The sequence below is a fragment of the Furipterus horrens genome, unplaced genomic scaffold (genome assembly GCF_987537825.1).
Source record: "Furipterus horrens unplaced genomic scaffold, mFurHor1.1.pri manual_scaffold_8, whole genome shotgun sequence".
Classification (NCBI taxonomy): Eukaryota; Metazoa; Chordata; class Mammalia; order Chiroptera; family Furipteridae; genus Furipterus; species Furipterus horrens.
The window spans coordinates 41,408,016-41,529,911 of NW_028327178.1; the positions used below are offsets into that span (position 1 = coordinate 41,408,016).

The 121,896-nt window shown below is 40.2% G+C and overlaps 3 protein-coding genes across 3 annotated transcripts; 2 read left to right on the forward strand and 1 right to left on the reverse strand.

The window, feature by feature from the left end:
• Positions 1 to 26,334: 26,334 nt before the first annotated feature.
• CLUL1 (clusterin like 1) lies at positions 26,335 to 50,319 on the forward strand. Its single transcript, XM_090285132.1, has 7 exons — positions 26,335 to 26,440; positions 27,552 to 27,700; positions 32,437 to 32,604; positions 34,402 to 34,834; positions 38,984 to 39,121; positions 46,374 to 46,588; positions 50,131 to 50,319. Exons 1-7 carry the CDS (start codon positions 26,335 to 26,337, stop codon positions 50,317 to 50,319), a joined length of 1,398 nt encoding a protein of 465 aa, XP_090141258.1.
• Positions 50,320 to 68,745: 18,426 nt separating this feature from the next.
• On the forward strand, positions 68,746 to 77,499 carry TYMS (thymidylate synthetase). Its single transcript, XM_090285760.1, has 7 exons — positions 68,746 to 69,052; positions 70,741 to 70,814; positions 71,764 to 71,938; positions 74,231 to 74,332; positions 75,055 to 75,230; positions 75,582 to 75,653; positions 76,845 to 77,499. Exons 1-7 carry the CDS (start codon positions 68,851 to 68,853, stop codon positions 76,980 to 76,982), a joined length of 939 nt encoding a protein of 312 aa, XP_090141886.1. The 5' UTR covers positions 68,746 to 68,850; the 3' UTR covers positions 76,983 to 77,499.
• Positions 77,500 to 78,265: 766 nt separating this feature from the next.
• ENOSF1 (enolase superfamily member 1) lies at positions 78,266 to 113,234 on the reverse strand. The gene is given in 16 exon segments (XM_090285133.1): positions 78,266 to 78,377; positions 78,895 to 78,976; positions 80,748 to 80,847; positions 81,118 to 81,247; positions 82,204 to 82,245; positions 83,576 to 83,710; positions 86,017 to 86,104; positions 88,808 to 88,842; positions 89,673 to 89,755; positions 90,186 to 90,224; positions 90,345 to 90,417; positions 92,170 to 92,200; positions 92,547 to 92,629; positions 97,364 to 97,479; positions 107,664 to 107,772; positions 112,729 to 113,234. Coding segments are annotated over 16 exon segments (1,332 nt in total). The 5' UTR covers positions 112,813 to 113,234; the 3' UTR covers positions 78,266 to 78,275.
• Positions 113,235 to 121,896: the final 8,662 nt, after the last annotated feature.

Genomic DNA, 121,896 nt, shown 5'->3' on the forward strand with positions numbered 1-121,896 from the left:
TTCCCCCTTTTGCCCCCTAGACATTTGAGTTAAGAGAAGTTAATCCTACATGTCTACAAAAGTAGAACACAAGAAATTCAAAGAGAATTTATAGACACCTTTTTTTTTTTTTTTTCTTTTGTAGATGAGGAAACACAGCTGTAACGTTTGGGAAGAACTAAAGTAGCTTTCACTGGGTTATTACGAGTGGTCCCAATAAAGAAGGAGGAAACATACCAAAGAAATTCATGTGACTATGTAGGGACCTCATTGATAAGCTCTTGATTTCTATGATAAATGGGACAGATAAGAAGCCGAGCATAAGACCAAGAATGAACTATAACAGTACTAAAGTTGTACTGATACCAAGAAAGTGAAGGCCCCAAGTGAGCAGAGGACAGAAAAGGGAATTTTATCCTTAAAGGGACTTTAGTTATGTTTATGAAGTTGCAGGAAGGGATAGGTCTAACTCTTAAGATTGTTACAGGTTGGTTTCCATGGGAAGCAGACTCTGAGTCTGAGGTTTGTGTGTAGGAAGTATGTTCTCCAGATAACATGGGTGGAGGAGGGAAGAATACAGAACTGGGTGGAGAGAGAAGTTGAGCTGTGATGCCGTCACAACAAAGGCCTCAGCTGATGGAATAAGGAGCTCTGGAGTGGACCCTGCAGAAATGTCCCAAATTAGGACAAGGAAGTTGGGCCTTTGAAACTTTTCATTGATTGATAGTGACTGGACATGAACTTCCCTAAGGAAGGGGAGATGACCTTAATCAAGGTGGCCCTCCTTAGCCAATTGTAATCACTGGAAGGGAGAACTCAGTTGCAAACTGTTAGTTGTCAACACTCCCAACACCTGCAGGGATGAGGACTTCAGTTTTGAAATAGAGGGCCAGAGATCTGGGTAGTGCCCCACAGCTTCCACTATAGTCCACTCTGTTCACCACTGAGATCTTTGCATAAGTTCTGAGAGAAGCTAATTCAGGATTTTGGTGGACCTCTATTTCTGAATGAAACTTATAAAAGAAAGATTATAGGGACAAACTACAGCTCCTACTGCAGTACCTGGTCTCAAGTCCACAGATGGTACTTAATGTCTCCCTCCACTATCTGACCTAGAATCCCCTCACCCTCAGCACCTTTGCTGATGTAGGTGAGTCACCTGATAGGATAACCCACGTTCTCTCATCCCTGAGAAGTCTGAGCCTTGTTCTTGGTCAGGGTATGGCTGCTGCGCATATTCCTTTGCCCTCAAAATTGAGTGAAGGAGCACCAAGAGCTACTCAAGTGTATTACTGGGTGCCAAACATACTCTTTTCATATAATTGCTATAACTCTACCTCCTCCTGATGACCAGGATTAGTTACACATGGATGGTGATTCCTTTCCTTGACTGTTGCTTTAGAGAAAGCATGAGCATGAGGAACCCACTGTGACTGAGTATAACACATAGTTTGAAATTTAATGGTTCTCTTGCTGTGCTCACTGGTGGAAGCATTCCTTCTATAGGAGTCAAGATCTTTTAATGCACATAGTCTAAAGTTGTGGGGATGAGAAGCACAAATTAAAGAGCAGATAACTGAGAATTAAAGTAAGAACTACTCTGACCCTCTGTTTGCTGTACTAATGTGTTCTGCCTCAGAGATACCACATTGTACAATGGTCACAAATTTAGATTATATGTTGCATCCTTGAGGGTCACACCACACTCTCCCTGGTTATTATGTCCAAACTGGCCCCTCAGAGGTACCTTCAATAGCTTTTTCCATTGCTCCATCAAATTGAGATCTTCTGCATGTTATAGAACTAGTAGATTTTGTGACTGTATGTCCACCGCTGCACCTCCTTTCCTGTGACATGGGTCCCTTGGTCCAGTATTATGTGGGATCCTATGTAAGCATAATAAATTCTCAGACATGGTACTGGCTGAAGCTCTGCAAAAAGGAAAGGCAAACCCATGACCAAATTATGTGTCAAGTCCAACCAGGATGAATTGCTTGTTTTTCCAAAATATTATAGAAGGGATCCATTTGGACTACTTGACACTGAAAGGACTGTTCATCCCTTTGAGGGACAGTGCTATTCTGCATTTGGCAGCAGCAGTAGCTGTATCATCTTTGGTGACTAGGTGCCTAAACTCTTGGGCCCATGCATAGCCTGCAACTCTATAAAGTGACTATTCCATTCATGTGCTTATTGTGCCAGCACTGAGGTGACCAAAGACAGGGATATACTGACGTCAACTGGCCAAGTCCTTTGGTTTTCTTGGTTGTTTGGTGTCTCTTCTGTGATAAGCAATCTCTGACACATGTTAATATGAGTTACAAAAATCTTTACACTTCCTACCCATTGTCATAAATCCATCTATGTGCCTTATCTCCAGACCTTTTTATTCTTTATATTTTCTTTTTCATGGTCCTGAACAATCAGCCAACTGTCCACATATATTCTAACCCCAAGCCACTCCTCTTTCCATACAAAATGGATAACCAAGTGCACTACCAGAAATTCTACCCACTGGGAAGATTTCCCCTTCCACTGCTACCTTTCTGGTCCACCTTTATAATCTTATATACCAAGTTGACCTATCCTGGAATCAAGTTCAGCCTTTTTACTTCTCTAACAGCTGGTCATATGGAACCCACTACACCCAGGTGGTCACAGGTATGAGCTGAGGAGAAGCTCTGGGGCAACTTGGAGATCACATGGGCCATCTCCTTTTCATGCAACTTACTTGGGCCCTCTGGCCATGCTTGTGCCTGATCCCAGATATATCTTTTTTGTTATTTTTTTCTAGTTTCCTAAGATGGCAGATTACATTATTTATTTTAGCTCTTTCTTCTTTTTTTAATTTAAATTTATTTTTTAATGTTTTATTTTTATTTTATTTTAGAGAGATGGGAAGGGAGGGAGAAAGAGAGAGAGAGAAACACATCACTGGGAGAGAGAAACATTGATTGGCTACTTTCTGCAAGCACTCCAATGGGGGACAGAGCATGGATCCCAAAAGCCAGGCATATGCCCTGACCGGGAATCAAACCAGTGACCTTTTGGTTTGTGGGACAATGCCCAACCACCTGAGCCATGCGGGCCAGGGTTATTTTTATTTTTGTTTTTTTATTGAATTTATTGGGGTGACATTAATTTAGTAGTTTATTAAATCACCATTTATTCCCCCTTCACCCTTTTCTTCCTCCCCCATCCCCCTTCTCTATGGTAATCACTATGCTTTTGTCTATGTCTATGAGGGTTTTTCTTTTTCTTAATCCCTGCATCTTTTTCACTCAGCCCTTCAGTGCCTCTCTCTGCCTGAGCTATTTCACTTAGCATAATACTCTCCAGGTCCCTCCATGCTGTCACAAAAGGTGAGAAGGGTGAGATTTCCTTTTTTTTTTTTTTTTCTTTTTCACAGTAGAGTAGTATTTCATCTTCTTTTCTAATATATGCATTTAATGCTACAGCCTTCCCTCTAAGCACTGCTTTTGTTGTATCCCACACTGATAGGTTGTGTTTGCATTTTTATTTAGTTCCAAATATGTTCTAATTTTTCTTGAGACTCCTTTGACCTATGAGCTCTTTAGAACTCTTATATTCCGTTATTATTAAATCCATCTGTGTCTTTATATTTAAAGTGGATTTTACTATAGACAGCATATTATAGTTGGATACGTTTTTCTATCCAGTCTCTATCTTTTAACTGCTGTATTGACACCACTCACTTTTGAAGTAATTATTGATATACTTGGATTAATATCTACCATATTCATTACTGTTTTCTATTCATTGATTTTGTTCTTTCTCTCTTACTTTCATTATTTTTCTGCCTTCTCTGATTTTAGTTAGGAAGTTTATATTATTCCATTTTCTCTTCCCTATCAGCATATCAATTATACGTATTTAAAAAATTTAGTGATTACCCTAGACTTTGCAATACACACATATATAATTAATTCAAGACTACTTTCAAATAACATTAACTACTTCACAGATAGTGCTTTCTTCCTGACTCATTTATCTCTTCCCTTTTAACACTTCTGTCATCCATAACATTTCACTTATCCATAAGCTATAATCACTGAAAACATTGTTGCTTTTATTATTTTGAATAAATTATTATCTGTTAAATCAATTAAGAATAAGAAAATACTTTAAAATTATTTTAGTTTCATTTATTCTTTCTTTAATATTCTTTTTTTCTTTATGTAGATATGTGCTTCTGACCTAAATTATTTTTCTTCTCTCTTGAAGAACTTCTTTCTTATATGACAGGTCTCCTAATTCCCTTAAATTTTGCTAATCTGAGAAAGTCTTTATTTCTCCTTCACTTTTGAAAGATAGTTTCAATGGTCCAGAAATCTAGGTTAGAGGTTTTTTTTTTTCTGTCAATACTTTAAATATCTCACTGCAGTTTCTTGTCATTTGCCTGGTTTCTGGAGAGAAGTCTGTAATTCTTATCCTTGTTTCTCTACAAGTAAGGTGTCTTTCCCCCACTCTAGCTTCTTTCAGGAATTTCTCTTTGTCTTTGATTTTCTGCAGTTTGAATATAATCATGTGCAGATTTTTTGGTGTTTTCTGAGCCTCCTGGACCTATGGCTTGTGTCTGTCATTAATTTTGGAAAATTGTCAGTCATTATTACTTTCAATATTTCTTCTGTTTCTATCTTTTCCTTCTGGTATTTCCTGTAGGTGTATGTTATACCTTTTGTAATTGTTTCATAATTCTATTCTATATTTTTAATTTTTTCTCTCTTTACATTTCAGTTTTGGAAGTTTCTAATGACATACATTCAAGCTTACTAATTGTTTCTTTGGCTATGTCCAGTCTGTTAATGAGCCCATCAAAGGCATGCTTCAATTATTTTCCAGTGTTTCTGAGTTGCAGCATTTCATCCAGATTCTTTCCTAGAGTTTCATGTCTCTACTTATATACACATCTGTTCTTCCACATTATCTACTTTTTCCATTAACACCCTTAGCATATCCATCATTTAAATGATTAGACTTTGTTGGTTATTGGTGATGCTGAGTTCTTCTATAAACCTACTGATTTTCTGTCAAGTTATTCTGTCAGTTATTGAGAAAGGGATGTTGAATCTCAGATTATATTGATATTTGTGGATTTGTCTACATGGATTTTCTCATTTCAGTTCTATTAGTTTTTGTTTCACACATTTTGCAGTTCTGTTGTTTTGTTGCACAGACACGTAGGATTGCTATGACTTCTCCATAGATTGATCCTTTTATTATTCTATAACATTTCTTTTGGCCTCTGGTAATTTTAATTGCTCTGAGTCTATGATGTCTGATATAAATATAGCACTTCTGCTTCCTTTGATTAATGTTTACATGATACATTGTTTCCCATCCTTTTACTTTCAACTTGCCTATATGGTTATATTTGCGTTGAATCTCTTGTAGACAGCATGTAGCCAGTCATGTTTGGAGTCCACTCTGTCCTTATATATCTTTGACCAGTGTATTTAGACCATTTGTAGTCAATGTAAATATTAATATATAAGAGCACAAATCCACTATTTTGTTTTTTGTTTTCTCTTTGTTCTTTCCATTTTTTGTTTTTCTGTTTTCGTTTTCCTGCCTTCATATTAGATATATGAACATTTTTTATCATTCTATTTTGATTTATCTGTCGTGTTTTAAAGTATATTTCTTTGTATAGTTTTTTAAGTGGTTGTTATAGGTGTTATAGTATGTATTCATAACTTATCAGAATATACTGGTATCATTTTACCAATTCAAGTGAAGTTGGAAACCTTTTCTTTCTTTGTATCTCTTTACTTTATCTCACTTATATAAAATTGTCTTGAATATTTCTTCTACATATATTTAGAATCAGATCGGTGTTATAATTCTTGCTTCAGCTATAAAAAAATAGATAACTCAGAAGGGAAGCAAAGCTTATTGTATTTATCCATATGTTTGTTAACCATAGTCTTTCTTCATTCTTCATTTACTGTGTATGGTTCCTTCTTTGTTTAGAACCTCCCTTATTATTTCTTTCCCTTTTTTTAGTGCAGTTATGCTAGTAACAAATTCTCTCCATTTCTGATTTTTTTCCTCTGAGAGTGACTATTTCCCCCTTCATTCCTGAAGGATATTTTCACTAGATATAGGAATCTGGATTAACATTTCTTTTCTTTTGGCTACATCCATAAAAGTACAGTTCACAGACCTCTTTCTATGATCTGGGCAGCTGTGCTCACTTTTGGGTATTATTATACATCTTAAAAGGAATTGGAGAAATTGAGGCATCTGAGAGCAGTGAGATAAATAGGGTAAAGGGGTACAAAACCACATGCTAAGACAAATGGTTTAAAGAACTAAGGCTATTTCTCCTGAAAAGAAAATACTCTGGAGTCATATGACCTCCAAAATAATAAGATGTCCCATAGGGCTCCAAGGGGTTTCAGTGAGAGAGAATAACAAGGGGAAGAGATTTCACTTTAGTATCAGGAAGACTTTTCAACAACCAAAACTGCCCAAAGACAAACTGTGCTTCATAAGGATTATGTTCCTGTCATAAAGGTGAGGTATTGGCTGGATGAATATTTTTTCGAGTTACCACAGGTATTTCAGGCTTTTGATATTGGGATGCCACACCAGGCATCTTTATTTTCATATGGGTTCCTTGGAAATGAAATAAAATTGAATGTATTTAGATAGAGAACACATAGACTCACCGACTTCATTTTGATTTTAACAATCAAACAAAATTTCTTTTCCTATATAAGAACATTTTATTACTACAGTTGATGATGACTTGCCTTGTTATTGATCTTGCCTGATATGTTTATAATTCCAGGTGATGCTAAAAGTGATATGTGTGATTTTAACAATAGCCCACACTTAAATAGCACTTACTCCAAAACACCTACTGTTTTAGGAGCTTCTACAGATTCAATTATTATCTCCATTTTATAAAAGAGCAAACTGAGGCATAGAGATAGTAATTTGTGCATGACTATATAGCAGGTAAATAGTAAAGAGAAGATTTAAACCCCACCTCTCTGGCTCTTGAATCCAGACTCAAAAGTTAAGGACTGTCCATCACCTTAACTATTTTAATTACTTTGTCAGGACCTGTCCAGTACAATGCATGTGTCCCCTTCAAAGGTCACACACTTAACCGATGGTTCTTCTGGGCTCAGAATATTTTTGGAACTCCTCTTCTGCAGACTGCAAAAATCTCCAACATATTCTCTGAACATTCTCAAGAGACAAATCTAATTTCACTGAGGCTGGGTTTAATTTTTGGAAATACCCTCAAGTTATTTGTACTCACATATGACAAATAGAGTGGCTGGAAAATCTGGATATTATCATTTGAAGTTTCAAACAGTAAATGCCACTGAAATAATGAGCCTAATTTCTTTGACTGGTTTGTAAATTGGCTATGAAGGGACCTCCAAAAGAGAAGCACCGGAAAGGTAGTGACTGATGACGTTTCAGTCAGCATTGTTGGAATAAGTCTCTAATCACCAAGGCAACCCAGTGTTTGGAAGGAACAACACTCTTTGGGTTGTGTACATCTGGTGATGCTATTTTCAAAGTTATATCTGCACAGATGCATCCTTTGCTTTGTAAAAGAACCATTCTTGCACTTATTAAGAAATAAAAGGGGGAAGGAGAATGCTTCCATGTATTAATTTATTGAATAATGTAGATGACATTAGGGAGAAAAGACAATACCTTTGCCATCTCAGGTAGAAGTAACAGGGTCATCATATCACCTTAGGGCAGAAACAGCTTCCTAGTGAGACAGACCTCAGTCTAAAGCCCAGCATAGAGCCATTTCCTAGCAGGTTTGGCATAAAATTACTTCTCTGAGCCTTAGAATCTTTATTTGTAAAATAAGGGAAATTATACTACCTTGTCAGTATGTTGTCAGAATTAGAAATAATTTATATAAAGTGATCTGACACATAGTAGGCCAGTAAAGGTAAACTACCCTGGCCGAGTGGCTTATTTGGTTGGAGTGTTGTCCCATACACCAAAGGCTGCAGGTTCAAACCTGGTGAGGGTGTGTACAGGAGGAAACCGATCGATGTTTCCGCTCACATTGATGTTTCTCTCTCTTTTTCTTTCTTGCTAAAAAAAAAAATATCGATAAACATGTCCTTGGGTGAGGATTTAAAAAATACATAAAGCATACCAAAAAAGATAAAGTAGATTTTTAAAGAAGTATATCCTTCTCACATTCAATACCCTCAGAAAAATTCTGTTTAAAACTTGCCTACTGATCCAATGTTTACCATCCAGGACTACTGACAGGCAGTTTGGAGGGTAACGGTCGTAATATTTTTAAATGTTATGGCCCCTTAGCAAGGGTAGGCTTGCAATTTATGTTGGCTTTTCTGCTCTCTAGCTACCTCTTCCATCATCCTCAGGTTTGTGGACCTGAGGCCCAGGGGCAGAATCTGGCTTGCAGATTGGTGGCTACATGACTCACTTGGTGGCTACAGGAGGGCTGCCTGCTGCTGTGCAGGGTGTCCCTCCAGGAGGTGCCCAGCCAGCAAGCAATTAGAGGCTGAAGTCCAGCCAGGACTCACACATTAAACCCAGCGTCCGGCACAGGGAGCAACTGTTCAGAGGTACATTTTACTTAGCACATAGGCACTGGCTGCCTTTTCCCCCCTGCTTCATAACTGCTCAGAGGGGTACTTTTTTCCTAAATTGCACAAGGCGTTATCTATATTACCCATGGTATGCCACCACAATGTTGTTTGTTTTTCTTTTTTTTAACTGAGTTAGGTTGCCAAATTTGAAAAGTCAGGATTTTACACAAGAGTCAATATTTCTAGCTACTTATAGAAAACTGGATGTTTCTTCCACCGGAAGCCCACATTCCCTCCTGACAATAATCAACTTTTAGCTGGAGCCCAATGACCTCAGCTCCCTTCAGACCTGGACACACCGGTCTCGGCAGGCCCATCCATGAAAGCCTGTTACGATAGGTATCCCACCTAGGGTGAGGGTGGGTGGAGACCAATACTCTGTGCTAACAGGCCTGACTTCCAACGAGTGGCATAGGTGCCTCCAAAGGGCAGCATTCAAGCGCATTATCAGTAACAGCTGAGGAATGACATCCTTCAGGTGGGAGAAATTTCTATCACTGCTCCCTCCCACTTCTCTGGAAAGCCAGAGAAAGCTGCTCTCAGGTCAGGCAGGGTGAACTCCGTGGATGTGCAGCCTCTCAACCGTGGACAGAACGAAGCTTCCCGTCCCTACACCCGCCCCACCCGCCCCCACTTCACCTCGTTCTTGCTGGGCACACAGAAACACTGATGGCTAATTTGGAGGCTACCAGCAAAACTCAGCGAACATCCACAGCTATTCCAAACTATCTCTTCTCTTTACCAAAACAGCGAGGGGGAAGAGGTAGGTACAGGTAGACAACCATTGGCAAAAATAAAAATCAAAAAATTTAAAGAAAGGCAGAAAAAGAATCACTCCAAGAGGCATCAATGATTGGACAGTTCCTGGTGTTCTCAGCACAACTTGCTAAGGTCAGCAGAGGAGGAAATGGTGGAGGAGCCCAGTGATTTCAATCCACAGTTCTGATGGGCCCTGATTAACTGATGTTAATGAAACAGCTATGTCCACTATTTAAGGCTAGATTAAGCTGATTACTCTAGCTTAGCCTACTTTCAATGTGCAGGTCTTATCAGTGACAAAACAATGCTGTTATGTGTTTTTCTCCCCCTAGAACTTGTCTCCAGACATTGAAACAGAAATCCTAATAAGACTTTTTGTTTACCTGTCTCATTCAAGAACAGAATTTTCAAACTTCTCTCTCAACACTGATGAAACCTCTTAGTACCTGGCAGTGACTGGTGAAAGTTTCCAAAAATATGCAGCAGCTCAATTACTGAGAAGAGATGAGATGTTGTTATCTAATAAAAATGCCATAAATATAGAGTGATGAACTACCAGGGGAAATGAATTGATAGAGAAGGACACATTGGAATGTCAGATAGTAAAAATCATTTAAACTTTGTGTGACCTTGAAGAAAGTCATGGTGGTATGTTTTGCTGTGGTCCCTCAGATAGCGTGTTGAGATAGGGCTGTTCCCAAGTCTTACTATCAAGTGAGCTGAATTTAGATAATTTCTGAACCTTCTTCCCTGGGCAGCCTGGAGTCTCTTGTGAGTCCAAAGAGTTGCCTGAATTCCTCTCTATACTCAACATCCTTTAGACAGGATCTATTAATTACACAGAAGCATCTCGTTTGTAGCAACGGGGACAGGGGTGCCTCTCTTTGATAATTTAGAACAGTGGTGAGCAGAGGGTCATATCTCCCTGGGGTGGTGTCGCAGACTGAAAAAGTGGCTGTGGCACTGTGTTCCTCTACAGTTTTCTACAGCTGTTCCAGATTTTCCATGGGCTCACCTTTAAATTAAAGGAATTTCTGCACTTTCAAGAATTTGAAAACAAAGTCATGTGTGAGGACATGAGATCCACCCATATGCCCTTGCAAGAAATAGGTTACACTCCCTTTTCTGCACTTAAAAAAAAGCACCCCCTCTTTATAAAAGATGCCATATATGCAAATGATCCCAAATTAATCTTTAGCATGTGCCCATGTTGTTTTGATTTTAAACTTTAAAAATATTCCCATTGTTCCCTTTTAACAGCTTTTGGCAACTTTTTCAGATATTGAAATATATTACTGAGTTAGCAAAATGAGTAACATTAGTAAGTACCATTCAGCAAGCACTAATGGTACAAATACCTCTACGATACACAAAAAGCATCATTATAAATCTTATAATGCTATATTAGGTTTCTTATTTAATGTCACTCTTAATTAGCAAAATATAACAAATTTATGTAGAGAGAAGCAAAATAATACAGCTACCAAAATATTATTTTTACATGTCTTGAATCTTTTAAGGTAATTATGTGATGTAATGGAAAGTGCAAAGAGATCTAGTTTAGATAGAATTCTAGTTCTCTTTGATAAAGAGAAAAAATGTTTTATGATATTGGGCAAATTACTTAATTTCTCTGACCCTCATTTTGTTTACCTATAAAATAGGGTTGGTAATACTCATATTACAGGGTTAAAAGGATTAAATGAGATTCTAAGTAAAGTGTCTAACAGGGTGCCTGACACAGTATACAATGCTCAGTAAAGGTAGCTCTCATTATTTGTAGTTTTCTCAGGTGATGGTGATTTAAGATACATAGGTAAGTTTTTAAAAACTTTAAAAATAGTTGGCTTTTCAGATTACTTTAATGATTTATTTTTAACACCAAAAATATTAGTGACTGCCATAATCATAGAAATTAAGAATGATTTCTCATAGATACAGAGAACAAGTTGATGGTTGCCAGATGGGAGGGTAGGGGAAGGGTGAAAAAAGGGGATGGGATTAAGATGACAAATTGCCAGTTATAATAAAAACAGTCACAGACATGTAAAGAATAGCGTAGGAAATATAGTCAATAATATTGTAATAACTATGTAAGGTGTCAGATGGGTACTAGACTTATCAAGGTGATCACTTCGTAAGTTGTGTAAATGTCTAATCCCTACTGTATGTCAATGGTAATTGAAAACTTTAAAAATTTTTAAAGAAATTAATGATTTTAATTATAAATATTAATTAAACTATTTCCATTAATATCATATCCCAATGCAAATCTTAATTCTGGTGACTGGCTTGTCCATTCCTCTTATATGCAATCTGTTGTGTGGCCTATTATCAGTTGCATGTTATTACTATATTCAGCAGTCGGATTTGTTAAAATTTGCTTCAGTAGCATTAGCTTTTCCTACCAAGATTCAAAGTAATCCATTTGCCAATTTTATCTTAAGACCTCTCATAAATTATAAATATTATATACTGGCTAAATATTTCCTGTACTTACATAAGGACACATAAATCAGGATATGATGCTTCCTGCTAATTAAAGTTTATCTGGTTCAAGAACCAAGCAGTTTTATTGCATATTAAGTTTCTATAGTTCAGTTAAAAGTTTGAGGATAAAGACTTGCTGCAAAAAGGTCTTAAATTGTTCTCAACCATTTTCTCACTTAGCATATACAGTAGTCTCCCCTTATCCATGGGGAATACATTCCAAGACCCGCAGTAGATACCTGAACACTATATATGCTATGTTTTTCCCCATATGATAGTTTAATTTATAAATTAGGCACAGTAAGAGATTAACAACAACTGATAAAGTAAAACAATTATTTAAAAAATACTGTAATAAAGGTTATATAAATGTGGTCTCTCTCTCTCTCAAAATATCTTATTGTTCTGTATTCACCCTTCTTCTTGTAATGCATTCCATAAAAAAGATGGCTGTCACCCACACTTTCTGATTATGTTGTCAGAACCTGGGCAGATAATTTTTGTTTTTATTTTGACAATGCCTGGGTTCCTTGCCCTGTACAGTATGCCTGGCTTTATCAAATGCCCTGCAATGTTGCCACATAGTACCAGAGTTAATCTGTTTTTCTATGTTTTATGCCCTGGTGCCTCCTTTACACTTTTATGAACGTAAGTTCTTTTGGACTTCTTGAGCCTCCTCTCATCTCAATTGAAGACTTGCTTTGGATGGTATCTTTTCTCCTTAATTTCTTCAGCTCTGCCAGAAATGTAGCAGATGGAGTCTCTGGTAATTTTTCTATTTTTTGGTCCAAACCTATTCCCAAATCTATATAAGCACCCCTTACTAGCAGTTAATGGCTTGATGTCTCTTCTCAGGGGATCTCTTGCTGAAGTCTAGGCTCGTGCTTTCTGGTGCAGCTCATTGCCATCAGTCAAAACACATTTTCTGTTCATGCCTATCACACACAAATGTAATGCCTTTTCCATCTTCACTAAGCACTTATCATTTACTGTGACCATAACTTTTACAGTTTGAGGTGTAACAGCATACTAGCATAAATTTCTTTTTTCTTCTACATAATTTCATGGATGGAAGATTTATTTCTACTGTAGATGTTAGCAACCTGAGCATATGATTTTCTTTCTTTCTTTTCTTAAGTTGAGAACTTCCACCTTTTCATTTAAATGAAGTATTTTCCAGCTTCTCTTTGGCATATCCGAATTGCCAGCATCACTACTCTTGCCCTTTGGGGCTGTTATTAAGTAAAATAAGGGTTACTTGAACATCAGCACTGTGACACCATGACAATAGATCTGATAACCAAAATGGCAGCTACTGAATGACTAGCTTAGGAGTGTACCCAGCGTGTAGATGCTGGACAAAGGGATGATTCACCTCCCGGTCAGGACGCAGCAGGACATCGCGAGATTTCATCATGCTGCTCAGAATGGCGTGCAATTTAAAACTTATAAATAATTTATTTCTGTAATTTTCCATTTAATATTTTTGGACTGTGGTTGACTACAGGTAACTGAAACCTTGGAAAGCAAAACTGTGGATAAGTGGGAGGGTATACTATACAAAGATTAGAACTGACGACTGGTAAGATCGTTGTGTGTGCATATTTCTCTTGTAGAATATTAGAACAAGAAACTTGCAGATTACAGAGGAAAAGGTGAGCAAAGTTTCTGGAATTATATCTAGAAACCATAAGAAAACAGTGGAAAGAAAAGTTTATCTCTGTAAATATAGAATACATTTTGATTTTACACCTGAGGAATTAATTAGATCAAGCTGTTTTGTAATGATTGGGGTTAAGAGAATATTGGCAGTGAAGGGTTTTCCTTAAGATTTCTTAATTGTTTAATCTGTGAAGTTACCAATCCCAATTAGATAATACTCTAAATTTTATAAAATTCAAGGTAACTGTCAAAAAACTATAATAGCTTAATCATTTTTTAATAATACCTCTTAATGAAGCAAGGGTAACCAACTGTCCCAGTTTACCTGGGACTAAAGGTTTCCCAGGCTAAGAGACTTTCCAGTGCTAAAATCAGAACAGTGCCAGGCAAGACAGGACAATTGGTCAGCCTACCCAGTGGCCTCCTCTGTAGCATTAGATAGAGTACTGGATTACTTCATGATTCAAAAATCTACCTGGCTTGTTTGACTCTAGTCAACAAGCTTGTACATGTTGCCTCCTGGGTGCCAGGACCCGGACATGTTATTGTACAATTGGTGAACAAACATCAGTAATGGAAATATTCCGTGGTTCTCATGCTTTGTATCTTATGCTGATTGCCCCACATGGACACTTTTATTTTCAGGTTCATGTTGTTTTTGGAGCTATGAGACTGAACTCAGCAAAGCTAGGTGATTTATCTTTACAGTAGATTCTTTCTAGTTGTGCTGTTGTCATCCAAGTTATATATGATATTGAAAATTGTATTAAAAGTTTTGTGTGAAAGTGAATAAAAATGAGGTAAACATAGTGAACAGCTTGTTTGTATTCCTGCCTATCTTTCTACAAATATTAAATTAAATATAGTATATGCCCTAACATTATAGTTCACTTCCACAGAAAAAATTATTGAATGATTACTCTGGGCCAAGTCCTGTGCTAGGTTCTGGGGCTGCAAAGATGAATGAGAAATGGTCCCCCCAATAAGGCTGGGTTCTGCTGTTAGCATCATCAGGTCTCTTGCCTGTTGGATCCCTGCCGTTCCCCTTTAGGATCACCACACCCCAGGCAGCCCCTCTCACACCCCAGTTCTCCTCCCCTGCCCCTTTAGCCTTAGTAGTAGTAAAAAATTTCCGCTGTAGCTGGTAAGTACCTGTCCTTAGAATCTCTTGATCTGAATCACATGAGATTAATTCTATTTTATTCCAGGACCCTGACAGAAACATAGGCCGAAACAGGTGGTGCAAAAATCTGTTAGGGATTATCTGATTCTGGTGATCAGGGAGGCCAGGGAGGTTTTTATTTATTTTTTAATATAGACACATAATTTTTCTTAAAGATCTTATATCTTATTTATTTATTTATTTAGTTAGTTAGTTAGTTAGTGAGAGGGGAAAGGGAGGGAGAATGAGAGGGAGAGAAACATCAATGTTCAAGAGAAACATTAATCAGTTGCCTCTCACATGCCTCCAGCTGGGGACCTGGCCTGTAACCCATGCCACGTGCCCTGACTGAGAATCAAACTGGCGACCTTTAGATTTGCAGGCTGGCACTCAATCCACTGAGCCATACCAGCCAGGATAATATATAATTTTAAAGATTATTCACTTCTATCTATAGTAAGGAAACATTCACAATTTTGATTTTTTTAAAATGACATTTCTATGATTTTTTGCTAACAAGTGATTCAGCATCAAAGTTTTACGGAGCATGGCACATGCTCTGCCTTCACTGATCCTGACCCGACTCTTACCTACTTCCAGATGAAAATTTGACAATGACCCAAAGAACTTTTGTAATGGCACTTGATCTATCTACAAGATATGTGTATAATTTATTTTGCCATTATAATACTCCAGGTGTATTGTCTCTTCTTCCAAAAATGTGTAGTCAGTACTTGACAGGAATCTTTTTCCATATAAAAAAAGGTCTGATCTGCTTGGATAAACTCACCAGTTCAAGTAATATAGTCTGATATTACTCCTCTTTGTATTTTGTTATTTAATTTTGACTTGCAACTACTTAGGCAATATGGATCAGAAAGTGAGACCAAAAGGTTACTGTACAAGTGATAGAATGATTTATTCCTGTATAGGTCATTGGGCTAGGCTACAGTTATCATCAAATACTTATGGCATTTTTCCCTTCTTGTGGTCACAGAGATCACGAACCAAATTAAGACATTTGCCAGGGTCATAGTAATGTAGCCAGAATTTAAAGAAAAACTTGATTTTTAATTATATATCATTTCAGTTGTTTGCTCTGATTGTCTACCAATTTCTACATGCTTTAACTTACTCAATACCCCCTGGCTGGTTTGGCTCAGTGGATTGAGCGTCGGCCTGCGAGCTAAGTGTCGCTGGTTCGATCTTCCAGTCAGGGCACATCAGAGAAGGAAAACTCTGACTCCAAAAAACCTCCGCTGCCTTGCGGCATACCTCTTCAGGGGAAAGGCTAAGGGAGTAAACCCCGACAGAAAATCCGGAGCCGGAGTCCCTAAGGCGGTTTGACGTTGTAGTCAACACCGGCAACTCCTGCGGCGCACCTGAAGCCAAGCTGTATTGACTCCGTCTTTCCCTTGGACCCTTCAGCTGCGAAGAGAGGGGGGGTCTGCTGCATGGGCAACAGCAGACCCTCCATATCACCCTGCCCAGGCTCTGTGGCTTCAGCTTCACTGGAGAGGACACTCCAGCGTCATCACAAGATGTCCATTCAACACGGGAGGAGACACTGTCACTCCTGAGTCAGACTGCACAGCCATTCTCGGCGGTGCAGATAGACTCTTAAGAAGCTACACCATCGTCTCTCGAGACGGACGGCTGCCGACGACGAACTTACTCAATAACAAAGTTCAGCACTTCTAAAGGCATTAACTCTCATGGGCCTTAATATTCCGTGCACCCAGATACAATACATTGCCCGGCAGTCTGCTTGGACTGGCCACTGGACTGAAAGAGAGAGCAAAGTCTGGGATGCTTCCCAAATGTCTGGATCTGGTGACAAGGAGACCATGGCAGGGTGAGCTTGAGGAGAAAAGGCTGGATTAGAAACTGTTGAATGAAATCCCTGTGGGCCATGCAATCAGAGAGACAGCCAGTAGAGGATGGCTATGTGTCACATCACCCAAAGAGGGTGCCTTGGCATTGTTCCCGAGAACAAAACCCTGGAGAATATAAACATCTAAGGGTGGGACAGGGGAAGAAAGATCAGGATAAGGCCTGAGCAGCTGTTGGCTGTCTGGTAAGTGCCTGACACAGAGCAACCCTCTGCAAATATTGTTAAAGAAATGAATATGTGGCCCAGCCTTCAGGGCCTGCAGTGAGTTGGGTGGGCAAAGAGGTTCAGCCTATTCTTACTGGTAGCTAATCAGTAATGTGCCCGGAACCCAGAGGCTCTTTGCCTGTTCTTCTCAGGTCACCTTCTGGCCAGTAACCCTCTTCTTCATTTCTCCAGGGTCTTGGCTCAGCTTACCTCTGTGACCTATTCCCACCTATCTGCATCATCACACTCTTCAGAGTGGAGCACCTGCAAGATAAATTGCTTGTTACCAGTGTATATTGCTTCTTAAGGCATAATTGTGGTTCATTATTGTCCAAAAAAGATGCTCTTCCTACAGATGGATCTAGGAATGGATTAGACAAAGGAGACTTAGAGGATGGGGAACCCCAGTGAGAATGTGATGGAATTAAAAGGATGAAGGGAAGGCAATTTACCCTGTTACAAATAAAAGAAGACATGGGAGGAGAATCCTGAGAGAATGGCCTCATCAATACCAAAAGGCTAGCTGCTTTTATGAACAGTTCAAGTCAACTATGCCAAATGCCATGTGGAGGACGAGTAAGAGGAGACTAAATGTCAGCAATGGGTTTAGTCATCAATAGCAGCTTGATGCCTTTAGCAACAAAAATTCCCACTGGCAGTGAGAGGGACACCCAGGCTGTGCAGGGTGGGGAGTCCATGGGAGATGAGTGAGGGCAACATGCCTCACCCTTTCTCATCTTTGAAAACAGCATCACCATCCACCTCAGGCAAAAACCCAGCAGTTATCCTAAATTTTGCTCTTCATAATTCAGTCTTGCCTCCACAAGAAACCCCACTTCTGACCACTTCTAACTCTGCTCAAAGAGCCACCATTGAGGAGCATGAGAGAGAAGCATGGTGGAAGAGAAGCATATTGGAGAGGCATGGTGGAGGAGTGCCATGATGTAGGTGGATGTTGCAGCAGCCATGTGGGAAGCAGTTCTACAGTTTGTAGTCAGGATTTGGCCATGCAGCCTGGGCTAGTAGGAAAGTAGGCATGCTGCTGCTTTGATTGTGCCCACTCTAGTTAACCCCAAAGCCACCCAGGGACTTTGCCTTACAGACCTGGACTCTTTCTGGACTCTTGGAACTTGAAATATATGGAAGGAACACTCTCTTAACACTTGCACCTTTCCTGGTCTTCACCATGATCCAGTGTGAGATGGCACATGCTTTCCTGGACTATTATACAGATGCCGAGGACATCATACCCCAGATCCTGAAGTAGAGAGCTGACAGATAAGGAATGGGGAACTATTTGGATTGGTTTTGGTTTATAGCCTTTTGGGGAGGAAGGGATGTACTGGGTATTGTGGGAGTGTTACAGAGCGAATTCCATGAAGCCCCCACAGTCCATGGCTTTGGGGGTGGGGGAAGGAGCTAATACAGCTTTTAAGGTACATTGTATAGCTATGGCAGGTTGGTAGCTAGGGCCAGTAAAACTGTTTAAGATACTTTGCATATCCGTGACAAAGAGATAGCTCAGGCTTTCCTGAAGGAGAGAGCAAGAAGGAAAGGGAGGGCCATAAGGAAAGGAGAGAGCCATAGGGAAGGGCGCCATGCTGTTTGAAAGGATGTAGAAGAGCACCATGTGAGAAACACTCACAATAAATCACCAGGCCACAGGACTTCAGCAGCAAAGCGAGTTGTTTATTCACGAGTCTCCAGAGTTGGGTGCACCGCCACCCAGGACCATGTAGATATGTGTGAGGAGCCGCGGAATGTCATTTCCTCACCTCTTTTCCATGATTCATCTGTTAATTATCTCCTACTGGTTTGAGAGTCACTGGCTTGCTTATTTTTTTTCACTGTGTGGTTGCCTCTCACTCGTGCCCCCAACTGGGGACCTGACATGCAACCTAGTAATGTACCCTGACTGGGAATCAAACCAGCGACACTTGGCTCGCAGGCCGATGCTGGCTTGCTTCTTTATCCCTAACAACCATGAGGAGAAGCATGATGGAAGGAGCATGTTACAGCAGCCATGTGAGAAGAAGTAGCTATGCAGTTTGCAATCAGGATTCAGCCATGCCGCCTGGGCTAGTAAGAAAGCAGACACACTGCTGCTTTGATTGTGCCTGCTCCAGCTGACTCTGAAGTCACCAAGGGCTCCGACTTGCAGACCTGGACTCTCTCTGGACTCCTGGAACTCAGGACATGCGGAGAGGACACTCTCTTAGGACTTGTGCTTTTCCTGGACTTCACTATGATCCAGTGTAACACGGCATATGATTTCCTAGACTATTATACAGAGGCTGATGGCAATGTACCCCAGATCCTGAAGGAGAGAGCTAACAGATAAGAAATGGGGAATTATTTGGCTTGGTTTTGGCTTATAGCCTTTTGGAGAGCAAGGGAAGTGCTGGGTCTTGTGGGAAAACAGGGTTCTGAGCTGAAGTGCTCACAGCCACACCCCTCCCCAAGATTGGAATATCATAAATAAAGACATGTTTTTCTCAACAACAACAACAACAACAAAAAAGAGCCACCATTGTCTCTGTCCTGGTGATAAAAACAGGGTCCCTTCTACCTTTCTGTCCTGTAATCCATTTACACAGCAGCCACAATGGTTTTTCAAAACCAGTCATTCAGACCATGTCATTGTCCTTTGTAAAATCTGTCCCAATTATCCCATCTCACTTTTTAAAACATTGTTCATTACTTACCCTGCTATACTGAACAACCTGTACTGCCTCTTTGCCTAATACACTTCTTCCCCTTACTACAATCCACCACACTGGCCTCTTTCCTATTCCTTAAACATGTCAAGTTTGTTCTTACCCTTGCACTTAGCTATTCTGTCTCTCGTGCAGGGCCGTCTTCATGCATGTGCGACCTGTCCTCACACTCCAAAAGATCCAGCAATTGGTTTAATGCTTTGCTCAGAGGTGGATTTAACGGTGGGTGCACTGGGCACGCGCTCTGGGCCCCAACTGCTGAAGTGTCCCGCAAAACCATGTATTTTGATTTTCCCTGTCTCTCTCTTTTTTTAAGGGGCTCAATATTTTCTTCTGCTCCCAGAGCCTCAACCGACCTTAATCTGCCTCTGGCTCTGGTGTTGCTGTCTTAAAATTCTTCTTTGTGTGCATGTGTGTGGTGAGAAATTTATTCTATTTTTTATTGTATTTTTTTTTCATTACTATTTGTCCCTCTTATACTCCCTCTCCACCCCCTGTCTTGAAATTCTTAATAATTTTTGAACAAGAGGCTCTGCCTTTTCATTTTGTACTGGGTCCTGTAAATCAAAACAGCCAGACCTGCTTTCAGGAATGGTCTTAGCTAGCAGTCGCCTCCTCAGACAGACCTTCCTTGGCTGTCCAGTCTTCCAAAGTAGCACCTCTCCTTCCAATGACTTCCCTCACACTGGAATGCAAAAAAAGGTCCCAGAAAGCAGAGAGCCTGTTTTGTTCCTGCTGTATACTCAGGTGTGGAACATAATCAGTGCCCAACATACTTTTGTTGAATAACCTATTGGAAGCCAGAGAAATAGCATATTGGGTGCAATGGAAATTTTAGAACCTATTTGGTATTTATATATATTTTGATCAATAATTAAGTTTATGTGGTGCTTGTCTGTACATACAAATTCTGATTTCATGATGAGGTTGAATGGGATGTAACTTCCTCCTATTGTATTCAAGCTTCATCTTTTTCATGAAAGATTTTGCAGTATGGATTCAATGCTTGCTTTTGCTGCCTATGTTATATGAGCCTTAAATAAAAATTTTAGTTTAGACTGATTTTTTAAAGAGGCATTGATCTACATTTCAACTCCATGGTGCTCTTTGACTCAGTAAAACATTTTCATTTGTGTCAACTAAATTGACCTGTTCAGCAACTCTATAAGAAAGATATGGTAGCTGAAATGTTTTATCTTACAGATCAGTTCGACTCATCTTTACACTCAAACTGTGATGAAGCTTGGTGAGAATCAACAAATGAAAATCACAGAACTTTAGAACTGGGAGTAACAGTTGAGATTATTTCTTCCAATTATTTCTCATTTTTAGATGAGGAAACAGAGTACCAAAATGCATAGCATGGCAGGGATTTTGGTGGAAACTGATCTCTAAAATCAGTGATCTTTATATTTCACCATTGATCCTCTTGCCATCAGTGAGCTAGCCAACTTTTGCTTGCAAAGGAACAATTTTGAAAGAGAATTGACACTCCACTTCTAACATTTTGCTTTTTAATATCAATCATGTCCTTTTGAGTTTGTTAAATGAATGGCTGAATAAATGAGAAGGAAGAGAAGGAAGAAGGGAGGAAGGAAAGAAAATAGATCTAGTGAAATTAATTACTATTAAAATCTACATATATAATTTATTTGGATCTTCAAGCTTTTGCCTTTTATTTTACTTCTCTTATGTGTTCCCTCCTTGATGTTTTTAAATTAGGAGTGGGAGTGGGAGTGGGACTGCCTTCTGTTACTGTGGAGGGGCTTCTAACAGGGTAGCGCTCCTTTCTCTCACCCTCCCTGGCAATAGTAAGTTATCTGACTTATGGGAGAATCCATTAGTCCACATTTGTTGTGGAGAGTTCATGTGAGATTCACTCTTTTACTTCCCTTTCCAACCTTACTGGTGCAAGACAGCAAATCCCAGCTTGTCTACAGGACACATGCAGGCCTCCTCGGCTGCACAACTTCAGGGACCATTGACGTGTGTGCTGAGTGAGGCTCCGCAAAGGAAACAGCATGAATGGTACAAGCTTCCTGGTGTGCTCTCTGCCAAGCGAGTGTCCTAGTGGGAAGCCCAGAGGTTTTCTGGCTCAACTAATGACTAAGGGGGAGGAAGCAAATCTAACCAGGGTGACTTATTAGCAGTCCATTTTGCCACACACCTAAGAAACTCTGGTCAAGCCTGAACTTAACAACTTAAGTTGACATTTTGAAGTCCATCTGACTGACTCCTCCATTTCTCGATTGATACCACATGCCTCTTCCTGCTGCCTTTTTAAACTATGCTGCCCTTTCTTCTAGGTCTCCTTAGTTACCAACTAGATATTTATTGTATTTTATAATCCACTTAAATCTTGAACATAATGATGTCATAATTATGAAAGTAACTGGATTTGTATGAAGTATTGCTTAATCTTAAGAACAAAATGGCAGCTGTGAAAACATGAAATAATTAGAGAAAGAAATTATTTCTTCGTAGAAGCTTCAAAATATTTTAAAAAGTAACTAGTACCAGTTAGCAATAATGCTCTGTTCTCAGAAATTACACTTAAAGAGGGAACATGGATTATAGAAATAGTCTGCATGCCACTGGGGGATGAGCCATTGAACTGCTTAAATAACTGTTTCTGTTTTCAACAAAATTTGCATTTGTTGTAAAAGAGAGTGCAGATGTCAGCCATGAATGACCTCAAATGGGCCCAAACTTGGACAACAGCAAACTACTGAGCAAGAGTTCTAAGGGTTGGAGTAACACTGGATAATTTCCTATGGCTGACTTTTTCAGGACAGTGTTCTCTCTTCCTGAGAAAAATACTTATAGTGCTGCTTCCTCCATTGGCCATCCAGTCACCTCTCAGGATAAGACACATCCGTTTATAGATGTGAATTGTAATTGCCCCAAACCGACAGTAGGTTACTTAAAATAATAGTTCAAGTTTTGCCTTGAGCTGATCTTTTTTTCTAACAGCATTAAGAGATTTCCAACTAAAACAGAGAATTAGTGGGTAATCAAGACAGCTGAAATGGGGTGTGAGCTGGACTTTGAGAGTGTCCTGTAATTGTCCATCCCAGTGCCCAAGTAGAGCAGACATAAAGTCTAGACTACAAGATGCTCAAAAACAAGGATCGACTTCTAAAGGCCCTCATAAAGCAGGTGGGCCAGTTCAGAACTGTCGATCTAACCTGCTTAGGAAGTACTGAGCACATAATAAGTATGGCTTGGCTAATCCCTCAAAACCTTCAAAGGGGGCCCAAGACAATCTTCAGAATTCAGTAGCCAGAGAGACCTATTCCTATAGATTCTACACCTGACTAACAACTAAGTTGTTTTTAAATGAATTACTAAGGGGCCACATTATTAGTTCAGTTAATCAATTACCAGATTGTAGTGAGCCTGAAATGCTCATCTATTGCATCTTTATGTGCTAAATTTTACCACTTCATTTAGTTTAAATGTGTTTGCATATAGTCCCCAAATGCCAAACTAAGTAAATAATCTTCAAAGTGTCTTATCTAAGAGTTTACATACTCTTTTTGATATCATGGCTTATGCTTCCAATAAAATTAATTTGTCTATATAGGAATATACATATCATAAATTTCAGATTAAAAAATATTTTAAGGCTTTAGTCCTACCAAAACATTTGTGTAAAATAAAGTAAATCGAGATCATTGTTCCTGATCATGTACACCGCCTGCCCTCTAGTGTTTCTTTCTAAATCCTACCAAGTTTTAAACCACACTCTTAATCTCAAAAACGCTAGGTTAATAGGATTAAGAACTGTGTCATCAAATTAATAGAACAAGGCTAAATACTTGACGCAGATGAAAATTAAATTAGCGAAAAGTGAAGGTCCTTCCATGAGCTGGTGGTAACTGCAAAGTTAGTGGTAAATATATTTTAAAATTTCATTTGGTAAATAGGGTCATAATAGAAATAGTTCAAATGATAGATGTAGATGTATGTAAAATGTGATAACTTTGTAACTACTAGTACTGATGTTATTTTATTACTGTATTAAAAAGACATTCCAAATGTTGATTAAAATTTCAAATGCTGGTTAAATAATAGAACCTTTTATTTTCCAAAACAGCAAATATACACAAAACAGATAATTATCTTCTTTTGAGAGTTAAAATAATCTAACATTTTAAAGATTTAACTTTATTAAAGCCTATAGTTGTTTTACTTTTCTTTGTGAAGTTTTAAACATTTGCACTTGAAATGTTTACAATTTAGGTATGAAATTAAATCTAAAAGGAAATTCATACCTGAGAAGGAATACATTTAACTATAAACTATTTATATATATTGATGGGTTTTGTAAGTATGAGAAAATGTGTGAGGTTGCTTTGCTTTCATAAAAAAATAAGTTGTAAAAATAAAGGTATTCAACCATCTAGGTGAAAACTCACTTGAGGATTCAGAATTGGAGGGGGAAATTCCTCTGATATATTTTAACTAATTCTGTGTTTGGTGATGTTTATTGTTGACAAGGAAATAAAATGAAATTTGGATTCTATGGAGTTGTGAGCTATACTATTTATTACGTTAAATTTCAAGTACTTCAGATGATAACCTTATTTACTGTCATAAAGAATGTAAACAGACTTCTGGCCAAGATGGAGACCTAGACAGACATGCTGTGTCTCTCTCCACAGCTAAGAAGAAATACAACTACCTCAAAACTAGAAACAATCAGAAGTTCCAGAAAATAAAACTGCATGGAAGTCCAACAAACAAAGATATAAAGAAGAAGTACTCATCCAGACAGGTAGGAGGGGCGGAGCCAGGGCAGAGATGATGCAGTGTGGTGGTGGCAGCAGTGGTAGCAGTGGCAGGCTGCCAGAAAGCGCAGTCACACATTTTAAAAAGTCAGGAGGGACACCTGGGGAGCACTCCCAGGACCAGACCAGACCACACAGCTCATGGTCCCAGCACTGGGGAAAATCAAGCCTCATTGATTCTGAAAGTGCAAACCAGTGGGGGTTGGGGCAGAAGAAGAAACTGCTGGTCTCTCCACAAAGTCTGCTTGTTTAAAGGGCCAGTATGGTCCTAGAACATCCGCAGACTCGCTGACTCTGGGAACAACAGCCAGGGCAATAACTAGTGAGGCACCAGTCCCATACAAAGTGGGAGAAGTGCCTGGAAAAGTGGTAAGTGCTGAGCAAGCAACATTGTTCTCTCTCAGACTCCACCCCCACATCCAGCGCCACAACATGGTGAAACAGGTAGCCCCGTACTGATGAGAAACCTAAGGCTCCGCCCCTTACAATGTAACAGAAGTGACAGCTCTAGCTAAGACACAGAAGCAAACAAACACAGGATCCTGTCAAGATGAGGAGACAGAGAAGTATGGCCCAAAAAGGGGAATGAATCAAAGTTCCAGTGGTGGAACTAAGTGACGAGGAGATAGCCAACCTAACAAACGAGGAGATAGCCAACCTAACATATGCAGAGTTCAAGACACTGGTTATAAAGATGCTCACAGGCTTGACAGATATGCTTGAGTACGGCAAATGCATAAGAGAAGAAGTAAAGGCTATGTTAATGAAACAAAGGAAAATCCAGAGAAAACCAATGGTGAAGGGAAGGAAATTGGGATTCAAATCAATGATTTGGAACATAAAGAGGAAAACAACAGTCAACCAGTACAGAATGAGGAAACAAGAATTGAACAAACCGAGGAGAGGCTTAGGAACCTCTGGGACAACTTTAAACTTGCCAACATCCAAACAAAGGGGTGCCGGAAGGAGAAGAGGAAGAGCAAAAAATTGAAAACTTATGGGAAAAATAATGAAGGAAAACTCCCCATATTTGGTGAAGGACATAGACATGCAAGTCCAGGAAGCACAGAGAGTCCCAAACAAGCTAGACCCAAAAAGGACCACACCAAGACACATCATTATTAAAATGCCAAAGGTTAAAGACAAAGGGAGAATTTTAAAAGTAGCAAGAGAAAAGCAGAGAGTTACCTACAAAGGGGTGCCTATAAGACTCTCAGCTTATTTCTCAAAAGAAACTTTGCAGACAAAAAGGGACTAGCAAGAAGTATTCAAGGTGATGAAACAAGGACTTACAACCAAGATTATTCTATTCAGCAAAGCTATCATTTAGAATGAAAGGTCAGATGAAGTGCTTCCCAGACAAGGTAAAGCTAAAGGAGCTCATTATCACCAAGCCATTATTATATGAAATGTCAAAGGGACTTACTTAAGAAAAAGATCAAAATTATGAACATTAAAATGACAATAAACTCACAACTATCAACAACTGAATCTAAAATATAAGAACAAAATCCAAGTAAGCAAACCAGAATAGGAACAGAATCATAGGTATGGGGATCATTTGGAGGGTTATCAGCTGGGAGAGGGAAGGAGGGGATATGAGAAAATGGTGCAGGGATTAAGAAGCATAATTGGTAAATACAAAATAGACAGGGGGAAGTTATGAATAATATAGGAAAGGGAAAGCCAAAGAATGTATATGCATGACCCATGGACATGAACTAAGGAGAGTGGGATTGCTGAAGGAAAGGTGGGTACTAGGCAGAGGGGAGCAAAGGGGAAAAGAACTGAAACTACTGAAACAACATAATCAATAAAATATACTTAAAACAAAAAAGGAATGTAAACAAACTAAAGAATTGGGGTTTGTTTGTTTTTTGATTGATATTATATCCCAGGCCTATGAATTGCCTAAAGTTATAAAGAAAACTTGATAGAAAAATGCTTTGAGTCACCATGTGTTTTCAATTAATGCCAACAGAAACTGACCTAATGGCAGGCATTTGATGCAGATTTATTTTTCCTTTGCAGTAACAGCGGGAACATGAAGCTGTCACTCTTGGTGTTTATTGTGTATCTGCTATGGTTGAAAGATTGTCACTGTGCACCTACTTGGAAGGACAAAACTGCTATCCACAGAAACCTGAAGGGTATGTTTAGTTTCCTTATCTGTGCTGTGTCCTGTTTGCATGTTTGCAAGTCCTCCTGGCACTTACAGGATTTAGAGTTGTGAGATAACTGTACCATTACGGCCCCCTAGTTTCACGGTAAGATGTTCTCTAGGCACTTAAACCAAGTAGACGTGACACCAAACATCTGGATAAAAATAGAAAATTCCAACTGAGTATCTGAGAACATTCTTATAACCAGATGTTTGCTATCATGCAGATAGAACTTGCCAACTTTTTGACTGCATTTCTTGGTATCATCCAGATGTTTGGTGTCCCCTAAGCACAGTTTTAATGAACAGTGAAATTCTTTTCTAGCATTTGAAAAATTTAAACAATTAAAGTAATCTGTGCAGTTATTCTTGAGATAGTGAGAGAATGGGTTATAATGACATTGAATCTGGTTGGTCTGTGCTCATTAACTTCTGATCTTTGCTTGATAATATATGGTTTGGGTATAAAACACTTAGAAAAATTAGTTAAAATGCTGCTTTGCAGGAGCAGTCTATAGTTAAATTTGGAGGCAAGAATAAGCTCCTTAGGAAGCCACAGTAGGCTATTATGGAGAGAATGACAATGAATTTTATACTCACTAAGGGATTATTAAAAGTGTGTAAGAAAAGTTCAGTAGGTTAGTAAAGAGTCTTGCATTACATGAAATACTTTCTAGGTATGGTGCCTCCTGCGAAGGTAATTGAAGCTCAGAGAAAGAGAAATTGTCACTGGTTTGAGGTTCCCAACTGGGTGTTTAATATAAATTTTGAAGAAAATTCAAAATTTTGTATAATACAAACATGGATAAATGAAAACAGGCCCTGAGAAAAATGACAAGAATTAGGTTAAATGAACTCTGACTTGTCTAAGAGCTCAGCAGTGAGGAACAGAAGGCATTGTCCACGTGGCAGCTGAGTCCATGTGGCAACTGACAGCTAATTCATTATGGTCTGCTTTCAGAGTTTGATGCTATAAAAGAACAATTAAGCCTCTATTTAGCAGACATAAAAAATTAAGTGAATTAATGGATTTTAATGCAGATACTGATATACTGTAATGTGATCATATCTCAAAGAAAAAAATTGCAACATATTTTTAGATTTTTACAAGGCTGGGGAGACAGGTGTTGATGAAGAGGTGAAGAAGGCTTTGATTGGTATGAAGCAGATGAAAATCATGATGGAAAGGAGAGAGGAGGAGCATACAAATCTAATGAAAACCCTGAAGAAATGCAAAGAAGAAAAACAGGTAAGGGAATTGAAAATAATATCTGTTCTTAAACATAACTATACCATAAATATTGCACTTAAAGAGGCAATTGATTGATTACTTATTTTTCCCTAGTAACAGGGTTTTTGGATAGCAGCCCTTCCTGAAGGAAAAGTTTGAAGGAAATTTTTAATTTCTTCACAGAACATATTCCTTGTAGAATAGGCCTTTTGTGGGGCTCTAAACCCAGGAATTCAGAGGATTTAGCTCTGTTTGTGAATATTGCTTTCTTAAAAAATGCTTTATCCTTAGTCCCTTCTGAGTTAGGATATTGAGTCAAAACTGTTCAGGGAGTTTTTGGCTAGATCAGTGTTATCCAAAGTTTCTGATCTCCTATCCCTATTACTAAAATAAGTGTTAACACTCACTCCTAACATATGCGCATTAATTTATTTATATATTAGAAACATGACTTGCTACCAGGCATAAAATACACTTAGGATGAAGTTTGTGGTTAGCTAAGGTAGAGGTAGTTCATATTTCAAATAATCTAGATATTTTAAAACTTCTTAGCCCACTAACCAGATACGATTAGATCATATTTTTCCTCTATCGTGTGGCCAATAAAGAGCTCAAAATGAAGTGTTGGCTCTGCCTTTGCTTCTTGTCTTTCTGAGCTGAAATTATTCATAATGTGCTCGGTTTGTTTTTTTTTGTTTGTGTTTTTATTTGTTTGTTTGTTTTCTTTGGGCCTCCTGTCCATTGAGTGAGGGTTAGTTTAGTTCAAATTAGACATTAAAAACCATCATTTAACTGAATCCTCCTAAATGCAATTCATTGCGATTGGCCGCAAGTGACCAGAGAGAGAGGAAGCCAATGTCAGTGCTGCTGGAATGTGGAGGCCCCTCTTCCCCATGGTCCTCCCACGCTGTTGGCCTCAAGCAATGGCCTCACAAGAGTACCACTATAGAGCATCAGTGGATATGAAATAGTACACCAGCCAAATCGTTTTTTAAATTTAAATACCTTTACCTGACAGCTGTGGTTCAAACTATGTATCCTACCAATGGAGCATACACATTATATTAAAATGTCCATAGAAGACATTAAATATTGTTCATGTTACAATTATAAAGTTCAATACATTTCTAAATTATAGACATTGCATGGCTCATAGTTTAATAGCATTAACCATTAACATAATACTCAAAAACAATTAAATTTTTTAAAATTTGTTTTCCAAAATTACCCTTAAATCAAAAGGTAAATCAAAACTTTAACAAACAGAACTTGGAAAATATTTTAAATTTTAACAGTGAGAGTAAATTACTTTTAAGATTTGTTTTTGTTAAGTAAATTTTAAAATTGTGGTAAAATACATATAAGACACAATTTCCCATCTTAATTATTTTTAAGTATACAGTTCAGTAGTGTTAAGTACATTCACGTGCTTGGGCAACCAGTCTCCAGAATTCTTTTCATCTTGCAAAACTGAAATTATATACCTATTAAACAACTCCCATTTTTCCTCCCCAGAGTCAATTTTTAAATTTAAAAATACAAACAGGATTTCTCATATTTCCTTCCTATACCTATAAATTTGGGGACCACCAAGTTTCAGAAAGCTGCTGGAATTCTCTTCACTTCTGAGCACTGTGGCCACTGCGCATCCGATCATCAGGGTTGCATGACAGGCTGACCACAAACCTGAGGCCAGCCCATCACATTGGTTGATGTTTTGGCCACACCTACACCCCCTCGCCCTCCCAGCATCCCGCAGTGTCCCTAGTAAGGAAGGAGATTGCCTTACCAGCAGCTGAAAACTCTCCTTCCTTTTGGCAGCAAACGATTCTTAAGAAATTAAGGAAAGCTCCTCCAGAGGAAAATGTGAAAGGCTCTTAAGCTGTGTTCTTCCCTCCTGGGCTTGTGAGATTGGCCTCTGGGACTAATGACACCATTTCTTTCATTTACAGAGAAGGAAACTGAGGCTTGAGATGATAATGAATGGGTTAATCCAAAACTGTCAGAAATGACTGAGGAGAAAGTCCGCTGATGCTCTGCCTTCAGGACCCAGTGACTTTCTGTTTTCTCTCCTTTTTCCCAGCCTCCTGGCAAGAGAAGGTTGTAGTACTAGGAAAAGAATGCTCCAGTTAGGGGTGAGTCAAGTAAGCAAGTGTTGGTTTCAGTTCTGGCCCTGAGGAATCTTAGGACTCATCGGATTTTGATTTTCCTTAAAAACCTACTTACTCTATAAAAATTCATTGATTCACATTCTTAAGATCTAGACACTCAATTAAAAAGTTAATTTTTTAAAAGAAAAATTAGGAGTCTCCATCCCTAAAATTACTTTAAACCTAGAATAAAGGATATTTTAGACAAACTATGAACTGGCAAATATGGCATTGGTACACACACACATACCATCACCACCACCACCACCCCACCACCACCATCTCTCAGTTAGAGCATCGCCCATCTTCAGATGACCCAGCATCATCACGGACTGCCCCCCCAGCCCCTCCTTATTAATATTTAGTGAGGGCAGAGAAAACTTACTGAACTGGAAAACCCTAGTGAAGCTTAAAGTAATTTTCCCCTACTCCAGGTTTATATGGGACTTTAATAAGTTGTGAACTACTGGAATTGATCCCCCTGGCTGGTTTGGCTCAGTGGATTGAGCGTCGGCCTGCGAGCTAAGTGTCGCTGGTTCGATCTTCCAGTCAGGGCACATCAGAGAAGGAAAACTCTGACTCCAAAAAACCTCCGCTGCCTTGCAGCATACCTCTTCAGGGGAAAGGCTAAGGGAGTAAACCCCGACAGAAAATCCGGAGCCGGAGTCCCTAAGGCGGTTTGACGTTGTAGTCAACACCGGCAACTCCTGCGGCGCACCTGAAGCCAAGCTGTATTGACTCCGTCTTTCCCTTGGACCCTTCAGCTGCGAAGAGAGGGGGGGTCTGCTGCATGGGCAACAGCAGACCCTCCATATCACCCTGCCCAGGCTCTGTAGCTTCAGCTTCACTGGAGAGGACACTCCAGCGTCATCACAAGATGTTGATTCAATATGGGAGGAGACAGATACCGTGTCACTCCCGAGTTGGACTGCACAGCCATTCTCGGCGGTGCAGATAGACTCTTAAGAAGCTACACCATCGTCTCTCGAGGCGGACGGCTGCCGACGACGACTGGAATTGATATGGACATTTAGGGGGAATGGAAAGAATGGGTAGGGGAGTCCTAAACCAGAGATTTACTTCCTCCATGATAACATTTCACTGTCAAAACTTGGGACATGTGATTGGTTTTTGTTATGCTCTTGGGGGGTGAGCAGAAGAAAATCGGGAACTATTATAAATCAGTGCCAAGGTGAGGCAACTTTTCTTGAGAAGCATAGAGTTCTAAAACTGTTCTGCAAAGAGCCCAAGGAGACAGGAAAGTCTCGTCTGGGTCACGAGGTACATTTGGTAGGCTGGGGCTCTGCCAGTTTTCTTTTTGGCACACAGCAAATGCCACCTGGTCAGCATCCTTTGCTAGCCCAGCAAAGGAGATGAGGGAGGTTGTCAGTGCCCAGGTGTTTCTTTGGGCTTAATATGCCAGAAAAGGGTGAATTATTTTTTTCACACTAAATTGGTTTTAAGTACAGAAGCTTTGCTCCCTTGTGTATTCTTCACTTAAAAGAGTGGCCATTAGCTCTGAGGCTGTCTTCTTGTGGGTGGGTCCTTTATACCCCGTAATTCCCCTGAGCTACCTCTCGGGCATGGAGGGAGCCCGTTTTTAGAAGTCCAGACTTGTAGGGAGGCCAGAGGTCTAGGCAGGCGTGCCAGCCTGAGAGGAGCTCAGGGGACAGGGCTGAGGTTCTTAGGGACAGTGTCACTTCTGCTGGGCTCCTTACCACCCCGAGCGGGACCTAGCCAAGTGTAATACAGCCAGTCGCCACAAGGGGGAGTGCTCAGACTGTGGACAAGAAGAATGAAGGCTCTCAAAATACAGCATCTCGGCCATTAGAATTATCGATAAGACTTGATTTGACATACAAGAATCGTGCTTTCTTGCAAAGTTAAAAACATACAAAAATTAAAGGCAGCAAAACAGAGAAATTAATGTGTCAGCTTTATAAGCCTTAAAACTACTTTCCACAACCCTCAAGGACTAGATGTGAAAGCAAACAAGTAAACAGGTTAATTACAGTTGCTCCCCAGAATAGGGACTGTGTCTTCATTGCTGGTTTACCAGCATCTAGTAATGTATGTTCCATAGCAACACTCAATACCTAGTGAATGAGTAAATGAACAGATTAATAAGATTTGCACATTCTTCAATAGGAATCAATCAGTGCTCTTCATTTTAAGAGAAGGGAATGGGTTTTTTAAATTAAAAAATATTTATTTATTTATTTTTAGAGAGAAGGGAGGGGAGAGAGAAAGACGGGAAGAGAAACATTGATGTGAGAGAGAAACATCGGTTGCCTCTCGCACGTGCCCCGACGGGGGACAGGACCCAAAACCCAGGCATGTGCCCTGCCCAGGAATCCAACTGGTGACCTTTTGCTTTGCCAGATGATGCCTGACCAACTGAGCCATGCCGGCAAGGGCTCAGTGCTCTTTTCTCAATCAAAGAGAAATCTTCCTTTTGGGTAGATCTGTCAGCTGCCAGGGGCCTGAAGAAGGAATGAAGTAGCTTAGAATATGCACATTTTTAAAGAGTAAAATCAACTGAAGTATACAAGTACATTAAGTCATGAAATACAAATAGGATGTTTGTTTCTACTTTTTAATTAGGAGGCCCTGAAACTTATGAATGAAGTTCAAGAATACCTGGAAGAGGGAGAAAGGCTATGCCAGGAGTCTTTGGCAGATTCCTGGGATGAATGCAAGTCTTGCCTGGAAAGTGACTGCATGCGATTTTATGCAACCTGCCAACCTAGTTGTTCCTCTATGGAAAACATGGTAAGGGAATAGAAGAGCATAAGATTTCAAAGTGTTTAAGGTACCTACTTCAGCTTACTTTTAACAAATTAATTTATATTAATATTTAGGTACAGATACCTGATCTGATATTGGCCTTTTGAATCTGGAATCTAAAATTCATGCTTATATATTATTCACCTGTGTATATACAGTTTATAAATTAAAACAGCTATTCAGTATTTGTCTCACCATTTAATGACACTGTATACATCTCTCTTAGAAACACCCTAACTCTTTCTGTCTTGTCCGTATTATTTGTGAACACATTCCCACTAGATTGTAAGCCCTTTAAATGCAGGGACCATATATCATCTGTCTTCATTAAAGCATTGTTTATATCCAATAAATGTTTGCTGAGTTGCATTCTGAATAATAGTCTCTGACTTCAAACTGCTTTAATTTTTTTCCCCTGTAGACCAAACATTTGAAGACATCCTTTCCCTCCTGAATCTCTCTCAATGGGCTTGCCCTCTTGTGGCAGTGTGCACATGAGGGTGCACACACAGAGATTCACGTTCCCTTTAGGTCTACCCATGCATGTCTTATAGGACTGGCATGTTTTCTTTTTTGTCTCCTTTGGCTATCTTCTGGACAGAGGGAATCACAGAGGGAGGTGACCTTAATAGGATTAGCTGTGCCCTATAAAAGTCTCCTACACTATTGGCCTGAATTTCCCTTCCCCTTCAAGAAGTGAGTTGAATATGAAATGGAGTGAAATTTCCCTCTCCATATCAGAGCATGCACTAATTAGAGTATGCTCCTTGCTTGGCAGTGCCATACCCAATTATAGAGTGATCAACCCTTAGGATGATTCATATGCCAAGTTAATTTGCCTCCACTGTTAATTGCATCTGCTCTGTTTTTATTGCCACTCTCTAACACACCAGAATATGGTGGAATAAACACTGTCTAGAAGTCAGGAGGTTTGGGGACCATTCCTATCTGTGTCAGTTGTGCGGCCTTACGAAAATTTCTTGGGGCTTCAAAGTTTTGTTTTTGAGAAAGGCATGAGTCCTCTAAGAATTTCTGGAGAATTATTTGAACAGCACTGGGATGCTACAGCAGTGATGTATATGTTCCATAACACACACTGTAGCCATATAACTATCATATAAGGGCAACTATGTCCTGGCACAAACTTAGGTGTCACACAGATGAACTAGAACATGGTGTAACTGCTGGAAAATCTTCTCCCGATGAGTAAAGAATTCTATGATTAGACCTTCATTCCTTTCCCTACAGCCAGGAAGGGCTTTAATCACTGAAAACGAGTGACATCCTAAGTAACCTATTTAGCTATATGAGGCATCTACAGTTTAGTGTAAATGTGCTGATGAGATGAGAAAGAGGGGAACATAAAGACACTAATGATAGTCTACTGAAAGGAAAGAAGAGAAGAACTAAGACACTAAGACAGAGGTGAAAGAGAAGAGCCTTATTTATAGTTTTTATGTAATCTACACGGTGCCCTTTGGACTATGGTATGCCAACCACCACCAGTACATCAGCTTGTGACTTGTCAAAAATATTGAAAACTTGGCCTTTTTAGACCTTTTATAGACAAATATAAACCTAAAGGAAGTTCAGATGCTGTTTCCATAGTCAAAGTCAAAGTCAGTACAAGAGTGTTATCTTAAATTGAATTACCTTTTCCTAGCTTGCCCAGAATTGTTCTTGATTTGGAATGATTACTGTAAGTTGACTTTAAAATTTAGAACAAAAAATAGTCCAAAAAGATAATAAATGTCTTACTCCATTCTGTTCCTGACCCCACAGATTGAACAGTTTTTCAGGAAGATATATCAATTTCTGTTTTCATTCAATGAAGATAATAAAAAAGATATCCCTTTCAGTGAAAAGGTCACGGAGGAAGATGCACAAGTGACCCAGATAGAACATGTGTTCAGCCGACTGATGGTGGATGTGAGATTTCTCTTTAACAGGAGTTTTAGCGTCTTCAAACAGATGCAACAACAATTTGACCAGGCTTTTCAGTCATATTTCATGTCAGATACAGACTTAATTGAGCCTTACTTTTTTCCAGCTTTATTCAAAGAGCCAAAGAGAAAAGCAGATCTTGTGCAAAGCTGGGACATTCCCAGCTTCTTCCAGCTGCTTTGTAATTTCAGTCTCTCCATTTATCAAACTATCAGCACAACAATTACTGACACACTGAATGCAGTGGATGATTTACCAAAACAACACAAAGGTGAGTATTAAAAGATTATTTTTACTTAGATGTTCATACTAAAGTCAAGTTGTATTTAGAATTGGGAATGGTAGACATTTCTAAGTCATTGTACAATGTTTCTGAGAATGGCAATTAATGGATATTCAAAGTTTCAGCACCTCAGAAGCTTTGAAGTCTGCCAAATATTGTCCCTCTTCCATCACTGTTGAGAGCTGAAAAGGAAAATGCTAGTAGGGTGAGAACTTTTTGGGGGAAAAAGGTTGCCTCCTTCATTAAAACTCATGTAGATGCTCAGCTCCATTCTGCTGGAACATCGTGGAGTTTCTGTAAAATCAGTCTAGGATCCTCAACTCCCGGGTTGGGAAGAAGCCTAGTGTCACGTAAAAGCAGGTCCCTCCCTGGCCTCTTTTGCATCACTTCTGTAATTCCTTAAATCATGACATTTATGCACAAAACCACAGAAAATGCTCATAGACAAACCCAAAACTTCAGAAATAGGAGTTTCTATAAAACATATGAATTGCCTTCTACCAATACCACTCATGCACATGTCACAATATTTCATGTTTGGAAAACAATTCTTAATGTTTCAAGGCAGAAGGAGAAAACTTCTTCAGACTTCTGTAGAGTGGCTGGGATGCAGCATCTCAGAAATGAAAGTTGCTGTGTGAGCCAGCTGTAGGATCTACATTTCGTGGGACTTCTTTTCTATTGACCACTAGGCTAAATAAAAGGCTGCTCCCCTCTGACATGAAAAATAAAATGGGCTCCTTCTAAAATCCTGTCACTTGTGACAACATGGATGAACCTGGAAGACATGATGCTAAGTGAAATGAGCCAAACACAGAAGGACAAATGCAACAAGCTCTCACTTTTATGAAGAATCTAAAATAGTTAAGCTCATAGAAGAGGGTGGAATGGTTGTTGGCAGGTGCAGAAGGGAAGGGGAAATGGGGAGGTGCTGGTCAAAGGGTACAAAGTTTCAATTCTATAAGGTGAACAAGTCCGAGAGATCTATTGCATAACCTAGTGCCCATAGTTAATACTCTACTGGATAGTCTAAAATATTGCTAAGAGGGTAGATCTTATATTAAGAGTTCTTGGCAATAATAATAACAATAATAATAATAATAATAATATAATAGAAAATAAAAGGAGAAGAGGACATTTTTGGAGGTGATAGAGAGTTTTATGGCATAAATTGTGAGAATTATTTCATGGGTGTATACTTATTTCCAAACTCATCAAATTGTATATATTAATTACATATAAATATTTTTGTATGTAGGGGGAAAAGGGCTCCTTCTAACTATTTCCCAATTATATCAGCTGTAGTTGGCAACATTTGAATCAAATTCTTAAAATTGCCATGACATTGCATAACAGGCCTCTGTATGGGTGGGGCTTACCTCACACTGTCAGAAACTGAAGCCAGGAAAAATGCATTACATCCTTCCCGTCCCATTGTTCCATGAGTACAGCAGCCATCATTACTGGAATTGTCATTAGGTTCTATTTCAGTCTGGTGGAGTTTTCTCGTAAGTCAGGTGTTGTTTGGTATTCCATTCTAAGATTCCAAGTTCACCAAATATTCAAGAAAAGCATAAGGGCAATAGACTGAATATATCAATGCAGGGATAATATTGGATAATTTTTGCTTAATGTTGAATAGATATCAATTGCCTTGGAGTAATGTTCCAATAATAAACAATGTGTTCATTAAAACAAAATTATGCCCCCCTCCTACCCTATCTTTCACATTGTGTAGCAATTTTACATGAGTTGCTACATTCAAATGTGCATAAGAGTACTAGTAACTTATACAGTTGAAATCTAAACAATTTCCCAACCATTGTAACTCCTTTCTCCCAACCAACTCAGAATGTTGATTTCTACCAGTCTTCCAGAGGTTACTCCCCATTCACATACCCTAGGACCAGCCCCTACTCTTAGCTGGCTCGTGAGTCCTCCTCTTCCTGCCTCTCGTATCACCTTCACCTTGATGATCACTTGGAGATCCAGGGTCCCCTATAAATGCAAAGATTAAAGATGCAAACAAGAAGAGCCTGTGTTACACCTTTATTTTCTTCTTTATCCAGTACCCCTCCCCTAACCAGACAGTGCACAGCAGCAAGCTCAACAGAGGAGACATTCTCTTCCCAGATGAATACATGAGGACAATTTATCAAAAATAGGCAGGTAGTCCTGGCTGGTGTGGTTCAGTTGGAGCATTGTCCTATAGTCAAAAGGTTGTGGGTTCAATTCCCAGTGAGTACACATACCTAGGTTGAGGGTTCAATCCCGGGTCCATGCACATATAAGAGACAACCAATTAATACTTCTGTCACATCACTGTTTCCTTCTTTCCCTTCCTCTCTCACAAAAAGCAATGAAAAATGTCCCAGATGAGGATAAAAGGAAAAAATAGGCAGGCAGGGGCTGGAAGGTATTTACATGCAGCTTCCATCACTTTTCTGGACAGGTGGTAGGTAAAAAGTAAACTTATTGCCCTAGAAAATCCATCTAATGAGAGGACATTTTGAACTTTACTCCCTGTGGTAGGCAGAATAACAGCTTCCCTGAGATAGCCCTGTCCTAATCCCTGCCATCTGTGATTATGTTAGATTTCACAGCAAGGGGAAATTAAGGTTGCAGATGAAACTGAGTTGCTAGTCAGCTTACCTTAAAATAGGGAGATTATTCTGGATTATCCGAGGGCCTCCAAGGATCCTTAAAAGTGGGGAAAGGAGGCAGAAAAGAATCAATAGAGATGGCAGCATGGGAAGGACTTGGCTCTACATGGCTAGCTTTGAAGATAGAAAATGGGACCATGTACAGGTGGCCTCCAGAAACTGGAAAGGCATGGAAATAAATTCTCTCTTAGAGTGTCTAGGAAAAACCAGCCCTGCCAACACCTTGATTATAGCACAGTGAGGCCCATTTCATATTTCTCACCTACAGAACCATAAGATAACATGCTGTTTTAAGCCACTAAATGTGTGGTAATTTGTTACAATAGCAATAGGAAACTATTACATTTCTCTTGTTAAGTAAAATGGCCAACATTTACTGAGTGAATATTGTGTATAAGCAATCTTCATGGATGGGCTCTGTCATGATCGTCCTAAAAGCCAAAATTAGAAAAATAGCTAAAATTTAAAAATGAATACTGTTAAAAGCAGAAAGGCAATAATAAACACAAGAAATATCACATTTAATACTATTTTTTATGTTATTGAGTGTTGTTTCATTTTAATCTCCATAAGGAAGAATTTATTTTCTACTTTGATTTTTTAAGACCTCAATTCCTGAATGTGTTGAAAGAGAAGAAAACAGTTTTTTCAATTTTCCTCACTTGCCATATAAATCCCTGGAAAGAATAGATGAGATGCTGTTGAATAAAACTGTGTGGTGTGGTAGCTTGACATAGTGCTGGATACTGGGAGGTCTGGGTTCCAATCCTACGTTAGAAAGTGTTTGCTGACCTTAATTTTCCCTTGTGGGAGGAAACAGGAGCAGATTGGATAGTAGATGAAGTATCTACTATCTACTGCCTAGAAAGGTCCCAAGGCTCTGTCATGGTGAGACTGAAATGATGTGAGTTACTGCCGTGGCTGTGAAATGAGGAATTGGTGTCATAGGGACCTGAAGTTTGCCATCCCTGATCTATGTACCAGGCATTAATCTAGATACTGGACATAAGACAATGATTATAACACAGCTCCTGACTTTTAGGAACTCAGTCCAGAGAAAGGAAAACAGACAGATCAGTGGGCAATTGCATTATTGTATCACAAGTGAAATGACAGAAGGAGGTATACAACAATAAAATGATTAAAAGGACACAACCAAATCCCATCATCCCTCAAGGGGGTCAAAGTCTAATAGCAAAGAAAAGAAAGTCCAAAGAGAAAAGTGTCTTACAATGTCCTATTTAGTTCATGATGAGTAATACCAATAAGTAACAAGATTGCTGAATTAAACAATATATGCAATTATTAATAGATATCAAATTGCCTTAGAAAATGGTTACACCAACATGCACTGCTATGATTAAGTACAGGAAGGAGATTTTAAAAGCATCGGTAAGAAAAATAAATGGCATTGTATCCACTCCCTTAAGTGCAGACTCTAATGACATTGATGTGTAAATGCTGTTACCTGCAGACGCTGACCCTGGAACTCAGAGTTCAAAGACAGTGCCTGCACAGGACAGAACACTGTGTGGAGAACGTGGCCAGAATTTGTCAGAATGTGTCCAATTTCATGCAAGATGCCAAAAATGTCAGGATTACCTATGGGAAGGTAAATAATTAAATTATTTTCTCAGGTTCCAATAGTATTCTGGCCAGGGGTCAAAACTCACTTTTTCAAGCATTGTGGATTCATTTGCTTCCCTGCAAGCACTTTTTTTTCCCAAGCTCATTTCCACCTGGATGTGCTCAGTATCCATCTTGTTTGGGACTCTGTGCTTCCCGGACTTGCATGCCTATTTCCTTCACCAAATCAGGGAAGTTTTCTTCATTATTTTTTCAAATAGATTTCTAATTTCTTGCTCTTTCTCTTCTCATTCTGGCACCCTATGATGTGAATGTTGGACCTCTTGAAGTTGTGCCAGAAGCTGCTTATACTATCTTCATTTTTTAAAAAATTCTTTTTCTTCTTGTTATTCTGATTGTTTGTTTTTTGCTTCCTTGTGTTCCAAATAATTGATTTGATTCTTGGCTTCATCCACTCTACAGTTGTTTCCCTGTAAATTGTTCTTTATTTTAATTAGTGTACCCTTTGTTTCTGACTGAACCTTTCTTTAAGCTCCAATGTCCTCACTAAGTTCTTTGAGCATCCTTAAAACCAATGTTTTGAATTCTGCATCTGATAGATTGCTTATCTCCATTTTGTTTAGTTCTTTTTCTGGAGTTTTGATCCATTCTTTCATTTGGTGATTTTTTTTTTCCCCCTTATTTTGGCAGCCTCCCTATGTATTTTTCTATATATTAGGTAGAGCCACTTTGACTCTGCCTTGGTAGTGTTGCCTAATGTATGATAGTAGGTGTCCTATAGGGTTCAGTGGCATAGCCTCCCCTATCACCCGAGCTGGGTACTTGAGGTGCACCCTCCTCTTGTAGTGGAGCCTTGATTGCTGTTGGCAGATAAATGGGATGGATTTACCCAGGCCAGTCAGCTGCAATAACTGGCTGTGACCACTGACCACTAACCTCTGCCCTCATGGAGGACCAGTTTTTCAGGGGCAAGGTGGTGGTGCTCCAATGTGGTCTGTAGATGTCCACTGGGGGTGCTGGCCCTGGGTTTTCCTGGGTGGTGCAGGCGAAGGTCAGCCCCCACCTGTGTTTTGCCCAGGGCAACTCTGTTGAGCTGTAAAGCAATCGGAGATGGCTGCTACTTGTGCTGGGCTTGGAGGTTTCCAGGTGAAGCCAAGCTGTGAACCTAGGCTGGTTGCTGCTAATGTTAGGGCTGGGGCTCACTGAGGTCAGCTGTTGCTTGTCTGAGAGAATTTAGGAAGTTGTACACTATGACCCCAAACCAGCTCTTTAGTGGAAAAGCAGATTGGGCAGGCTGTAAGCTGGGTGGGGCAGAGTCTCTGGGGATCTCCAAGGTGAGTCAGTGTTACCAACTGATGGAGTCTTGCATATGGCACCACCTTGCCGGCTCTGAGGATCTGTGGTTCTGTGGGGGAAGGATTTAGAAAAGGGACAATGGCTTATGCTTGCCTTGGTGTCCAATACTTCAGTTTCTCCCAGTGTGCTATTGGTGCCTTTCAAACTGCTACCCTAGTGCTGGAGCTCAGAGGAAGTGAGTTTGAGTAGGTAATTCTGTATAGGGAGTTTTAAGAGGAATTCCTTGGGGCTCCAGCAGTTTCTTCCACCAACTCAATCCCTGCTGGTTTTTGCAGCCGAAGTTGTGGGGACTTATCTTCCTGGCACTGGAATCTCAGGCTAGGGGGCCTGGTGTGGGACTGGGGCTTTTCGTTCCTGAGATATTCCTCCTGAATTTTTATCCACCACACTTGGGTGTGAGACCAGCCTGTTCCATGTCTGCACCCCTCCTACCAGTCTGGATGGGTGTGGTTTATTTAATTCTGTAGTTGTCAGACTTCCATTCAACTCAATTTCTGATGGTTCTGAGTGGTGGTGGTTCTATATTTAGTTAGAATTTTGATGTGGTTTTGTGAAGAGTGAGCCATCTCTGCCTATGCTGCCATCTTGACCAGAAGTGGACATATGTTTTTAATACTGTTGAGTATATACCTAGGAGTAGAATTGCCACATCACATGATAACTCTATATTTAACATTTTCAGGAACTTCCAAACTCTCTTCCAAATTGGGGGAGTCATTTACATTCCTGCAGAAATGCATGAGGGTTCTAATTCCTCACATCTTCGCCAACACTTGTTACTGCTCATCTTTTTTGTTTTAGCTAATCTAGTGGTTGTGAAGTGGTATCTCACTGTAGCCCTGTATTTTCCTAATTTAATAATGTTGAACATCTTTTCATGTATTTATTGGCCATTTGTATATCTTTGGAGAAATTGTGTATTCAAATTCTTTGCCCATAGTTTAATTTTGTTCTCTTGTATTGTTGAGTTTTAGGAGTTCTTTATATATCCCGGATGCTAGACCCTTATCAGTTATATTAGTTACAAATAATTTCTCCTTTTCTGTGTGCTGTCTTTTCACTTTCTTGATGATACCTTTAAAACTCGGTGTTTTTAAATTCATCTAATTGTGAAAGCCAGAGGTAAACATGATTTCAGTTGAAACTATATAGAAATATCTTCTGTAATTTTGCTGCTCTAATTTCTAGGCTATGATTTTTGTAATGAGTTTATCAAATTACAAATTTACTCTGTTTATAATCTCATGTAGTAGGGCTCAGATGATTTCTTAGGTATAAACCTCCCATTTTCATATTAAGTTCCATTTAAAAATACTGGTTAAGCTACATCTAAAAATTGAACTCAATAAAAAATTATGGCATTTTCCTTAACTTAAATGGAAACGGTATATTCTTTTCAAATAATTTTGTAACCATTTACTGTTTCCTTGCTTGGCAAACTGAGGTTGTTAATTACCAGTTAACAGTTGTATTACTTTCCAGAGTATTATCTAATGGGCCCAATGTGTACCTTAAGATAAACATAGTATGTTATGTCTAAAAAAATTCACTGTTGATCTAAGTGGTTCTGAGATGTTTATAAATAAATTTTAAAAGTTAAAAAATAAATAAATAAATAAACCTAAAAGTTTTTATTTTGATGAAGTCCAAATTATCTCCTTTTTTTCTTTTTTGTATTTTGGTGTCATATCTGAGAGATCATCATAATCCAAGATGGCATAGATTTATACTTATGTTTCTTCTAAGAGTTTTATAGATTTAATTTTTGCATTTGAGTCTCTGATACATTTTGAGTTAGTTTTGTATATGGTGTTAAGCAGGAGTCCCAAATTATTTTTTTGTACTTAGGTATTCAGTTGTCTTTGTTCCACTTATTGAAAAGACTATTCTTTCTCCCATAGAATTGTTGTGGCTCTCTTGTTGAAAATTCATTGACAGAAAATGTAAAGGTTTATTTCTGGACCCTCGGTTCTGTTCCATGGATCCATATGTCTATCCTATGACTATCAGACTACATTAATTGTTGTACTTCATAGTAAGTTTTGAAATTGGAAAGTGTGAGTGCTGCATATTTGTTCTTTGTTTTCAAGATTGTTTTGGCTATTCTGGGTCCCCAGCATTTCCATGACTTTTGGGATCAGCTTGTTGATATCTGTTTAAAGAACCACTGGGATTTTGATAGGGATTGCATTAAATCTGTAGATCAATTTGTGGAGTATTGCCCTCTTAACAATATTAAGTCTTTTTAATTTATTTCAATGTATTGATTTGAGAGAGACATCAGTTTGTTGTTCCCCTTATTTATGCATTCAATGGTTGACTCTTGTATGTGTGCTAATCAGGGATCAAACCTGCATTTTTGGCATACAGGCCAATGCTCTAACCAATTGAGCTACCTGGCTAGGGCCAAAGATTTTTTTCTAGTTTTCAGTATACAAGTCTTGTACTTCTTTTGAAATATTTGTTCATAAGCACTTCGGTGGTTTTTTTCCGGATGCTATTGTAAATGGAATTGTTAATTTTATTTTTAGTTTGTTTATGTTAGTGTATAAAATACAATTGATTTTTATATATTAATCATGTGTTCTACAACCTTGCAGAATTGTTTATTAGTTTTAATAGCATTTTTGTCTGCATGTATAACTTAGGACTTTCTATATATAATATCATATAATCTGTGAATAAAGATGTTTTACTTTTTCCTTTCCTACCTGAATGTGTTTTGTATGAAGTTCTACCTTTGTTCTAGGGAAATATTTTTACTGGGTGGCACTCTTAAAAAGAGTAAATGAGTGTCCCTTGCAGAATTCTGCTTGCCCAAAGTCATGAGGAAAATCACCACCTTTCCCCTCATGATTTAAAAAAAAAATTCTTTTTTTTTTTTCAGATTTAATGTGTTTTATTGATTAAAATATTACATTTGTGCCAATTTCCCTTCCCTCTGCTCCCCTCCACCCGGTGGCCCCCCTCCCTCCAGTTGTCCCCCCCTTTTAGATTATGTCCATTAGTTGTGCATACAGTTCCTCCCAACCATTCTCCGTCCATTCCATTCCCTCCTACCTTGATCCCCAATTCCTATATCATCTCCCTCCCTTTCCCCATTCCCCCTCCCTGTTGACCTCCCCCCAATATGCTTCCCGTACCCACAGTTCCTTTTCCACTCTCGTTGCCTATTTAGTTTGCCTTTGTTTCATCTCCCTAGCTTCTGTTTTTTTAAACCAGTCCCTTTAACATCTCATATAACAGTAGTTTGGATCTAATGAACTCTTTCAGTTTTATTTTGTCCTGGAAACACTTTCTCTGTCCTTCTATTCTGAATGACAATTTCGCTGGATAGAGTATTCGTGGTTGTAGGTTTTGGATTTTCATTACTTTGAATATTTCTTGCCAGTCCCTTCTTGCCTGTAGGGTCCCCCTTGAGAAGTCAGCTGATAGTCTAATTGGGACCCCTTTGTACATAATTCTTTTCTTCTCTCTTGCTGCTTTTAAGATTCTCTCTTTATCTTTAATTTTTGACATTTTGATTATAATGTGTCTTGGAGTGGTTCTCCCTGGGTCCAGTCTCTTGGGAACTCTCCTTGCTTCCTGGACCTGCAAGTCTATTCCCTTCCCCAAGTCTGGGAAGTTCTCCTTTATTATATTTTCACTCAATTTTTCAAGTTCTAGTTCATCTTCCTCACTCTCTGGCAAACCAATGATTCTTATGTTGGGCCTTTTATAGCTGTCCCAGAGGTTTCTGATCCTCTCATTGTTGCTTCCCATTTCCTCTCGCTGCATTGGTGGACTGCTTGTTCCTTCTCCATATTCCAGTTTGTTGAAATGAACTCTGGATTTTCTCTCACCTTCTATCTCGTATGCGGTTTTGTTCCTTTCGTTATGAAATTTTTTCGCTTCTTTCTTATCTTTTTCCTGCTCTTTTGTGAATTCTGTAAGCCACCTGATAACAATGGCCCAGAACTGAGCCTCTGACAGGTTTCTTATCTGTTCATCTGTCAGGTTCTCTATCTGCTGTCTGGTGAGTTGTGTCACCGGTATTTCTGTAGTTGTCTGCCTCATTTTGACAGATGCGTTTTGTTTTCTTGGGCAGGCTGTCGGGGGCAGTGCCTGTGTACTCGTAATGACCCAGCGACCGGCGGGCGCCGTTTGGCGTCACAAATCAGCGACCGGCGTCTGCCTGTCCGCGACCTATTTCGCAGCCCTGTGGTGCTTTCTTTGGGAGCGGGGGTCCAAGATGGATTCACACAGTTATTCAGCTAGGAGACCGGGATCCGTCCTCCCTTCCCCCTGGGCCTCACTGTTCAAGGCGATGCGGCGGCCGCTCTCCCCAGCGCCGGAGTCGCGCACCGCCAGGGGCTTGCGTAGCCGGGACTCCTCGCCGGGGTCGCGCACCGCCAGGGGCTTGCGCAGCCGGGATTCCTCGCCGCCTGCCGCTCCGGATGTGACCGCAAACAGCACTGCCCTCTTTAACTCTTACCTGCCCAAATGGCACCGCTGGTTTATAACTTCATATGTTGGACTTCCGTGTAGTTTTATTTTCTGGAATTTCTAGTTATCCTTTGTTTTGAAGTAGTTGTATTCCTCTCTAGTTGTAGAGGGAGACCTAGCGTGTCCGTCTAAGCCTCCATCTTGGCCGGAAGTAAAAAAAAAAAAAAATTCTTTATATTCTATTCTAAAATTTAATGACTGTGAAGTTGCAAATGAAGATATTTTAAAAGAATATCTGTATCTCCTTTCAAATGTTTACTGTGTCATATTAACTATGACTACCTTTATTTTCACAATGTTTTCTTTCTTTTTCTCTTTTAAAATTTTATTTATTTTTAGGGAGGGGGGAGCGAGAAAGAGAGTGAGGGAGAGAAAAATCAGTTGTGAGAGAAACATCGATCAGCTGCCTCCTTAATGCACCCCAACAAAGGACCAAACCCACAACCCGGGCATGTGCCCTGACTGGGATCAAACCAGCAACCTTTCAGTTTGCAGGATGATGCCCAACCCACTGAGCCACATCAGCCAGGACAATTTCACAATGATATTTTGAGTTACTTTTCAAACATATACTCTTGCAAATGTGTTTACTTGTAAGTACAAAAGTCTCCCTCTCTTGAAGATCTCAAAACAATCTCTGCAAAAATGCGAAGCCCTGAGGAACCTTGGATTATATCTATGTATCAAGAAGATCCAGTAAATTATATTTAAGATCTGAGATGAGGTAGTCACCTGGCTTCTGGCTGGTGGGTTTTCCCCTACTCCTATCTTGGTTTTTTAGTGAACAGCAAAAGACACAGTTTATAGAGGCTGTGACCTTTATCCATAACAATGATCTCTTATGATTTCAAATGCCCAAACACATGGACCCTTCCATAGTCTACAGATAATCTTTACACAATATCAAGCAGCTCATCAGCACCTGTATTTCTCACTCTACAGTGTGTCAGTTACAGTTTGAGTGAGGGCTCTGCAGTATAACTCCTCATTCAGCATGACAGAGCCTCCACCACATGCAGCAAAACTAGTTCCACTGTAAGAGGGAAGGGAGCATGATAAATCACAACTGTTCTCAAAGGCTTCCTTCAGGTGTGGGACACATCACTTTGAAGAAGATTGTGCTCAACTTTAAGGTGGCAGGGAAGAGTATTACCTCATGTGTCCTGATCAGAGTGAGTGAGTAGATCTAATGACCTTCAGAGACAGCACAGAAGTAAGGAAAAGGAAGAGTAACATTTGTTAAATCTATAATGTGCACTGTAAAATCAGACACTTTACATTATTTTATTCCTGCCCATTTTACCTGTTAAAAACTCACTCAAAGTCAAAAGGCTAGAAATATTGTAGAAAGCTAAAAAGCTAGGATTTAAACCCAATCACTCAACTCCAAATTTCACGGACCATTTCCTTTACCATATTACTTTCTTCTTTGCTAGACTGCCCTGATGTTCCTGAACTACACACAAAAGTAGATGAGACCCTTAAATTGGTCAATATATCCAATCAGCAGTATATCCAGATTCTCCAGGTGACTCAGCATCATTTGGAGGATACTACATATCAGATGGCGAATATGAGAGAGGAATTTGGCTGGGTGACTGAACTAGCAAACCAGATTCCAGGAACTGAGAACATCTTTAATTCCATAAAGGTAATGGAGGATCCAAGAACAGATATGGAGATTACATGTGCATACATTGATTTTTCTGTTAACTTATGTATTTGAAAAAAGCTACAGGAGAATATTCACATTATCATTGTGATTGCATTCAGGCTGACTTGATATGATGTACTGCATGGTCTTTAGAAAACAAAAAATTTCTATACAGAAAACCAACTTAAAACATGAAATACTTTCTAATCCAGAGATGGCTAATTCTGCTTAGAGCTAAAGTGCTATATTGATACAGATAACCTTGAAGGTGTCAGGTAGCCTTGCTCTGAGAAATCACCCAGAGAACAGTCTAGGATTTTAGTCCAGATTTATTGAAGGAAGGGAGGGAAAAAGGTTAGATGTAAGAAGAAAATCCCAGACTATTTGAGGTCCCATAGGAAACAAGGAAAGGGGAAGGGGAAGTGGAAAGGAAAGGCAAAGTGAAAAGAAGAAGGAAAAGGGAGTAAAGACTTGCCGTCACCTAAGCGGACCCATAGAATTTGGTTACCAGTGCTTCTGCAGGCACCATCTCCACACCTTTCCGAACATACATTTCAGTTAGGGTGAGTTTACCCATCAACATGTTTAGCAGGTCATTTACATCTTTTTTTCCCCCACCAGGCCAGTCAATATATCATGCTATGTCCATCAACATTTCTTCTGGGAGGGAGCAAAATTCATTTTTATTTCCTACGGGAGAGGCTGGGACCAGGTTAATTTGCATACGGTTCATTTACATGTGTCAAAAGTCTCGGTGGACAGTCCAGCTGCCGCCATGTTCTGACAGAGGAAACTTGGCCAATATAGACTGTAAGAGAGAAGACTTTCAGGTTAAGCAACTTGAGTTCAAAAGCTAACTCTGAAATTTGCCAGCTGAGTAAGTTTGGGAAACTTTCTCAATCTTTCTAGGCCTCAATTTTTCCACCTGGAAAATGGAACTAATAATACCTCTTTAAAAGGTGTATCTATAAAGCAATTATTGTAGGTTCCTTATACAAGGCAAGAATTCTGTAAAACATAGCTCTTATTAGTTTTGACACAAGCTGCTGACTCACCTTGGAAATTTAACATGTTTATATACTAACCTTCAGATAAAAGCATAGTGCCATGGACTTATACCATGTCTCTCACACTCAATTAATAACTCCTTTTGTGTAACATATGACAGTGACTGAATTTCTCTCCTGCCCACTCCCGCCCCACCATACACATTACAATAGTAGGTAAATGAGCCAGGCTAATGATTCCTGATGAAGCCAGTATTGACAGGTTCCTTAAAAAACCTGGATACAAAAACTCACTGGGCAGAGCAATAGAAGATGTAATATCCTGGGCAGCATGTAATATTGGTGGCCTATCCTGATCCCTGGGGATCCAGCTACTGTCTCCAGCTGGTGCTGCCGTTAACTGCTCAGCCCTGCAACCTTCTCCAAAGGTTTATCATTGGGGCTACCTATGCTCCAGAGCCCCCAGGAGAATCAGGCTGAGGCTAGAGGTCACCTGAGGGTACATCCTCTACTGGCTTCTTCTTCTTCTCAATCTTGCTTGCCTCATCCCCTTAAAAGTTTCACCTGAAGGCACCCTTAAGCAATCACTTGTGTTAAAGTCTCAGGCTCTGCTTCTAGGGAATCTGACCTAGAATTTCTGTAAGCTAGTGTTCCATTCTCTTTCAAACTGCAAGGTTGTGGCTCATGCATGCTTTAATAAACGACCAGTACATTACAACCAGTACATTATAACAACAACAAACAGAACAGTCCAGGCTACAAAAGAAAATATTAGAGTTTATTACATTTAGTGTCATACATTTGTCATAGAATTTTCATTTCCATTGTGTGTATGTTTATGTGTGTATACATATATGTAGACATGTGTGCTCTGAGTTGTGACATAAACTGTATTTGTTACTGTAGACCATGGTCAAAAGGTTTTGAAAGTCACCATTCCAATCCCTACTAATTCTCTAATTCTATTACTCTACTAGATTATACCCTAGGAGGACAAAATAATTCAATATATTTGATTATCCTTACAAATATAGACTTTTAGTTTAATGAGAAAAAAGTTTTATCTTGAGGAATAAAAATTTAAGGAAAAGTTTAGCAGTGTTTTCAATCTTGACAAAGGTACAGCCAATATTTAACTGTTTTTATCATAGTCAGTGTTTTCCATTTTATGCTACAATTTACTTCCATTCCAGTGTCTCTGAATAACAATAATAGATTTATCTAAAATTTTTATATTGATAATAAAGGCACTTCAGTATAAAAATATCCATATAAAATAAATTATAATTTTCAATAATACATTTTTTGTAATAATCATCACTAAAGAGCACTTACTATGTGTCAGGCAATGTTCTAAGAATTTTTCCATATATCAGATAATTTAATACCTTCAATGATCCTATAATGCAAGTATTATTCTTTTCCAAATTTTTAGGATGAAGCACAGAAAAGTTGAACTAGTCTGAGATCACAGATAGTACATGGTAGAATGGGGATTCAAACCCAAGCAGCATTTCTCCAGAATCAATGACTTACCCATTTTGTTGAGCTGCATATAGAAGTTATTTGTCTCAAAACAGTTCTTAATTCATTATGTAAAAATGCAAAGCCATATAACAGCAAGTACCGAAGAGAAACTTTGTGTAAAAAAATATACAAATTCTAGCCAGTGAGAAAAATTATGCCCCTTGTGTTGTAGTGATGGTGTTAGCTATATAATTATTTATTAAACTAGATGTAAATGCTTTGTGCAGTTTTTATATGTGTTATATTTGCCAAATGGAAAGGAGGAAAAACTATGTTAGCTACTCCTTTTTAAGCTAGAGTTAAGAAATTAAGTTTTTAATTTGTCTTCTTAATATTTTGCTTTAGTTTTTTTATAAGGGAATTTATTTGAAAACATTTTCAAAGTTGTTCTCTTAAGGTTACATCGAGTTGCATGTCAAAATAATTTCATTTAAAGTATTAACATCAAAGTATGTGCAATTGAGAATTCATAAGAAAGTAACTATTATGCATTTCAGATGACTGGTTCTTACAAAAATCATACACACAACCATAAATTGTAAATTTTCTGGGAAAACTCAGTATAAAATTTGGTACATTGTGTTAATGTTTTCTCACATTTTCCAGTTCCTCTTACAATTAAATGGTACCATGTGGAATGTTCTGGTCAATGAATGTGAACAAAATGACAAGGGTTATTTCTAGACTGAGATAGTGGAGTCATGTGATTACCATTCTCTTCCTCTACTGAGGCTGCAAAGAAAGCTATGTGTTTCATATGCTATAGCCAAGAAATGACATGACTCTGCCATTGAGGGTCTTGAGAGTCTAGGGGGTACAGAGCCTATAATGGATATATTACATGAGTGAGAAATAGATTTTTACTATATGAAACCACGGGAATGTTGGGGCAAATATGTTACCTCAGCACAACCTAGACTATCCTGACTAATGTAGTATTAAATTAACCCTGACTGTGCAGTAATTTAGTAATTTATTAATCCTTTACTGTATAATCCTTCTCAGGTAGTTCCAGGTGTTCACCAAGAAAACTTTTCCAAACAAGATGGAACAATGATAGATTTAAGCACTCTGCCTTCCCCCAATTTCACACTCAAGGTCCTTCTTGAAGAAAGTGCTGAGAGTTCTGACTTCATAAACTACATGCTGGAAAAAGCTGCACAGCATTTTAAGGAACACTTTAAAACTTGGTAAGCAGAGTGCCTGATTAAGAATGATTTGTTGACAGACATATGATTCATAAAAGGAAAAAAAACAAACTAGTTCAAAAATACCTGGAAAATATGTTCATCCTCATTATAATCAAATACATGAAAACTAAGAAGACAAAATAGCATTTTTTTGCCTATGAAATTTGCAAATTAGAAAGAAATACAAAATCCTGATAGGAATGTGATGAAATGGGAATTCTTATATGTTGGTGGTGGAAATATAAACTGTTTCTGCCTTTTTTTAAAAATAATTTATTCATTTATTTGTTTGTTTTTGCCTTTTTGAAAAGCTACATGATTATGCATGTCCAGACCACCCTGGCTGGTTTGGCTCAGTGGATTGAGCGTCGGCCTGCGAGCTAAGTGTTGCTGGTTCGATCTTCCAGTCAGGGCACATCAGAGAAGGAAAACTCTGACTCCAAAAAACCTCCGCTGCCTTGCGGCATACCTCTTCAGGGGAAAGGCTAAGGGAGTAAACCCCGACAGAAAATCCGGAGCCGGAGTCCCTAAGGCGGTTTGACGTTGTAGTCAACACCGGCAACTCCTGCGGCGCACCTGAAGCCAAGCTGTATTGACTCCGTCTTTCCCTTGGATCCTTCAAGCTGCGAAGAGAGGGGGCGTCTGCTGCATGGGCAACAGCAGACCCTCCATATCACCCTGCCCAGGCTCTGTAGCTTCAGCTTCACTGGAGAGGACACTCCAGCGTCATCACAAGATGTCGATTCAACACGGGAGGAGACAGATACCGTGTCACTCCCGAGTCGGACTGCACAACCATTCTCAGCGGTGCAGATAGACCCTTAAGAAGCTACACCATCGTCTCTCGAGACGGACGGCTGCCGACGATGCATGTCCAGAGTCATAAAATATCTTTTTGATACAATAATTCCACTTCTGGAATCAATCCTAACAAATAAATCTAAATTTGATTAAAAGTTCCCCCTGCCCCAAGAAATACATTTGCAAAATTATTTAAGATAGTAAAATATTAAAAACAATCTGATTGTCTAAAAACAAGAGAATGGTTAAGTAGGTTATGGCTAAATATCTTCTAAATTAGTGGCATAATGAAAACTGCAATTAATACTCTCCTTTGGTAATATGATAAATCTTAAAAAATAATTAAGTTTTAATTCTCAGTTATTATTCATAAGAGACCTTGTTAGTAGGTCACCATCAATGTATAATTAAGCTAGATATTACTGGATTTGCTGACTCTACCATTACCTCTGAGTTCTAGAGAACTTTTTTTTTCAGTTTCTATCAGTCAAACTACCAATATCTTTTTAGCACCTACTAAGTGAAGACACAGGACTCAGACATTGTGGAGGGGATAGTAATAAATTCAACAAGATCCTTTCCCAAATGAGCTTTCTATCCAGTGGGCGGTACAGGGTTTGTCAAAAACAGAGGCAGGTAACAGTAATAATGCAAAGCATTCTCTGAGTGCCCAAGGGTGGGGGCCTCTGGAAGTTGAGGAGATGGTCGTTTACTTTCCTGAAGGGGGAGAATCTTCTCAGTTGAATATATTTCCTTTTTTCTCTTCCTTTCCCACTAGCCTTCTGTCTCCTCTCCTTTGCTTTGTTCCTTCCCTCTCTCCCTGCCACCCTTACTTCTCCCTTCCTTTCTTAAAAAAACTGACATATATATAAAACTTAATTTTATATATAAATATATATTTTTATTTTGTATATATAAAATAAAAATGTGGAGGTGGGAGGCAAGAACATTCCTCAAAAATTTCCACAAAAGGACAAAGTGTGAACAAACAGAGCAAGAAGGAGTGGAGTGTTTCAGTACTAGGGAAGTTGAGAAGTCCCATCAAACCTAACTCTCCCAGTAGGGGCCTCCACCTATGTGAGTTTGGGTCTTTTAGTTGTAGTAACCAAGACCAACTAAGCTAAAAGAAATGGAAGAATATTGTCTCATTCAAAAAAATCAAAGGGGTAGTCAGACAGCCATACTTGGGGCTCAAACTCTGTAGGCCACAGTGAGACACTATAGGTATTTGAGAAGAAAACAATGTGCTAGTGCTCAAATAGGTATTAACTATGCATTTATATTCAAATAAAAATATTTTTTAAACTTTATTTTTCTTTTGTTGATTCTAGAGAGAGGGGAAGGGAGGGAGAAAGAGACGAGAGAAACATGGATGTGAGAGAGGGACTAAACCTGCAACTCAGGCATGTGCCTTGATCAGGAATTGAACCCACACCCCTTTGGTTTACAGGACAACACTCAACCAGCTGAGCCACACCAGCCAGGGCTAAATAAAAATATTTTCAATAAAATCATCTGTTTGCAGATTTTGTAATGATGAGGGTACAACGGCAATATAAAATAAGATACTGAGAAATTGAGATACTGAGCATATTATTTACTAATAAGGCTCACAAGGTAATCTTTCACAAGAACAGTCTTAATTTTTTCTTTTTAATTTTATTATAGTTTTTAAATTTTAAAAGTAAAACAAATCACAAATACAAAAAATTAGCTTTAATTTCACCATTTCAACAAAACCTCTATTATCATCTTACTATTTTTTTCTTATTCACATTGTCTGCTTATTTTCTTAGATGGATCCCAAGAAATGAGATTATTCAGTTAAAGATTAACATTTTATTTTTCTTGATATATATTGCCAATTTGATAGCAGTAATATCTGAAGTACCACTTTCTCATATCCTAACTAGCATTTCAATTTAAAAAATTTTACTAATAAATGAAATTTTTTATCTTACTGTTATTACTTGTATGTTTTTGATTATTCAAGAGAATAAACATTTTTCCAAGTTTTCTTACCAACAGAATTTTTTCTATTGTGCATCCTATTCAATAGAGTGGATAAGATTTGTCAGTGTTCTGATTAGATCAACGCTCCAGGGTTTCAAACCTACCAACAGTAAGAGAGAAAAATACTCAGGAAAACATGGAGAAAAGAATTACCCGGTCATTTCCAATCATGTAAATATTTGTTTGGTGCCCTAGTTGCAAGTATGTAGCTTGCTAAGACATGAATTTCAATTTTATAGGGTGGAGCATATATCTAGAATCCTCTTCTGGAATTCTTGTCCAGTAATCTAGCTTCTTGAGTGCCTGACTTTTTTAACTGGTTTGTAGAGGTGTTTTATTCTGATATCCTAAAATTTCACAGTTACCAGGACTGGGATCAACATTTACAGGCTGTAAAAGAATGTCCTGCACATCCCAGGTATTCAATATGTATTTGTTGATAGGCCCTTACCTACATGATCATCATGAAAGGCATACATAAAAAAATCCTTGAAAAAGTAATAGGTCATGTCAATAAAAGGCCACTGCCACCAAGCCAATGCCAACAGGAGTTCCCAGGCTGAAGTGCGGTAAAAGGAGAAACTTTATTCAGGTGGACAGTCTGACAACCAGAGAAATGTAGTCTCAGGTGGAAACTGGAAGTGTGTTCCTCAGATATATAGGGGAGGCCCGCTTATATAAAGTGCCTGGCCTGGTCCCTGATTAGTCCATTTTTATGCAAATGAGGCACCCAAATTTGCATAATTGATTGGTCCAAATAGCACTATCCTGAGCGGTTGAAATTATGCATCCTAATCGGTTATTGTGGAGCTGTTCTAATTGGTCAGTAAAGATGCAAATGAAGATGTAGCTGCTCAGGTTCAATTGGACAGAGCAGGTCTTAGTCCAGTGGTTGAAATAGGATTCCAAGAACTCTTTTATAAAGGTGGGCTCAGACTGCAGGAACATAGTGCAGGAGGCTTTGCTGCTCAGTCAGTTTTCCTGGATATGCAGTGTGCTTGAGAGGTCTCTGTCAACAATGGCTGCTAGACTCTGGTTAAGAATTTGGGCCCAATAACCATGAGGAGTCTTTCTTGGCAGATATATTCCTTTTCGAGGTCAACAGTGACAAGTAACAGAAGTTTAATGAGCAAACATTGTATATATGTAGAGTACAGAACAAACATTTTAGTTTCACATCAGAAGCAGAGTCCATCATATAAGTTCATCAAACCAGTGGAACTCTGAAGATCCCTTCAAATAGTGCTATTAAAAATATCCCTACCTTGACTCCCCAACCACCCCCCTGGGTCGTGCGAGCACTCACACGGACATGCCCAAGTACTCCCACCCAGGCACGAAATAAACTTGCAGGCCGCTCCCTGCCCTCCCCAACAGGCATAAAAGGAACCCGCTGGCTGCCATGCCCAGGCACCCCTGGCCTGTCCTAACAGGCACACAACAAACCCGCCTGCCATCGCACAGAGGCCTCCCCTTCTGCCCGAACAGGTGAGCAACCAGTTTGCCTTGGACCCATCTGCCCTGGTGTGCAATGAGTCAATCCACCCCTGGCCTGCATGAGGGAGTACACTCACCCCTGGCTGAGGCCAAAGGAGAGTGAAGTGAACCAGAGGCACTTTGTAATAAGTTTTGGGTGCTGGCTCTCGAGAAAGAGCTGGGAATGCAGTGGACTATGTCCCAGTACAGTATCATCCCCAGTGCTACAGGAGAAATCATTTAAGCAGACTACTCCCCTGCAAGTGGTGTCAGCAGGAGGCAGCAGCTTAACCACTGTATACAAGAAGGTATACCATAAAGGCAGAAAATAAAAGCAGATCCATCTAAGAAGAAAAACAAGACCAGTGCCCAAAATGGGGAGGTGGGGTAACACCCCACCAAACAAACACAACACCCCACCAAAAGGAAAGTAGGAATTCCCAGAAGGAGGGATAGATGAAATAGAAGCAAGCAAACTATCAGACATGGAATTCAAAACAGTAGTAATGAGGAAGCTCAATGAACCCGACAAACTCTGAGAAAACTACAACGAACTCCAGGGTAACTACAAGGAACTCCAGGGAAACTACAAAGAACTCCAGGGAAACTACAAGGAACTTACTGAGAACTACAGCAGCATAAAAAAGGACATAGAAAGTATCGATAAGAACCAGGAAGAAATGAAGAACACAATTTCTGAACTGAAAAACACAGTAGAATCAATCAAAAGCAGGCTAAATGACCTGGCTGCTGTGGCTCAGTAGACTGAGCATCGGCCTGTGAGCCAAGTGTCGCTGGTTTGATTCCCAGTCAGGGCACATGATTAGGTTGCATGTCAGTCCCCAGTTGGGGGGCGTGAGTGAGAGGCAACCACACAGTGATGTTTCTCTCTCTCTCTTTCTCCTTTCCCCTCTCTCTAAAAATAAATAAATAAATAAATAAACAAACAAACAGAACTACAGAACAACATGAAACAAAACAATATCCATATCATAGGGATACAAGAAGGAGAAGAGGAGCATGGGATACAAAATCTGATTGAAAAATTAATGACAGAAATTTTTCCTAACTTGATGAGCGAAAAAGTCGTGCAAGTCCAGGAAGCACGAAGGGTCCCAATTAAGATGAACCCAAAAAGGCCCACTCCAAGGCACATCATAATTAAAATGGCAAATATTCAAAAACAAAGAGACAATCCTAAAGGCAGCAAGAGAAAAACAGCAAATAGCATACAAGGGAGCTCTGATAAGGCTATCAACTGATTGCTCAACAGAAACACTACAAGCCAGAAGAGAATGACAAAAAATATTTAAAACAATGAAAATAAAAGGATTACAACCAAGACTACTGTACCCAGCAAGGCTCTCTTTCAAAATGGAAGGTGAAATAAGGAGTTTCTCAGACAAAGGAAGACTAAAAGAATGCATTTCTACCAAACAGCATTGCAAGAGATGCTAAAGGGAATGCTGTAAAAAAAAATAAATAAGAAAAGGAGAGAGGGAAAGGAACACAGATACAAAAGGAAATGAATAAATACTTGTCAATAATGACCTTAAATGTAAATGGATTAAATGCTCCAATCAAAAGACATAGGGGCAGGAGAATGAATATGAAAACATGACCCCCATATATGCTGTCTCCAAGAGACACACCTCAAAACAAAAGATTTACACAGACTGAAAGAGAAGGGATGAAAAAAAGTATTCCAAGCAAATGGACATGAAAATAAAAGCTGGGGTAGCAATACTTTTTTCAGACAAAACATATTTCACAACAAAGACCATAAAAAGAGACAAAGAAGGACATTTTATAATACTTAAGGGAACAATCCATCAAGAAGATATACCCCTAGTAAACATATATGCACCCAACATAGGAGTACCCAAATATATAAGAAAAATCTTGGAAGACTACAAGAAGGATATCAACAGCAACACACTCATAGCAGGGGACTTTAACACCCCATTGTTAACAATGGACAGATCTTCGAAGCAAAGAAACACCAAGGATATTGAGGCATTGAACAACACTCTAGATCAAATGGACTTAATTAATATATATATAGAACTTTTCACCCCAAAGACACAAAATATACATTCTTTTCAAATGCATATGGGACATTTTCAAAGCTAGACCGCATGGAGGGACACAAAACAAGCCTCAACAAATTCAAGAAAATTGAAAGTATATCAAGCATCTTCTCAGATCACAATGCCTTGAAACTAGAAATCAACCTCAAGGAAAAAACTCAAAGACATTCAAACTCACGGAGAATGAATAACATGCTATTAAATAATGAATGGGTTAACAATGACATCAAGGAGGAAATAAAAAAGTTTCTGGAAACAAATGATAATAAGCACACAACGGCCCAAAACCTATGGGGCACAGCAAAAGCAGTCCTGAGAGGAAAGTTCATAGCAATACAGGCCTATCTAAAAAGGATAGAAGAATCTCAAATAAAAAATCTAACCCTACAGCTGTAAGAACTAGAACAACAACAACAAACAAAGCCTAGGGCAAGAAGAATGAAGGAAATCATCAAGATCAGAGCAGAATTAAAAGACAGAGAGACTAAACAATTCAAAAGATCAACAAAAGTAGGAGCTGGTTCTTTGAAAAGATAAGCAAAATCGACAAGCCTTTAGCCAGGCTCATCAAAAAAGAAAAAGAGAGAGAGAGAGAGAGAGAGAGGAGCGAGAGGACACAAATAAACAAAATCAGAAATGAAAAAGGAGAAGTCATGACCAATATCACAAAAATAGATAGGAATGTAAGAAATTACTGCAAACACCTATATGGAAAGAAACTTGACAACCTAGATGGGATGGACAAATTTCTAGAAACATATAACCTTCCAAAACTGAATCAAGAAGAAGTAGAAAGTCTCAACAGACCAATAACAAAGAAGGAAATTGAAACAGTAATCAAAAACTCCCAGGACACAAAAGCCCTGGACCAGATGGCTTCACAGGTGAATTTTACAAAATATTTAGGGAAGAACTAAAGCCTACCCCTCTCAAACTATTCCGAAAAACCCAAGTAGAGGGAAAATTCCTAAACTCTTTATGAAGTCAGTATTACCCTAATTCCAAAACCAGGTCAAGACACAACAAGGAAAGAAAACTACAGGACAATGTCACTGGTGAACATAGATGCTAAAATCTTCAACGAAATATTGACAAACAGGATCCAGCAACACATTAAAAAGATCATACACCATGATCAAGTGGGATTCATCCCAGGGATGCAAGGATGGCTTAATATTTGCAAATCAATAAATGTAATACACCACCTAAACAAAATGAAAGACAAAAACCACATGATCACATCAATAGATACAGAAAAACATTTGATAAAGTACAACACCCATTTATGATGAAAACACTCAGCAAAATGGGAATAGAGGGAGCATACCTCAACCTAATAAAGGCCATATACAAGAAACCCAAAGCCAACATCATACTCAATGGGCAAAAACTGAAAGCATTCCCCCTGAGATCAGGAACAAGACAAGGATGGCCACTCTCTCCACTCCTATTCAACATAGTATTAGAAGCTCTAGCCACAGCAATCAGACGAGAAAAAGAGAAAAAAGCATCCAAATTGGAAAAGAGGAAGTAAAACTGTCATTATTTGCAAATGACATGATAGTGTACATAGAAAACCCTATAGACTCCACACAAAAAACTACTCGACCTAATAAGTGAATTTGGCAAAATAGCAGGGTACAAAGTCAATATTCAGAAATCAAAGGCATTTCTGTACACCAATAATAAAATATCAAAGATAGAAACTAGAAAAAAATTCCCATTTACTATAGCAACAAGAAAAATAAAGTACCTAGGCATAAACTTAACCAAAGAAATAAAAGACCTGTACTTGGAAAACTACATAACACTGAAGAAAGCAATTAAGGAAGATACAAATAAATGGAAGCATATACCATGTTCATGGATGAAAAGAATTAACATCATTAGAATGTCCATACTACCCAAAGCAATTTATAGATTCAATGCAACCCCATTAATATACCAGTAGAGTATTTCACAGACCTAGAACAAATACTTCAAAAATTTATATATAACTAAAAAAGACCCCGAATAGTCACAGCAATCTTGAGACAGAAGAACACAATAGGAGGAATCACAATACCCGACATCAAACTATACTACAAGGCCACTGTAATCAAAACAGCCTGCTACTGGCATAAGAACAGACTTATAGATCAATGGAACAAGATAGAGAGCCCAGAAATAAAGCCAGGTCTATATGATCAACTAATATTCAACAAAGGGGGAAGGAACATAAAATGGAGTGAGAAGAGCCTCTTCAACAAATGGTGCTCGGAGAACTGGACAGGGATGTGCAAAAAAAATGAAACTAGACCACCAACTTACACCACACACCAGAATGGACTCAAGATAGATCAAAGACTTAAATGTAAGACATGACACCATAAAAGTCCTAGAGGAAAACATAGGCAGGAAAATTTCAGATGTCCCATGTAACAATATTTTCACGGATACATCTCCTAAGGCAAGGGAAATAAAGGAAAGAGTAAACAAATGGGACTACATCAAACTAAAGAGTTTCTGCTCATCAAAAGAAAACATCAGCAAGATGAAAAGGGAACCAACCACATGGAAAAACATATTTACCAATGATACCTCAGACAAGGAATTGATCTCCAAAATTTATAAAGAACTTACACATCTCAACACCAAGAAGACAGACAGCCCAATTAAAAAATGGGCAAAGGACCTGAACAAGCACTTCTCCAAGGACGATACACAGAGGGTCCATAGACATACAAAAGAATGCTCAACATCACTAGCCATCAGAGAGATACAAATAAAAACCACAATGAGATACCACCTCACACCAGTCAGAATGGCCATCATCAACAAATCAACAAATTACAAATGCTGGTGAGGATGTGGAGAAACAGGAACCCTAGTGCGCTATTGGTGGGAATGCAGACTGGTGCAGCCACTATGGAAAACAGTATGGAATTTACTCAAAAAGCTAAAAATGGAACTGCCTTTTGAACCAGCGATTCCACTGCTAGGATTTTATACCTGAAGAATTCTGAAACCCCAATTCAAAAGAACTTATGCACCCCTATGTTCATAGTAGGGCTGTTTACAATAGACACATTCTGGAAACAGCCTAAGTGCCCATCTGTAGATAAGTGGATTAAAAAACTGTGGTACATTTACACAATGGAGTACTATGTAGCAGAAAGAAAGAAGGAACTCATGCTATTTGTGACAACATGAATGGAGCTAGAGAGAATTATGCTTAGTGAAATAAGCCAAGCAATGAAAGAAAAATACCATATGATATCACCTGATACAGGAGACTAATAAACTACAGAAACAAATGAACAAAACTGAACAAGGAACAGAGTAACAGTTATCAGGGTGGAGGGAGAGAAGGTGGGGGTAAGTAGAGGAAGGGTTTAGTAAAGGAACTAGTATAAATAACCCATGGACACGGACAACAGGGTGGGGATTGACTGTGGGAGAAGGGGTGGGCTGGGTAGGGGGTAGCAATGAGGGAAAAAGTGGGATAATTGTAATAGAAAAACAATAAAATTAAAACAAACAAACAAAACCCTGCAACTAGGTATGTGCCCTGACCAGGAATTGAACCCACAGCCTTTTGGTGTACAAGATGATGCTCCAACCAACTGAGCCACCCAGCAAGGACAATGTTACCTGTTTTTTAAAAAGTTTTTAAAAAGTAACTTATTTAAATCTGTAAAACCTGTTTTCTATTCATGTTTTTGTTTCTTCTGAATCAAAGTTTTTTTCAAAAACATTTCAGCTTATTTTTGTAATAATTTTCCAATTTGAAATCTAATTTGCTTTCCTATACTGGCATTTGAGGGACTGTATAGGGTTGTGATTAAAAGCATAAATGCTAGAGTTATCTGCCTAGGTTTGTATCCCAGCTCCTCCATTTAGAAACAGTGTAACCTTGGGTCAGTAATTAACTTTTCTGTATCAAAGTTTATTCATCTATTTAATGGGGCTACTGATAGCATCTGCTTCATCAGGTTGGGTAGAGATTAAGTGAATTACTATATATAAGCACTTGGAGCATGCATGTTGCACAGTAACTACTATATAGGTGTTAAGGAGTGAGGATTTCTTCTCTGTACCTCTGTTATGGTACTATCATGCCCTAAATTATTTGGTTGAGAAAGACTGAAGCTGGCTTGGGTTGGAGGGGGTTTATAATAGGGCAAGGAGTGTGGGCCTCAAGAGGAACTTGGGTGGGGTTGAGGAATAATATTGGACGGCCTGTAAGAACCAAGGCAGCTAGCTACACACCTTGTCTGCTCCTCCACTATTTGTTGGAACTCTGGCATCTTGTCTCTGCCTCTCTGTCTTTGCCAATCTTCTGTTTCTTTTTGCCACCTGGCTTCATCAGCACCCCTCAGCTCAAAATCACTCACCCCAAACAGCCTTACACCTGCCAATCTATGCATCCTTGCCAGTCCATTGCCCACAGATGACTTACTTAGCTTCTCTGCATTCAAATTCCAGTTTTCCTAATCAGTTAGGGACCCAGCCCTGGTTCAGTGAGCAAAGTGAGTGGGGTGAGGTGGCACTGTGGGGACAGGTGATGCATTGTGTGCTTCTTCTGAGGCAGCTTCTATATGAATTTCTCTGTGGCTTTTCAAAGTCAGGAGATGAATGGATGAGATGAACTGATTTCAAAGAGCTCTACATACAAAAAATAAAAATAAAAACTACCATTTGTGGGCAGTAGAGACATACAAGATATAAAAATTTAGTGCTGTTAAGTCACAACTAATTGTTTTGGTCAGAACACATAGTTCATTAGGCTTTGTTAAAATAGAAGTCTTTAGCTCTTAGGGAAGAATATATAAACTAAACTAATTTTGTTATTAATTTGGAAATAAAAAGTTGAATAAAAAAATATCCCTACCTTAAGGACTTTCTATTATTTTGCTATGTGTTAATTTTTCAAAAGCCAACACTATTTATTCTATTACTCATCTGCACTTTTATTGCAAGAAAAAATATACTCAGTCTATAAGTAATTTATTAATATTTTGAGTATTGTTTTTTTTTTTAAAGGTAAGAAGATCTGATGCATCCTATACCCAGCAAGCAGACTTACCTCTTCAACTGAGACTGAAAATCCCAAAATACATAGGATAATACAATAAATGTAGTTGCAGGAATGTATGTCAATTACATATTATGAAGTACTGTTAATTCTCTTCTGTTGAATGACAGTTTAATAGCTATTCACATAGTTACAATAAATATTTCTTTTCAAAATATCAAATGTACATATTACTGTATTCCATGGTACATTAATAGTTCTTTATATGTATTGATATAATAAATATTAAGTCACCAAGGTGTTTGTGTTCTATCACTTCTACTATACATATCCCACCTTCTAATTAACAAAGAATTCTCCTTTCAGTAGACTTTTGAATTTAATGTATAATAATTAACTTTTTGAAAAAAATCTGTAATTTATGCCTTTGTTTAGTAAAGACCTATAGCTTCCACATAAGGTTTTTTTGCATGTGTCTGGTAAAACATACATAACAAAATTTACTGTTTTAACCATTTTAAGTATCCTGTTCAGTGGCATTAAGTACACTCACAGTATTGTACAGCTATCACCACAATCCATTTCCACAACTTTTTCATGTTCCCAAACTGAAACTCTACCAGTTAAACAATAACTCTCCATTTCTACCTTCTCCCAGCCCTTTGAAACCACCATTATACTTTCTGTCTATACATTTGACTACTCTAGGTACCTCATATAAATGGAGTCATACAGTATTTGTCCTTTTGTAACTGGCTTATTCCATGTAGCATAATTTCCTCAAGGTTTATTCATGTGGTCACACGTGTCAGAATTCTCTTATTTTTTAAACCTGAATAATCTTTCATTGTATGTGTGTATCACATTTTGTTTATTCACTCATCTTTTGATGGACACTTGGGTTGCTTCTACCTTCTGGCCATTGTGAATAATGCTGCTATGGACATGGGTGTACTGTATAGTTTCTCATTAAAATTAACACAATAGTGCTCTCTTTTTAAAATCTATACAATATGCCACACATATTTTCTTTTTCAGAGATAAAAAGTGGGTTTATTACTAATATTAGTTTCCTTTTCTTTTTTTTTAAATGTTTTTTATTGATTATATTGTTACAACAGTTCCAATTTTCTCCCCTTTGCTCCCCTCCACCCAGCATCTCCCTCCCCCAGCAATCCCCCCCCAAGTCCATACCCTTGGCTTGTAAAAAATAACTATCCCCCCCCTCTCAAATATTAGGACCCTTTGTAATCTTAAAACACAAGATGTGTTTGACTGACACTTGTGTAACCTCATAATTTGGACCTTAGTTCCATATAACAATAAGAGAGTTATTTGCTAGTATATGTCACTAAGAATTACATCGGGGATATATTTATAACACAGGGGAACAATTTCTAACATAATTCCTGCTGAGTTCGATTTTTCAGCTGTTTTAGACTTAAATAGGCATGGTGACTTCAAAACTGCAGTTAGTTTTCTTCTATTACATCAAATTTTTCTCTACAGCTTATCTTAATGTGACCACTCTAGGGTGGATCCAGCCTGGATCGAGGGAAGCACTAGTGCTCTCTTATTGACTGAGAGCAAATCTCCCTCAAGTGGGGACGGCTGGGGGATGACCTTGAAGACCAGCGACAGGTTCACACTTGTCTAGGCTATTCAGTTACACATGAGACAGTGTGGTGAGAGGTTGTGTGCCACGCTCTATATACTGAATTGTATTCCGAAGTGTAGTCCAAGTTCTTGTCTGTATACAAGGAGTTAGCAGAATTTATTTCTTAATTTACATATGTACTTATTTCTTTTCCTTCAGACCATGTCTGCCTCTGCTATTTATCATTGTAAGTGCCTAAACAACCCTCATTCATTTTGTTATATCTGTGGCAGTTTCACCATTCCCAGTCAAAGGACAAACATGAGCACATTTGTCAGGCAAGCCTATTTTGCATATTTTAAAGTAAAACTTGGTGATCAAGGTAAGTCTTGGGCCCCTCACAAGGTGTGCAAGCAGTGTGTCAAGAGTTTATGGATGTGGACAAAGGGAATACTGATAAATTGCCATTTGGTATACCTATGGTTTGGTGAGAGCCCAGAGATCATTCAAGTGACTGTTACATTTGTAGAGTGAAAACGCCAGTATATAACAAGAAAGATAAGTGTAAAATAGAGTATCCTAGTCTACCATCAGCAATATGACCAATGCCACATTCAGCCGAAATCCCAGTGCCAGTTTTCATTGAACTACCCTTTTCCAAAAAACGGGAGTATGGTGAAGAACTAAGTGACAGCAATGAAGAAGATTTTGAAATTGAAGATAACTTGGTTTCTAAGGGATATGATCAGCATGAGTTGAATGATTTGGCATAAGATTTGGGACTATCCAAAAAGGATTCAGAACTCCTAGCATCAAGACTGCATGAGAAAAACTTGCTTGAAAAAGGAGCGAAGGTGTCCTACTTTCAATCAAGAGAAAGTGCATTTCTGCAATACTTTCAAAGTGATGGTGGCTTTGTGTATTGCCCTAAGATACATGGTTTAATGGAGGAATTGGGAATTCCAATCTATAATGCAACTGAATAGCTCAAAGCAGAGCTTGAAGTGTGTCCTGCTCCACAATGGCAATTTATTTGGTGCAGTCCCACTTGGCCATTGAGTTTGTTTTCATGAAGAATATGAAGACATAAAGAGAATCATTGATCTGTTGCAATATCACAAGCACAATTGGATCACCTGTGTTGACCTTCAAATGGTCTGCTTCCTTCTTGGTCAGCAACATGTATACACCAAGTATCCCTGTTTTCTGTGTATGTGGGACAGCAGAGCTCATGAGAAGCATTAGGTGGAGTCGAATTGGCCTCCAAGGTTTGACCTCAAACCTGGTGATACAAACATTCTACATGAGCCACTTGTTGACAGAAAGATCATTATATTTTCAACTCTGCACATAAAACTGGGTCTCATGAAGCAATTTGTTAAAGCTTTGCCAACTGAGGGAGACTATTTCAAGCATCTCACTTTGGCATTTCCTAGCCTGTCGTTTGAAAAGATAACATACCTTACTATGTATGTTTGGTAGCAGAACTTTACTACTTGTACACAATTTAACTTACAGTAACAATATATAGCCTTTATAGGAATAAAATAACTCTAAATAAACAGTTTATTCAGGTAATTTTTCTTTATTTTCCTTTGTTTGTACATTTTGTATGATTTTGGGGACAAAAGGAGGGTATTCTTTACCTTAAAAAGTTGAAGTGATAGAGAAAAACTGGGGCCATTTTTGGATACAGATGCCAAAAGTTAGTCAAAAACAAATGTCAATGAAAATTGTGTTCCCCAGTGTAATGATAACCATCAATAAGTGGTAACTTTGATTATGTAAAGAACACTCTTATCAAGTATCTGACTTTCAAAAATGTTAATTTCCTGCTTTCCTTAACCTAATTTTTCCTTAGTTGGCTCTCGAAAATGTTAGTTTCCTGCTTTCCTTTGCCTAATTGTATCAACATTTTTGAGAGTTTGTTTTGTAAAGAAAAGGGGAAGATTTCTCTAGAACAATCATATTCAAATGTTTTTCTTCTGATTCACCCTATAATGAGCTGGAAAAAATTATATATGCTTTTGTACATCATTTTTTAAGATAAGTTGAAAAAATAGCAAATTTCAATTTTCCCATGCATTGAAGATATTAGTATTCTAAAAATGAAACTATTCCATCCCTCTTTAAAATCTACCCAATGGAATCTAAATATCATGACAAATTGATACCCAGCATCATTCATGTAAACAAATATACAAACAAGTTTTTCTTTAATAGTAAGAAATTTTATGTCATTCCATTTTCTCCTTAAACTCTTATTTTCATTCTACTTTCCTCAGAGAACTTTATCCTAATGTAAATATTTCTATGCTTGAACATCTTTTATTGATCAATAATGTAAATATTTTTAAATTTTAAAAATTAAAAATGTCCCGGGACACAAAAATCTAAGTATCAAATATTCGTGCTGGATGGAGTTACCATTATAATTACTATTTGTACCTAACTGATCAAAATAACATAAAGATATTACATTATTTATATAATACATTATTTGACTATTAAACATAAAAAGTAAAAGTTTTAATATAAATAGATCTTTTAATGAAAAGGAAGAGCTTTTCCCTTAATAAGTTAATAATTATTATTCCTTCCTAGAATGATATAGCATCAATACCACCCTTATTTTTCATTTTTATTTTCCTAAGTGTTGGGAAATCTGCTGACACAATGCACTCCAGGTTGGAATGCTCTTTCTCCTGATCTTCCCCTGCTGGCCCCTTCTCACTATTCAGGCCTCAGCACAAAGGTGACCTCCTCAGGAAGGTCTTGTCTGATGATGAGATCTAAAGTGGTCCCTCTGTACCCCCTGAAGCCCTTTCACAGTTAGAAATCATCATAGTACTTGTCACTATCTGCAAGTGTCTTACGCGGATACTTATACATTGTTCCTCTCTGCTAGATATCAGTTCTGTGAAATCAGGGCCCTCATCTGCTGTTTGTTGACAGGTGGTAGGCACTTGATATGCTTGTTGGATGAATAAATGAATGAGTGATATGCTGCCTGAGATCATACATTCTATCCTACATATATGGAGTAGCTACCAGGAAAGGTATTATCATCAAACAAAGATCCTCCAAGTACCACAGTGGAAGAAGAATCTCCTTGTGAGCAGGGGAGCCTACTCTTGTGTCTTGAGATTAACCTTGGGGTGCAATTGATATTCTGCTGGAAAAATTAAACTCAGCTCAAAATAACAAAAGGAAAATAGACACAGAAGGTAACTTGTAACTGGGTAATCTGTGATACTTTCAGCCTGGAATCCTCCCATGGTTGGAAATACGTGGAGATACTTTTTGGTCAGTGTGGGGTTAGGGGAATACTTGCATTTAGTTGGCTTTCCACAGGCACGTTGAAACCTTGCAATACTATGCAGGGCAATCTCATACAGCCAAGAGCTCTGCAGTTTCTGGCCCACCAGGGCTGCACCTTTGTGTAGCATTTTAGCTTCTTACACCCAGGGGCACTCTCAAGCTAGTGCAGACATGAGTCCCCATTCCCCTATAAAGCCAGTTTTCTGAGTTTAGATTTTTCTGACCAAGAATGTCCCTTCATCAAAAAGAATGCCCACACATCTGGAGACAGCCCACTGCCTCCTGCCTTATCCAAACAGTACAACACAACACCGGAGGCACATTATTTCCAACAGAGGCACAGGTATTATTTTAAAACTATTATGTGGTGGGTGTGGTGAGTGTGCCGGGGAGGGGTAGAATTAATCTATGTTAACCTAGGAAAGGCCAACCTAGTATAGTGATGGGTTAAATACATTGAAAATATCTGCTATCCTGTAAGCCAGTGCATTTCAGTGTACTGTGACCTTTTGTGAGCACTCATACAACCAAAGAGCAAAACATGGGCTTTCCAACTATGAGGCTTGTGAAATGTTCCCTGAAACGCTTCCTAGTCTGTTCTTAGGCCTCCCTCCCCCCAATTAACCTAAATGGCCACATATTGGAAATTGTCTTTGGGATTCGATTTATGTTGTGTAGCCTTTGTGCCACATACAGGAATGCAGCAGTTTTTGCTGAACAGATTAGTCAGAGCTGAATGTGAAAAATATTACCTCTTCCCAGAATCTGTTTTCCTGTTACAAAAATGTTAACGTTGAGTTTGAGAGGCGCATTTTAGCAGAAGGAGTCCAGAAACTTGTGAGACAATATAGGGATAACACTCACTGGACTTCCATCTTGATTAAAAGAACTCCATCTTAGAAGCCTGACTATGATTCCTTGCTTTCAATAAAATTCCATGGTTAAAATTAACCTAATCACATCTTTAAAGGAAAGAATATATAATGATGACATCTTTCTTAACATCTTGTTCTGCAAAATAGTTGTTTTGTCAATTTAATGATAACCAGAATGGTTACCTAAGCATTATCTAACAGGCCCTTTGGGTGGTCCACTGACCATGGAAAACATCTTGTGACTACCCCAGGATCACCAGCTGCCTGTTGTCCATCTTGGAACAACTGACCTCATCCTCATTCCCAAGCCCCTACACCCACCCCAAAGGCCCCGTGTAAGCCATTCACAAGAACCCTGTGGGGACCTCAGCTTCTCTTTTCTGGTAGACTCCCTTGTGCACAAACTCTTTTCAATAAACTAACTGCTTGATCTTGTACTGAGTTCAGCGCTTATTTCAATGGCGTTGAGAACCTGGCACTCAAGGTCCAGTAACATTTGCACAGACAATAAACTTGAGACTACAAAAGAAAACATTGGCTTTACTGAATGGCGAGAAATAAGATTTATCAGAGCCCACACCTTATTCTTCATAACCCCATATATTATTGAGCATCTACTATGTGCTCAATGAACACTTGATTCAAAATGCTGTGTTGTGTGTACTTTTGTATTAATACATTTTAAACTTATTATCAAATAGGTCCCACCCACCAGCATTTATATTATACAGTTCACTAAAACTGAAATTTTTGTATTAAAAACTTGAAAATGTCTGGGTCTCATCAATCATGTAAAAAGCTGCCTTATTCCATTTGCTCCAGCTGCAGCCTTCAGTGAGGTTGGGGACTAAATGAAAATGCAAACCTCCTGTTAGCATGCTCCCTCAGTTATAAGAAAACGTAGCTCAAATAACCAGCTTTTATTTGTGTATTTTACCAATACTTGGCGTGTCCGAGCTCCCTTTAATCAGTGAATGCCGTGGTCAACCCCGAAACTTTCCAACTAGAGAGGTCTTTCTCAGAAGCCAATGTGCCAAGATGTAGGCTTTAGGACTGCTTTCTCGGCTGCAAGTTCTCAACTTTCAATACGGGCTAAACGCGTCCTTTCGGGAGGCTTGCGCTTTCCTCCGAGCCTTGTGCGCCCCCGCGCCCCGCCGCACTCTGGGGTCCGCGCGCTCAGGGGACGCACGGAGGCGGAGGCGGGAGATCCGGCGGGGTCCGAGCGGACTCTACGTCACCAAGCAGGAAGGGGCGGAGTCGCCAGAGCGGCGGCGGGAAAAGCGCTCGGAAGAGGTCTGGCCGCTCTGCCCACCGTGGTCCGGGTCCCTGCAGCTGCTTCCGCGACATGCCAGCTACCGGCTCCGAGCTGCCGCCCCCACCGTCGCCGCCCACCTCACAGGAGCTGGGCTCCAGGCCGCAGCCCCACGGGGAGCTGCAGTACCTGGGGCAGATTGAGCACATCCTCCGCTGTGGCTTCCGAAAGGATGACCGCACCGGCACTGGCACCCTGTCGGTGTTCGGCATGCAGGCGCGCTACAGCCTGAGAGGTGACAGCGGTCTCGCCAGGGGCCGGCGGGCGGGCGCCTTGATGGGCTTGGAGCTTCAGCTAGGAAAGCGCTCGGGAGAGGCCGGGCGTGCGGTCTAGGATTAGTCCTAACTTCACAGACGCCGCAACTGAGGCTTGCGTTAGCGAACTGAGCTGCGTAGGGTCACACGGACAAAAGGGACAGAGCTGGGGGGTAAAACCACGCAGGCCCTTAACCTCGTGATGTTGTCTCCCCTAAAGCGGGTAAGGCCCTGTAGTGTTTGCCCGAACTAGAGTGGGAGAGGATCTTCCTGGGCTTGACCAAGGGCTTGGCTAGGTGTCCCGGTTATCGCCCCTCCTCTCTAGGGTTGGCCCTTCCTCTTCGCAAAGTTCTTCCAAATTGGAGCCAATTTTTGTGGACGGCAACGACGGCGGGAAGAGGAGTGAACTGAGAGGCAGGGGCGGGAACTTGGGGTTCCCGACAGTTTTCCCATCCAGTCCCACGAACCAGTTTTCCTCTTAAATCTGGAAACAGGAACTCGATGGTCTGAGTAGAAGTTCCTATTCGTTTTTTCCTTTAAAACAGGGTGGCCCCTGGGAAGAAGGGTCTCTTGACGGTTGCTAGCGCCAGGCTTTCAGGAGACAAAGTGGCGAGGTGGGAGTGTGCATGGACGTACATCTTTGACACTGATGTGGAGGGTGGTTTTGAGAGGGACACTCACTATTGGTAAAGCAGAGTTGCTGTGGTCAGGTGCGAAGCCCTGCACCCTACACTCATTCTAGAGAATGGAAAATTCCCGGCTGCAGTGGAAAATATCTAATCTGCCTTGGACAGCTTTGGGAGTTTTGAGCAGAGGGATCCACCTTCCCACAGCTCCAAGAGCATTGGCCTTCAGTGAGCCACAGACCTAGTTTTTACTCCAGCTCCTCTTCTTAGACCTTAGGCAAGTTACTTAACCACTCTGGTCTTCAGCTTCTCCATATACTTGAAATGGAAATAATGTTCAGGCAATAATGATAAAAGTAGGTACTTTGAAAATATCCTTGTTACATGGATATAAACTATACAACTGAATAGAGATATGCTATTACAATTTCTTGATGCAAACTTCTGTATTCCCTCCTGGTATCTGTAAAATGGAGATCATAAAGGTGCCTCAGGGAGGGTTGTTTTGAAGATTAAATAAAATCATGTATATAAGGTGTTTAAACAGTTACTATTTTTGGTACACTTAAAACATAGAGGTTAATTTGTTTTGCAAATCTTTAAAAACTATTCTTCAGTTTTGACCAGTGTGATATATACTATCCTGAGCAAGTTTTTCTTGGCAGGCTAATGATGGAATAGCCCTGGGAGCCTTCAGGCTTTGTCCGAGGGCACACTTTGTATGTTGTCTTCATATGTCTGTGAAGGAGTCTCGTTAACAGGGTAGTGGATGGTCATTCTTTCCCTGTCCCTATCTCACTGTGTGGAACTTCTGTGTCTGGTGGGTACAAGGCCCAAGGGCACCGTCTTAGTCACTGACTTGCACTGCAGCCTGCGAGCTCCACCTTGATCCAGGGCTCCCACTTGGGAGGAGTCACAGTTTTCCAGTTGCTCCTATGGTCACTCCAGGGCCTAACATCCTGGGGAAGTTTTCTTTGACAGAGGAAGGTGGGTGGCATGTGTTGTTTTCCCATCTTGAAATTATATGGCAAATTGTTTTTCAGATGAATTTCCTCTGCTGACAACCAAACGTGTGTTCTGGAAGGGTATTTTGGAGGAGTTGCTGTGGTTTATCAAGGTACAAAGGGAAGTGAGAGGGCAGGCCCAGAGCCCAGGTTGTGTGGCACCATGTTCTTGTTTATACCCATTATGGCACATCAAACCCGAAGACACCAGAAGCCAGTGGATGTCTGTCCTTGACCTAGGAACACAATCAGGATACAGGTTAGGATGACAAGGGCCAAATCTAATAAAATGAAATATAAGAGAAATAAACGTGAGGCTTGTACTTGACAAAAACAAATCAACAATACCTTAACTATGCAAGTATAGGTTGAGGTAAACATAACTTGATAATGGCACATATAAGATATATAATACCCATTTGTGAGAAAAGCTAGTGCTGATAAGGCCAATCAGTAGAAATATTCTATATACCATACCTAAGTTACTACCAACAGATTGCACACGAAGCATTAAATTCATTTCAGGTATCACACTTGGACACAGGACACATTTGGTTAAGAAACAATACTAGATGGTGTGGGAATAATTAAAGGACTTTCAGGTATGTAGTCTAGAACAGTTAGTTGAGGGGAACAGGAAGGAAGTTTTGAGAGGAGTTCCAGAGAAGGTATTAGACTTACCTGGAAGCCCTCCAAATTTGGACTGGGACCAGTCTGCTTAACTTTAGGACAGGCTGCTCAGGTGGCTCAGTTGGTTGGAGCAGCATCCAGTACACCAGAAGGTTGCGGTTCGATTTCTGGTCATGGCACATAGTTGGGTTGTGGGTTTCATCCCTGATAGGGGTATATTTGGGAAGCAACCAATTAATGTTTCTCTTTCTCTCAAATCAATAAACATATCCTCAGGTGAGGATTAAAACAAACAAAGATAGGACAGGCTGTGCAGGGACATATTGAATGCCTGTTGGCGACTTGGTGGGGGCTCTTGGTGGATGAGCCCCAGTGATTCCAAAGTCTGCTGAGTGAGTGAATTCACCTTCTTTGTTCTCCCATCTCTTCCAGGGATCCACAAATGCTAAAGAACTATCATCCAAGGGAGTGAAAATCTGGGATGCCAATGGGTCCCGTGCCTTCCTAGACAGCCTGGGATTCTCTAGCAGAAAAGAGGGGGATTTAGGCCCAGTTTATGGCTTTCAGTGGAGGCATTTTGGGGCAGAATACAAAGATATGGATTCAGGTGAGGAGACAGTGCTGCTTCAGTGTTTTGATCACTCCATGGTTTCAAGTGAAGTGTGGGGGATAAGAAGCCAATGTCTGGGGAGCAGATATATAACTTTTACCTTGTGAGAGGCTGTTTCAGGTTCAAGAGCCACAACTACACCTCATGGAAGTCAGATCATACTCGGTGATTAGCATTACTGGGTGCTTGGCACTTTCCATATCTTTTCATTAGCAGATAGTGACACCATTGGTTGCCGTGTTGGGGGCTAAGGTTGGAAGTTCATCGGGGGCACTAAACACCCAGAGATTGCCTTTCAGAGGCTTTGATCTTCCTCTTATTTTCAAGACTAAACCATCCATCACACTATAGGTGGCACTAGTGTGATAGCTCATTTACAGTGTCACCCTCTCCTCTCCACCCTGATGGGTGGGGGAAGATGAACCATCTCCCTGCTGGATGTCCACCTTCCCCTGTCACTTGGGGTGTCACTTGCTGAGTCCAGCCCTAGTCCTTTGTTCCTCTGTCCTACTTATCCTTAAGTCGGAGAGTCAGAGGTTACAAAAGCAAATGTGTCTCTCGGTGTTTGTGTGTGTGTGTATACATAGTTGCGTGCAGGAAGTAACAGTTTGCTGGCTGGGCAGAGACCTGCCACCTGGAGAGCATTAGTCTCATCTAAAGGGGGCAGTCACATCTCACCTCCAGCCAGCTAGAGAGATGTCAGCCTGACATTGTCAGAATTCTTCAATTAAAGCCTAAAATACACATTTTATATGCAATCTTTAGATCTTTTGAATGTTGGCAACTTCATTAAGTTTTAAAGTGATGTGCAGACCTGCAGTAGGCATAATTCTCAAAGATAGAGTGGTGGTTGCAGGGGCGAGGGAGAGGGGGAGTGGGGCGCTAATGTTTAATAGGTATGGAGTTTCAGTTTAGGAAGATGAAAAAAATCTGGAGGTGGATGCTGGTAATGGTTTCACAACAGTGGGAATGTACTTGTGCCACTGATTGCAAGCTTAAAAATGGTAAAAATGGTACATTTAACATTATGTAAACTTTACCACCATTTTTTTATAGTGTTGTGTGGGCCAAACTATTTCTGCAGGTGAATGGCCTGCGACCTCTGTCCTAGGACATCCTCAGGATGTGAAGCTACTCCCCTGCCTTAATTGTGCCTTAAATCCTACCTAGTGTTCAATTCTTTATTGTTGCTTAAGCGGGCCTAATAAAATCATGTCCTTAGTTTAAAGTTGTATGAATGCTCAGCTTTTGGACTTCAATAGGAGTGTTTGTCCTTTTTGTTGATTTTGAATTTTAATCTTTAAACAGAGGTTCAAGTATAGACAGGTCCCTGTACCCTTTACCCAGTTTACTGCAAAGGTAATATCTTGTATAAATTGACATTGGCAAAATCCACACGAGCTTACCAGATTTCTCCAGTTTTATGTGTATTCATTAGCACGTGTGGGTGTGCAGTTTGAGCCTGTGGTGTGTAACCACCACCACGATCAAGATACAGAACTGTTCCATCACAGTTCTTTTTAAAAACCTTTGATATACTACCTTTTCTGGAACTGATTGTGACAGGCTTCCTCCAAAAAATTAAGAACTGCTGGACTAGAACATAGTGTGACACCAATAATGGAATTTTAAACAGAGGAGAATGTGAAATCCTGCACTTCTCAGCTTCCAGTTCCATTTCAGAAGGCAGGCAAGGAATTCACATCCAGAGGCCAGAAATGGGAGGAAAGCACAGAAGTGGTAAAATAATTATAGAGGTCTCCTGATATTTACAGATGACTAGGCATATACCTGCTAAATTATAATTTCAGGTGGAAGTGTTGGAAGGATACTGTCCAGGTCATGAAAGGAATCCCCAGTCCTCTGTTAGTTGTTAATATGTGTGAAATTGTATATTCTATTTAAGACCTAGTACTTTCTGTGGGACATAGATAAGCAAAATCATGTCAGTGAAGCATGACAAGAATGGGTATAGAGACTAAGTCCTGTTGCAATTGGGGAGAAGGAGGAGGTGACACCATGGCCAACCAAATATTTAAAGGACTTTTATAAAGAAAAGAAAATTGACTTTGTTACGGCTCCAGAGAACAGACCTAAGAGTCTAGACCAGGCCTTGAACTCAACAAAACCAAGCAGTATCTGAGAAATTTCTAGAGTGTGTTGGATTTCTTGTAACTATGACCCAAGGGGAGCTGTGGAAGGACAGTGTGATAGGTGACCTGTAAGGCCATCTCACAAGATGCTGTGATTAACATGTGCACCTTTTCTCTCTTTTTGATAATTTTACAGATTATTCAGGTCAGGGAGTAGACCAGCTGCAAAAGGTGATTGACACGATCAGAACCGACCCTAATGACAGAAGAATCATCCTGTGTGCTTGGAATCCAAAAGGTTGAAAGCATAGCAGTCATCCTCTCGTGTCCTGGCTGTATGATCAGCACAAAGGGAAGCAATGTGGCCTTGTGCACAGGCCTCTAGTGGAAGGCAGGCCTTGGGAACTGACTCAGCCCCATGGCTGCTTGGGTGACCCTGGGCAAGTCACACTTGGCCCCATTTTCACCTTTAGATGGCCTATAAAAATACATGTGCAATTTTAACATTTTAAATTGGGGCAGATGAAGTTTCAGATCCCTTTACCTCAATATTAACATTTTTAACAACAGTATTTTAAAATTAAAATCTACCATGGTGTAATGAAGACTCAGAGTGGAATATCTACATATGTAATAGAGACTTGGAGTACAGGAGGGTGTGCCTGAGACCCCAGTTTCCTGTGGCCCCTGCAAATGAATTCATTCTTCCTGTGAAGGTAGCACAAATAGTTAAGTTCAGCTCGGATGGGAGAGCGTTGCTTCAGTTGTAAACGTACATCGCAGAAGGCTCCTGTTAATGGACAGGTCTCTGTCAGGGTTGTGCCATTCCTGGGACTGGAATGGTCTGCTTTTGCCATGAGGGGAAGGTGTTGGTCAGGGGGGGGTCACTGTGTCCCAGTGGCTCTTTCTCATGACCTCCATCTTAAGAGTAGGCTTGTGTGTCACTCCTGTTTTACTATGCTATAGTTGTGTTCTTTAAAACCACCACCCCTCCTTATTTTTGTCTGTGCTGTTCCTCAGATCTTCCTCTCATGGCCCTACCTCCATGCCATGCCCTTTGCCAGTTCTATGTGGTGAACGGCGAACTGTCCTGCCAGCTGTACCAGAGGTCAGCAGACATGGGCCTGGGCGTGCCCTTCAACATTGCCAGCTACTCCCTGCTCACCTACATGATCGCACACATCACGGGCCTAAAGGTGGGCTGCTCTTAGGAAGGAAGTTGTTGCTTGCTTAGAGTGCTGAGCTCTTAGATTCTTTAACATGAAAAAAACTGCACAGAATTTGATTAGAAATGAACTGACTCACTTTGTGATTTTCCATGGAACTTTCCTGTCCTTGTGGTCTATACCAACAGGTTTATAGAGGTTTTTTATAATACAAGATAACTTTTATGAATTAACTTCTTAAAAGCGACACTGGTTAAATTCTTTATTTTCTGAAAAGCTTTGAGATGTCTACATCCTGTACGTAATGTGTTTTTAAATAATGTGTTGTAAAGGGATTAAAACTGAGACACTTACTATTTTGTTTCTTCCTGTGCAATTCAGCCAGGTGACTTTGTACACACTTTGGGAGATGCACACATTTACCTGAATCATATTGAGCCGCTGAAGATGCAAGTAAGAATTGTTATCTATCACACTTTGAAGATTGGTCCTGTCTATTGATAAAAGGTTGCTTTATAGAACATCCCTCCTATAATTGGCATTCTTCTCAGTGCTATGACAGAGATAAGGTGACCTGCTTTGACTGCAGGGCTTCAGTTTAGGGGTGGGTGGGCAGAGACAAGGCAGACACATGTCTCAGCAATGTGACAGGTACCGTGGGGGACTAAGTACCAGTATTGGAAGGGGAGAGCCACGTTCAGACCAGGGAATTTGGGACCTTCCCAGAGGGTGGCATTTCAACTCCTATTTTTACTTGAAGAATTTAAATGCAAATGTTTGTGTTAAGTGTATGCTAAATACAGTATGTAGGTGCCTGAACTTTGGAAAATCTGTTCAAATCCATAAATTATAGAAGCCAACAAATGATTTGAAATGGCAACAAAAGTATACGAATGTCTGTGCATAGAGCCCCAGGAATTAAACTTAAAAACCAAAAACCATTTAGGCCCTTCCGGATTAGGTCCAGGCTTGGAAAGTTTCTCTTTTGAGGAAATTTGTCTACTTTGCCATGGAGGGTGACTTCAAGGCTTACCCAGATGCTTCTCTCTGGCTGGCTGTTCCTGTCATGCTAGACAGAAGTCATGACCTGTGTCAACATCCTCATCGCCAGTGTGCATCCCTTTCTGTTAACTGTCAACAGATGTCATCTTTCCTTGCCCTTTCTGCCAGGGACAGTTGGAATGGGGATTATGGGACTCATGTAACCATTGCGAGTGCCTACTATGAATTACAGATACAAAGTAAAAGATTGTGTCCCGTCCTTAATAAACTTACCAAGAGCAATCAATCATGAGAACTTATACTTGGTGAGCCATCAGGCTCCTGACACTAAATGATCCCACAAAGTACACTCCACTCTCCATGTGTGTGAGAGCATCGGTTAGTTATGCTCCGACGGAACTGCATAACCAGGGAAAAGGTATCTACAGTGTTACACCCCTGTAGAATAATATTGTTGATACAATACTGTGTACTTATTTCATGAAGGGACATGGGGAGCAGAATTAAAGTACAGATATAGCAAAATAATGGTCTTACATTGTTTTTATCTTTTTTTTAGATGATTCTTTTTTTTCTTTTTAACTTTATTTTTATTGTCCCCCTTTTTCAACCCCATATCCACCTCCAACTTTATGTTTTTAGCTTCAGAGAGAACCAAGGCCTTTCCCGAAGCTCAAAATCCTTCGAAAAGTTGAGACAATCAATGACTTCAGGGCCGAAGACTTTGAGATTGAAGGGTACAGTCCTCATCCAACTATTAAAATGGAAATGGCTGTTTAAGAGTGCTTTTAAAGGAGTTGTTTGAAGGATACTGTTAGTCCTTTTATGTATTAATGGTTAGTTTAGATTCATAAATGAAAGTTCTTTTTGCTCTAAAGTAAGAAGGAACTAGATCAAAAATCAGTTGCTAACCTGTCAGTTATTATTCATAAACTTAAGGCTGTTGCCACTGGCAGATATAACTGTGCTGGTTCTTTTAGTAATAAAAGGCCTTGAGTTTGGTTAACAACTCAGTGAGGACATATGAAAATGCTGAGACTGAATAAAGCGAGGAGAGTAAAAATTTATATACTCTTTTTTTGTTTTTAATTTATATACTCTTAACAAAAACATGTACATGCATTTCAATCCCATGTTTGTATAAAGGTTAATGAATTTCAAGACTTATAAGCTCTTCCCTGAAATTTGAGCAAGCTAAATAACATCAGTCATGATAATGTATAGTTGATACAGTTATAAACATATGAAGTTTTGTTTCTTTTACATATTGTTATAATAAAGAAGTGTTCTGCATGCATCTAGGTTTTTGTCTTTAATTCTGTATTGTCATTCTGCATAGTTCCCGCCTAAAACAGATGACCTGAACCCTCCTAAATAAACATGCTCTATTCTTGTTTGGATGCTGCTAATAAGGTTAGCACAGATTTTAGAAATGCTGGCTAAACTATATTTTTCCATTTTTTCTATGATTTATCTAATTCTAGCTACATTTATTATTAAAATTGTTTAGGATTAAGGATTTTTTTTTTAAGGGTTATAAAAAATAGTCTATGAAATAGCACTTTGCTCTCACTGGTTTCAGTATGATATGAATTCGGTAATGTGCTTAGACTGAGCTGGAAAGAGATGCTATACCACTTCAGTGGACTCTTTTTATCTTTGTTGCAGACCAGATACCCCACAGTGCTGCAGAACTATTTTTATTCTGCTAATTTTTGACAAATGTTAAATAGAATAAGGAATCGTTCCAACAAATTATGCAACATGTCTCTTATTTTCATAGTATAGTTTAATGTCTGGATACCAGCATTTGATAGAAATCTTATAAGAACATATTCCGGGACTTCAAGTTAGTTAAATCTAAATTTGTGTAAGGATTAAGTAAGAGAGTGTATGCTTATATTCTAAAAGAAGTGATAATAATTACTTAGCTGATGCCTAAGATTAATATGATTTTCAGCTGAATTTGTTTTCATTGGTAGGATGATTTTATTTCCCAATTTTTGTAAAACCATACCCAAGAAATTTTAAGCCCTTTCACTTAAAAAAGAAATGGGTGTAAGGGCTGAACATTTAATTCCCTTGAGCAGCAAGGAGTTTCTTCCAGACTTCATCATCTGGGTACTGGTGTTTCTTTACAGATTCCTCCTTCATTTCTGTGGAATAACCAGCTTCCTATCAGACAAAAAGAAAAATGGAGCAGTGCTAATAACCACCTGGAACAAAAAACATTTATGTATTTCTCCTGCTCCTAGAAATGCTTTTAAATCTAAGTCAGAGGCAACTGAATTAATATTTTTAATCAAATTTCCTCTGATAGGTCAACCTTTGTTTGTGAAAATGAGGCCTGCTCTCTTAAAAATGTTAATAAATGGCCCAGATAACACAATTGAGTCAAAACTTGTCAGCTGACTAACCTGCTAGTTGGTGCCAGGTTTTCTTTCCTTTTTTGCACAACAAGTACACGTTTTAAGGTGAGGAAGGCTGGCATTAGAGAAGCCTCGTCAGTTGCTATTTCACCTGCAAACCCTGAGCTGCAGGCCTTGGGAATCTGATGTTGATGAACTAAAGAGCAATTTGTTTCTAGGTAGGAAAATAAACTACGGAGTCAAAGCTTTGTGCTCCAAGGTCTAGCTCCTGAGAATCAGTACAGCAGGGGCTTCCTCGGGGAGGCCTTCCTGCCCAAGCTCACCTTTGGAGGCATGTAGGAAGCATTCTTGATTATCACAGGATACTTGAAATGTTCATGAAGGTGGTCGACATATTCACACATCCTGGGAGGAAGGAATCAGGTGGGGCAATGATGCCTGAAGTTAACTCACTTGGTGCCAACTGTTATAGCAGAAGGGGCAGTGCCACAGTGAAGAAAGGGGAGACTTGGTCAAGGCTTGGCTGGTAACCACGTTTCCCTCAACCTCTGTGCCTCAGGTTCTTGTCCTCTATGAAATAAAGCAGTGTGGAGGCTTGGATGTATTGAACCATGAAGTCTGTTTTAATAAAGGTTTTGTGACCCCCAAAAGGAATCAATTTAGACTCCATAAGGATCTGGAATTATTTGGGTGACTTTAGCCAAAAGTTAGATGAATGGATTCTTTCCAGCTATACACACGATTTATAAGAGCATAGGTTTTAGGATCAGACCAATCTGTTCAAATTTGGTCTTGGCCACTTTCTAGCTTTGTGACCTGGAGTAAGTGGCCTAACTCTGCTGCCTAACCTTAGTCATCAGCTAATGGAACAGCTGCTGTGAGGGGCAGGCATGTGCTCTGTGCAGGTGATACACAAAGGAATTGGCAAGAGGCCTCATGGTTTCAGGGTACATACAGACTAAGTCATCGGCTGTACTGTTTGCTACTTGTAATCTATAGAGACCCGATGAAGAACCAGCCCCATGGGAGAGACAGTGGGGCCTTGAAGAGGAAACAGAGAACAGTGTTCACACAGAAAATTACAAAGCAGAGGTGTTATGGTGTGACAGCACACAGTGTCTGTGGCTATTTGCACAGTGACATTCCTGAGCAGTGAGCTCAACTTTCAGGAGAGTGGCATGAGGCACTTTCACCCACTTCTTTGGGGTCATAGTACACGGTGGCTCAGGGCTGACCCTTTTTCTCTCATCCCTCAAGACCTGCAAAACCTTTAAGGTTCGTTGGAAACGCCCCTCCCCGCCCCCCATCCCGCCCCTTGGTCCTACCTTCAGGAACTGAAACGAGGGGCAAAATTAGAATAACTTAGGAATTTTTTAAATTTACTCTTTTTTTTTTTTCCCATTACCATTTAGTCCTCTTATACACCCCTCCCCCCAGCAATGACCACACTGTTGTCCCTGTCCATGAGTCCTTCTGGATTTTTTTTTTAATAGTTTAAAATACTTCTGACATATTAAAAGGCAGCATGTACCTGCTCATTACCTAACTTAGGAAAGAAACCAGTACTTTATTGTTGAAGCCCACTATATACCCTGACATTTCTCTCTCACAATCCTGAATTTGGTGTTTTCCTTTCCCACACATGTTTCCATGTTTTCACTCTATACGTCTAGTGATCTTCCTGTGATACGACATTTAATTCCAGGAAGAAAGCATAATAAATCTACATAGTACAGATGACTAGAAGGAGATTGTCTTAATGTAAAGCTTACCTGGGGCATGTTGGGAAGTCAGATGGAACTAAATAGTAATGATGTGACCAAATCAGGGAAGACGCCAGTGTTAGAAAGAGGAAGTTGGACAGAGCAGAGGATATACCTCCGATGAAAGTGGGGCTTTAGGAAGTCAGAAGCAGGTGCTGGTTGAGGAAAGAGTTCTGGTTTTCATCTGGTTGAACTCTCACCTCCTAAACAGTGATTTAGGTACCAGACCTGACCCCTCTAAAAGAAACATACATGACTGTTTACTGCTGGGTCTCCTTGTTACTGCCCCATGTGGAGAAGTGGAAGCAAAATGAACTTGGCCTTTGAGTCACAGCGTGTGCCAATGGATAGGGTACTTAGTGCCTTTGGCCTGGACTGAGTGACACTATTGAAGTTAATGACACATTACTCACCTGTTTGTGAGGCTTGTGGAGACTGATATGAAGTCAAATATTATCAGGTGCTGTACCAATTCACAGAGGCTAACTCCACCAGCATGGGGGCAAACAGGAACTAAAATGAAGGCAGGTTTCTACTGAATGCCAAGAGTTGGGCGGAGAGAAGGGAGGGGTGGGAACCTACAGTTTTTCTGATTGCCCTCAAGTGATTAAGTCATTCGTTAAAGTTTAAGGATGAAATTCCAGGATGAAAACCATCAAAGATTCCCTGATTAAGCCTGAAAGAGTTAGGGAAAAAAAACAAAATGCCAAGCTACAGAGGGAAGCACAGGTGTCTCATGGGCAGGGAAATGGAGGTTTGGTCTGCAGACTACTGTGCCCTTACTTCCAAACTTTTTGGCCATCAGCAATACTGAGAGGTTCTCGTTGACACTTCCCAGCCTGCAGCTGTCAACCTGGAGAAACTGCAGGGCTTTCGCCTGTAGGAGCTGCTTAAATATCACTCTATTGTGGCACTGGAAATAGAATTACAAAAAAACCAACAGAAGAATGGACCTCTAAACTAAAAGTTTTGGGACCCCCACAAGGAATCAATTTAGACTCTATAAGGATCTGGAATTCTTTGGGTAACTTTAGGTAAAAGTTAGATGAGTAGATTAAAATCACCAAATGGGGTTCTTTCCAGCTATACACATGATTTAGAAGAGCATAGGTTTTAGGATCAGACTAATCTATTCATATTTGGTGGCAACACACCAATTCCAACTCACTCATTAGTGACCTTCAACACCTGGTCTGTATGTAGTCTTTGTTCTCCCTTGGCATGAGGCAAGTCCTGATTGTGCAGGTGGGGACCTGCGGCTCACTTCTTTACAAATCTACTGGTGGAACAGTGTGAGTCATGTAAAGTCACACTGCTTGCCATCTATTTAGGAATAACTGCCATAGTGAAATGAAGCATTGGGATGAAATACAGTGACAGTGATGAGCAGATGGCATGCACAACAAAACAGAACCGTGGCAGAGCAGCATTGCTCCTTTTGCTGGGAAAACAGACTGCAGCCTCTCCCTGCTGCTTGTGGGCTGACTGCTGCAGGTTTTGGCAGGCACTTGTGCTTCGTTTGTAAGCACAAAACGTGAACGCAATCATGTTTACTCAACTTGGAAGGTGGCTTTCTTAGAGTCACATAGTGCATTTTATGTCTTTGTAAAGCAAGTTGAAATTGCTGCCTTATAATCTACATTAAACACTTTGATAAGAATAAATGAATTTAGTCATTGAATTATAGAATAATCCAGAAACTTGTGACTATATCTGACTCTTCACTCTAATGAAGTATTATAAAATGACCCAATTTCTAAGAGTATGAAAATTTCCCAACTCAAAATACAAGAGGTGATGTAGCCTAACATATGATGATGTTATCAGTAGGTGGCCAGTGTGCCCTGACACCAAGGACATGTCACTTGCCTGTTCTCCTGTGGCAACGCCAATTCCTAATGGGACCAATGCCTATAAAACACAAGGTTACCTGGTGTTATTTTCCTAAGTTTTTGAATTGAAAATTTAGTGTTTAAAATTTTAGAGCTATTTATTTAATGTTTAACCATTCAGAGCTGAAGAAAGAAATGTCCCTGTGGAGGAGCAGCATGAGGTAGTCAAGGGGAATGTGTCCACACAGGAGGGGTTGTGTGTGTCTGCAGAGAAGGACTGGGCTTGTTCACGCACTACTCCCTGCCTGGCTGTGGCTCTGCAGATTCTGTCCGTAGCCTGGGCAGTTTGGCAGAACTGGGAGGAGACACGCCACTCAGCAGTGGCTTGGCACAGACTTGAGCGGTTCAGCCTCTAGCTGAGTCCTTCTTATAGGTCATCACTCTCTTTATTCCCATCTTATTGCCCCCTTTAGTGGTTGTTCTAGAACCCTGCCCGTTCGAGCTCAGTGAGTGGCCATAGATCTTACTTCACAGATTGGGTTTGGCTGGTGAGGTACTGAAATTTTCTGGCGATGCTGCTCCTTCTGTCCCCCTCCCCTGAAACTACTGTTCTCCTCACCACCCTGGCTCTAACCCTCATCCCCAGCCCCCACTGGGACTGCAGAGCCACACTCTCCGCTCAGGCATCTTTGCGCCCTGGCTTAGCCTTCCCGTTGTTTAGGGAACAATGACGCTAATGGCTAATACTTTCTGGGCTCTACCTGGCCTTGTGTGCAAAACCCTGACTGAATTGATTCCTCATCACAACCCAGTGGGATAGAATCCATCATGATCCCCACTTCACAGATGAGAAAAGGCACACAGGTGTCTTGGATCAAAGCTCTGAAGGTTGTGGAGTTGGGGCTTGAAATCTCAGCTGACTCCAGTGCCAAAGGAGGCATCTGAATCACTAGGTATGCTGACTTCCCTGCAGAAAAGTCATTAATTTAGGAGCCAGGTGTCCCCATTTCCACTACCTGGCCTGTCTCTAACAAGATGTGTGGACTTGGGTGAGAGTCACAGACTACTCGCAAGTCTGGAGTTAGAGGAATCTACATTTTTTTGTTTTATTCTGGGTGAGTAAAATATTTTAATATCAACCATATTTCTATCTGTAGTCATGAGAATCATGTCTATTAATATCAAGAGGATGGTTGGTAGCCTTTCAGCTTTTAGCCATTTACTTTCTCTAAAATAAACAGAAATAAGGGCAGTCAATAAACTGAAGTGAACAATTATTTCACCTACTTCATCAGGAAAAGTAAAGGGGACTAGGCAGAAGAATTTTAGGATCTGTTCTGACCATTCTGGAAAGCCAAACAAAAAATAATATGGCACTGACAGGACAGCAGCATCTGCAGTTTTTCTACCTTGGAGATGGTGGCATGTCCCAGAATGTCATCAGGGGAGGTTGGCTCCTCAATCCACAGTGGCTTGAACTCAGCCAGCTTTGACATCCGCCTCACTGTGTCAGGCACATCCCAGCGCTGATAGGCATCCATCATCTGTAAGGAGAGACCTTTGCAGCAAGGTCTGCCAGGTGCTGACCTTCCTGCAGGGCTGTGGCTCCCAGAAAGGAAATGCTGTCACTAGTTGCCACCAACTGCTAAGCAAGACTCCCATGGGGAGCTTGACATGTCTTCTTTGGAGGACCGGTATACAGTCATAACAAAGGGAGGCAAAGAGCAGCCACAGAGACCAGAATTTTGGCTCCAGATACTCCAAGTCCTCAAATTATGAGATGATGTAGGAACTTAACTCTTGTTTATATCAATTAACCTATGGTAAAGTTGGTTTTCTTACACATCGTTTCACCTAAAGGCACAGAATCTATCAACAACATTAAGTGAGGACTTACTGTAATGTCTTTGGAGGAGATGTCCAGAAGAGGCCCGGGCTGGCCCTGGAGCTCTGACCCAGTCTACCCAAATACATTTTGTGTTGTAGTGTTCCATTATTTTTAGGAACCATTTTATCACATTCTGAATCATGCATAGCCAATAATGACTTTGTTCAACGGTCATTTATTGACTATTGCCTACTATGTGTCTGGCACAATAATAAATAACCAAACTCCACCATTAATTTAGCACCTATGCCACTAGACATTTTATGCATTTTTCCCATTTAATATTTATAATAACTATGAGGCAGTTCATATTAACCCATTTTAGAGCTAAAACTGACATGCAAAAAAGATAAATAACTGGCCTATGAATAATAGATGAAGTAAATGGTGAGTTCAAGTCTAGGTCTCTTACTCCAAGGCCCTAGCTCTCTTTGTGCAGAGATCCTGCCTGGAAGCCAGGTGCTAGGTCTGCAAAAGCTAACAAAGCGTCTCTCCATCCCCAACATTATCATGCTTTCTAGAAGAGAGAAACAGAGACAACTATCTCTTGTACAGTGATATTCCACCTTTATCCTCTCATGGTGCACATAAACTAACTACTAAAATTCTTTGGCACACCAAAAAATTTCTTTTTTTGCCAATCTGACAAAAATATGTATAGTTTTTATTAATTTATGAAAAATAATAGTAATTACCTACATTTTTTGCTCCAAAGTGACTTTTAAAAAAATCTGGTGTTGTCTTGGCCAGTGTGGCTTAGTGGATTGAGCACAGGCCTGTGAGCCAGGGGGTCACCAGTTTGGTTCCTGGTCATGGCACATGCCTGGGTTGAGGGTCAGATCCCTGGCTGGCAGTGCAAGAGAGGCACCTGATCAATGTACCTCTTGTACATCGATTTTTCTCTCCCTCTTGCTCCCTCATTCCTCCCCCTAAAAATAAATAAATAAAATCTTTTTTAAATCAGGTGCCAATACTTGTATATATGTATTTCTGGTACCAAGATTTAATCAATTAGACACAACCTTATTATGCAATGTGACCAATAAGATGCAACTCTATTATATGAGCTATATATTTATGGTTCAAGACAGGGTATTCACATTGGATGGCTATTGTTGTGTTGGCTGTTGTCATTTTTTAAATTTGACAGTCTAAGGGGAAAGAGGTCAGTGCCTCTGCCTAAATAGTCGGTATTTTTCTTGTGGCACACTGGTTGAAAATTGCTGCTGTGGTAGAATGTGCTATGTGGTAAGAGTATCCTCATAGAACACTATGAGAACCAGAGAACAGTACACCCAGAATCAATTATTGTAAATAATTTGGATGATGATGACCTCATAAGAAAAAAAAAGTAACATTAATTCACATATCAATAATGGGATATCTGATCCTAGGTCAAGGACTCCAAACTTCTATTTTAACTTCGGAAAAAAGTCTTTAAAATTTCATACAAACATCTTATTGTGACTTCATTTTATGAAAATATTTTACACATAATAATAAGTGTTTTCAAAGCTACACAGTTAGGAATACTGATCCTTTAATTTATCCCAAAGTTCCAGCATTTCTTCAACAACGGCTCCCTGAGATGCACTTACCTGATGAGCTACATGTGGGACAGACTTGCTAAGAAGGGAGATTAATTGATTGACACACTGGGCACCCATGGGAGATGTGTTCGTTCAAATGCATCCATATTAGCAAGAAGGAACAATCCTAATCCTGGTCTTAACTAGTTCTACAGAATAAAAATAATTTTAACTATCAGCTCCCAGTTGTTTGTTGTTGTTGTATTTTAAGAGTTCACCTAGTGTAACAAAACCACAAAGCTGTACATCCTCTGACATTCAGTATTGAAATTCCCAATGTTTTTTAATCCTTGTTTGAAGTTTGTAGTTTGGCCCTGGACAAAGGCTTCCTTGTAAGGCGGTTTATTTCTCAATAGGAGAAAAGGATATTTACCAAAGTCTTCTCAGGTGCAATTATGTCTCTGATGAGTCAGCACCTATGGATGTCATCCTGGAGATCAGCACCAACTTTTACCTTAAACCTGTAAAATCAATTGTTTTGGTAGTTTATGGGCCCTGACTTGGCAAAAATATCTGGATTTTCTACAGAAGTGACAATCTCTGTCAATAATTCAGAGATCACATTTTCTAGTAACTTCTTGCTCTTTTCCAATCAACCTTCAGACAAATCACTTGAAAATCATCCTACAATTAGTATCTCTTTTCTCATTAGTAGGTAATTTACTGACCTAAAGTTTAGAAACTTTAGAGAGCACTTAAATCTTTAATAACATTAACTGAGTTTTAGCTGTGCCATAAAAAAGAATTAAAAATGAGAAAGCCACAGACTTGAAGAGGAGAGTGGGAAGGAGAGCTGAGTGAGCCATCCTGTTACATCTTGAATGAAAAGAGTAGAGTTGGTAGAATTCCCCTGTCTACATGGTCCTTCACAAGAAGGCTTCATCCTAAATCAACTCAGTGAGAGATCAGCCAGAGGGACCCAATGGTGCAGGGGCCTGAGGTTTGGGGATTATGTCCTGGCTGGTGTGGCTCAGTGGATTGAGTGCCAGTCTGTGAACCAAAGGATTGCCAGTTTAATTTCTGGTTGGGGCACAGCCTGGGTTCCTGGTTGGGTCCCAATGTGGGGTGCGCAAGAGGCAACCACACGTTGATGTTTCTCTCCCTCTCTTTCTCCCTCCCTTCCCCTCTCTCTAAAAATAAATAAATAAAATCTTTTAAAAAAATGAAGTAACTTGGTCACATAACTAGGAGGCATAGCTGGCCACTGCAGGAGCTCCCTTAATCTGTTTTTATACCCAGCTCCTCTCCAGACCTTGGTCTCCACACTGTGCCCCATGACTTTGCTAAGTTGTTTCATTTTTCAGAAGAGGTGTAGTCAGCCTGACTGTGACATTACCATGTGGAAGAGGTGCCACCACCGTGGCTGAGGCCAGCATCCTCTCCCTTGCTCACCAGCCTCTCTGCCCTGCACACTCAACATCAAGGCTGCCACTGCAGACAGAACCCGAGGTCCTCCCTCTACTTGCTGTGATGCCCATCCTCTATGCCAACAAAGCACCCTTGCAGAACAACACACACACTCAGGCATCTGCTGCCATTCTCTCCCTCTGCTCAGCACAAAACACATTTCTATTCCAGGTGAGAGCTTCAGCTTCTGGATGTGGGCTTCCTGTGATGGGAGGCCTTTGCTGTCTCCCCTCAGTCTTCTCCGACTCACCACATATGACTGTGCCAACCTTTCCTGGGAATGTGCAGAGAAGGAAGGTGCCAGCATTTATTGAGCAGCTGCTATGAATCCTGACTGTGCGGGTCCTTTTCAGATACAGCAACTTTGAGGAGAACCATGAGTTAATATTATTCCCTATTTATATAGAGAGAACATGAAGCTTAGAGGAGTTGAGCAATCTGCCCATGATCACACAGCAAGTACTAGCAGGTGATGAGAGAAAAAGGGAAGATTTGATTCCAAATCCCTCGCATCTCTAAGCCTCTTCCCACCACATCATGCTGCCTCTTTTAAGTTCTCACACCTCACCCTGTATTTAGCTGCAGGGTTCATAAGAATTCAGCCCTTTCAAACACACACATCACCCAGGAGTCTTGTTAAAATGAAGACTCCAACACAGCAGGTCTGGGGAGAGACCTGAGAGTCTGCATTTCTGACCAGCTGCAGGGGATGCTGATGCACCTGCTCCACAGACCACACTTTGAGCATCAGGAGGCCAGGTGACCAGGCTGACTGAGAGTCAAGCAAAGCCTGGTGATTTATCCCAGGAAAATGAGCCACATTTAGTTGCACTGATGGACTCACAGTGACTAGATAAAGAAATGATGGTCCCTGTGCTGTGTCAAAATCCAGGGCCACTGACAACCAGTTTATCCAGCGGAAGACCCTAGGATGCTCAGAGCTCCATAACCATGCAGGAGGGAGACAGCAGAGAAGTGCAGATGCTTAGTCTGGACAGAACACGGACCAGAGGAAAATAAGGGCTGTCTCAAGGGCCTGGCTCTCAGAAACTGAAGATTTGGGACCAGTGACTGACAGTGATTGACAGTTATAGGGAACTGAAGGTCTCATGACATTGAAGCTCTTTCTAACACTTGAGGCCTCCAACAATGTGGAAGTGCCTTATAAAGTTAAGCTCACTGCTCCTGGTTTTCAACTAAAAGCTGAATCAGGGCTTGTTACTGATAGTAAAGAGTGGATTTCTAAGAATCTTCTTACACTGATCGGTGCTTGAAATCAGTGATCTCCAAGGTCTCTCTCAACTCTGATGTTTTATACTTCTAATTAGGACTCACATCTTGTCTCTTTTAAAATCCTCACCCAAGGATATGCTTATTGATTTCAGAAAGGGATGAAGGGAGACAGAGAAACATCAATGTGAGAAACATCCAATTGGTTGCCTCGCATACACACCCTGATCAGGGACCTAACCCACAGCCTAGGTATGTGCCCTGATCAAGATTGAACCTGCAACCTTTTTTTGGTGTATGGGATGAGGCTCCAACCAACTGAGCCACCTGGCCAGGGCCTCAGGTCTTATCGTTGGAAAAAGAGCCTGGCCTAGGCTCTTATGTCTCTTATGTGTCCCTGCACACCAGACTGCTCTTGGAAGAATCTTGGTCTTCTTAGTGCCTTTTGATCCTGGCTCCTCTCCATTGCTGAGCCTCTCATGCTGCCAATTGAAAGAGTGAAGTTCATTATCACACAAATAACTTACCTGGTCCAGCCACTTTTTAGGGCCTCGGTGCAGAGCTGTGGGGAGAGGAGCACAACCATCATTATACACTGAAAAGCTCTCTTGGTCTATTGAGTACCTCAGTCATTTCTGACCTGGTTTCACAAACACTGTGGTAGTAGCAGGAACCAGACAACAGCCATGTGTTGTTGAAATTCAGAGCAGAAACAGCTTAGCCAACAAGCATAACTCTCTGTACTTTTAGGGTGACTTTTTCCCTCATCACTATGGTAACCATTTCTTTAATTGTAACAATACTCCTGGAGGCAAAGTGGGGCATTTTTATCCCTTTTTAAAAAGCTATAATATTCTGTGGCATCCACAAAACTAATGGATGTAAGAGGAAGAAACAGTATCCAGCCTTTCTCTCTGTCTCAGCTGTGGGTTAGAATAGTACAATGGAAAGGAGTGGTAAGTCAGCATACAATGACTGCATGCCACGTGCCAGCCTCTGTGCCGCAAGCACTGCATGAGTTATAGGATTTTCCTGAGTCCTCAAAACCAGCCATGAGGTAAGAGATTATTTCCCCACTTCACAGTGAGGACACTGAGCCTCAGCTTGAGTATGTGTAACACTGCACAATGTTATGCTGCTGCCTTTGCCTGGGAATCACATCCTAGGCTGTTACTTTTCAGAACCCAAAGTGGGAGTCACTGGTCACAGAGTCCCAGTTGTCCTGTGTCAGAGTCCTGTGTCCACAAAGTGAATGGCTTTGCCTTTGCTTGAGTAAAAGTACTTACAGAATGGAGCCATAAGAGTTTAGAAAGGATAACAAGAAAATACTAAAACTCTTCCAGGAAGCCAGGAATATAAAACCTATCTACCAAACCAGGTTCAAACATCCACCTGCTTCAGCGTGTCATCTGAGTACCCCAGCCAGGTGCATGATGTGGTGTAGGCAGGGTAGACATGCATTAGCATTTGCTCTTCTGTAGAAACACAATGCTTGTCAATACTTTGCTCTTTCCAGGGACCTTCAAAATTAGATTGCCTGTAGCTAAGCTGCTGCTTATCAGAGAATCTCCTTCTGATCTCACACCCAGCCCTTGGTCTAGCCCCTGGACACATTCATGATCATGCACATTCTGAGGACATCAAATGGGGGGTGAAGATGGGGAGGGGGCGGGGTGGGGTGTTATGGGGTGACCAGGGTACCCTCTAGGACTGCCCTCCAGCCAAGGGCCTCCCTGTGTAGTCACACCACACTCAGGAGGCTTCTTCATCCAGATTCATCTGGCTGTTGAGGACCTGGCTGCTGGGCATGAGGCATTTGGGAGGACAATGTGAACCCCCAAAGGACAGGGACCGTCAAAAGTAAACAATGATAAAAATAATGAAGGAAATTTCCTTATATCTCACCTCTCTCTTTTTTACCAACTTGACCTTTCTTCAGTATTTCTGGGGGAAAAAAAGCATCATCACTCTCTTAGACAACAAATGTTGCACACACTGTGCTATTTACACATCAGCGTGTACATACCAGAAAGCTTCCTGTTCCATCACTTGAATATGACTCACCATAGGCTTCCTCCTCAGTCAGGACGTCAGTGATGTACCTGAAATCGATGCAGGATAGCAGAGTCTGGGGGTCCTGGCAGCATGACAGGACAGGGAAGGGCTGGAATCAGTTCAAAAGTGGATTGTGTTCCTAAGAATCTGCTTACACTGATACACGGGACTTATCCTTTTCGGGAAACGGCCTTTGGAATTTGTGTTATATTGTTTGATTCCATCATCCCTTGGTGGAGAGTCCTTCAGAGGGTCATCGCCACCTCCTGATGGAGTCCTTAGGCCCTCATGCTCTGACCAGCCCCTTGCTCCCCATCTCTCCTTTCCATCCAAACCTAGGCTCCCCATTCCAGGCTCTGGAAAGAGGACAGGGTGTAAGGCTAGCACTCGGCACAATTAAGTGGATAGATGAGCACATGATATCACTCTAAATGTCACTGCTTCCACACTTCGGGACTGACTGTGACACCGGAGCAGCTTAGAGGGAGAGGAAAGAAGGGTGATCTCAGAACCAGGCCACTCAGGGGCAACCCTGTGCCCACTGTTTGCCAGCAGCATAACCTCGGGCAATTCTCTCTCCTGTCAAATAGGGATGATTCACTTTGCTGACAGGAACAGAGTGGACTGAGCATGAGTGTGCCCAGTGTTCCGACTTCCTGGATCATCACTGGCTGTACTCTCCCCACCCCTTCCTGCCCCAGGCTTGGGCTCTGGCCACACTGGGAGGAGGACATTCATCGATGCCTCTGGCTGAGACCCCTCCCTCCACCCCCCAATTAACAGATACTTGGGAAGCAACCAATAGCTTCCCCACTCAGGTTTTACTGTGACCAGTATTACTCCACTATAACCGTTAAAAATCGTTAAAGTTCTTTCTATGCTCAGATTCTGCTTCTTTTAGGAGTACTGGCATTGAAACAGGGAGCAGGAACTAAAAGAATGAGGATTCCACAGGTTGGATTTCAGGCATCTCAGGTCATTCAGTTTTGGGGGCCTCCTCTTGCATCCCTCTCAAGGGCTAACCTTGAGCCTAAAGGGGGCTCAAGAGGTCCCATCCTTCTCCTTCTGATGGAGCCCCTATGCCACCCACAGCGGTGTCAGAGAAATGGTGTGATACCCTTGTCTTCACTTTCCTCCAAAGAAGGCATAACGTCTGCTGGCCAAAAGGTCTTCAAAGCCATGGTGTTCTCTTTTCCCCTTAATTGTGATGCCAAATAATAACAAGGGCCTTTATCTGTTGACTACTAGAATTTTAGCAACTGTCTGAGGCATCACCTTGAGGCAGCTGATGCTCAGAGAGGTTAAATGACTTGCCCAAGGTCACCCAGCCAGTAAGTGGTAGAGCCCAGATTCAAAGCCAAGTCTGCCTGATGCTGCAGATGCTCATTCCTGCTATAAACAGGTGGAAGAGAAAGGAGAGTGAGGTGCGTATCTTTCAAATTCAGTTTTTGGCTCTTGCCCTGCTGGAATCATGCAGTGGAGACACAACAGTCTCATCCATCACTTTCTTTCAAAATCAGTGACTGAATGATATCTTAATAATAATCTTTCTCTTCAGGGTTTGTAAATCACTTCTCTCACTTGGTCTTTGAACCAGTTCTACCAGGTTCCCAGAGAAGGTATGATCATCCCTTTTTCATAGTTAGAAAATGGAGGCTCTGAGAATTTGCATTACATATGAAAGGTCCACAGTGGGGGAGGGGAACCTAACTCTGTGCTTCCCATGGGGCCACCCAGGGATCCATAGACAGTCCTGACTATATTTACTGATTCTCAAAAGGCAAGTAATCCATTTATTTACAGAAGCAATTATAATGTGAAAGAATTTACTTACCATGTCAACAAGTAACTTCCACAGAGGCTTGAAGAAAAAACGATTTGTAAAACATATGCGTCAAATATGAAAATAAATGTAAACTCCCACTATCAAACACCAGCCCACTTGCCCTCCCATCTGTGATGCTGCCTCCTAACCTCTCACCTCTGCTACAGGCCCCCTTCCTCCACTTCTTTCTCAGTCCTTTCTAACTTACTTCTACAATCTCCTAGCTACTGCCAACAATCCAAGGGAGAAAAAAAATCAAACAGTTGCCTTTATTTCCTTTGGGCGCTTGCTGTGAATTTGTTTTTCAGGCTGCTTGTAGAGCAAGTGTTAATTCCTCTGCACATGCTGTGCTGTTCCACAGAAATGCTCCTGAGTGAGTTAGCATCCTCTCCTGCTTGGCCCACAGGTCGCACACAGCATTGAGAACGGCTGCCATAGCCAGATGCACAGCTCCTTTCTCAGGGCTGATCTAGATAGGCAGCAAAACGCACCAACACATCTTAGAAATGAAAAAGATATTTACATCCCCTAGCCAGGGTCACATTTCAAGAATTAAAAGGCAGCAATTGAAACTCACTTAAAATGCTGAGTTGTTTTTTTTTTAATAGTGACCAATCTACAGAAGAGATTCATAAATAGTGCAAAAAAACACCCAAAACTGTATATACAGTATATATATATTTTCTCTCTCTCTCGGTTGTTTGTATGGAAAATAATACAATAATTAAAAAATAATAATACAAGAATAAATTCTGTTTCATGTACTCACAACTGTAAACCTATTTTCTCCCATCCTGTGTGTATGTATATATTACATATAATATTATATAATAAATATATATTTTATAAATATAATATAAATAATATTTATTTTACTGAACTATTTGTGAGTAAGTTGCAGATATCATGCCCCTTTAACCCGAAATATTTCAGTGTGTAGTTCCAAAAAACAAGGATATTCCTCTTACATAACCATAGCACAATGATCAAATTCAGGGACTAGGACATTGTTAGAATTCTAATACCTAAAAGATACTTTATAATCAAATTTCATTAATTGTCCCAATAATGTACTTTATTTTATTCACATGTTGCACTTAGTTGTCATGTCTCTTTACTCTCTTTTTATCTGGCACAACGTTTCTTATTTTAAAAATGGTATTGACATTTTTTAAGTTAACAGGCCAATTGACATGTCCAGTGTCCCTCAATTAGAGTTGACCTGGAGTTCCTTCATGATTAGATTTAGTTTGTACATTTGTGTTTCAGTTAGGGCTTTTAGCATATATATATATACTAAATATATTTTAATTATATTTTGTTGATTATGCTCTTAACAGTTGTCTCAATTTTTTCCCCCTTTGCCTCCCTCCACCCTGCACTGACTACTCTCTCAGGCAATCTCCCCACCATGTTCATGTCCATGGGTCATGAGTATAAGTTCTTTGGCTACTCCATTTCCTATACTGTACTTTACATCCCCATGGCTATTCTGTGACTATATAGTTGTACTTCTTAATCCCCTCACCTCTTCACCCATTTCCCCACAACTCCTCCCATCTGGCAAACAGCAAAATGCTCTCCATATCCATAATTCTATCTCTGGTCTTCTTGTTTGCTTAGTTGGTTTTTTAGACTCAATTGTTGATAGATATGTATTTTTGCCATTTTATTGCTCATAGTTTTTGACTTTCTTTTTCTTAAATAAGTCCCTTTAACATTTCATATAATAAAGATTTAGTGACGATGAACTCCTTTATTTTTTTCTTATCTGGGAAGCTCTTTATTTGCCCTTTAATTCCAAATGATATCTTTGCTGGATAGAAAAATCCTGCCTGTAGGTCCCTGCTTTTCATGACTTTGAATATTTCTTGACAATCCCTTCTAGCCTGCAAAGTTTTTTGAGGGAACTCAGCTGACAGTCTTACGGAAACTCTCCTGTAGGCAACTAACTTCTTTTCTCTTGCTGCTTTTAAGATTCTTTCTTTATCTTCAAACTTCAACATTTTAATTATGATGTGTCTTGGAGTGGGCTTCCTTGCACCCATCTTGTTTGGGACTCTCTATGCTTCCTGGATTTGTATGTCTATTTCCTTCACCAAATTAGGGAAGTTTCTTTCATTATTTTTTCAAATAGATTTTCCAATTGCTTGCTCTTTCTCTTCTCCTTCTGGTGCCCCTATGATGTGAATGTTGGACCTCTTGAAGTTGTCCCAGAGGCTGTTTATATTATCCTTGGTTTTTATCCTTTTTGTTTGTTTGTTTTTTGTTTTTGATTCTTTTTCTTCTTGTTGTTCTGATTGCTTGTTTTTGCTTCCTTATTTCCACATCATTGATTTGATTCTTGGATTTATCCGCTTTATTGTTCTTTATTTCAATTAGTGAAGGCTTCCCTTTGGACTGGATCTTTATTATGCTGTTGAAGTCCTAAGTTCCTTGAGCATCCTTAGAACCAGTGTTTTGAATTCTACATCTGATAGATTGCTTATTTCCATTTTTAGTTCTTTTTTCTGGAGTTTTGATCTGTTCTTTCATTTGGGCCATGTTTCTTTATCTTCTCATTTTAGCAGCCTCCCTGTATTTGTTTCTATGTATTAGGTAGAGTTGCTTCGACTCCATGTCTTGGTAGTGTGGCCTAATGTAGTTGGTGTCCTGTAGGGTCCTGTGGCACAGCCTCCACTATCAACCAAGCTGGGTACTCGAGGTGTGCCCTTAGTGTGGACTGAGTATGCCCTCCTCTTGTATTTGAGCTTTGATTGCTGTTGGCAGGTCAAAGGGAAGGATCTACCCAGGTTAGTCAGCTGCAAGGACTGACTGTGACCACTGACTACCCATCTCTGCCCTTCGTGGAGGATCAGCTGCACAGAGGCAGCATGGTGGTGCTCAAAGATGGTCTGTAGCTGACCGCTGGGTGTGCCAGCTCTGGAATTTCCCAGATGGTGCAGGCCAAGGTCAGCCCCCACCTGTGTTCTGCCTGTGGCCACCCTACATGAGCTATAAAAGCAGTCTGAGATGGCTGCTACTTGTGCTAGGCTTAGAGGTTCCCATTTGAAGCTAAGCTGTGAATCTAGGCTGGCTGTTGCTAGTGCTGGGCCTGGGGCCACTTAGCAAGAAGTACATGGACTGGGGGCTTTGAGGCAGGATGTTACTTTCTTGAGAGGATTTAGGAAGTTGTGAAGCATGAGCCAAGACCAGCCATTCGTATGGAAAAGCCATTATTTACAGTTCAGGTGGGCCTGTAAGTTGGGTGAGATGGGAGTCTCAGGGGATATCCAGGGCAGGGCAAACAGTGTTAGCCAGGTTGATGGAGTCTTGGGTATGGCATCAGCCTGCCAGCTCTGTGGCTCTGTAGGGGTAGGGTTCAGAAAAGGGACAATGGCCTCTGCTTGCATTTTTGTCTGGGAGAAAGCTGTCCCCCAGCTCTTACCTTGATGCCAGACACTTCAGTTTGTCCCGGTATGCCACTAGGACCTTTCAAGCTGCTATCCTGGGTGCTGGAGCTCAGAGGGAATAAGTCTCGGTAGGTGAGTCTATATATGGGTTCTTTAAGAGGAACTGTTTGGGACTCCAGAAATATATTTCATTGACTCAATTCCCACTGATTTTTGCAGCTAGAAGTTATGAGGACTTATCTTCCTGGCATTGGAATCCTGGGCTGGGGGACCTGGTATGGGGCTAGACTCCTCGCTCCTGAGATAACCCTCCTGAATTTTTATCCATCACATGTGCATTTGGGACCAGCTTGTTCCACATCTGTGCCCCTCCTACCAGTCTGGATGGATGTGGTTTCTTTAATTCTGTAGTTGTTGGACTTCTTTCTATTTAGCTCAGTTTCTGATGGTTGTAAGTGATGGTTTTTCGATAGTTTAATTGTAATTTTGATGTCATTATACAAGGAGGCAAGCTGTGTTTACCTATGCCTCTATCTTGACCAGAAGTCTTAGGGCTTTCAACTTTTAGCACTTAGGTAAGTTAGCATTCATCAGGCTGCTTACTGTATGTTACCATGTTCCCTTTCCTATAAGGAGATTAAATATTGCTCCCAACAGTTTAGCAACCATTGAAATTCTTGCCTCTAACAATTATAGTTATGATTGTTACAATATGGTTATTGTCTAATGTTATCATCCCTTATATATTAGTTTGTATTCTATTGACAAGTTTTCCTGTGTTGTTTGTTTACTATCTAAATGGACTCATGGATTCCTATGTTATTCAAGGAGTTACTAGCCATTGTTATCATATTTATTTTGATGCTCAAATTGTCCCAGACTGGGCATTGGGAGCTTCTTTAAAAGAATGTCTTTAAAGCAATTTTAACTTTGCAGAAGTTACGAATGAAATCTGAGGCAGCATGAAAGAGCATTCTCATGTGCTTTTCTCTGTCCATAGACAGAAAGTCAGGAAAAGATGGAGCCAGTGCCAGCAGGCAAGGGCAAGGTCCTGGTTACTAGGCTAATCATGATGCGATAGAATCCTTTCTTTGGGAACCACAATTTTTCCATGCCTTGAACTTTGGGTTCAAATAAAAGCTATACACATAAAAGGTGCTCTCATCTCTGTCTTCTTTTTTTTAAAGTTCTTACCCGAGGATATGTTTCTTGTTTTGGTTTTTTTTTAGAGAGAAAGGGGTAGAGAGACAGACAGACAGATAGACAGACAGAGAGAATACCAATGCGAGACAGAAACATCAATAGGTTGAGTCCACTACATGCCCTGACTGGGGATTGAAATCACAACCTAGTTATGTCCCCTGACCAGAAACAGAACCTGCAACCTTTTGATATATGGGATGATGCCCCAACCAACTAAGCTACCCAGTCAGGGCCAGTTTCTATCTTCTTAACTTCTCTTGTTTCTGTCCCTAATCTAATACTACTCACATTATTTCTTTCCCAGAAAGGTTGCCCATTCAGTGCTGAATCCTCTAGGGGGTCTAGACCACTTCTTTCTATTCAGGGAGTGGAGATGAATTCAAGAAGGCCAGATATAGCTATCATTACTCAAATAGGTCCAGATTCAAGTCTTACAGAAAGAAATCAATTGCCTTAAAACACTGGTTATCTAAATGGCTCAAGTCCGAATTTATCTGAATAAAAGATTTTACCTTAAAATTGAAAACTTGTCTTTACATGTTTTTTTACAAAGGATATTAAACCTTAGTAACCATTAATAGAAGCATTTTACAAAATAGACCCCTTACCCATCTGAGCTTCCCATCACTTGTAAGCTGCCTGCAGAAGCCTCTGAAGTCACCAACAATGTCCCTATGGTCCTTGGTAAGCACATGGTGGGCCAGGGCATTGACAGCACAGACCACTGTAAAAGAGGTTTTAATTATTGTGTATGTTGCGGTATGAAGTCAACAGATTAATAAGACATGCAAGTACCACAAGCAAACTAATGTTGGCATTTTATAAAAATAATTTTAAATACAAAAGGTATATGCCTTTACAAATTGCCCCACACATGGTTTCTGTGATTATCATAGTAATATTACACAGGTGGAACAGCTGTTAATCTGTATACTGAGCTTAATTTATGAGTCAAGAAAACACATTTTGATTGGTTGCCATGTGAAAACTGGGCTGTAGATTTGAAAATTTAAATCATTTTCCCAAATTATTTTCTTGTTCACTTTGTAAAGTGTCCCAACAGTCAGATCCAAAACCAAACCTTGCTAGTTCATTGTTTCAAAGGAAGAAGAGAGATAACTAATAGAATTTTTTAAGTACTTTTTCATTATTATCAAGTACAGAAAATATTTTTAATTTACAACATAACACACTATTAAAGATGAAATAAAGTGAATTTTTACATGTAAAATGTTAAAGTACATGAAAACATTATTCATAAACATTAAGTTGCTTACTATTGACTTACTTATACTATATTTTTCACAAATAATTTGAAGGTTAAACTTAATTTGGGTCCGCACTACCATCAATTATTTATTTTTGCTGTTTTACTTAAAAAGGCTTTAATTTTGTTATTTCAGATGAAAAATAAGTAAAGTAACAAATTGAATGGGAATTTCTAGTCCTCCTATCCTTTGCTCATTCTATAATACACTTTGTCTATGTGTAAGTGACCAAAATAATCAAATCAACAACTTATCCCCAAAGTAATTAATTTACTAGAAAAAAAATTGATAAACTTACTCTTTGGTGTTGCCATTGCTTCAGTATTAAAATTCTCAGGTAATTTAATAGAATAATTGTTAGGTTCAGTTTTACTATCAGCCATATCCTAAAAGAAAGACCTTTGAAAGTATTTGAAACATGCTCTTAGAACATGCCTGGCCTCTGGGTGAAATAGCTCTCAGACAATAATGTATTTGCTCTCCAACGGAGCACTTAGGGCTTAATCAGTCATGCAGTGTTCTCCAGGGCTTTTGTTAATGAGATACAGAATTATTATAGTTCAGATATTCATACCCTAGGGCTGTGGGAAAACAAAATCCTTAGTCCTTTATGTTTGGAGCTTGGATTAAAGCCATCTAAAGAGTGAGTCAGTGACTCAGAGAGAGGTGTATCATTATCTACATCAAACCTTCATTTCATGGTTGCTAGGAATCATTGACTGAAGGCACATGTCTGATTTGTGTCACAAGGGCAAAGGCATTAACTAAAGTTAAAGGTGACCTCATCTTTTACAGCACTAAGAGGTGCACAAGCAACAGTAATATATTCATCTAGATCAGCGATTTTCAACCTTTTTCCTCTCATGGCACACATAAACTAATTACTAAAATTCTGTGGCACACCACAAATATATTTTTTGCCCATCTGACAACAACAAAAAAAAGGTATAATTCTTTTTTTAATTGTATTTTTTGGTTTTTTAATTACAGTTGTCCCATTTTTCCCCCATTGCTCCCCACAACCCAGCCCACCCCTTCTCCCACAAACATATCCCTCCCCGTTGTCCATGTCCATGAGTCATTTATACACATTCCTTGACTAAACCCTTCCCTTACTTATCGCCCTTCTCTCCCTCCCCCCTATTGACTGTTATTCTGCTCCTTGTCCTATTTAGTTCGTTTGTTTATGTTGTTCTTTAGTTTCCTGTATTAGGTGATATCATATGGTATTTTTCTTTCTTTGTATGGCTTATTTCACTAAACATAATTCTCTCTAGTTCCATCCATGTTGTTGCAAATAGCAGGAGTTCCTCCTTTATTTCTGCTGCATAGTGTTCCATTGTGTAAATGTACCACAGTTTTTTGATCCACTCATCTACAGATGGGCACTTAGGCTGTTTCCAGCACTTAGCTATTGTAAACAGGGCTGCTATGAACATAGGGGTGCATAAGTTCTTTTGAATTGGGGTTTTAGGATTTTTTGGGTATAATCCTAGCAGTGGAATCGCTGGTTCAAAAGGCAGTTCCATTTTTAGTTTTTAGAGGTAACTCCATACTGTTTTCCATAGTGGCTGCACCAGTCTGCATTCCCACCAACAGTGTAGTAGGGTTCCCGTTTCTCCACATCCTCGCCAGCACTTGTTGTTTGTTGATTTGTTGATGATGGCCATTCTGACTGGTGTAAAGTGGTATCTCATTGTAATTTTTATTTGTATCTCTCTGATGGATAGTGATGTGGAGCATTTTTTCATGTGTCTTGGACCTTCTGTATGTCCTCTTTGGAGAAGTGTTTGTTCAGGTCCTTTGCCCATTTTTTAATTCGGTTGTCTGTTTTCTTGATGTTGAGTCGTATAAGCTCTTTATATATTTTGGAGATCAGTCCGCTGTCTGAGATATCATTGGCAAATATGTTTTCCCATATGGTCGGTTCCCTTTTCATCTTGCTGATGTTTTCTTTTGCTGAGCAGAAACTCTTTAGTTTGATGTAGTCCCATTTGTTTATTTTTTCCTTTATTTCTCTTGTCTTAGGAGATGAATCCATGAAAATATTGTTACGTGAGGTATCTGAAATTTTCCTGCCTATGTTTTCCTCTAGGACTTTTATGGTGTCATGGCTTGCATTTAAGTCTTTGATCCATCTTGAGTTTATTCTCGTGTGTGGTGTAAGTTGGTGGTCTAGTTTCACTTTTTTTGCACGTCCCTGTCCAGTTCTCCCAGCACCATTTGTTAAAGAGGCTCTTCACACTCCATGTTATGTTCTTTCCTCCTTTATCAAATATTAGTTGATGGTATAGTCCTGGATTTATTTCTGGACTCTCTATTCTGTTCCATTGATCTATATGTCTGTTCTCATGCCAGTACCAGACTGTTTTGATCACAGTGGCTCTATAGTATTGTTTGATGTCTGGTATTGTGATTCCCCCTGCTGTGTTCTTCTGTCTCAAGATTGCTTTTGCTATTTGGGGTCTTTTTTGGTTCCATATGAATTTCTGAAGTATTTGTTCTAGGTCTATGAAATATGTCATTGGTATTTTAATAGGGATTGCATTGAATCTGTAAATTGCTTTGGGTAGTATGGCCATTTTGATCATGTTGATTCTTCCCATCCAACAACATGGTATTTGTTTCCATTTATGTGTATCTTCCTTAATTTCTTTCTTCAATGTTATGTAATTTTCAGAGTACAGGTCTTTTATCTCCTTGGTTAAGTTTATTCCTAGGTACTTTATTTTTCTTGTTGCTATAGTAAATGGTATTTTCTTTTTTGTTTCTGTCTCTGATATTTTATTGTTGGTGTACAGAAATGCTTTAGATTTCTGTATATTTATTTTGTACTCTGCTATTTTGCCAAATCACTTATTATATTGAGTAGTCTCTTAGTGGAGTTTATAGGATTTTTTATGTATACTATCATGTCATTCCCCTGGCTGGTTTGGCTCAGTGGATTGAGCGTCGGCCTGCGAGCTAAGTGTCGCTGGTTCGATCTTCCAGTCAGGGCACATCAGAGAAGGAAAACTCTGATTCCAAAAAACCTCCGCTGCCTTGCGGCATACCTCTTCAGGGGAAAGGCTAAGGGAGTAAACCCCGACAGAAAATCCGGAGCCGGAGTTCCTAAGGCGGTTTGACGTTATAGTCAATACTGGCAACTCCTGCGGCGCACCTGAAACCAAGCTGTATTGACTCCGTCTTTCCCTTGGATCCTTCAGCTGCGAAGAGAGGGGGGGGTCTGCTGCATGGGCAACAGCAGACCCTCCATATCACCCTGCCCAGGCTCTGTAGCTTCAGCTTCACTGGAGAGGACACTCCAGCGTCATCGCAAGATGTCGATTCAACACGGGAGGAGACAGATACCGTGTCACTCCCGAGTCGGACTGCACAACCATTCTCGGCGGTGCAGATAGACTCTTAAGAAGCTACACCATCGTCTCTCGAGACGGACGGCTGCCGACGACTATCATGTCACCTGCATATAATGATAGTTTTACTTCTTCTTTCCCAGTTTGGATGCCTTTTATTTCTTTTTCTTGTCTGATTGCTGTGGCTAGGACTTCCAACACTATGTTGAATAGGAGTGGAGAGAGTGGACATCCTTGTCTTGTTCCTGATTTCAGGGGGAATGCTTTCAGTTTTTGTTCATTGAGTATGATGTTGACTTCAGGTTTCTCATATATAGCCTTAATTATGTTAAAGTATGCTCCCTCTATTCCCATTTTGCTGAGTGTTTTCATCATAAATGAGTGTTGTACTTTATCAAATGCTTTTTCTGCATCTATTGATATGATCATGTGATTTTTTGTCTTTCATTTTGTTTAGGTGATGTATTATATTTATTGATTTGTTAATATTAAACTATCCTTGCATCCCTGGGATGAATCCCACTTGATCGTGGTGTATGATCTTTTTGATGTATTGCTGGATCCTGTTTGCCAGTATTTTGTTGAGGATTTTAGTACCTATGTTCATAAGTGATATTGGCCTGTAGTTTTCTTTCTTTGTTGTGTCTTGACCTGGTTTTGGAATTAGGGTAATACTGGCTTCATAGAAAAAGTTTGGGAGTTTTCCCTCTTCTTGGATTTTTTGGAATAGTTTGAGGAGGGTAGGACTTAGTTCTTCCCTAAATGTTTTGTAAAATTCGCCTATGAAGCCATCTGGTCCAGGGCTTTTGTGTGCTGGGAGATTTTTTGATTACTGTTTCAATTTCCTTCTTTGTTATTGGTCTGTTGAGACTTTCTACTTCTTCTTGATTCAGTTTTGGAAGGTTATATGTTTCTAGAAATTTGTCCATTTCTTCCAGGTTGTCAAATTTCTTGCCATACAGTTGTTTGTAGTAATTTCTTACAATCCTTTGTATTTCTGTGGTATCAGTCATGATTTCTCCTTTTTCATTTCTGATTTTGTTTATTTGGGTCTTCTCTCTTTTTTTCTTGATGAGCCTGGCTAAAGGCTTGTTGATTTTGTTTATTTTTTCAAAGAACCAGCTTCTAGTTTTGTTGATCTTTTGAATTGTTTGTTTGGTCTCTATGTCATTTAATTCTGCTCTGATCTTGATGATTTCCTTCCTTCTTCTTGCCCTAGGCTTTGTTTGTTGTTGTTGTTCTAGTTCTTGTACCTGTAGGGTTAGATTTTTTATTTGAGGTTCTTCTATCCTTTTCAGATATGCCTGTATTGCTATGAACTTCCCTCTCAGGACTGCTTTTGCTGTGCCCCATAGGTTTTGGGCTGTTGCGTGTTCATTATCATTAGTTTTCAGAAATTTCTTGATTTCTTCTTTGATGTCATTGTTAACCCATTCATTATTTAATAGCATGTTATTCATTCTCCATGAGTTTGGATGTCTTCGATTTTTTTCTCTGAGGTTGATTTTTAGTTTCAAGGCATTGTGGTCTGAAAAGATGCTTGATATGATTTCAATTTTCTTGAATTTGTTGAGGCTTGTTTTGTGACCTACCATGTGGTCTATCTTTGAAAATGTCCCATGTGCATTTGAAAAGAATGTATATTTGGTGTCTTTGGGGTGAAAAGTTCTATATATATCAGTTAAGTCCATGTGGTTTAGTGTGTTGCTCAATGCCTGTATATCCTTGGTGTTTCTTTGCTTCGAATATCCGTCTATTGTTGATAATCGAGTGTTAAAGTTCCCTACTATGAGTGTGTAGCTGTTAATATTCTTCTTGTGGTCTTCTAGCATTTTCTTTATGTATTTGGGTGCTCCTATGTGGGGCGTATATATGTTTATCAGTGTTATATCTTCTTGATGGATTGTTCCTTTAAGTATTATGAAATGTCCTTCTTTATCTCTTTTTATTGCCCTTGCTTTGAAATCTATTTTGCCTGATATGAGTACTGCTACCCCAGCTTTTATTTTCATGTCCATTTGCTTGGAATACTTTTTTATATCCTTTTACTTTCAGTCTGTGTAAATCTTTTGTTTTGATGTGTGTTTCTTATAGACAGCAAATATGTGGGTCCTGTTTCCTTATCCATTCCGTTACCCTATGTCTTTTAATTGGAGCATTTAATCCATTTACATTTAAGGTTATTATTGACATGTATTTATTCAATTCCCTTTGTACCTGTGTTCCTCTCCTTTTTTTTTTTTTCTTAAAACATCCCCTTTAGCATCTCTTGCAATGCTGGTTTTGTGGAGATGTATTCTTTTAGTCTTCCGTTGTCTGAGAAACTCCTTAATTCACCTTCCATTTTGAATGAGAGTCTTGCTGGGTAGAGTAGTCTTGGTTGTAGGCCTTTGTTTTTCATTGCTTGAAGTATTTTTGATCATTCCCTTCTGGCTTGTAGTGTCTGTTGAGAAATCGGTCGATAGCCTTATTGGAGCTCCCTTGTATGTTATTAAGGTATAATTTTTATTAATTCATACCAGACAGCTATTGTTGTTTTGGCTTTTCCCCCTCCCTTTTTTTTCCTGTTGTCATTTTAAAATTTGACAATCTAAGGAGAAAGGGGCTCGTGCCCCTGATAATAGTCAGGCATAGCATGTTTTAAGCCATGGCACACCGGTTGAAAATCGCTGATCTACAGTATGTGGGTTTTCCTTGCCCAAACTGAGGCCATTGCAAGAAGTTCACTAATTTTGGTGCATCTGATAGAAATTTGGATTGTAGTAGTCTCATTCACTTTGGAGAAAAAGTTCACTTCAGGATTGAATGTTTGATGTGATAGTTGGGAAATTCATCTGGAAAAAACTGGTGCTTGAAAGCAGCTTCTTGCTGACTAAACCCAAGGATTCTCTCCTGTACTACATCCACCCAGGCTCAATTCCGGGACCCTCCACCATGGCTGGTGGGACAAGTCAGTAAAACCTATGGATGACCACAGTGTCGCATCCTGAGTGTTGGTGTGGACCCTTAAGGCTGTTTTTGGTCTCTTTAGATATTCCTTCTCTTTTTCTTTTCTTATATAAAAAGCAAACAAACAGACTAACACACAAAAAAACCTGTATCAGGCTGGTCTATACCTCAAAAAAAGCAACTATAACCTACCCAACCACTCTCCATTCCTCTCTCTCTCTCTCTCACACACACATGCAAACACAAACACTCTTCACAGTAATGAGGAAAAACGATTTTTTTTCTTTTTAATCATAAAAGAATGATTAGGTAAGTAATCTGATAATGGCTGCAGGAGAACAGTGATGAGCTAATGGAATTTTTTTCATCTGTAATGTGAATGGCCTTTAAATGAGTCACCTGATTGATATATGTAGCAAGGTTAAAGTTAAAGTGGATTCTGTTGTGTTGTGGTCTGAAAAAGGCAGAAGGCAACAACACCACAAAAGAACCACTTATTAAAGCCATAGAGAGATGGAAATTGATTTACCCCTGCCTGAGATGTCTATCAGGGCAGCCAGGGTGAGGGGTGAGGGGTGGGGGGAAGGGAGTAGGGGTAGGGAGGAGGGGAGGGACTGTGAAGGCCAGAGAGCACTGAACCCAGCAACCAGCACAGAAGAGCCTCATATCTGTCTTAAGAGCATGCAGTGTTTACAGGGACCCTCCACTGTGAGTCAGCAAAGTTCAAAGTCTTGACTGTTACCAGAGGGTAGTTACAATGGTCCGTACCATAACAAATCCTGTAACCTTACTGAGTTTTCACAACCTTTGGGGGGCTGGCTATTCTGTATGGTTTGCAGTATATGGAGAAAGCAACTTCATAAAGTGCTCAGCTTAGACCAGAGACAAGGAAAGTCATAGGAGAAGCTGAAATACAGCTCACAAACCTGTCATGGTCAATAGGTACATTAACAGTAAACCATTGACTTGATGAAGAGGGCGACAGGGAATTATTTCTGAGTCTCCTTCTGCCTGGCAAATAACCTGGTCACCCTTCAACACTCATCTCAAAGCTTCAGTCCTGTTCTGAAGCCATCCCTAGCCCTCCTGGGCAATAATTTACCCTTTCTCCACGTAACTTACACTCACTTTAAAAAAATAGATATTCTCACACTGCACTATTGTTTCTTTTATGTGTGTCACCCTGAGAAGCTTGTGCATTCCTTCTCCTTATATGTCAAACTCTGTATTCCTTTCTCTCTCTTTCAATCCTCGCCTGAAGATATGTTTTTTATTGATTTTTTTTTAAGATAGAGAGGGAGAGAGAGAAAGAAAGATCAATTGATTGCCTCCTGAATATGCCCAACCAATGGGGGATCAACCCTGCAACCTAGGTATGTGCCCTGACTGGGGATTGAACCCACAACCCTTTGGTGTATGGGACGATGCTCCAACCAAATGAGCCAACTGGATAGGGCTCCTTTCTCTCTCTTGTTAAAATTATTATCTCCAGTGCCTGGCAAAATTTTTGATACACAGAAGCAGTCAAGAGAAGTTTGCAAGACTGGCTGATGACATGACAGAATGCCAGCCCTGTGGAGAGCTGGAACAGTGGCCACCTTGGTGGTATCCACTTAAAGATCAAGAAAGTTTCCCTTGGCTTTCTCTCTCTGTCTCTGTCTCTCTCCTTCTATCTGCTTGATAATATTAAAATCTTTCAGAGGGGCAAGACTTTGATTCTACAACTAAGAGAGTGCTAACAATGCAAATATCCACAGGAGAATTGTTACAGAAACAGGGGAGTCCAAAAACAAACCCCAGAGTTTGTGGCTGGGAGATAGGGAAAAGGAAGCACCTTTTAGGATGCCTTTGCATGCCTGGGGCTAGTGGCTGGAAACTTTGTTGCACAAAGATCTGCTTTGAAATTTCCAAGGCCCAGGAAGATAGGAGGGGTCTTGGACCATGGGATGGTGTGGAAAGAGCCTACAGAGCCTGCGTAGGGTTCTGTGAATAGTTAGAACTGGTGGCTACACCCACTGCATCAGAGGATGCAGTCAGGGATTTAAAAAGCAGCTGCAGACATTTTAGGGGGGTCTCCAGGCTGCTTTAAGGGAGGTCTCTGGGCTGCTTTAAGAATGGCTCTCGCCATGTGGTTTTGAGAAGGAAAGGAGATCCACGCGGTTTGCAGGAAGAAGGCAGTTTACAAGGAGGCTGATAATCCATGCCGTACTGCATTAAGAGCTGGAGGGCACCACAACACAGAAAGACCTCCCCAATCAGAATTGAATGATTGGCAGCTACCGGTAAAGCTGAACTGTGTCTAGGAAGTAGGGAAACAGTACTAGCCTGGTTTGGTAGGGGGAGGCAGAACTATGTGTTTGTGGGTGTTTTAAAGAACATAAGACCTAGTGGCAGAAATCCGCAAATAATCTAAATATATATCTGTTAAATAAACAGTTCTTTTATTTTTCACTAAACTCTGGTATTGAGAGTTATAATTCTGGCAGCGGGCAATCGGGCCCCTAACTAAACAGCTCATGGGTTCTGTTTCAATCGGAGCAGCCCAGGGGTTCTGTTACAGAATCACCACCAAAGTTAGAAAATCTATGTCATTCCTTCCCAGACCCTGGCTCTTCAACTTATCACAATTTGGTTTCATCTCCAATGGTCCATTGAAATTGATCTTGCAAAGGTCTTTTTTTTTTTTTTTTTTTTTTTTGGTACTCTTTAAATTTTTTACCCTGTGCATGAATTATGCATTGGAAAAAAACCCAAGTAGTTTGTATTTAAATGTTCTGGGGAAAAACCACTTGGGCCGTCAAGAGGTTCTGTGTGACAAGTAGACCAGCTCGCTGGGCCTCCATTTCCTTCTCTGAAAAATGAGGGGCTCAAGGCCACCACTGAGCTCTGGTCCAGCTCTGAGAGAAGAATGGCTAATTAATTCATGGCTCAACATGCATCCTACACCATCTGCTTTTCCCAGATGAGAGCTCTGAAACTGGGCAGGGCCAAAGAACAACGAATTTGAAATCAACTCAATATGAAGTACTTTGAAATGTTAGACACTCACTGTGCACATCACAATAAGCCTTGCTGTGTGAGTGCACATCTGCCCCTCTCATGTCTCTCAGTTGCTCACCTAGTTCAGGTCCTCAAAGCTCTGCAGAGAAATGGACTGAGGTGCAAGGATTTTCCTGCAGTCTATCCATGATTATAAGAAGAGGGGTCAAATACTGCCACTTTTTAATTTCTCCCAATGAAATACTCACTTTGAGCAGTAAATACAGAGAAAAATAAGGTCATAATTGGAACCAAAAAATTTAAGCATTCTGACCATAAAAAAATGTTCAACTCACCAACTTCAGTGCCTTTTCCCAGAGTGAAAGTAATTTCATACCCCTTGAGTCCATCTTCTGCATCGGTGTCTAAGATGACATAAGCAGCTGAGTAGTCAGGGTCTGTGTACTGCAGGGAAAATGCCCCCACCCATAGAACACACAGGTGAGAAATCTGAAACCTGACAATGACATTACTAAGAATAGAAATCACAACAGGAGATATGCAAGAAAAGTTCCAATCCGATAGAATCCTGGATTTACCCCAGAGAAAGTGTAGGCATTCTGAGGGGACAAAAGGGATGTTCTCCTAAAGGAGTCAAATTATTTTAACAAGTGCAATGTGTACTTTTTTTGTTTTTGTTTTTTAGAGTCGGGGGGGGGAGAGAGAAACATCAATGTGTGGCTGGTTGCATCTCCTGTGCCCCCAACTGGCAACCTGCTGGCAACCCAGGCATTTGCCCTGACTGGGAATTGAACCAACAACCCTTTAGTTCTTAGGCCAGCGCTCAGTCCACTGAGCCATACCAGCACAGACACAATGTTTTCATTTTTAATGCCATTTAAATGGTCTGGAGAGAGAGCTCAGTTTCAAACCCAGGAATTTCACTTATAGCTCTTGGTCAGCTCTTTGAACAGTTACACAAGCAGCTTCAAGTTGCAAGTGCTAAGGTTTAAGAAAGTTCTCACACAAAATTGGATTTATCTTCACTGCAGCCATTTAGAGTATGGCTGAAAAGACAGCAGCATAAATTCAGAGGATATCACTGAGGAAAAATGAAGAATTAAAAGTTCAAGACAAATTAACCCACTTTGTATTTTGTTCTTTTTAAAAAAACTTTCTATCAAATGGTATTTTGGCAATAAGCATTTACTAACCGATGGTTGTCAAACTCTACACTACTTGTCTATATGGGGGATGCAGAAGTAAAAAAACCACAAATCTATTCCTAGAAATTCCTCATACAGTGTGGAGAAAAAGCTAACACACAAGAACCAGGTGAGAACAGCTGCTGAGACAGTGTGGTCAGGTAGAAGTACCACAGAAGTTCAAGGAAGAAGAGCAAAGATGAAGTAGGGAACCAAGACATTTGTATGGGCAAAGGGGCAGGTGAAGGCATCGGGAAAGAGAGAGGTAGGAAACTCAGAGGTTTTGTGAGACAGAGAAGTTAAAGGCCCGTGAGGGTACTCATTGGCAAGTGAACAACGACAAGATTGTATGAGTGGTGTGGGGGCAAATAATGAAGACTCCAAAAAGCCAGGCAGAAGATCTGAATGTGTAGAAAGAATGTAGAATGATGCAATTATTGAAGAAATTTGCATTGGGGTATGATTATTTATTACTATTTTGTTGTTGTTATGTAATAGTCATTATTCCGGGCTCACTATTCTGAGAGCTTTACATCATTTAATTTAATCCTCACAACAATATTATAAAGTAGGTGCTACCATTCCTATCTTACATATGAGGAAACTGAGTTTACAGAGGTGAAATTGAAACCCCCGTGTGCAGGGAGGGACAAGAGGTGCCCGCAACAGACAGGAGAGGCCTAGGGGAGGGCATTCAGTATGATGTGTCGGTGAACACCAGCTGCATGTCCGTGATTGTGCAGGGAGGTTGCTGAGGGGCACAGACATGTCTGCCCCTGATGAAGCTCTAGCTTAGAAGTTGTGGTTATAGAAACTCTAATACTATGAGGCAGAACATGGTAAGTCTCTGGGAGAGACACAAACGACGAAAGCCAGGCAGAGAGCACTATTAGCTGAATGCACTGGAAGTTGGAAGAGCTTTATGATGAAAGCAGAATCTGAGCTGGGTGGTAGAGGACAGGGAGCTTTGCCGCAATGGGAATAGGCATGAAAGATCTGGGAGGAAAGAATAGCTTAGGTCAGGTGAAGACAGTGAAGGGACAGAAAAGGGAAAGACTGGAGTATATTTAAGGGTTGGTGACTACCCTGGTTTGGCCTACTCATTGGGTTCCTGAGAGAGAAGTTGAGACATAATGCTCAGAGGGAGACTCCACATGGCCCAGAAACTTTCATGGGTCTTTAATTCTACATGGAGTCTAAGCAATGGAGAAAGGAAACCCTTCACTGAAGCCTTCTATGAGGGTCAGAGGAGGAGTTAAGCTGAGAGTGACTTGAAGCTTTTGAGTCCTTGTAACTGGCAAAATGATCCAAAAGGATCAGGAGGAAGAGCTAGGCAGAGTATGGAAGATGATGACTTTTGATTTCAATAGATGCTGTTTAGCATGAAGGTAAAAAGTTCAACAGAATGTGCCCAAATGGCAGCTGGACTTGAGGTGAGAGGGAAGATGCAGAAATGGCATATGAACATCTTTGGCATAAAAGTGGTATGAAAGCATAAACATGTAGGGGTTTTAATGGAAGAGTACAGTGAGATGGGAAAGGCCGAGGCCTGAGCCCTGGAGAGAAAAGAAGGGTTTCTGTATGGGAAGGAGAGTTAGAAAAGCAGGCGGCCAGTGGGACAGAGAGATGGCAGGAAGATGGGCAGCAGAGAACGTGAATAAAGGACAGTGGAACTAGAAATAACAAGGGGAAATAAGAAAAGGAAGAAGACAGAAGACGACTTCAGATTAAGGAGGAAGCAGATACACAGAACAAAGGCAACAACAATGGACTGGTAATTTAGTGTTTGGTGGGGAAGAGGCAGAAATAGAAGGGAGTAGAGAGGTATTAACTAGGGTCAAGTAAAGACTGTTTCACAGGCGGGAAGCCCCATCCATGTAGATGAAGAAGAAACCATTGGAAAAGAAGAGACTAAAGATGAAAAGCTGGAGATGGACATGATAAGAATGGGGGTGAGGGGTTCAAGAAGGGTAGAAATGGGGACACAGGAAAATAGATTGGTTTGTGAGAATACGACTTACAAGATAAAGGGAAAGAGGAGAGGGTTGGTTTGGAGACTGATGTGCAGAGATGGTGCCAAGGGGGCATTTGTCTTCAGTCTTCTTGGGGATGCAGTGGGTAGTGTCTTCCAACTGCTGGGGGTATAGGACTGAGGGCCAGAGGAGGAAGACAGGGGTCTGAAACAGACACTCTAGGAAACTAGGCAGACAGTGGCAAAAGCAGAGGCAAAGTATGACTGGGAGTTGGCAGGGGTTAGCTGGAACTGGGCTGTGGGCCCATAGCCCTGGGACTCTTGAACCTTAGAAAGGGACTGGACAAGCAAGCAACTTCTAAATACACTGCAGGCTTGAGCAGTCAATGTTTCTTAAAAGACGGATAGGAATTTATAACTGCTTGAGTAGATTTGGGGAACAGTTTCAAGCCTCCTTCATGAAAATACACTACTTGTGATCAGGAAGTTTCACTCTGCTGCCAAGCACTAAATGTAGCTGAATTGCTGAGTCCAGCCTGCCATGAGGGCTGGAAAGCAATCATGAGAGTTATGGCAGTGCCACTAAGAACTACGAAGGAGCCCATTCTATTAAGAGGGCACTAGAGAATCAGCATACAACATACACCATATCTCCAGGAGATAAATACTGAAGGATGTATGAGTTTGCAACATAGGTGTCAAATATTTTTTGACCCATAGGTCATAGACCACTCAGAACCAAAGATAAATTTCATTCTACAGAGAACCAGGCCATTTTAACACTTAACAAGTTAGGAGTGGAGGAAAAGTCTCAGTCAGAGCCTCCTCTGCTTCAGTTTCCTCATATGTAAATAGTAATATAGCCAACACTTAACAATGACCTTCTCTGTGTCTAGTTCTTCACAGGTATCTCATCTACATGTATGAAGTGGATATCACTATACAGATGAGAAACCTAGGCTGGAACAGACTGAGTTTCCCCTCAGCTGCTACACCTCAGAGGGGCAATGGCAGTTGCACTAGATCGGGTGCTTGGATTTTACAAGCCAGCAAAACTACAAACATTTATTTGGAGATCCACAAAGGATTGCCAACTGGGTATTTTTTTTAAGTCATTTACCATAACACAATATAAGAAAAGACACATAACGATTTTAAAAGTCAGTATAGCATTTTTTAATGAGAGGCCTATTTTGATAAAATAATTCAGGTACACAAAGAACACAGGTAAGGTGATGAACATCAGTGTGCCCTCCACCCACTTAAGAAGCACTACATTACCGTGTGAATTAGAGTCCTCAGGGACCCATTCTCCTCCTTCCACTCAGGCGACAAGTCACTGTTATTGTAACATGAATGTTTCTCACTTCCCAGCATGTGTTCACACATTCATATCCATGCAACTTTGTTTTTCTAAAGTAGCCATCTCATTGGTGGACTGAGTGGGGCAGTGAGGCTCCAGTGGGTGACAGGCTTCAAGAAGGCCCTGCACAGAACTCACATATTTGGAAACCATTGAACAAGACTGTGGGAGTGGGGATCACTTTAACACACTCCATAAGCAAAATGCCCTTCAGTATTTAGGCAGGAGTCAAAGTCCCTGTCTTTACTGAATTTCCAAAAATTGATATTTGCATAACTCTTTACAGTGACAAGTCCTTTGTGACCACATTTTCAGGCAGTTTCATGAGTTTCATGAGAGCCTCCTTTTACATGATTCAGAGCTACTAAGAGCTTGTTTGGTTTCCCAGCCAGACTGTGACTCCTTCATTTCATAGATGGGCCCAGGAGGCCCAGAGAGATTAGGGTCTTCTCTAGGTCACACAGCAAGCTGTGGCTTAGACAGAATCACCATCAAAAGGCCTGGCACCAGCTTCCCAGCCTCCTTCACCAAGGACCCCAGTACAGAAGAAGCCAGTGTTGTATTTAACGATTTTGGTGGTGGGACCCCAACAAAGCCATTTTGCTTTTGTTGCTTATTATACATTCTATAATTTCCAGCAAAATGCAAATCATAATTGGAAAAACAGGAAATATTAAAGGCCAACAAAAATACAATCAAGAAGAGAAAAAAGAAAAAGGCGTGTGGGAAGTTTCTGTATATTTTCATTCCCTTTTAGGTCTCCCCTTTAAAAAATCTGTGCAAAGTTGGGAACCTCCCTGGGACTTCCGGGACTCCCCAGGCCTAAGCGGGCCCTGGCATCAGCGAGGCAGGAGGGCACCCTGAGGTCGCTCAGCACTTACCATGGCATCTGAGCCATGGCCCCTGAGTGACGTGAGAACGTGCACGTCTGGGACCAAGAGCCGGGAGATCCTGCCACGAACCATGTCGCCACGTGTGTCCGGGAGTCTCCAGTATCATCAACTCTGGTTGGGAATCCCCTGTATACTGCCGGAGGGCGACGGGAGCGGGCAGAGCCCGGCACGGCGGACGGTAATTGGCTGCGAGGTCCGGGGATGGAGCAATGTACGTGAAAAAGCAAGGACCCAGGCTGCAAGTCCTTCTCCTGGGTCGCCGGAACCCATTGAAATACTCCGCCGTATTTGCGCCCTATGCAGGCTGCCACTTCCCTGTGCTGATCGCTCAGGGTCGCGGCAGACTCGGGGGCCAGGAGGAAGTACCCCCGCAGCTCCCGGATCTATCTGTCCTGCAAACTCCAAATGACCTTCCCAGGAGCAGAGCCCAGGAGAAAGAAGCTGGGCCTGACCAGAGTACAATCCACAGCCTAGAGAAGAAGATTCTGGCCACAGGCTCCACTCCGGAGTCCGAAGGTCGGGGCGGGGCAGCCAGGGAACTGTGGGCTAGAAAATCCTAGGCGTCTTTAAGCAATTTAAACCTGAGTTTGCCCCCTGAGAATTTAAGAGGCAGATAGATCACCATTTCTTGTACCCCTGCTAATGCAGATTTAAATAATTACTTTTACCTGTCCAACCTTGCAAGGTATCTAAGTAATTTTCATTTTGTTGGTGAAGAAATGGGGATTCCAAGAGATTAAGTGACTTAAATGACTTGCCTAAGGCCACACAACTAAGTTGGAAAGTGTCCTGGCTGCAAACTCTGGGTTCTGTCCTCTGTATTGCCGGGATTCTTATTTTCGGAGCTATAGGATCCCCCTGAGAACATGGTGACAGTTATGGACACTCTTCGCCCCCTACCCCCACCCCCTTTCCCGTGCCAGGTTTGCACACATGTAAATTTTTATATCATCTTAGAGGAGTCACTAATTCTTTGCTTTGCAAGCGACCTTTCAGTTCCTACCTGTGGGGAATACTTTGAAGATTAAATACAGTAGGAAACAATACAATAGAAGTTATATTGTTCTATTAATGTGTTCCTGTGGGCATGGCAGGGATGTTTTAGGGACACCCAAGTCCCTTCTGCTGTTCTAGGATGCATATAATAGCCCTGTTCTGAAGATGCCTTTGTTTTTCTTTCAGATTTGAATGCTGGTTTTATTGTATAGAATTCTTAGTTCAAATTAATACTTTTTAAAGAAGTGTTAAGTCTCATTCTTTAAAGAATAAACTGTCCCCTCTCCCCTGGGAAACATTTGGATTTTCTCTTTACTTTTATGATGTTAAAATATTCTAATATGTTTAGGGTTAATTTAAAAATATAATTGATGGATTCTTTAAACCAGAAATAAAATTTCATCCATACTTTATCTTTAAAAATATTTTTTGACTCTGTTCTTTTCAGCCGAGTTCCTTCTTCTTTAATATTCCAGCTCACTGATTTAATCTCCAGCTGCATTCATTCATTTTTTAAAAAAATGTTTTATTGATTATGTTGTTACAGTTATCCTGATTTCTTTTCCCCCTGCTCCCCTCCACCCAGTGGCCCCCCTTCCTCCCGTTGTCCCCCCCTTCTAGTCCATGTCCATTGGTTGTGCATATAGTTCTTCTCAACATCTTTCTGTCTACTCCATTTCCTCCTATTATGCTTATTAATTCCTGTACCATCTCCCTCCCTTTCACCCTTTCCCCTCCCTGCTGACCTCCCCCCAATATGTTTCTCATACCTGTAGTTCTTTTTCCACTCTCGTTGCCTACTTAATTTGCCTTTGTTTCGATTCCCTAGCTTCTGTTGTTGGTTCTTGCGATGCATTTTTCATTTTAATGTTCATAGTTTTGATTCTCCTTCTTCTAAACCAGTCCCTTTAACATCTCATATAATAGTGGTTTGGATCTAATGAACTCCTTCAGTTTTACTTTGTCCTGGAAGCACTTTCTCTGTCCTTCTATTCTGAATGACAGTTTTGCTGGATAGAGTATTTGTGCCTGTAGGTTTTTGCTTTTCATTACTTTGAATATTTCTTGCTAGTCCCTTCTTGCCTGCAGGGTCTCCTTTGAGAAATCAGCTGATAGTCTAATTGGGACCTCTTTGTACATGATTCTTTTCTTCTCTCTTGCTGCTTTTAAGATTCTCTCTTTATCTTTAATTTTTGACATTTTGATTATAATGTGTCTTGGAGTGGTTCTCCCTGGGTCCAGTTTTTCTGGAATTCTCTGTGCTTCCTGGACCTGTAAGTCTGTTTCCTTCCCCAGGGAAGTTCTGTTTCATTATTTTTTTTCACATAATTTTTCAATTTCTAGTTCTTCTTCTTCTTCACCCTCTGGCAATCCAATTATTCGAATGTTCATTCGCTTATAGCTGTCCCAGAGGTTTCTGATCCTCTCCTCACTTTCCTTACTTTTTGTTTCCTCTTTCTGCACTGATTGACTGTTCATTCCTTCCCTATGTTCCTGTTTGTTGATTTGATCTCTGGATTTTATTTCCTCACCACTTGTCTCGTATGTGTTTTCGTTTGTTTCAGTATGAGTGGCTTTCAATCCTTCTCTGTCTTGTTCCAAATCTTTTGTTAATTCTGTAAGCCACCTAATAACTATAGCTCTAAACTGAACCTCAGGAAGGTTTTTTATTTATTTGTCTGTCAGGTTTTGCATCTGTTGCTTGATAAGCTGCGTCACCGGGATTTCAATCGTAGTCTGCTTCATTCTGACAGATTTGTGTTTAGCTTTGCTTCCTGGGCAGGCTATAGGGGCTGGACCCCCATGCATTCATCACTACCCAGCGACTGCGGATAGTCGTACTGTAGCGCTTTGTGTGCGGGTGGGGGTCCAGGATGGATTCCTGCCGTTACTCTCTGCTGAGAGACCAGGATCCGTACCCCCCGCCCTCCGGGCCTCACTGTCCAAGGCAATGGAGGGCGCTGCCTCCCCCAGCATTGGGATCGGGAGCTGCCGGGAGTTGACTGCAGCCAGGACATTTCTCGCAGTCCCGCTGCTATCCCCACTGCTACCGCGGACAGCACTTTGTTTTCTCGCCCCTCCTACCCATCCAGACGAGCACCGCTGGTTTATAACTTCATACGCTGGGCTTCCATGTAGTTTTATTTTCTGGAATTTCTAGTTATCTTTTGTTTTGAGGTACTTGTATTCCTTTTTAGTTGTAGAGGGAGACTGAGCGTGTCAGTCTAAGCCTCCATCTTGGCCGGAAGTCCTGAACATTCTTCATTCATTGTTTTATTCGACCAAATTGTTTAATTTTTCTTTGGTGTTATTTTAAATTTCCAAGTTTTTTTTTCATAGTACCATCACCCCTTTTGAAAATATGGATGCCACGTTGTCTCAAATAAAGGTTTTACTTGGTTCTTCTATTACATTTAGTGCCTCAAATGTTAGTTCTTGATTGTTGATTTGAGTTCTTTTCCTTCATGGTACTGGTTTTGTACACATTAGTGTTCATGTCTGTTTATACTTACTGCTAAGCATCACATTTTGTCTTTCTGTGAAGTTAGATTTTGAAAGCTTGTTTCTGCTGATCATGAAGGAGGTGGTGGACAAGTGGCTGTACAGCTGTGTTGGTAGCTTTTTGTCTAGGTGAGGAGGCTTGTGTCCTTCTGAGCTTTCATTTCAGAGTCGTGTTCAGGGCTGGTTTATGGGAGGAAATGTCAGAATAAACTCAATTTTCTGTTTTCCTTGTGATAATTAGGGTTTACTTTAGGATCTGCTCTGCTTTTACCACCAGCCCCCAGATTCCATCTAGGAATCTCCCAAGGTGAATTGTGAATGTTTGGAAAACTGTTAATAATGTTATTAGCTTACTAACAGTGACATGCCTGGCCACCTAGCCATTCCAAATAGTTGTTAAATTAATAATTTTTAAAAAACTGCTATAAATAATACCACTGTTACTTCTAGGAAAAATACTCCCATGTTATACAACTAGAAAACCAGCTAAAATATTTGGAAGGACTTCAGACATTGGACCATGACAGCAGGATGGTGATCTCAGAGAGGGGAAGCAAAGAAAGCACCCTGCAATTGCACCATCTTACAATCTTAAGGCTGTTTGCAGGCCGCAGTGCAAACAAGGTGACCCAAAAAAAGCTCAGCCATTTTGGTGAATTGAGGAGACAAATATTAATGTTTATATATAGTAGGGGAGACCAATTTCACTATAGTTCGAGAAGCAGAGAACAGGAGGATCTCTCCTAATCTTTGGCTGAGTACTGATATACACATGAATTGAAGGCAGGTATTTAACATCATTAAGCATCAAGGAAATACAAATCAAAATCACAATACGATATCACCTCATACCTGTCAGAATGGCTATTATCAAAAAGACAAAACCCAAAAAAACACCCAAATGTTGGTGAAGATGTAGGAAAAAGGGAACACTTGTCACTGTTGGTGAGAATGTAAATTGGTGCAGCCACTACAGAAAACAGTATGGAGGTTCCTCAAAAAGTTTAAAATAAAACTACCATATGACCCAGCAATTCCACTTCTGGGTATTTATCAGAAGGATATGGTAACACTAACTTGAAGATATATATCCCAATGTTCATTGCGGTATTATTTACAATAGCCAAGATATGGAAACAATCTAAGTGTCCATCAATGGAAGAATTAATAGAGAAGCTGTGGTACCTATCTACAATGGATAATTATTTAGTCATAAGAAGAAATAAAACCTTGCCATTTCCCACAACATGAATGGACCATGAGGGTATTATACTAAGGGAAGGAAGTCAGACAGAGAAAAAGACAAATACTGCTCTTCACTTATATGTAGAATCTAAAATAGCAAAAATAACAACAACAACAACAAAAAACCCAAAAAACTGAGTTCATAGATACATAGAAGGAATTGGTGGTTGTCAGAGGTGGGGCAGGGTGTGGCAAAGAAAATGGGTGAAGGTGTTCAAAAGGTTAAAAGTTTGAGTTTAAAAGAAATAAATAATGGGTTTTTAATGTACAGCATGGTGACTATAGTTAATAATACTGTACTGCATATTTGATAGTTGCTAAGAGAGTAAGTCTTAAAAGTTCTCAAAGGCAAGAAAAAAATTTTGTAAGTATATGTAGTAATGGAGGTGAACTGGACTAATACTGGAGATCATTTTGCAATATACACAAATATTAAACGATTATGTTGTATTCCTGATACTAATATAATGTTATATGCTAATTATAGCTCAATAAAAGAAACAAGAAATATTCCATAGCTATGAAGAAATTTAATAACATAACTTAAATTCCAGGCCATTTCAGCTTCGCCAAAAACCTAATAATAAGAAGAGTTTACCACAGGAGACTTATGGCCAAGATGGAAGCCTAGACTGACATGCTCTGTCTCCCTCCACAACTAAGAAGGAATACAACTACTGCAAAACCAGAAATAACCCGAAGTTCCAGAAAATAAATGGAAGTCCAACATATGAAGTTACGAAGAAGTGGTGCTCTTCCAGACAGGTAGGAGGGGCGAAGCCAGGGCAGAGAGGTCAAGCTATGCTGGCTGCAGCAGCAGCAGCAGCGATGGCAGCGAGACAGCATTAAGCACAGACATCCGTACTTAAGGGGAGGCGAGAAGCACCTGGGGAGCACTTCTGGCTGTAGACCAGATCCGTCAGCTTGCGATTCCAAAGCTGGGGAAGGCAGACCTCCATTGCCTTGGACTGCGAGGGCTGGAGGGGGTGGGGACAGAGGAGAAGGCTCCCGGTTTCTCAGCAGAGAGTGAACGGCAAGGAATCCATCTTGGACTGCCACCCCCACAGAAAACACCACATTGTGGTGAGAAGGGTCACCTGGTAGTGACGAGTGCATGGGACTCCACCCCCTATAGCATAGGAGGTGTGACAGCCCCGCCCAGGAAGCAAAGGTAAACACAAAACTGAAAGGATGGCACAGATCATGACAGAGATCCCGGTGACACAACTGACCAGACAGCAAATATCTAATCTAACAAAACAGCAGATAGGAAATCTTTCTGAGGCACAATTCAGAGCGCTGGTTATAAAAATGCTTACAGACCTAACAGAAGATCTTAAACAAGACAGGGAAGGAATGAAGGCTAGTCCTGCTGAAATGAACAAAAACACATATGAAACTAGTGGTGAGGTAAAGAAAACCAGGAATCAAATCAACAGATCAGAACATAGGGAAGGAACAAACAGTCAACCAGTACAGAAAGAGGAAACGAGAAGTGAGGAAAATGAGGAGAGGCTCAGAAACTTATCGGACAGCTATAAGCAGGCCAACATCCAAATCATAGGGTTGCCAGAAGTTGAAGAACTAGAAATTGAAAAATTATGTGAAAAAATGAAGCAGACTTCCCTAACGTGGGGAAGGAAATAGACTTACAGGTCCAGGAAGCACAGGGTTCCAAAGAAACTGGAACCAGGGAGAACCACACCAAGACACATTATAATCAAAATGTCAAAAATTAAGGATAAAGAGAGAATCTTAAAAGCAGCAAGAGAGAAGAAGAGAATTATATACAAAGGAGTCCCAATAAGACTATCAGCTGATTTCTCAAAAGAGACTCTGCAGACAAGAAGGGACTAGCAAGAAATATTCAAAGTAATGAAAAGCAAAAACCTACCATAAGAATTACCCTATCCAGCGAAGCTGCCATTTAGAATGGAAGGACAGAGAAAGTGCTTCCAGGACAAAGTAAAACTGAAGGAGTTCATCAGATCCAAACCACTGTTATATGAAATGTTAAAGAGACTTGTTTAGGAGAAAGAGGATCAAAACTATGAACACTAAAATGAAAACTGTATCACAACAACCAACAACAGAAGCTAGAGAATCAAAACAAAGGCAAATTAAGTAGACAACAAGAGTGGAAAAAGAATTATAGGTACGGGGAACATTATGGGGGCAGTCAGCAGGGAGGGGGAAGGGGGGAAAGGGAGGGAGATGGTACAGGAATTAATAAGCATAGTAGGAGGGAGTGGAGTAGGTAGGAAGATGTTGAGAAGAACTATATGCACAACCAATGGGCATGGACTAAGGGGAGGACGGCAACTGGAGGGAAGGATGTCACTGGGTAGAGGGGAACAAAGGGAAAAGAAATCAGGACAACTGTAACAGCATAATCAATAAAGCATATTAAAAATAAAAGAAGTAAAAAGTAAAAAAATAAATAAAAAGTTAAACAACTCAAAAAAAAGAAAAAAGAAGTGTTTACCAAACAATAAGAAACAATAGCAATTCTAAGTAAACTCCTCCAAAAAATATAAGATGAGGGGATATTTTCCAGCTTTTTAAAAGAGGTCAGCATTACTGCAATGCCAAAACAAATATTTCAAGAAAACTGAAGACCAATATTCCTCATGAACATAGACACAAAAATCCCCTTATAAAAATGAACAAATCTGACACCAGCAGCATATAAAAAGGACAATACCTCGTGACTGAGTGGCATTTATCCCAGTAATACAAGGTTAGTTTAACATAAAAAAAAAAATCAGTCAATGCAGTTCTTCCTATTAATAATGGACTAAAAAGAAGAGAAACTACCTGATCATTTTTATACAGACTGAAAAAGCATTTGACAAAATTCAACATTGATTCATGATTAAAAAAAAAAAAATCTCTTAGCAAAATAGCCATAGGACAAACTCCCTCAGCATTTCCCTCTGTTACCTTAGAAGCAGTAACTACTAGGTAGAAAAATTAATCAAGACACAGAGAGAGTTTTGAAATTAAAGATGGAAACCAGCCCTGACTGTTGTCGCTTGGTGGATTGAGCACCAGCCTGAAAGCCAAAAGGTCACTGGTTTGATTCGTGGTCCAGGCACATGCCTGGGTTGCAGGCCAGGTCCTTGTTTGTGGACATGTGAGAGGCAACTGATCAACAATGTTTAATCTCCCTCTCTTTCTCTCTTCTTTCCTGTCTCTCTAAAAATAAATACATAAAATCTTTTTAAAAGTAAATTTTATTGATTATATTATTACAACAGTTTCAATTTTTTCCCCTTTGCTCCCCTCTGCCCGGCACTCCCCCTCAGCAATCTCACCCCCCGCTTAGTTCATGTCCATGGGTCAGCTTCACCCTTTCCTATGTATCTTTTTTAAAAATAATTAATTTTTTATAACATTAAAAAATAACAATTCCCCATTCCCAGGCTTAAGACCCCTTATAATCTTATAAAAGACAATGGGCAATGGTCTCGTGCTCCTCTAGCTGCTTCAAGCTGGACATGGTCATCGTCCTACCTACCCTTGGGTCCAGAAATCCCTAAAAGGAGTGGGGGTGTAGAGGGGAGGGTGGCCTTCCCACATGGGGAAGGATCATGCAGACTTCACGTCAGCTGGCTGTCCCTGGACAATGGCGTGCTTTGTTTAACAGGCTGGCATCCTTGTTGTATTCCGGGGGCAACAGATTTGGCACCAGGATTAAAAGGCATCATTCAATCCATAACCACTAGATGACAAAAGGTAGATATTAATTTTTCAATGTCCCACACTGGGGAAAAAATGGGCTTCTTTGGAGGAAGGTGTGCAAGGCACATCGCACTTGTCAAAAACCCTTTTGCCCACTATACTTAGTTTGGGCTGAGGGGAATATTTTAGGTTTCCCTCCTCTCAGACCTCTGGGAGCTTTCTGTCTAAGCCATTAGCATATAAAAGAGAAACCAGTTTTAAAGCGAAGCCCACAGACCACCCCATACTTCACCAACCCCACCACTTAGTTCAACCAAACCATTGAGTCTCAGAAGGCAGCAATGCTGACAGGATTAAGTGAGTCCTATACGTACAGACAATCACTCAGGTAATGAGATCATAGGCTTATGCCCTATGAAAACAGAACACACATGTTAATTTACACAACATAAACCACAAACCCGTCTCTAAGTCTGCAAGACTATCTTATTAGAAAGACATCCAGCTGCAAGGCATTTGACATTCTTCTTGCCTGTAAATTAAGCATCTTTGATGATGTCACAGACATAGTTTAACTTTCAAATGAAAACAAACTTTAAATGAGGATAAACTTTAAAGATAGCTGCACTACTTTATAGTCTACCACTGAGCATTGTGATTTTCCTTGAATCACAATTTTTCTCCTTAAGATTACCCTCCTTGTCATTAAAGGGACTGCATTAAGTCCAG

Coding starts and splice junctions, on each gene's coding strand:
- CLUL1 (XM_090285132.1), top strand. CDS start 26,335: ATGAAGCTGTCACTCTTGGTGTTTATTGTGTATCTGCTATGGTTGAAA. Junction 39,122..46,373: donor TCAGGATTACCTATGGGAAG/GTAAATAATTAA, acceptor CTTCTTTGCTAG/ACTGCCCTGATGTTCCTGAA. Junction 46,589..50,130: donor ACATCTTTAATTCCATAAAG/GTAATGGAGGAT, acceptor AATCCTTCTCAG/GTAGTTCCAGGTGTTCACCA.
- TYMS (XM_090285760.1), top strand. CDS start 68,851: ATGCCAGCTACCGGCTCCGAGCTGCCGCCCCCACCGTCGCCGCCCACC. Junction 70,815..71,763: donor AGTTGCTGTGGTTTATCAAG/GTACAAAGGGAA, acceptor CATCTCTTCCAG/GGATCCACAAATGCTAAAGA. Junction 74,333..75,054: donor GTGTGCTTGGAATCCAAAAG/GTTGAAAGCATA, acceptor GCTGTTCCTCAG/ATCTTCCTCTCATGGCCCTA.